Below are 144,179 nucleotides of genomic sequence, written 5' to 3'. Positions count from 1 at the left end.
CCAAGAACAAGGAAAACTACTTGTTATTTACAGAGTTTGAATCAAATTTCCAAAATATATTATGTTTATTACGGAGAATATTAGTAATGGTAATAATTTATTGGGTCGTAGGAAGGCAATTGAGGAGCTTGAGAAGGGTCGTGAATTTGCAAACAAGCTTAGGGTTGTGATCAATGGTGGTGATGGTGGTGTTGATGGTGAACAACTTGTGGAGAAGGTTCTTATGTCATTCACAAACTCACTCTTGATCTTGAACAAGAACCCTAGTTCTAATAATTGTGATGAGGTCTGTGATGTTCCTTCTTCATGTGGGATCAATCCAACCAAGTCTGAGGATTCACTTGAGAGTAATTGCAAGAGCTCCGTTCATAAAGAACGTAGAGGATGTTACAAGAGAAGGTAATTAATTCTTGTCTTGTTTTCTTTTAAATATATAATTTTAATTTTAAAAAAATAAGAAAAAAATCAAACTAATTTTTCAACTTGAACTCCATCCTGAACAGAATATAAACGGTTTAGAATGGAGTATCGGTTAAAAGTATGTATTTCAATTTTGAATCTGATGAATCAAGAGATTAAAGTATTATCATTTAGATAGTCTTAAATTCGAGAAAAAACTGAAAAATTTTGACAGATATGAATTTGAACATAGTCATTTGATTTGAATAATCTACAATATAGTTTTTCAATCATGAGCCCTAAAGTACACAAGGATTTTTTATTGATATGATAAATTTAATTTGTTGATATTGTTTGTTTACCCTTTTTTTTTTGTTTTTAATTTGGCTTGGTTTTGAAAGTTAAAGAGGAGCTTTCTTTTAGCTTATCCGTTTTTAGATTTTTAAAATATTTATAACCTTTAAAAGGACACTTTTCTTAATTCTTATACAGTTGTAACTTGCCAATTATATGACCTTTGAACCTTTTTTAACATTATATATGTAAGGTTAATTACCATGTACTCATGTTAAATAGTTTGTGCCTTTTATAACCTCATGCTTTTTATTCTATTTTGTCCTTTACATATGCACTCAAACTGGACCCCCATATTAATTATTGTTCATTTCATTTTTCCGTGCTCACATGGGAGGGACAATACCTTGTAATAATTGGGCATATGTGCCTATAAAGAAAAAAAAAATTGGCCATATCCCATAATAATAATAATAATAATAATAATAATAATAATAATAATAATAATAATAATAATAATAATATGTCTACTTGTTTCTTGTTTTGCTATTGTTATTTTTTTGGCAACTAGGCAGCATAGAAATAAATGATTATTGCATACCCTATATGCTTGTGTTTGGTTTACCTAAAGTTATGGCAATGAATACATTATAATATAAACCTTATCTAAATAATATCTCCAATTTTCTTGTTGATTTGCAGAAGGACTTCACAAGTATTGGAGAAGGAGTCTGAAGCTCCAATTGATGATGGTCATCAGTGGAGAAAATATGGCCAAAAGGTTATCCTTAATACCAAACATCCAAGGTATGTATAAATTTATTACTATGGTCAATTTTATAAGGCAGTTAATATCAATCAATTTTTTTAATCTTAAATTTTAAATTATATGTATTTTAAAAAATTAACTAATATTAAGTATTTAAAAATTAATTTTCTGTACTTTTTTATTCAAAAATTATATAAATATGTACAAGTATTTAATTCAAAAACAAAAATACTATTTGTACATTAAAATTAGCCACTAAAATCAGCTATCAATGTATTTGTGTATAAATATATATGTGGTTTAATTTATTTTCAATGTGTATTTATATTCTAACATGTATTTTATACTAATGGTTGATTTTGGTGACTGATTTTGATATACACATAGCATAGTCCATTTGAAAAATTATCGTGTGATGAGACATTTATAGATAGCAATTAACAAAAGATGATGGTGACTAATTAAGGGTGTTTGAATTAGCTATTTTGAAATTAAGAAAGAACATAATTAACAAAAATCTAAGTCTTACTTTTATTCTAATTCTATATTTGTGTTGTTATCCAAATTTTCAGGAACTATTACAGATGCACTCACAAATATGACCAAGGTTGTCTAGCAACAAAACAAGTGCAACAAGTTGAAGATGAACCAACACTTTACAAGACCACATACTATGGAAACCACACTTGTAGGAACACCCTGAACCCTACAATCATATTGGATGATTCCAATGATTCTCCTTCACAATCTTCAATGTTCCTCAGCTTTGATAATTCCCTCCCAACAAAACAAGAATGTCCTATTTTCCTCTCATCATCATCTTTAGTAATCAAGAAGGAAGAGGAGTTCAAGGAGGAGGACCTTAATAATAATAATAATAATGTTCCTTCATGTTCTTCAAATGATTACATGATATCTTCGGAGCTTACTTTTGATAACTACTCAACGCATCATCATGTTAATGCTTTATCATCAACACTTGACTCAGATGATGTTATTTCTTATGATCCTTCTCACTTTGATGATGCCATTGAGTTTCTTTGTTATTAATATATATTGATGAATTTTGGGTTTTAGATATATATGTTTTCCTTTGTAAGTTTTGCCCCCTTCTAATTATGTAGTTTGAAGTGTTTGATTTAGATAGATAGGTAGCTTGGGTCCGATCCATGTATCTCTCATCTGTAAAATATGTACTTCTCTCCATTTTCAATGAAAAAAATTGTTAATTATTTTATGCAATTGTTTCATGGCATTATTCAATTTCCTCTTCATTCTAAACTATATATGCTCTCATCAGCATCATCATCTATCGACGACATATTAAAAATTGAAACAGCAAGTTGTAAATAAAATAATTAAAACAATTTTTATATAGCAAGTTATATATATATGGGTAGGTCTTTGCTGGCTAAGGTTATAGTGACTAAGAGTGACTAAACTTTGACTGACCAATGAACATATGATATGTGGAGAGTTGGGTGAAAGTTGTTAGTTAGAATGATAGGCCTTATTATTAGTGAGTAGCAGGGTAAAAGAGTAAATAGACTGACCAAAATAATGTGTATATCATGTGGACTTTTATTTTGAAGAAAAAAAATTTGTTAGTATTTTTTAAGTAGATAATTCCAAAACTTTAATGATTGGGTTTTAGTGTGAAAATCTATTATAATGTTAGATCAATAAAAGGTCACAAACAACTCATTGGCCAGCAGCAGACCCTTAAATGGAACTCAGATCCGTGACGGATTAGTTCTTAACCTGTTAGGTTGGGGGATACCATTTGGGTAAACAAAAAAAAAAAAAATAAAAGGTCATAATAATGAGAGTAATCCAAAAAAAACAAGAACTAAATCATGTAATATTTATGTGAGCTCTTAAGATTAATGTATTTGTGGCATGAATTATATGAGAATATAAATTTATAAAATATTAAAATTTTATAAAAAAATATTTTTATTTTAAATAAAAATAACTATTAAATATTATTATTATTATTATTATTATTATTATTAATAAAAGAAAAAAATTTTAAAATTAGTAATTTTTAGTAGTTTTGTTTATCTTTTGGTGAATATAAATACTAAATTATTTTTAACTGATAAATTTTATTAATTTATTTGTTTAAACTCTAAAAATTTTGAGTGCAAATGGTAATGATTTATGTGTATGTGCAAAACTTTAATAAACTAACATATGTGTAAATTATATATTTATTGCGTACAAAATCTCTATAAATATGAGTACAAATTATTACCAATTAAGTGCTAACAAAAAATGATAATACTTGTTAGTCATATAGCACTGCTCTTATTAAAAATCTTCATAATAATTTTATTAATAAGATTTGCTTTTTTATTTTGTGAATCCACTAAAGTTGGCATTCGTAAATCTTGAATTCATAATGTCATACCTTCTATAATTTACTTAAATAAAGTAGTTAAAAATTAATTATATCAGATTGTCTTAAAACTGAATTCACTATTAATTTTGTTTTTTCTCTTAATATTTATATAAAACGTGGTCCTTGTATAAAATTTAAAAAAAAACAAATATAAAATCTGCAAAAACACCACGATTTGTGAAGTAAATTTGTTAGCTTTTATCAACGTTTATGCTTTTTTAAGATATTAATTTGTTAATTTTTATTTAACTAATTTTTTTTTAATTTGTATATCCATAATTATACATATTATTTGTTAATTCCATGATATAAGTTTTAAAACTAAAGAAGAAATGGGCATTGACAAATAAGAAACCTATAAATATAAAATAAAAAGAGTCACTCGTATTTTCTTAGAATATTCATGTAAAATTACGGTAAAAGATATTTTAATCATAATAGTGTATAAAATATTTTTGTATTTAGATTACCAAAGACGGATCTAGGATTTTTAATATAAAAGGGTCGAATTATAGACAAATTTTTTAACTTCTTTTTAAAATTTTTTCATTTCATAAAAGTAATTTAGAAATAATATATAGTTATTGACTTAGTTTTATCCAAATATAAAGAAAAAATCTTATAAATTATTTTTTATAATATCATTTTTGATATGACAATTACATAAAAGATATAATATCAATAATATATTATAAAATTAAAATGGACCAAAAATTTATAGTGTATTCAGTTACAAAAATTATTAATTATTTAAAAGGTATAATACTGTTATCAAATATAAGATACAAATATCAAAATAAAATGAGAGCTGGAATTAAACAAGTTAAGATAAAAAAAAGTTAGGTGAATTTTTTTTTAAGAATGTAAAATTAAACAAAAAATTGAGTATTTTTTTACAAAAAATAACATCTAAGATACAATTATACAAAATATAATTACCAGAACATAATTCTGTAAATCATTACTAATATTTTATATAATAATATAAATGTTAAATATGTTATTATTAAAAGAACAAACAATTTTTCTTAAAAATAGATATAGAGATAAATATATAAAAATTAATTTGATAAGTACAAAAATTTGAGTGTATGATATTAAATTGATTAAGTAAAAAAAATTAGAGAGCTCAATAATTAAGATATAAATTCATTATATAATAAAAAATTAATACATATAAAGCTACTAAATTATATAATATTTTTTACTTCCTTAGACATATATCCCATATGTAAACATAGTTCTTCAAAATTTTTGGATGACCGAGGCCACAACTGGCTCCTACATGTTACAATAAAAGATAAAAATAGAATAAAAATTAATAAAAACTGAAATTCACATTTTGTGTTTGACTGAAACTCAAATAAAATTGCATATCTACAAACATATAAATTTAAACATAAATTTTATTTTCGACAAAAGTAATCTATATATAACCGTCTAATATGGTATTTCAGTATAAATTTTTTACATTTTAAATTTTAAAATAACAAATAATTATAATAAAAAAAATTTATAAAAGTCAAATAACAAATAATTATAATAAAAAAAATTTATAAAAGTCTAACTAGATTTATACGTGTGATTCTAAAAATATTAGCGCATAGCATTAGTAAAATTATTATTTCTCTTTTAATAATAATAATAATAATATAAATAATAACAAGAATAATAATAATAATAATAACTATGATAAAATTAACAATATTATTTAATAGTTATTTTTATTTAAAATAAAAATATTTTCTTATAAAATTTTAATACTTTATAAATTTATATTCTTATCTAATTTATGCCACAAATATATTAATAATAAGAGCTTACATAAATATTACATGATTTAGTTCTTATGTTTTTTAGATCTCTTATCATTAATAATTCATGACCTTTTATTGATCCAACATTATAATAGATTTTTACAATAAGGCCTAACCACTAAAGTTTTGGAATTATCTACTCAAAAAACACTAATAATTTTTTTTTTCAAAAAAAAAAAAACCACATGATATACACATCATTTTGCTCAGTTTAATTATTTACTCTTTTGTCCTATAATAATCACTAACAATAGGCCCATGACTCTAATTAACAACTTCCACTCAACTTTCCACATGTCATGTGTTCATTAATTAGTTATAACTTAGCCACTGTTAGCCACTATAACTTTGACATACCCTCTATATATATATATATATATATATATATATAAATAAAGATCACACATTCTTCAAATTAATTTTCAAAAGATTTTTTTAGTCATATTAGTCCTTAAAAGAAAAAACATAAATCAAATTCGTCCCTCTATTAGTTAGATGATGATGTGGTAGGTTAATGCCACGTGTCACAAGATGATTGGTTGACGTGTCACTTGACATGTAAAAAAGTTATTTATAATAAAAATAATCCTTAAAAGGTCAGATGTAAGTCATTTTCATTCCTAAAATTTTAAAAATTAATCAAATTAGTCCTTATATAAATTTTTTTATTTTTCTTCATAATATTAAATTTAAAATATTTTTCGATAGAACTAATTTAAATAATATTTTTTAGATCTTAATAAACAATTTTTTTACATAAAATAATAAAAATAATTAAATTATTATAAAGTTATTTTGCCATTTGTATTTTAAAGTTTTATATTTTTAAATTGTAATTTTTTAATAATAATTTTTTAAACGAGTTTATTAAATTATTGTTGATTATATATTTAAAAATTTAATATTTTAAATCTCACCAAATAATATAATATTTATTTTAAAATTTAAATCTTTTAAATTTTTTAAAATTATAATTTTTATTATTGTTTAATTTATATATATGGTAGAACTCAATGATTGAAAAATTAATTTGTGGGATCACTTGTTGAATCTTAATATTTTAATACAATTTTTTAAATAATTAATATATTTATTTAATGAGATCTAAAAGATTAAAATATTTCAAATAACTACTATATTTATTTAGTGAAATCTAAAATATTAAAACTTTTAGTATATAACTAGTTTTAATATTTTGGATTTCACAAAATAAAAATAAATATAGTAGTTATTTTAAATATTTTAATTTTTTAGATCTCACTAAATAAATACAGTAGTTATTTTAAATATTTTAATCTTTTAGATCTCACTAAATAAATATATTAGTTATTTTAAAAAAATTATTTTAAAATATTAAGATTCAATAAGTGATCTCACAAATTAATTTTTTAATTATTTAGTTCTACCATATAAATTAAAAAATAATAAAAATTATAATTTAAAAAATTTAAAAGATTTAAATTTTAAAATAACTACTATATTATTTAATGAGATTTAAAATATTAAATTTTTAAATATATAATCAACAATAATTTAATAAACTCGTTTAAATAAAAAAATTTCACTATAAAAAATTATAATTTAAAAATATAAAATTTTAAAATACAAATAATTTTATAATAATTTAATTATTTTTATTATTTTATGTAAAGAGAATTTTATTTATTAAGGTTTAAAAAATAATATTAAAATTAGTACTATAAAAAATATTTTAAATTTAATATTATAAAGAAAAAATAAAAGAAATTTATATAAGGACTAATTTGATTAATTTTTAAATTTTGAGGATGAAAATGACTTACGTCTGGACTTTTAGGGACTATTTTAATTATAAATAATTTTTTTATATGTCAAATGGCACGTGGCATGTTAGGTGTCACTAACCTGATACGTCAACCAATCATCTTGTGACACGTGGCATTAACCTGCCAGGTCATCATGCCACGTGGCATTTAGCATGATACGTCATCATCTAACTAATGGAATGACCAATTTGACTTACGTTTTATCTTTCAAGAACTAATATAACTAAAAAAATCTTTTAAAAACTAATTTAAAAAATAAATAATCTTTCAGAGACGAATTTGATTATCAACCCCATATATATTATTTTCACATTTGTATTTTATCCTTATATCGCCTTTAGAATATAGCACCATATGAAATTAGTAGTGTTACATGAGCACCATAAAATTAGCTATTATTAACCACTTTATATAGTGGTTTCATAATTCAAACAATATGAACTAAATTTATATTATAATTAAATTTCATGAAGAATATAACTAAATTAAAATTACCACTATCAAACAAATTCTTAGTATGATAAAACTTTTATAATTGTTACAAAACCACTTCTCCGAAAAATTGAAATGACAAAATATTTCTGACCAACAATTTTAATAAGTTCTAGCCAACATTTGGCCAACATTAGGCCTTGAACACTATTGTATTGAATTTATATTCAATTTAGTCTCTGTTTGCATGGGAGCCTTAATTTAGTCTATCAAGCCTTAATTTAGTCAATCAAGTTTCAGTTGTTTCTATTTAACTCCGAAACTTTACAAATGTGTGACTCACATTAGTTTTTAGGACAATTTTTGACACAAATATTAAGAGTAAATACTCAATCCAATCCCTAACCATTTGGACGATGGACAAAGCGCCCCTTGAAGATGTAAAATTGACCTATCGGACCCCAACCACACACGGAGCTGCTTATAGCGGACCCTGCTGCAATCGGATGGGAGAAAGTGGAGTGATGACATGTCAGTTTTTCCGTCACGTGAATATTGTCTTTCTTTAAATTGAGACCAATCGACCCTCCCAGTTTCAGAAATGGTGTCGTCAAGGCTGGATTGAATTTCCATAAAACTGGCCCCCATTCTCCTTTGTCATTTACGCTTTACCCTAACTTAGACAAACCCCTCATCTTCATTCCCTCCAAAAACTATACCTGACATTGACGACCTAAGTTAAGGTATGAACTCGTAAGCTTCCAGGGAGAACGAGTTTGCGACAATGGTAATGCATTGCAAGAGTAGTCGGACATGGTGAGTGGCATTTCTGTTGTTTTTCCTTTTTCTTCATGTTTTACTTAGCATGAGTGAAGAACATCAGATAGGCCATATTCCGTAATAGGAAGCTATGATAAAAAATTTGTAGTGGTTGAGAAATCGGTTTCATTAGGTTAAATATTCTATAATTATTTCATTGCAAATTAGGGCAAAGTAGGGCATGGGCAAAGTTTAAACTTGTTTTAGCCCTAGTTTGGATAAACAACTTAAATAAGTTCTTTTAGAAAAAGAGCTTAACGTATAAGGACTTTTATTAATAGCAGCTTATAAATAAGTTATTTTGTGTTTGGAATTTTAGTTATAAAAGTACTTATTTTAAAGTTGTAGTGTTTGGATAAATAACTCAAGAACTTGTTATAACTAACTATCAAAATAATAGCAAGCTATATAAAAATAAAATCACATGTGAAAAAATAAAATTAAAACTGAGATTTTATATCACACACAATGTTAAATATAAATTTAATAATAAAAATAGAGTGATTAAATGATAAAAAAAATAACTGAAAAAAATATATGAAGTAGGTGATTCAGATGGAATATTGTTTTAAAATGGTGTTGGAAGGTCAATACTTTCAGCAGATGAATCATTACGTGAAAATGGTGGTGGAGGGCCAATACTTCCAGCAGATGGAACATTGTGTGAAAATGATGGTGGAAGGCTAGTGCTTCTAACAGATGGAACCTTACGTGAAAATGGTGGTGGAGGGCCAGTATTTCCAGCAGAAATAGGAAACATTTTCACAGAGCCAAAAATAAAAGTAAATTTTTTTTTGTTTTAAAGTCAATTTTTTTAGAAAAATGATAGAATGACTTATCGAGAAGAAGAAGTCATATATTTTTACTTCTTCAAAAAGTTGTGAATTAACTTTTCGAAAAGTTAAAAGCTTTTTTTTAAATGGTGCCAAACACACGTATTGTGACTTTTCATAATTCAAAAGTAAAAAAAGTTGCTTATGCTGTTTCCCAAACGGGCTCTTAATCAAGTATATTTGATCAGGAAAATCATAATTTTTTATCCTTATTGCGTTTAAATTTTGTGGGTTGAAGTTTTGAAATTTATGTTGGTCGATATTTTGAAGTATATATAATGTTATTTTTTAATGTGATACAGATGTCTGTTTTTGTTGTGCCTATATTTCATCATGGTGGCAGATTTATTAGAGATGGAAGTGGAATTTTACATTACAGAGATAGGAAGGTGACAAAATTTTCTCTCATGGATGTAGATTTTGTGAATAAGAAAGGCATGGAAAAATTGTTTAAGAGCTTAGGGTATCTGGTGTACAAGACAATGTATTGGTTAGACTGTAATTACTTTAACATAGAGCTTAGATTGCACATTCTGAAGGGTGACAAGGAGATTAATGACATGTGTGACTGCACCCTTAATAATGATCACCCAAAGAAGTTTTATATATTTTTTGAGCATTCTATTAGTGAAGAACCTGTGATTATAGAATATGTGATTGTAGAGACAGAGTCTTCTTCTTTTTCACATGATAGTTATAAAAGTACAGAGGATGAAGCATACAAGCCACCTTTACCTAGCTATGAGAGTGAGAACAGTGATTTAGAATCATCTAGAGAGGCTAGAAAGGAAAAGAAAAAAAGTTATTACACCAAAGAAGCCATCTCAGAAATTCTCAAAGAAGTATGTTAGAAAGAGGAGAAAGGGACATATTTTAAGGAAGGCTATGGAGAGTGGAGCAGGGACAAGTGGGTCAACTACAAAGAATTCAGGGAATAATGTTCAGGACTTAGTGGGTCAGGTGCAAGTGGAGTCGGACCTGGTGCAGGAGTTGAGCCTCATGCTCTAGTAGTGGCCTGGCTGGTGAGAATATGGGCTTAAATAATGGCCAGTAAAAGCAGGTGTCAGAGACCCAAATGTTAAAAGTGAGTCTGAAGAGAAAATTATTTATGAGTATGCCTCTGTCTCATTAGAGGATGAAAAGGTTGTTGTAGGCTCTGGTTTCAATAAGGATAATGAATATGGCAATGTTAGTTTCAGCTGGGAATGCAATTTACAACAATGGAGAGGTTTAAGATAGCTTTGAAGGATGTTTTTGTGTGGGAAGGCAGGGACTGCATGTACATCAAAAATGAAAAAGAGAGGATCAGAGCTAGGTGTGCGAAAGAGACATGTCCTTGGTTGATATACATAGCTAAGAATTTTGCTATATTGTCGTTTGAGGTTAAGACATTCCATGACGAGCATACTTGTGGGAGGGATTATGGAAGTAATTTGGCTGATAGGGTGTGGGTGATGAGCGGATAATTTATACGCTTTTTGGCATTGTTTTTACTTAGTTTTTAGTAGGGGTGTAAGTTACCGAACCAAACCGAAATTTACCGCAAAACCGAACCAAAATTTACAACAACCAAATAAAAACCGAAAAAAATCGGTTTTTTTGGTTTTTTTTCCAAAGTAAACCGATCGGTTCAGTTCGGTTTTTGGTTGGTTCAGTAGAAACCGAACCGAACCGAACCGAACCGCAGAAGTGGTTTAGTAATACATTGAAATGGAAATTTTAGACTTAACAAATGTGTTTGTTTTATGTTTAGTTGTTGGAATGAGTTGAAATTGGGTTGAATTTGAATGTAATGTAATATTATTTCAGTTTATTGATTGTTTTGAATATCATTTTACTAAGATTAATTTTCTATTAGTTAGAATCTAAAAACCGAAAAAACCGACCGAACCAAACTGCTTTTGGTTCGGTTCGGTTCGGTTGTTGCACAAACAACAAACCGATTGGTTGGTATTATGTAAAAACCGAATAAATCGGTTCAGTTGATTTTTGGTCTAAAACTGAACCAAACCGAACCGATAACACCCCTAGTTTTTAGTATGATTTAGTTGGTATTTAGTATATTTTTATTAGTTTTTAATTAAAAATTACATTTCTGGACTTTACTATGAGTTTGTGTATTTTTCTGTGATTTCAGGTATTTTCTGGCTGAAATTAAGGGAGCTGAGCAAAAATCTGATTCAGGCTGAAAAAGGACTGCTGATGCTGTTGGATTCTGACTTCTCTGCACTCAAAGTGGATTTTCTGGAGTTATAGAACTCCAAATGGCGCGCTCTTAATTGCGTTGAAAAGTAGATATCCAGGGCTTTCCATCAATATATAATAGTCCATACTTTTCTCAAGGATAGACGACGTAAACTGTCATTCAACGCCAGTTCCATGTTGCAGTCTGGCGTCCAGCGCCAGAAACAAGTTACAAGTTGGAGTTCAACGCCAGAAACAGGTTACAACTTGGCGTTGAATGCCCAAAAGAGCCCAGGCACGTGAGAAGCTTAACTCTCAGCCCCAGCACACACCAAGTGGGCTCCAGAAGTGGATTTCTGCACTATCTATCATAGTTTACTTATTTTCTGTAAACCTAGTTTACTAGTTTAGTATTTAAACAACTTTTAGAGATTTATTTTGCACCTCATGATATTTTAGATCTAAAATTTGTACTCTTTGACGGCATGAGTCTCTGAACTCCATTGTTGGGGGTGAGGAGCTCTGCTGTGTTTCGATGAATTAATGCAACTATTTCTGTTTTCTATTCAAACACGCTTGTTCCTATCTAAGATGTTTATTTGCACTTCAATATGATGGATGTGATGATCCGTGACACTCATCATCATCCTCAACCTATGAACGCGTGCCTAACAACCACCTCCGTTCTACCTTTGATTGAATGAACATCTCTTGGATTCCTTAATCAGAATCTTCGTGGTATAAGGTAGAATCCATTGGCAGCATTCATGAGAATTCGGAAAGTCTAAACCTTGTCTGTGGTATTCCGAGTAGGATTCAGGGATTGAATGACTGTGACGAGCTTCAAACTCACAAGGGCTGGGCGTAGTGACAGACGCAAAAGGATCAATGGATCCTATTCCAGCATGAATGGGAACCGACAGATGATTAGCCGTGCGGTGACAGCGCACCTGGACCTTTTTCACTGAGAGGACGGATGGTAGCCATTGACAATGGTGATCCACTAACATACAGCTTGCCATAGGAGGAACATTGCGTGCGTGAAGAAGAAGACAGGGAGAAAGCAGAGATTCAGAAGACAAAGCATCTTCAAAACTCCAACATATTCTCCATTACAGCATACCAAGTATTTATTTTATGTGCCCTTTCACTTGTTACAACTTAAACTAAGAATTATTATTGATATTATATCCTGACTAAGAATTGCAAGATAACCATAGATTGCTTCAAACCAACAATCTCCGTGGGATTCGACCCTTACTCACGTAAGGTATTACTTGGACGACCCAGTGCACTTGCTGGTTAGTGGTACGAGTTGTGAAAAGTGTGATTTACAATTCGTGCACCAAGTTTTTGGCACCGTTGCCGGGGATTGTTTGAGTTTGAACAACTAAAGGTTTATTTTGTTGCTTAGATTAGGAATAATTTATTTTTGTTGCTATAGAGTCATTAAATTCTGAGTCCTTTATTTCCTTTTCAAAAATTTTTCAAAAATATTATTTTTCTTTATCAATTTTTAATTTTTTTTTGTAAGTTTAGTGTCTTGTTCTAAGTTTGGTGTCTATTGCATATTCTATATTTTTCTTTTAAATTTTCGAAGTTGTGTTCTTTGATCTTCAAGTTGTTCTTGTTTATTTGTCTTGTTTGATTTTTAGTTTTTCTTGTTCTGTGTCTTTTCTTGTTTTTCTTGTGTTTTTCCAAAGCATTAGTCTTCAAAAAGGAATTTATTTTTAGTTAGTGAAAATATACCTCTTCAAAATAAGTGTTACATTTACAGCTCAAGTGGCTAGAGCATTGGTTTATGTTCTTGATGATTGGGCACCGGTCCTATTAAAAATCTTTTTCAAAAATAATTTTTCTTGATTTAATCTTGTGCCAAACTTTAAGTTTGGTGTTTTCTTGTTAATCTTTATATAATTTTCGAAAAGTTATTTTGGTCTTCTAAAAATTTGAAGTTTGATGTTCTTTCTTTTGTTCTTGGTGTTCTTGTGAATCTTCAAAGTGTTCTTGAGTTTTCTTTGTGTCTTGATCTTAAAATTCTTAAGTTTGGTGTTCCTTGGTGTTTTTCCTCCAAAATTTTCGAAAACAAGGAGCATTAGATCTAAAAATTTTAAGTCTTGTGTCTTTTATGTGTTTTTCTCTTTCATCATAAAATTCAAAATTCAAAAAAATATCTTTTCTAACTATTTTTAAGCCATATTTTCGAAATTTTTTTTTATAAAAATTCAGATTTCAATTTCAAAATTTTTCAAATCTTATCCTTTTTAGATTAAAAAAAATTTATATCTTTTCCTTCTTAAAAATCTTTTCAACTCATAAATATCTTTTTCAAATCTTCACAATATCTTTTTCAAAACAAATTTATCTTTTGCAAATATCTTTTATATCTTTTCAATTTTCAATTACATCTTTTTCCTATCATATTTATCTTTTACAAATCATATCTTCTATCTTATCTTTTCTCATAATTTTGAATTACTTGGGTTGACTTGGTCAAAATTTTTCAAATCATATCTTTTTCAAAACTTCCTAACCACTTTTTCTCTCCTCAATTTTCGAAAATTATATCCAAAATTTTTCAAATCTTTTCAAATAATTAATTATTTTCGTTTTCAATTTTTTTTATTTATTTTGGTTTTCTAATTTTCGAATTTTATTTAATTTTTCATTTATTTTATTTTATCTTCCTTTTTAATTTTCGATATTAAAAAAAAATTTAATTTACAATTCGCATCATCTCCCTTTTTCCATCATGGACATAAGTGGAAATGAACAGTCCAGAAGGACTCTGGGGTCATATGCTAACCCCACTACTGCTTCATATGGGAGTAGTATCTGTATACCCTCCATCGGAGTCAGTAGCTTTGAGTTGAATCCTCAGCTCATTATCATGGTGCAGCAAAATTGTCAGTATTCCGGTCTTCCTCAGGAAGAACCTACAGAGTTTCTGGCACAGTTTTTACAGATTGCTGACACAGTACATGATAAGGAAATAGATCAGGATGTCTACAGACTATTAATGTTTCCATTTGCTGTAAAAGATCAAGCTAAGAGGTGGTTAAATAACCAACCTAAAGCTAGCATAAAGACATGGAAGTAGCTGTCTGAAAAATTCCTGAATCAATACTTCCCTTCCAAACAGATGACACAGCTAAGGCTAGACATCCAAGGCTTTAAACAAGGAGATAATGAATCTCTTTATGATGCCTGGGAGAGATACAGAGAGATGCTAAGAAAATGCCCCTCTGAAATATTTTCAGAGTGGGTTCAGCTAGACATCTTCTATTATGGGCTTACAAAAAGAGCTCAGATGTCTCTAGACTACTCAGCTGGTGGATCTATCCACATGAGGAAGACAATTGAAGAAGCTCAAGAGCTCATTGATACAGTTGTCAGAAATCAGCATCTGTACTTAAGCAGCGAACCTTCCATGAAAGAAGAGGCTAAAACAGTGACTACCGAACTCAGTCCTGCTGAACAAGCTACTGAATTCAATCAGCAATTGGATTTTCTAACAAAACAGTTAGCCTAATTCAAGGAGAGACTATAAGAGACAAGGATGGCTAATATAAATTTGAAAGAACAATTAAAGCAAACAAAGCAGCAGCTGTCAAAACAAATAACAGAAGAATGCCAAGCAGTTCAATTAAGAAGTCAGAAAATATTAAATACCCCACCTCAAGGCAGCAGGAAGCCAAGAAATGAGCAAACTACCCAAATTCCATCTGAGGACAGTAAGAGTCCGGGGAAAAATAATTCTGGCGCTAAAACGCCAGAAATTGGGTGGAAGGCTGGCGCTGAACGCCCAAACCATGCTCAGGACTGGCGTTCAACGCCAGAAATAAGCAAGGAACTGGCGTTGAACGCCCAAAGGAAGCACAGTTCTGGCGTTCAGATGCCAGGAACAGATGAGGAGTTGGCGTCTAACGTCACTCCAGCTTCCAACCCTGGCTTTCAAATGCCAGTGAGGGATCAGACACACACAAGTGCTGATAACAACCCCTCTAAAAAGGCTTTCCCAACCACTTCTGTAGGAAATAAACCTGCAGCAACCAAGGTTGAGGAGTACAAAGCCAAGATACCTTATCCTCAAAAACTCCGCCAAGAGGAGCAGGATAAGCAATTTGCTCGCTTTGCAGACTATCTCAGGACTCTTGAAATAAAGATTCCGTTTGCAGAGGCACTTGAGCAAATACCCCTTATGCCAAGTTCATGAAAGATATCTTGAGTCATAAGAAGGATTGGAGAGAAACTGAAAGAGTTCTCCTCACTAAAGAATGCAGTGCAGTCATTCTAAAAAGCTTCCCAGAAAAGCTTAAAGATCCCGAGAGCTTTGTGATACCATGCATATTAGAGGGTAATTGCACCAAGACAGCTTTATGTGATCTTGGGGCAAGCATCATCCTAATCCCTGCATCCACTATCAGAAAGCTTGGTTTGACTGAAGAGGTCAAACCAACCCGGATCTGTCTTCAACTTGCTAATGGCTCCATTAAATACCCATCAGGCATAATTGAGGACATGATTGTCAAGGTGAGGCCATTTGCCTTCCCTACTGACTTTGTAGTGCTGGAAATAGAGGAGCACAAGAGTGCAACTCTCATTCTAGGAAGACCATTCCTAGCAACTGGACGAACCATCATTGACGTCCAAAAAGGGGAGATAACCCTGAGAGTCAATGAGGATGAGTTTAAGTTGAATGTTGTCAAAGCTATGCAACATCCAGACACATCAGACGACTGCCTGGGCGTTGATATTATTGACTCCTTGGTGGAAGAGGTCCATATGACTGAGAGTCTCGAATCAGAGCTAGAGGACATTTTTAAAGATGTTCAGCCTGATCTGGAGGAACCAGAGGAAATAAAAGAACCTCTGAAAACTCCTCAGGAAGAGGAGAAACCTCCTAAACCCGAGCTCAAACCACTACCACCATCCCTGAAATATGCATTTCTGGAAGAAGGTGACACTTTTCCTGTAATCATAAGCTCTGCTTTAGGGCCACAGGAAGAGAAAGCACTAATTCAGGTGCTAAGGACACACAAGACAGCTCTTGGGTGGTCCATACGTGATCTTAAGGGCATTAGCTCAGCCAGATGCATGCACAAGATCCTATTGGAGGATGATGCTAAGCCAGTGGTTCAACGACAGAGGCGGCTAAATCCCACCATGAAGGAGGTGGTGCAGAAAGAGGTCACTAAGTTACTAGAGGCTGGGATTATCTATCCTATTTCTGATAGCCCCTGGGTGAGCCATGTCCATGTTATCCCTAAGAAGGGAGGAATGACAGTGGTTCATAATGAAAAGAATGAACTAGTTCCTACAAGAACAGTTACAGGGTGGCGTATGTGTATTGACTACAGAAGGCTCAATACAGCCACCAGGAAGGATCATTTTTCTTTACCATTCATAGACCAGATGCTAGAGAGACCAGCAGGTCATGAATATTACTGCTTTTTGGATGGCTATTCAGGTTACAACTAAATTACAGTAGATACTCAGGACCAAGAGAAAACAGCATTCACATGTCCTTCTGGAGTGTTTGCCTATAGAAGGATGCCTTTTGGTCTGTGTAATGCACCTGCAACCTTTCAGAGGTGCATGCTCTCTATCTTCTCTGATATGGTAGAGAAGCTTCTGGAAGTCTTCATGGATGACTTTTCAGTATTTGGAGACTCATTCAGCTCCTGCCTTAACCATTTAGCACTTGTTCTGAAAAGATGCCAAGAGACCAACCTAGTTTTAAACTGGGAAAAATGTCACTTTATGGTGACTGAAGGGATTGTCCTTGGGCATAAAATTTCAAACAAGGGAATAGAGGTGGATCAAGCTAAAGTTGAAGTAATTGAAAAATTACCACCACCTGCCAATGTTAAGGTAATCAGAAGCTTTCTGGGGCATGCAGGATTCTATAGGAGGTTTATAAAGGATTTTTCAAAAATTGCAAAACCTCTGAGCAATCTGCTAGCTGCTGACACGCCATTTATGTTTGACACAAAGTGTTTGCAGGCGTTTGAGACCCTGAAAGCTAAGCTGGTCACAGCACCAGTTATTTCTGCACCAGACTGGACATTACCATTCAAACTAATGTGTGATGCTAGTGACCATACCATTGGTGCAGTATTGGGACAGAGGCATAACAAGCTTTTGCATGTCATTTATTATTCTAGCAGTGTTTTAAATGATGCCCAGAAAAATTACACAACCACAGAAAAAGAATTACTTGCAGTGGTTTATGCCATTGACAAGTTTAGATCCTACTTAGTAGGATCAAAAGTGATTGTGTACACTGACCATGCTGCTCTTAAATATCTACTCACAAAGCAGGATTCAAAGCCCAGGCTCATAAGATGGGTGTTGCTTCTGCAAGAGTTTGATATAGAAATAAGAGATAGAAAAGGGACAGAGAATCAAGTAGCTGATCACCTGTCCCGGATAGAACCAGTAGCAGGAGCATCCCTCCCTCCTACTGAGATCTCTGAAACCTTTCCGGATGAGCAATTGTTTGCTATTCAGGAAGCTCTGTGCTTTGCAGACATTGCAAACTATAAGACACAAGGTTCTTCTTCTGTAACCATGGAGAGAAAGCATGAAAAGCTTCTCTCACTGCAGAGTCAACCAAAGCTCCCACAGTCAAACTCTAAGTTTGGTGTTGGGAGGCCACAACCAAACTCTAAGTTTAGTGTTGGAAAGTCTCAACAATGCTCTGAACATCTGTGAGGCTCCATGAGAGCCCACTGTCAAGCTATTGACATTAAAGAAGCGCTTGTTGGGAGGCAACCCAATTTTTATTTATCTAATTTTAATTTATTTTTATTGTTATTTCATGTTTTATTAGGTTCATGATCATGTGGAGTCACAAAATAAATATAAAAATTGAAAACGAAATCAAAAACAGTAGAAGAAAAATCACACCCTGGAGGAGGATCTTACTGGCGTTTAAACGCCAGTAAGCAGCATCTGTCTGGCGTTCAACGCCAGAACAGAGCATGTTTCTGGCGTTGAATGCCAGAAACAAGCAGCATCCTGGCGTTCAGACGCCAGAAATGCACAGTGAGGAAAGCTGGCGCTGAACGCCAGAAACAAGCATGGAACTGGCATTCAACGCCAGAAATATGCTGCATCTGGGCGCTGAACGCCCAGAACAAGCATCAATTCAGCGTTTAAACGCCAGAATTGCCTGCAAAGGCATTTTACATGCCTAATGGGTGCAGGGATGCAAATCCTTGACACCTCAGGATCTGTGGACCCCACAGGATCAACTCAGCATCTGTGGACCCCACAGGATCCCCACCTACCTCACCATTTAAATTCAAACCATTTCCCTCCCAAACCCACCCATTCACACACTTCCATCTCCTCCATCTTCTCTACTTCTTTCTTCTTTTGCTCGAGGACGAGCAAACCTTTTAAGTTTGGTGTGGTAAAAGCATTGCTTTTGTTTTTCCATAATTCAGTGGTAGAGCAATTGACTGCAGATCAAAGAGCTATGAGGAAAGAGCAACAAAGGCAAGGAAGAGACATAGAGGAGCTCAAGAGCACCATTGGTTCTTCAAGAAGAGGAAGACGCCACCCTCATTAAGGTGGACCCATTCCTTAATCTCCTTGTTCTTATTTTCCTGTTTTTCGTTTACTATGCTTCATGTTTAATTATGTTTGTGTCTTTACTATATGATCACTAGTATCTAAGTGTCTATGTCTTAAAGATATGAATGTCCTATGAATCCATCACCTTTCTTAAATGAAAATTGTTTTCTGAAAAAGAAAAAGAAGTACATGAATTTCGAATTTTAAAATAGTTTAATTATTTTGATGTGGTGGCAATCCTTTTTGTTTTCTAAATGAATGCTTGAACAGTGCATATGTCTTTTGAATTTGTTGTTTATGAATGTTAAAATTGTTGGCTCTTGAAAGAATGATGAAAAAGGAGAAATGTTATTTGATAATCTGAAAAATCATAAAAATGATTCTTGAAGCAAGAAAAATACAAAAGCTTGCAAAAAAAAAAGCGAAAAAATAGAAAAAAAAAGAAAAAGCAAGCAGAAAAAGCCAAAAGCTCTTAAAACCAAAAGGCAAGAGCAAAAAGCCAGTAGCCCTTAAAACCAAAAGGCAAGGGTAAATAAAAAGGATCCCAAGGCTTTGAGCATCAGTGGATAGGAGGGCCTAAAGGAATAAAATCCTGGCCTAAGTGGCTAAACCAAGCTGTCCCTAACCATGTGCTTGTGGCGTGAAGGTGTCAAGTGAAAAATTGAGACTGAGCGGTTAAAGTCAAGGTCCAAAGTAAAAGAAGAGTGTGCTTAAGAACCCTGGACACCTCTAATTGGGGACTCTAGCAAAGCTGAGTCACAATCTGAAAAGGTTCACCCAGTTATGTGTCTGTGGTATGTATGTATCCGGTGGTAATACTGGAAAACAGAGTGCTTAGGGCCACGGCCAAGACTCATAAAGTAGCTGTGTTCAAGAATCAACATACTGAACTAGGAGAATCAATAACACTATCTAAATTCTGAGTTCCTATAGATGCCAATCATTCCGAACTTCAAAGGATAAAGTGACATGCCAAAATTGTTCAGAAGCAAAAAGCTAATAGCCCCGCTCATCTAATTAACACTGATCTTCATATATGTTTTTGGAATTCATTGTATATTCTCTTCTTTTTATCCTACTTTGTTTTTAGTTGCTTGGGGACAAGCAACAATTTAAGTTTGGTGTTGTGATGAGCGGATAATTTATACGCTTTTTGGCATTGTTTTTACTTAGTTTTTAGTATGATTTAGTTGGTATTTAGTATATTTTTATTAGTTTTTAATTAAAAATCACATTTCTGGACTTTACTATGAGTTTGTGTGTTTTTCTGTGATTTTACGTATTTTCTGGCTGAAATTGAGGGAGCTGAGCAAAAATCTGATTCAGGCTGAAAAAGGACTGCTGATGCTGTTGGATTCTGACCTCTCTGCACTCAAAGTGGATTTTCTGGAGCTATAGAACTTCAAATGGCGCGCTCTCAATTGCGTTGGAAAGTAGACATCCAGGGCTTTCCAGAAATATATAATAGTCCATACTTTACTCAAGGATAGACGACATAAACTGGCATTCAACGCCAGTTCCATGTTGTAGTCTGGCGTCCAGCGCCAGAAACAAGTTACAAGTTGGAGTTCAACGCCAGAAACAGGTTACAACCTGGCGTTGAATGCCCAAAAGAGCCCAGGCACGTGAGAAGCTTAAGTCTCAGCCCCAGCACACACCAAGTGGGCTCTAGAAGTGGATTTCTGCACTATCTATCATAGTTTACTCATTTTCTGTAAACCTAGTTTACTAGTTTAGTATTTAAACAACTTTTAGAGATTTATTTTGCACCTCATGATATTTTAGATCTAAAATTTGTACTCTTTGACGGCATGAGTCTCTGAACTCCATTGTTGGGGGTGAGGAGCTCTGCTGTGTTTCGATGAATTAATGCAACTATTTCTGTTTTCTATTCAAACACGCTTGTTCCTATCTAAGATGTTTATTTGCACTTCAATATGATGGATGTGATGATCCGTGACACTCATCATCATCCTCAACCTATGAACGCGTGCCTGACAACCACCTCTATTCTACCTTTGATTGAATGAACATCTCTTGGATTCCTTAATCAGAATCTTCGTGGTATAAGCTAGAATCCATTGGCAGCATTCATGAGAATCCGGAAAGTCTAAACCTTATCTGTGGTATTTCGAGTAGGATTCAGGGATTGAATGACTGTGACGAGCTTCAAACTCACAAGGGCTGAGCGTAGTGACAGACGCAAAAGGATCAATGGATCCTATTCCAGCATGAGTGGGAACCGACAGATGATTAGCCGTGCGGTGACAGCGCACCTAGACCTTTTTCACTGAGAGGACGGATGGTAGCCATTGACAACGGTGATCCACTAACATACAGCTTGCCATAGGAGGAACCTTGCGTGCGTGAAGAAGAAGACAGGGAGAAAGCAGAGATTCAGAAGACAAAGCATCTCCAAAACTCCAACATATTCTCCATTACTGCATACCAAGTATTTATTTTATGTGCCCTTTCACTTGTTACAACTTAAACTAAGAATTATTATTGATATTATATCCTGACTAAGAATTGCAAGATAACCATAGATTGCTTCAAACCAACAATCTCCGTGGGATACGACCCTTACTCACGTAAGGTATTACTTGGACAACCCAGTGCACTTGCTGGTTAGTGGTACGAGTTGTGAAAAGTGTGATTTACAATTCGTGCACCAGTGGGTCACTGACAAGTTGGTTAAACGCCTAGCAACTCAACCTAGTTTGAGTCCAAGAGAGGCCATGGAACATCTGAAGCAGAATTTGAATGTTCAATGATAACTAGAGCTCTTAAGGCTATCAAGGAGACTATACCTGGTAACGAGAAGGCCAAGTATGAAAAGTTGAGAGATTATATATTAGAGCTGCATCGGAGTAATCCTGGGAACACTACAAATATGGAGGTTGTTTTCCTTCTACATTCTCCACCTTTATTTTAGAGGATTTATATATGTCTAGAGGCATGTAAGACTGGGTTCAAAGCTGGTTGTAGGCCGCTAATAGATCTAGATGGCTGTTTTTTGAAGGGTTATTATGGTGGTCAGCTCCTCTGTGCAGTTGCACAAGACGCCAATAATCACTCTTTTGTGATTGCAAATGCAGTGGCCAGAGCTGAAAATACAGAAAATTGGACATGGTTTATCAATCTTCTTAAAAAGATTTAGGTGATCACAAGACACATGGATGGAACTTTATGTCCGATCAACAGAAGCTTAGAAAACCTTGTTTTAGAAAACTAATGTTTATTTTTTCTTTAGAATATTCACTAGTCATGTAGCTTAATCTACCTTTCGGTTAAAATGCATTTTCTTAAGTTGCATTCTGTTATTGAGATTATTTTTCATTAATAGTAGATGTAGGTTCAATTGTTGTAAGTAATTATAACAGGAGTACATGTAGAGTACATATAGTGTAATCACTTAATAAAAAAATATTGTGAACCAACATGTTGAATGTGATTTGATCTATAAATACGGTTGATATGTTTGTTTATCTACATAAGCTCTTATAAATTTAAGAGATTTTATCTAAATGTAAATAGAAAATATTGTGAACTAACATGTTGAATGTGAATAACTGTAAGTCTATGTATTACTTGCAGGGTTTTATTCATGCCATGAAAGAAGTGATGCCACATGTACACCATTGATATTGTGTACTGTATATTTGGAAGAATTTCAGACAAAGATTCAAGGATAAGTAGATTGAGGGACTTGTGTGGCAGGCCTCAAGGTGCACAATACATAGCCAGGTCAAGGATGCTATGGAGAAACTTAAGAGTGTAAATACTGGTGCATGGGAATATATGAATGGCATTGTTCGGTGCGTGGTGCAGAGCTTTTTTAAGTCACTTCCCAAAAAATGATAGCAACACGAATGAATAATATGTGTGAAGTATGGAATGCGATGATAGTTGCTGGAGAAGTCAATATTGACAATGTTAGAGGAGATTAGATGCACAATCATGAAAAAGATGACCAACCATAAACGGATCTTAAGTTCATATACTTAAAAATTGGCACTAGCTCAACAAAAGAGGCTAGACAAGTTTATCAAACCTGAAAGTCACAAATGGACTGCTCAGTGGTATGGAGATAATGACAGAGTGTTATTTGAAGTCACAAGAGAAAAACACAATTTGGGGGTGAATCTACAACAACACACTTGCACCTGCAACATGTGACAGCTTTCAGGTAAGGGTTGTGTATGTTTTAATACTACAAAATTTATTAGTCGACACTTAAGAATAATGGATTGTATTTGGAATAAGAGAACTCAGTGTATTATTATTGTTCTGTCCAAGTATGCCATATGTGCATGTTGTTGCAGCCATATCTAAACTTAAGGTTAGGGATGCTGAGGACTTTGTTAGTCCACTACTAACAATGGATGCTGTTAGGACCACCTATAATGTGTATGTGAAACCAATGAACAGTAAAGAGTTCTAGGAAAAAGCAAGTCAACCAAAACTTGATCCACCTAGAATAACAAGACTAGCTGGACGTCCTAAAAAACAAAGGTCAGAGGCAGCTTTCCTACCACCACAGCCTTATGGTGACAAAGTTAGGAGGACTTTTTAAGTCACGTGCAGTAAGTGTGGGAGAAAGGGGCATTATTACAAGACTTGCAAGGGAGCACCTTCAAGACCTGATTGGCAACCAAAGAGGAAAAAATCAAAGGCTTCTAACCTATAATTGGATGTACATAATGGAGATAAGACAGACCAGCAAGCTGTAGGGGTGTTGAATGCAAATTAAAAAATAGAACATGAACATATTTGTGATTTCAGGGACCAAATTATACTATACTTATAATGGTTAGATATTTATTTGGACTAAACTTAAATTGGTTAGGGTGCTTTCTGTCGTGAAAGATAAGGGATAGGCATTTATGGTGTTTTAATGGTGCTCAGGTTGGAGGCTCAGGTCAGACTAACATAGTTACTACAGATGTCAGTGATGAACCCTTGATCAGGATTAAATCTCAATTTTGCATTTATATAGGAAAAGACCAGGAAGAACAAAAAAAATTGGCAAAGAGGCCCATAGGTGAGACAGAAGAAATTAATGTCTCACAATTGTAAGAACCAGATTTTTCACGGATAAAATCATTTAAATGCCCAAATTAAATTCTGGGAAGTTAGGATGAGAATTTGGGGATTTAAATATGATTTTTGAACTCAGTGGGTCCTTCCGAGTCAGAAAACGTATTTTCTACGAAAAACTGTGAAAAACCACAAACTGACTATCGAACCGGTTGAACCGGTTGAAGTCTGTCCAGCGCTGCACGAGAAAAAGTGAAAACATTCCAAGACCTTAGAAAAATATTAGAAATGGAAAACCGGGTGTTAGTGTTAAAGGTTCGGCCCAAAGTTGGGACGAACGGGCTAAAAATACTAACGGGTTAGATCGGGCTCAAGTTGGGCCCAAGCTCAATATATATAAGGGTTCATTAATGAACCCAATCAGCCATAACACACATAAACACAACACCCACACCAGCTTAGAAGAAGAAGAGAAACCCCATGGTCACTATTCATCACCATCTTCACAAGCCCATATCTTGAGCTACAGAGCTCCGATCGCCGCACCGTTTGCGGCCACGCGTTCCTTGTGAAGAGCTCTACAAAGCTTATGCAAGAAACTGAAGAGGTAACCACGAAATCTTTTCTGTTATTCTCCTCAAAATTTCGAGTTTTTAGGGTTTTGGCTAAGTGAGGTTTTGTGATTTTTGGGTGTTTAGGTACACTCTAGTCTTTGATTGATGTTGGTTTTAGCTTCCAAAGATATTGGACAAGGTAAGAGGCATTAAAATTCTTGTGAAATTTTAATTATAATGAGCCCTAGGTTGATTTATGATGGTTTATGTACATATAGCTTGTTTATGGTGAGTTTGGAGCTTGTTGATGCTTGTTGAAGATTCTTGGTGGCTTAGATTGTTCTTGAACGCTTGTCTTGGGATCAATTTGGGGTTTTGGTGCATATTGAAAATTGGTCAAAGTATGGTTTCGGTTTTCTCTATGTAGTATATAATATTCATGGACATTTAGGCTAGTGACCCATAGGATAGGTTTGAAATTTTATATGTTGTTGATGATTGGTTGGTTGATGGTGTACAATAAATTGGTATTGTTGATATGGTTAAATGATGATGTTGAGATATGATAGATTTGGATGATTGAATATTGTTGATTAATAATATGAAGCATGGTTGAGTTAATGATGGATGATTTGTGAAATTGAGAAGTGATTTGTGTTGATATATAAATATATGATATGGATGTTGATGTTGTGGATGAAGAAAATTGAAGGAAAAATGTGGTAAGCTTGGTGTAATATGGTATAGTGGGTTAATTTTGATGAAAAGTGGAGTTTGGATTGGGTTGGTTTAGTTTTGGTTGGGTTTTACAATGAAATTGTAAAAATTGTGATTTTGGGTAAAAGTTAGTTTTTGGTGAACTTTGTCTGATCATAACTTTTGCCTCGGTTCTCAAAATTGGTTGAAATTTGTTTAGAATTAAAGTTCATTGAAAACTCCTTAAACCAATATAAAGTTTGCAAGATTTGGAATTTTGTAGAGGAAGTTATGATCATTCAAAGTTGGTGTTAAAAATCTGAAATTCTGCAGAGTTGCAGAATTTCAGAATTTCTGATATGTGCGCACGCACAGCCTTGTGCGAATGCACAATCCTGCAAATTTCTTATTCTGTGCGGATGCACAGACCTGTGCGTACGCACAGGCAGGAAAAGGTTTTCTTCTTGTAGCGTTAGCACAACTTGTGTGCGCACATCAATGAAGAATTGCGACCTGTGCGGATGCATAGCCCTGTGCACACGCACAAGTCGGGAAGGGTCGTCTGCTGGGGGCGCTCGCACAGCTTGTGCGAATGAACATGCTTGTAAAATTTAGTACCTGCGTGTATGCACACCCCTATGCGTACGCACACTTCTAAAATCTTCCTGGGCGTGCTAACGCACGCCCCTATGCGGACGCACACGCCGTGTTTCACAAATTTAACTTTGTTTTCAACTATTTCACCTTTTCGACAAGGTTGTAAGCTTCTATAACACCATTTTAAGGATTTTGAACTTAATTTTGAGTTTGGGAATATGGGAAATAGGCTAAGGGTTTTAGTCGATGATTATTATGAAATATTAGAGAACGGAGGCTTAGGTTTCTGGTGTACTGAGGATGTGTTAGTAGACTGAGAATGAGGAATGAAAATGTTGAATTAACAGTGGTTGAGACGAGTCGAGGACTCTGAATGAGATGAAGGATCCATGATATATTGAAGATGTTTTGAAAACCACTACACTACTTTTTATTGAAACTAAGAGACGCTATGTGCCTAGGCAAAGATTGAGGTTGGATCCCGCCTGTTCGAGGTAGCGGCGGCAGCGTAAGGGCGGTGGTTCGTCCCGCTTGCGCTTAGATGTGAGGTCGGTGGCAATAGATCTCGCTCGCATCCCTTCGGATCTATAGAACGTGCAGGCGCCAGTACCTGGACAATGATCCGAGCACTATATCTCGGGGGTTCCCATATGAGAATTCCGAAGGACGACGTCTCCATGGAGATGTGTCAGATTGGCAGTTGAAACGACAATGTGATATCACAGCCAGTAGGGTAGGCATTCATCATATGCATTTTCTATCTGTTTGTATGCTTTGACTACTTGTACTGGCTTGTCTAATTGTATAACATGCCTAATTGCTATTTGAATTACTTGCCATATATGCTTCTATTTGTGATTTACTTGCCTTGTATTTAATTGTGATTTCTGCTGGGATTGAGGAGGTTCGGAAGGCGGTGGCGATGGGATCGCATGGAGGATCGGTTGGTGAAGGCTGTGGGACAATGGTGTTTGATTAGATTAGAAATCCCATAAGATAGATTATCCTTTTATGGTGCTATGGTTTAAGTTTTGTTAAGGTCTTATATAATCATGCTTATCTATTGTAATATGCCTTAAGTTTGAATCTTGTGATGGATATGAAGTATAGAATTGCCTTTGGCGTCCCGGGGTCTTATATCCTACATCACTGGGCACTGTTACCATACTGAGAACCTCCGGTTCTCATACCATATTTTCTGTTGTATTTTTCAGATGCAGGTCGCAACCCACCTTGGTGAGTTGTTGGGGTGGTGACAGAAGCAGAGGATCCGGATAATTCCTTTTGAGTCTCCTTTGTTTATTTGTATATGTCTCTCATTTTTGTATTTTTATTTTGGCCTTGAGGCTTGTATTTGAGAGAGAACAAAACTTGTATAAGCCATTTTAAACTTCTGTTTCCTTCATCAGGCTTCTAGAATATATTATTTCCTTCTATATATAAATATGTGTAAGCCTTAGAGCTGTCGTAATCTCTGATTAACCTTTGCCTTACGGCTAGAGGTAAGGCTTAGGGTAATTAGGGTGTTACATTTAGTGGTATCAGAGTAGTTCGTCCTCGTGAGCCTGAGGGATGAACCGATTGTGCTTCATTGCATACTCAGTGTGTCTTTTCTTTGATGCTATTAGGTTATTTACTTGATATTTCATAACGTGCTTGGTTGTGAGTGCCTGTTTGGGATAATTAAAACGCTAGGCTTTTGATATTGGGACTGATCACCTTGATATCGATTGTTTGGTGTAGACAGGAAACCCAATGGTCACTCGCGGACGAGGTCGAGCATGTTCACGAGAGAGTAGGAATGAGCAACCGGCTAATAACCATGCCGAGTTCATGGCGGCGATGGCGAACCTAGCGAACACCATGGAAGCAAATGCTGCTGTGACTCTGCAAGTTGTGCAGAGGTTAACCCAACCGGCCATAAGCGAAAACGACAAGGGAGGAGGTGCTGAGGGCAGCTTGAGAGGTGTTTCAAGAACTCTAGCTGCTTTTTGGAAAGCTGGCCCGCCGGTTTTCAATGGTTCGACAAACCATATTGAAGCAGACAACTGGTTCCAAGTTGTGGAGCGTGCATTGTTAACTCAACATGTACCGTATGACAAGTTCGTGGAATATGCGACTTATCAGCTGGTGGGAGAAGCTCAACAATAGTGGCAAGGAGAGTGCCGACTGTGACACCAACAGAACGTGAACATTACCTGGGCGTTATTCGAGGAAGCTTTTTACAGGAGGTACTTTCATGGGTCATTAAAGGAGGCCAGAGAATTGGAACTGTTACAGTTGAAACAAGGGTCCATGACTATAGCAGAATACACCAGCAAGTTCGAAGAACTCTGTCGGTCCTCGAGGATAAGTTAGGGTACTCTTGAGTCTTATGAGGGATGGAAATGCATCAAATACGAAGTGGGGTTGAGAGAGGATATCAGGCGTGCTGTGGCTCCACTAGAGATAAGGAGATTTTCTGAATTGATAGACACTACGAGGGTTGTTGAAGATTATGCAAGGACGGTAGCCTCGTCAAGGAACACTCATGGAAGGAATACTAGTAGGGAACTCGATGATCATCTCGGACCAAGGGAACAGAACTTTAAGAAAGAGGGACATACTCCTCAGCATCTGCAAGGTCAAGGGAATGTCAGAAGGGGCAACAAAGCCCAGTTTCATCAGGCGAAAGGAAATGGTCGATACTATAATTGTGGGAAACCTGGGCATATATCTAAGTATTGTCACCATGGGAATAAACGAGATGGGGGCCAGAATCAACAGTCAGGCCGTGTGTTTGCTTTGGAGGCACGTGAGGCGACGGGGTCGGATCCTCCGACGAGAGGTAAGCGTATGCTTTGAGTATTATAGTACCTGGACCTGAGGATAGCTTGGTTCTATCTTTTGCAATGTCTCTGTTAGGGTTACGAGTGCTTAGGGTTTTGTTGGGAGTAAACCGTGGGAAAGAACGATTCTAGTGGCGGTAGCCGAGGATTTCGGACTTATGATGACGAACGATCAGAGTGGACGTGCCGGAATGGTTTACAGGTATGACTAGAAGTCTTGGCGGTTTCCTGCTTAAGTGATGGGTGCGGTTCAGCACTAGTGGCAACGGAAGTACCGACTGATGCCTTTGCGGTTTTTTAACTATGATTTTGCGGTTTTAAGGTTTAGGATGATTTCTAATCTGGGTTGGAACTTTGGCTTAAATGATTCGGTTTTGAAAGTTAATTGGAACTCTTGATTTAAGAGATATGGTTTAGACGAACAGTGAGTTTTCTGATTTTGTTCAATTGTGAAAATGGTTTCCAATTTCTCTTATCGAAAGGGATTCAATTTGAAAAGTTTTAATTTAAGAAAATCATGATTTGAAGTAGGCAACTTCCGAGTAAACTATTTTGACTCCTTTAAAAAAACTCAACAGTGATCTGGTCTAAAATGTACTGTTTCGAATGATTTGGTTTTGAAATTAAGATTGGAACTTTGATCCAATGATACAACTTAAAAAGGAAAAGTGAGTCCTAAGATTCTGTTCATTGTGATTTTGGTTTGTAAATCTTAATTTAACAAAAAGGGATTCAATTGGAAATGTTTTGATTTAAAGGTTTCGATGAATTTAGGCAAATCATGCTTTAAAATGTTTGATTTACAAATAAACGGTTTTTGACTCTTTTGATAAGGTTTCAACAATCGACTCATTTAGATTGAAGTTGTTTTAAAGGTTTTGACAAATATTACAAAATCGGTATTTAGTTTAAGGAAAATTTTCGGATTCTTAATGACGATAATCAGAGTGACACAACAGAAGTTGTACGCTAAGCTGTCGAAGTGTAAGTTCTGGAAGGAGGAAGTGAAGTTCTTAGGTCACGTGGTGAACAAAGGAGGAATAGCCGCAGATCCTTCTAAGGTGGAAACGGTGATGGAATGGAAAAGACCGACAATGGTGACGAAAGTCAGGAGCTTCTTAGGTTTAGCCGGATATTACCGGAGATTCATTGAAGGATTTTCCCGGATTGCACTATCGATGACCGAGTTGACAAGAAAAGAAGCACCTTTTGTTTAGACGTCGGAGTGTAAAGAGAGTTTTCAGACTTTGAAGCAGAAGTTAACTTCAGCACCTATTTTAATCTTGTTGGAACTGCATGAACCGTTCGAAGTATTCTGTGATGCTTCTTTGAAGGGTTTAGGTTGCGTGTTGATGCAACACCGGAAATGTGGTGGCTTACGCATCGCGTCAGCTAAGACCGCATGAGGCGAACTACCCAACTCATGACTGGGAATTAGCGGCGATTGTGTTTACACTAACGAGGCACCCCTTGTACGGAGTGAGGTTTAATGTCTTTTTCTGATCACAAGAGCCTCAAGTACGTCTTTGATCAGAAATAGCTTAATATGTGTTAGAGAAGATGGATGGAGTTGCTTAAGGACTACGATTTTGAACTGAGTTATCACCCTGGAAGGTTGGATGTGGTAGCAGACGCTTTGGGTCGGAGATCTTTAATAATTGCTTGGATGAGAATCAAGGAAGAGGAGCTAGTGGAAAATTTTGTGGATCTTGCCGAAAGAACTTATTTAAACCAGTTGCATATTTCAAGTGCGTTTAAGACGGAGATTCAGAGGGCTCAGCAAGATGAGCGAAAGTTTCAGAGATTGTTCCAACCAGTTGGTGAGAAGAGGCGTGCGGATTTCACTAAGGATGGTGAAGGATTGTGGAGATATAAGGAGAGAATTTGCATACAGGATGTCGGGAGGTGGAGGCAAGACTTGTTGTCGGCGGCTCACTCCAATGGATTTCCTATTCATCCCGGAAGTGCGAAGATGTAGTATGACTTAAAGAAGATGTTCTGGTGGCCTGAGATTAGGGGTGGCAAAACGGGTCGAGCCCGTCGGGCCGATCCGCCAAACCCGCTAAAAAAGGCGGGTCGGGCTAGGATTTGGAGCCCGCCAAATTAAAAAAAACCGCCAAACCCGCACCGCCAAATTGTCGGGTTTTGGCGGGGCGGGACGGGCCGGTCCGCCGGGCCGAAGATTTTTATTTTTTATTTTTTTATATTAAATAAAAGAGTGATTACTATTATAAAATTAATAATTATAAAATTTTTTAAACACTTTTTTTTCATTTTTTGTTTTTATTCTTCTTTTAGTTATTAACTTTATTTATTTTATTTTACAATTTCATATATATGCTCAAATTATGTGACTTATTTTTTAAAATAAAGATGATTCTATTGACAAATATTATTTTGAACAATTTTATTGAAGTTAAAAATTAAAAAAAGTATAGTAAAAAAATTATATTATAATTTGACTATTTTTTATTTGTATTTTATTTTTTAATTATTATTTTTTGATTAATCTTAATGAATTTTATTTTTCAAAAAAAAAAAAGAGTCAAGCGGGCTAGCCCGCCAACCCGCCAATCCGCCATAAAGCGGGGCGGGCTAGCATTTTGAACCCATTTTAGTTGGCGGGGCGGGCCGGTCCGCCCCGTTTATGAGGCGGGCCTAGGCGGGGCGGGACGGGCCGGCCCGCTTTGCCACCCCTACCTGAGATGAAAGGTGACGTAGCTTCAGTGGTATCCAAGTGTTTGACGTGTTAGAAGGGGAAGATGGAGCATAGAAGTCATCAGGAATACTACAGCCTCTTAAGATTCCTCAGTGGAAGTGGGAAGGAATCGCGAGGGATTTTGTGACTGGTTTGCCGAGAACTAGGTCAAGATTTGATGCGATTTGGGTGATCGTGGATCGCTTAACCAAATCTGCTCATTTTCTACCTATCCGAGTGAACTATTATATGGAGGAGTTGGCGAGAAAGAACATCGACATAGTAGGATGATGGTGAACGAGATATTTTGGCAACTTGTCGGGTTGGCAACGTCGAAAGTAGGATGCTTCGTGGAGTTACATCGCGTGATTCAGATTTTTGAGGGCGAAAATCTTTTTAAGGAGGGGAGGATGTAAGAACCGGATTTTTCACGGATAAAATCATTTAAATGCCCAAATTAAATTTCGGGAAGTTAGGATGAGAATTTGGGGATTTAAATATGATTTTTAGACTCAGTGGGTCCTTCCGAGTTAGAAAACGGGTTTTCTGCGAAAAACCGTGAAAAACTACGAACCGGCTATCGAACTGGTTGAACCGGTTCAAGTATGTCTGGCCCTGTGCAAGAAAAAGTGAAAACAGTCCAAGACCTTAGAAAAATATTAGAAATGGAAAATTGGGTGTTAGTGTTAAAAGTTCGGCCCAAAGTTGGGTCTAACGGGCTAAAAATGCTAATGGGTTGGACCGGGCTCAAGTTGGGCCCAAGCCCAATATATATAAGGGTTCATTAATGAATCCAATCAGCCATAACACACATAAACACAACACCCACACCAGCTGAGAAGAAGAAGAAGAGAAACCCCATGGTCACTATTCATCACCATCTTCACAAGCTTATATCATGAGCTACAGAGCTCCGATCGCCGCACCGTTTGTAATCATGTGTTCCTTGTGAAGAGCTCTACAAAACCCATGCAAGAAACTGAAGAGGTAACCACGAAATCTTTTTCTGTTCTTCTACTCAAAATTTTGAGTTTTTAGGATTTTGGCTAAGTGAGGTTTTGTGATTTTTTGGTGTTTAGGTACACTCTAGTCTTTGATTGATGTTGGTTTTGGCTTCCAAAACACTTGGGCAAGGTAAGAAGTATTGAAACTCTTGTGAAATTTCAATTATAATGAGCCCTAGATTGATTTATGATGGTTTATGTACATATAACTTGTTTATATTGAGTTTGGAGCTTGTTGATGCTTGTTGAAGATTCTTGGTGGCTTAGATTGTGCTTGAACGCTTGTCTTGGGCTCAATTTGGGTTTTTGGTGCATATTGGAAATCGGCCAAGGTATGGTTTCAATTTTCTCTATGTAGTATATAATATTCATGGACACTTAGGCTAGTGACCCATAGGATAGGTTTGAAATTTTATATGTTGTTGATGATTGGTTAGTTGATGGTGTACAATAAATTGGTATTGTTGATATGGTTAAATGATGATGTTGAGATATGATGGATTTGGATGATTAAAAATTGTTGATTAATAATATGAAGCATGGTTGAGTTAATGATGGATAATTTGTGAAGTTGAGAAGTGATTTGTGTTGATATATAAATATATGATATGGATGTTGATGTTGTGGATGAGAAAAATTGAAGGAAAAATGTGGTAAGTTTGGTGTAATATGGTATAGAGGGTTAATTTTGATGAAAAGTGGAGTTTGGATTGGGTTGGTTTGGTTTTGGTTGGGTTTTACAATGAAATTGTGAAAATTGTGATTTTGGGTAAAAGTTGGTTTTTGGTGAACTTTGTCTGATCATAACTTTTGCCTCGATTCTCAAAATTGGTTGAAATTTGTTTAGAATTAAAGTACATTGAAAAATCTTTAAAACAATATAAAGTTTTCAAGATTTGGAATTTTGTAGAGGAAGTTATGATCATTTAAAGTTGGTGTTAAAACTCTGAAATTCTGCAGAGTTGCAGAATTTTAGGATTTCTGATATGTACGCACGCACAACCTTGTGCGAACGCGCAATCCTACAAAATTCTTATTCTGTGCGGACGCACAGACCTGTGCGTATGCCCAAGCAGGATAAGGCTCTCTGCTTGCAGCGTTAGCACAGCTTGTGCACGCACATCAATGAAGAATTGCGACCTGTGCGGACGCACAGCCCTGTGCGCATGCACAAGTCGGGAAGGGTCGTCTATTGGGGGTGCTCACACAGCTTGTGCGAATGAACAGGCTTGTAAATTTTAGTACCTGTGCGTACGCACACCCCTATGCGTACGCACACTTCTAAAATCTTCCTGGGCGTGCGCATGCACACCTCTGTGCGGACGCACACGCCCTGTTTCACAAATTTAACTTTGTTTTCAACTATTTCACCTTTCCAATAAGGTTGTAAGCTTCTATAACACCATTTTAAGGCTTTTGAACTTAATTTTGAGTATGGGAATATGGTAAATAGGCTAAGGGTTTTAGTCGATGATTATTATGAAATATTAGAGAACGGAGGCATAGGTTTCTGGTGTACTGAGGATGGGTTGGTAGAGTGAGAATGAGGAATGGAAATGTTGAATTAACAGTGGTTGAGATGAGTTGAGGACTCTGAATGAGATGAATCATCCATGATATATTGAAAATGTTTTGAAAACCACCACACTACTTTTTATTGAAACTAAGAGACGCTATGTGTCCGGGCAGGGGCTGAGGTTGGATCCCGCCTGTTCGAGGTAGCGGCGGCGGCGTAAGAGCGGTGGTTTGTCCCACTTGCGCTTAGATGTGAGGTCGGTGGCAATAAATCCCGCTCGCATCCCTTCGGATCTATAGAGCGTGTAGGCGCTGGTACCTGGACAATGATCCGAGCACTATATCTCGGGGGTTTCCATATGAAAATTTCGAAGGGCTGCATCTCCATGGAGATTTGTCGGGTTGGCAGTTGAACCGACAACGTGATATCACAGCCAGTAGGGTAGGCATTCATCATATGCATTTTCTATCTGTTTGTATGCTTTGACTACTTGCACTAGCTTGTCTAATTGTATAACATACCTAATTGCTATTTGAATTACTTTCCATATATGCTTCTATTTGTGATTTACTTGCCTTGTATATAATTGTGATTTCTACTGGGATTGAGGAGGTTTGGAAGGCGGTGGCGATGTGATCGCATGGAGGATAGGTTGGTGAAGGCTGTGGGACAACGGTGTTTGATTAGATTAGAAATCCCCTAAGATAGATTACCCTTTTATGGTGCTATGGTTTAAGTTTTGTTAAGGTCTTATATAATCATGCTTATCTATTTTAGTATGCCTTAAGTTTGATTCTTGTAATGGATATGAAGTCTAGGATTGCCTTTGGCGTCCCGGGGTCTTATATCCTATATCACTGGGCACTGTTACCATACTGAGAACCTCCGGTTCTCATACCATATTTTCTGTTATATTTTTCATATGCAGGTCGCAATCCACCTCAGTGAGTTATTGGGGTGGTGACAGAAGCAGAGGATCCCGTCTCTTTTGTTTATTTGTATATGTCTCTCACTTTTGTATTTTTATTTTGGCCTAGAGGCTTGTATTTGAGAGAGAACAAAACTTGTATAAACCATTTTAAACTTCAGTTTCCTTTTGTCGGTATATTTGGCTAGCCGGCTTAAACTCCATGAGCCGTAGCTAGTTTCTTATGATACTTCGCTATTATACTGTTGTCCTTGATTATATTACACCTGTTTCTTGTGCTTTAAGTTAGACGCTTTGTTAGTTCATTTTGTGCTTTTAAAATCCTATTTTTGAGCTATATCCTTCATCAGGCTTCTAGAATATATTATTTTCTTCTATATATAAATATGTGTAAGCCTTAGAGCTGTCGTAATCTCTGATTAACCTTTGCCTTACGGCTAAAGGTAAGGTTTAGGGTAATTAGGGTGTTACAACAATCTACCTTACAGTCAGAGGTAACAACAACCATTTTTATTATTTTGTATTTAAAGCCTATTGTGTGCTTGTCTGTATTGAGTTGTTGGTTGTCTTTATGTTAACAGCCCATTATGGTTCAATCTGAAGTTCCTAAGGTTGCAATGACAAACACTGGCATAAGGTTTAGGCCAAAGCACAGGATATTTAGTCCCCCACCCCCACTAGCAACACAGCAACATGCAAATACCACCATTCCACAACCTCAACCTAATGCAAACCCTACTCAAGGTCCAAGACCTTCTCGTGTACAACCTAACATCAATGGTGAAGCCATTTCAGTGGAGACAATAGCAGCAGCTGGCAACCAAACCTTATCAAGGTTGCTTAAGTTCATTCCAACCCCAGGCATAAATCTATCAAAGAAGGATTAATGAACCTTTTCACCATGAAATTCTCTTTTTGAAAGGTCTTCTTGTAGTACATGGGATCCCATGTTTTGTTTTGGCTTAATGCTATTTGACTTAATGCTCAGCTGTATTTTGGTTTAGATTACTAATGTTGTGCAGCAGTACTGAATTAACTTAGACATCGTTTCTGCTATGATTATTCTGGTTATGTATTTTGGTTGACTCATTTTATGTATTTTGAGCACTTTAAATGCACTTATTTACTACTAATTTGGTTACAAGTACTCTGATAATGTTACCATATTTTTTTTGTTATTTTTGTCAACTTGGATCACCTATCATAATGAAGTTGCTAGTATCCATGCATTGAATATAGCAACAAATAATAACTCATTTTTATTCTCAAAGTTGCAAAACATACATATTACACATAAGTCACACATTTCTCAACAGAAAATATCCATGACACAACCTTGTTTTGATATCCTAACCTAGTTCTTATAAACTAAGAACAAATTTTTCGACCATACAGTCCACTGAATAAGACCTAAAATGACAGTGCCACTGCAATTCAAACCAACAATGTCGAAATAGTCTTTCATTTAGTGCTATTAGATATCTTCCATGCTCTATCCTTTGCCATCAACAACTCCATGGATTCCAACTTCTCTTCCAATCTCTTAACTTGGTCCACCAATTCATTAGAACTTGTAACATCTTTAGCATGAAAATATGTCACATATTCACCCAGACAAGAAAGAAAGAAAGAAAGTGAAACTGGAGAATGTCCTACTTCAATATGTGTTTACCTTAAAATACACCAGAAGAAGGGTTTGTTTAGATTGTCCATGGTGCTTGACTCAAACAGTATGGCTTATGTTTCGCAGTTACATGTAGGTGCTGTAAATGTTTTCTTCCTGCTATTCACACCTTTCCGGAAGCTACCGGTTGAGCCCAGCATCGCACTTGAACCCTCGCTTTGTGCATCGGCACCCGTCTCGGTTTTGCTTCGTGAGTAGAAACCACCATCTTTTTCAGTCATGACTTGCTTATAATAATCCCCAAATGTGGCTACAACAAAGACTCGAACCCTAATTAGAAGAAGATTCAATCCAGCCTTGACGATGCCATTTCTGAAACTGGGAGGGTCGATTGGTCTCAATTTGGAGGAAGACAATATCCACATGACGGAGAAACTGACATGTCATCACTCACCTTCTCCCATCCGGTCGTAGGGTCCGCTATAAGTAGCTCCGTATGTAGTTGGGGTCCGATGGGTCAATTTCACATCTTCAAGGGGTGCTTTGTCCGTCGTCCAAATGGTTAAGGACCGAATTGAGCATTTACTTGGCTAACATGGATAGTCAGATGCCACGTTCGAACCTGTACAATGTTGTTTTTGTTTTGGTGCTCAAATAGCCTAAAACCAAAATGATTTTATTTTACAAATTCTAGCGTGGCATCCGGCTGCCCATATCAGGCGTTACATTAATGTCTGTGCGTCGAAAATTGTTTCACATACTAAGGTGAGTAACGTTCGCAAAGTTTAAGACTAAATAGAGGCAATTAGAATTTTTGAGACTAAATTGAGACTCACGTACAAATTTAGGAATCAAATTAATTATTATTTCTATTGTATTTAGGCTTTTTTTGGATTTGTATATACAAAAATATTAATGCTGGCTAACTAATGGTAAAAAATGATAATATCTGTTGGTCTTCTGATATTGTTGAACTGCAATTGAAGTGGATAAGAGGAGACGCATAAATAGTTATATCTCACACAATTATAAATATCTCTTTCAGATTTGCATGAATTTTTTGAGTCTCTTTTAAATTTGTATAAATTTTTTTGCATAATTTTTTTAATTGGCCTTGTGTTAATTTTTTTTTAGTCAATAAGTATCGAATTATAAATGTTTAGGTCATAAAAATTCTAATATCATATCATAATTTTTTAAAAAATTTAAGCTAATAAAAAAAATGACACCGATGATTGTTGTATCTCTAACAATAATTACATACAATATAACTAAATTTATTCACAATTATAATCGAATATATATTGTATATGTATATAATATTTTCATAATAATCATTGGTAACTAACTAATATTTTGTATTTTTTAAAATTATTTATATTCATATTTTGGTTTACTACATGACATTGCTGGTAAAACTATTAACTACTTATAAAGTATGGAAATTTTGTTGAGTTATTGTGTTTGCGTGTTGAACATATTTTGAGTACGACATTCACTGATATTCGTCTGATACGCATGTCTGCGGTGTCTAACCGTATCTTAATAAAAAATAAAAAAAAAATTCGGATATGTTTGGATACACCTAAATACCATCACAAGTCATTGTGTCCAATTTTATTCTTATTCTTAAAATAAATTTAAAAATAGTATATATTATTATTTATCAAAACAAAAAAATATTTTAAATATTTTATATAATTAAAATAAAATATTAAAAATAATTTAAAAAATTAATTTATGTAACAATTTATCTAAAAAAATACTTTATATTTTTTATGTATACGTGTTCTTGTATCTTATAAAATTTTAAAATTTACATATGGACGTATTCCAGGTCATGTCATGTACTGTATCATATTTGTTGTTTTATGGAAGTAATAACAAGAATTCAATAATAGCCATGTATGATAGCTAATCAAAAGGAAATAATTTACAGTAATGTTAGATAAATAAAAAGAAAGTGAGAATTTATCTTATTTAATATTTTTAATCGTTATAATTTTTAATAAATATTAATTAAAATAAATTTTAATTATTTTTTGTTATTAAATATTTTCGATTATTAGAAATTGAATAAAGTGACCATCTTTAGAAAAATGATAAGAGCCTTTACAATAAGTAGAGAAAATCAGGGGAAGTGCTAGGCCATAATTATTGTAGGGGAATAATTTTTTTTAGAGAAAAAATGATATTAGTCAGTAGAGGATAAATAGAAATTGTTAGAAAGTGTGTTTGAGAAAATAATAAATTGTTTGCATTTTTTAAAAATAGCATAGTTGAGAAATTAAATGGTTTAAATTTTAAAAGGTGAGAAATTAACTTATTCTTTTACGTTACTATGGCTAATTTGTCTAATATTTTTAAAATATCATGAAACAATCATTTAATCTTAGACAAAAATTGTTAACAATAAACTAAAATATGATTCTAAAATAAGATTTTACATTATAAATATAAAATATTAATAGTAGATAAATACTAAAAATAAAAATATTAAAAAAATCTTTTATATGCAGAATAACACTTTAATTTGTATATAACATTGTTTTTTGAGAAATAAAAAAAATATGTAACAGTAAATTTTGTGGTTAAATTTAAGGTTTAATTATTCTGTTGATCTTTAATTTTATTGAATTTTTAAGTAGGTCCTTATATATTTTTTTTAATTGAGTCCTTGTCTTATATCAAATTTTGTAATTAAGTCTCTACTATGATAAAAACGTTGAAATTAACAAAATATTTCGTTAAACAAAACGACTTGTCTGAATATTCTATTTTATTTAATGGAATATACTGTTAATTCCAATATTTTTATCAGATAAGGACTTAATTATAAAATCTGATATGTTATAAGAGGATCTAATTGAAAAAAAATAATTTAATTAAAAATTCGGTAAAATTATAGGGACAGACGGAATAATTAAACCTAAATTTATTGGGCAAAGTACTATTTTGGTCCCAATGTGTGGGTCAAATTCTAATTTGGCTCTTAACGTTTCAAATGTCCCACTTCAGTCCTAAAAAATAATGGGTTTAATGTTGTTTTACAGTTAAATTTGACACGAATAATTAATATATTTAAGAGCAATATAATGTTCAATTTCATAAATAAAATTAATCCACCAATTATCACTAATGTAAAAAAATTTTTATTAATTATTCGACTCAAATTTAACGATAGGACAACGCTGAATTCGTTTAAAATTTTTTAGGATTAAAATAAGACATTTTAAATATTAAAGACCAAATTAATATTTGACCCAAACATTAAAGATTAATACAATACTTTACTCAATAATTTATGCATACTAGTTTAATTTTTCATTAAAAAATACACAAGAAATTAGTTCAAACCAAATGCTAGCCCATTTAAATCTTGGTGGCTACTCCAATGAAGATTTTATGATTGTCATCATGTGAAGATATTTCATTTTGACTATTAGATGATAGATTGTAGGGTTTGATTTTTATTTGAAGTAAAAAGTGTTACCTTTATTCAAAGTGTTGCTAAACAAATAAGTTACACTTTTTAAACAAAAATTATTATAAGAAGATGTTTTTGGCATCTTCATAGGAGTAGTTGCCATGTTCACTAGAATATGATAAAAATAAAAATAAAAAAATTCAAAATATTTACTGATGAGTTACAGAATATATGAAGTCTCTGTCTGGTTATCCAACGGTGCTTTTGTTTGTTAATGCCGAGAGGAACATGCAGAAATTGTACTCCTCTAGATTTTTTTTTTTTAAAGAAAAAATATTAGAATACTTTTTTCCCTGTTGTAAAATGTTTTGTACAAAAAGTTATCTTCAGGGATAACTAATGTAATATCAATCATACATAGGACTTTTTTATTTAAATTAATTAAATATTTTACACTAAGATAACTTTGAAGATAAATAATCACTGAGGTCGGATACTGTGCACTAAGATGTGGTAGTTTTTAATTAGTTATTTGTTTTAGAAGGGCCTATTGTCAACTTTGTTCAGCAGTTTTCCTATTTTGTTTTTTTTCCCTTTTAATTGAACTATTTATTTGTCTATCTATATCTATCTATAATCCTGTTAAATTATTTGAAATGAATATATAGTATACAACGTGCGGATGTGATAGAAGTTGTGCAATTAATTGTGCCGCTAATTTAATTTATAGGATGAATATTAAATTAAATTCTAAAGGATTTGGCTTGAGGAACTAAAGTCTTGTATTTTATTAAGGTGATATCTTTACATTGTTTGAATAATACGAAATGACACTAAATCCATAAATTAAATTTTATGTTAAGCTTAATTTGTTGATGAGAATGAAAACTTATAAATATTTTTTTGTTTTATTTTCTAAAAAATAAAAAATAAAAAAATTGTAGAGAACTTCGCACTTCGTTGTATTCATCGATCAGGATTGCAAAACATCGAGTATGCCGTACGATAAAATTGTACAAATAATTATTTCTTTCCAATCCAAATTGTTTATACAAGATTAAACAAACATTACCTAATTTCTGTTGGCAATATTTAAGAATTTTACAGAATTTTAATTCAGGTATATAAAGTATTTTATATTAAACATAAACTTTTGATTTTGTATTTTAGGACACGGAAACTGCTGATTTCATGATTTGAGAACAAGGTCGCACGCATCACGTTTATATTTTACTTTTGATATGAAAACCCCAGCAGCTACCATTAAAGTTTTCAACTTTCAACCAATAAAGAGACGTGATTAAAGTTGAATAATTAAAGTTGTTGTCAGGAATTTTTTTTTTTAAAAGGTTTTTCGGAAAAAATTAAAAAAAAGTGTAATATTATCTATCTTTTGCATGGATTATTATATCACTTCATCATGTACATATAACGTTCTTGATTAAATGTCATCATCTTGTTCTTATAAAATATGTATTTTTTTTCTATTTCTTATAACTAGAAAGAGACCTGCGCGATGCGCGGGACGGTAAATTAATGATAATATATAATAAATATTAGAAATTATTATGTTTTTAGAATTAAATTAAATATGTGTAAACTAAAGTTAAATTTAAAAAGTATTTTATTTAAAATAATTTGTAGTATAAAAGATTTGGATGTTAGAATTGTATAAAATGACATTTTTATTTGGTGGTTTAATTTTTGCATTTGCTTTTAGTCTTCTTATGTAGTGCTCGTTCTCCTTTTTCTTTATTGGTTGTTATTAGAGTTGTTTGCTTTCTTCTTTCTATCGTAGATTCTTTTGAAGGTATGTTCTTTATGAATTGTTGAGTTGCATGCACTTTCTATTGTGTTGTTTGTTCCATCTTTGCATGTATGTTTTTCTTTCGAATATGTGTCTTGAATTTGTATAATTTTCTTTCTTCTTAATCTCTTGATGGGTATCTGATCTTCGTTTAATGATATTAGTGTTGGTGAAGTTGGTTTCTATAATCAATAAATAATTTAAATTAGAAATAAAAATGATGTCTTGAATAAGTGAATTTTTTCTGGAGTATTACCTGTTTTATTTGTTGTAATAGGTGTTGATGTTTAGTGTTTTTGGTTGGAACAAATGTCTTGTTAACAGTATATTGTTGACAATCTTTTTTGAGATTAAAATCATTTACTTTGACTTCAAATATAAGTGTAAGGTTACACAAATTTTTCAATTGGAGTGGTGTTTCAATGTCATTACTTTTCTGAAGTGTCATTAGATTTGAAGCAGTTGTCCCCAACACTTTTTTTTTTTCGCCATCAAATAGTACAAAAATTGTTGTAGCACTTTGATTTGAAATAAGTATTAGGTTAGTAACTAATAATTTGATAGATTGGATTATAAAAAGTATATAGGGTTACTTTATTGTTGGATATTGTGGTGTTTGATTACATGTGCCACAAATGTAGTTGTCTCATTTTCATCTCATATAATCATTTCTAAGCAAAGAGGCTCCTCTTTGTTTGTGGTTGTTAATGTTTTTTATACACGAACCACGTAAACTTTGATAAACTAATTGTCTGTTTGTTTGGTAATATTGTCCAAAGAATGATGCTTCATTGAGTAAGTTTGAGATAAGTTTGAGATGTTGTGTAGTTCAAAAATAAATGTTGTGCTAAATCTGACGTTATTTGAAAGAATAGTGATAAGAGACTTATATAAGTAGGTCAAATAGTATGAAATTTGAATATTTGTAACGTAAAATTTATTATGATTAATAATATTATTATGACATTTGTAATATGGATGTTTATTACATTTAATTAGTTATTTATAGAAATTAATTATTAGAGGTTATAAACTTATTGTATTATTTATAACGGTAAGATATAATAAATATAGGGATATGCATTCAATGTCTTTGTAACTTAATTTCTAATTATCGGTGTTTTTTATTTTTTATTTTTTGTATAGTTTATTTTTTTGTTGATTTGGAAATAATAGGTGATTTGGCAAAAATTTAGTGGTTGATTCTAAAATTTTGCCAAGTAACTGACATTGCTGACATGGCATTAGTAAGAGGAGAAACATGTCTTAAAAATAATGTGGGTAAACTTATGTATCTACTTTTATATATTAAGAATAGATATATGATCCCTATATACATATATATTAACATATTAATAAGCTTTATCGAGTGCTCTGTTAGGATTTATCTAACGGAGTTTTTTCCATGGCCGTTAATACTAACAATTCAGTATCTCTCGGCTGACTTTCTTTTGTTTTTCTTTCTTTCTTTGACCTTCCTCTCCTCTCCTCTCTTTTACACCACGTCATTCCTTTGTTAATTTTACCTTCATTCTCTTCCATTAATCTTCTTTTCTTCCTCTTCCTTATAGATCTTAATTGAGTTATGGCTGATCCTCATGCGAATTGTGCTAGTGATACCATTGAGCATGAGAAGGATAAAGAGAATACCATCCATATTTGTGAGGAAGATATTCTCCAAGATATCCAAACTTGCACTAACAGTCTTTGTGGTAGGATATTTGCAAATAAATCTTTTTCGTTAAGAATCATTGACAATGCTCTCAAAGCAATATGGAGGCATCTGAAAGGATTTCGAATGGTGAAAAAAGGGAGCAATAGATTTCAATTCTTCTTTGATCATGAGATAGATGTCAAACGTATTGAGAGAGGATCTCCTTGGTTGTTTAAGGACTATATCCTACATGTACAACGCTGGTCAAAGGACGCTAATATAGAAGAGGCATCAATCTCAAATTTTTTAATATCAGCGCATTTTTGGGGACTGCCAGAGAGCTACAAAATGCTTGCAATTGGTCAAAGGATAGATGAGAATATTGGGAGAGTTGTGGATGTAGGGTTTTCTTATGTTAGGGGTAAGGAATCTCGCATTGTTAAAGCTAAGTGGAGATCAAGGGAGACAGGAGTATCAGCGATAGCTTCAAAATCATGGATCCAAACAAGAATCATTGGAAGTGGCAGCTAGATATGAAAGAGCAGATGCTGTTTGTACATATTGTGCAGTAATTGGTCATGAATCCAAAAAATGCAATAAACTTTTGGATGACTCTATAAAAGACAATGTACAAGAGAACATGATTGGTGATTAGATAAAGGCAGATCAGGTTGGTGTGAAGGTGATGGGTAAAGAAAGAAATGCTAATGCCTCCTCAAACAACTCAACTGAAGAACAAAAAATCCTCAAAAAGAAGCCTCTTCCAGCATGTTTCTTAGACAATTTTGCTAATTTCAATGTCAAAGAGAATCAAGGTGAGATGAGCAAGCAAGCTGGGGATGGAAAGAATAAAGAGAGTTTTGCCCCAAAGGTTGTCCAGGAGCAAACAGTGAAGATTCCTATCAAAACAATAGGCATGGGAGATTTAAATATAGAAAATCCTTAGGCAGCAGAGAGTAGTGATGGAGGGACACTGATAAAAACTCCCCACAGCTTAGTCACTCTCTCGAATATAAGAAAAATGGCTAGAAAAAATGACAATGCTTTCAAACCTATCAATGGTGCCAAAAGAAGTTTTACCGATCGTGATGATGTTTCTAGTGCCAAAAAGGTTTGCTTGAATGATGATAACCAAATGAATGCTGTGGCCTGCGGTGGTGGATGCTAGCCTTCAAGTGGCACCCCAAGGCCCATGAGAGTTCTAGCTTGGAATTGTCAGAGTTTGAAGAGACTCATGACAATCTAAAATTTTAAAGGAATTTGCCAATCCCACTCCTCCGAGATTGTGTTTATATGTGAAATAAAAAATCAATCTTGTTTGGTAGAAAGTAAGTTGAGATCTTGTCATTTTATGGATTGGAGGATTGTTAGTCCGACGGGTACAGCTGGTGGATTGGCTTTAGCATGGAGGAAGGCACAACGGTTGAGGTTCTTGCTGAAAAAGAGTTTTTCATAGCTGCCAAGGTAACTGATCCTGCTTTGAATTGTTCTTAGGAGTTGATTGGGGTACATTTAAATAGCTTGGATGAGATTTGGTTTATCCAATGCACAGAACTTTCCTCTTTTATACAATATTTTCTTGAAAAGATTGTAATTATTAGTGATTTTAATGCTATAGTGAGTCTCGATGAGAAGGAAGGATGGGAGTTAAAACCAGCCTCAACTATTTCTGAATTTATGAATTTTATTGATGGTGGTGGACCGAAGGACTTAGGTATGATTAGGAGGAGGTTCACCTGGACTAATAAGCGGCAAGGGCAGGACCAGATTAGAGAGTGGCTTGACCGTGCACTTGCAAACGGTGAGTGGATGGATCATTTTTCGTCAGCCTCGTTGTCTCGACTAGCAGAAAACAGTTCAGATCATGCACCTATCCTCCTTGATACAAATCCGGTCATGGAAAAATCTAAACGGAGGTTTAAGTTTCAAGAGAGATGGTGTGGTTTAGAAAAAATTAGGATAATTATCACCGAAACTTGAAAGGAACGGGTGGATGGTTCAATAATGTTTGTTTTGGCTCAAAAATTGAAGCATTATAGGCACCGTATTGTTCAATGGTAGCAACAGAATAAATTTAACTCGAAGAAGGACATTAGTGAACTCACATCTCAACTTGAAATCCTTAAAGAGAATGGTATTACAGAGGGGAGAATAGATTGAAGTCTTGGAAAATAAACTTGAGGGTGCTTACTTTAGGGACGAAAGCTACTAGAGGGAGAAATCTCATGTAAAGTGGCTAAAAGAAGGGGACAGAAATACAATATTCTTTCACCAATCATTCCAATCCAGAATGATGGTACGTATGCTATCACCCGTGAAGATATTGCACAAGTAGCTGGGACATACTTCATAGATATCTTCACATCGATTGGCCAAGCTAATCCGGCACATGAATTTAAAGATTTTAAAACCAAAGTTTCAGCAACCCTGAACAAAAAATTAACTAGACCGGTCAATTTTAGTGAGGTAAAACGTGCAGTTTTTAGTGTTCACCCCATAGTGCTCCTGGTGATGATAGATTTATGACTAAATTCTTTCAATTCTATTGGAGTTTAGTAGGGGAGGATATTTTTAAGGTTGTCCGCAGTTTCTTTGTCAGTGGTAGACTACTCAAGAGCTTCAACCATACACAAATCTGTCTCAATACCCATCCTTCCAATATGCTACCATACACCTTTATTTTTGGACTGTATGTAGATGGAAGACCCAAATATTTATCCTGTGCACCAATATGAACAATTTTCAATTTTTGAGTCAGTAGTAATCGAGCAGGAAGAGGAGTATTATTACTAAAGAATAGAGCTGATTTATGCAAATTAATTTTTTGGCCACTGAATCCCTCGTATGACTGAAGAAGATTGAGAATATTTTTACAACTGTTTTCTGACGCATTGTAAAAAAGAATTGAGTCATCTGCAAACAATAGATAATTAACAATAGGACATCTTCAGTTGATCTGAATACCTTCAATGAGACTGTTTTGCTCTGCCTTATTTAACAAAAAGGATAGTCTTTCTGCACAAAAGAAAAAAAAGAAAAAGGTAGGGGGATAGAGGGTCTCCTTGATGGATATTTCTCTTTGGTTTAAAAAAAAAAAAACTAAAAAGTTGACCTTCAACAACGATAGAATAAGAAACTGTAATCATTACCTCCTGTATCCAACCAATCAACTTAGATTCAAATTCCAATTTCTCCAAAATGAACCAAAAGAATTCCCACTCAATACAATCACAGGCTTTGCTCATATCCAATTTAACAGCCATTTCAGTCGATAGGTCACTCTTTGTTTTTAGATAGTGCATACATTTATGAGTGACTAGGACATTGTCTGAAATCAATCTACCCTTAATGAAGGCACTCTGATTAGAGTTGATTAGTGAAGTCATAAACTTCTGTAGCCGATGGACTAGTACTTTAGAAATAATCTTATACACAACTGAGGAAAGGCTGATGGGTCTAACCTATGTCATATAATGAATGCGGAGCAATACCTTCTTGGGGGTGGGTAGCATATTGGAAGGATGTAAGGTTGTTAAAAAAAGGTGGTTTGGTGAGTTAGTGATGGGTCCAGTATCCGAATCTACAGTGATCCTTGGCTTGCTCCTCCACCTTCTTGTGTTGTCCCTCCATCTGAAGCTTCCAATATGAAAAATCAACCACTATTGATAGTCAATGACTTAATACTTTCTAATGGTCTATGGAATCAAACTCTAATTAGAAGCATTTTTTCTGAGGGCACTAGTCAGCATATGCTAGCAACAACAATTGGGGATGGAGAAGATAACATTTATTAGACCCTTAATAAAAGTGGTTTGTATGAAGTGAAAACTGGGTACCGTGTGGCTTATGGGTTCTCGCATTCTCTCGTTGAATTTTGCCCAGAGATTATGAGATAATAAAACTTGTGGCAAGAACTGTGACAGCTGAAAATCCTAGTAAAGATTAAGGTTTTTCTCTAGAGGAGTTTCCATGAAAAGCTTCTAGTGCTGTAAAAGTTTCATCATCGCATCTCATCCATTCAACCCACCTGTTGAAGATGCCTACAATTCCTAGAAATAATCAATCATTGCATCTTTCATTGTGAGAAATCAATAGGGATTTGGTCAAAAATGGGCTTTCCGGCTAGAAGGGGCACCGAAAATTCTAATTTTTATATTGAGTAGAACTTGAGAATGGGGTCTTGCGTACCCAACCCAATAGCTCCTTTTAAAGGATGATGATGGTGATTTTGAGTTGGTTTTTATGGAAGGCTAGGAATAGATTAATCTTTGATAATGTATCAACTAGTGTGGAGGAGATAATGGTGTTGGTTTTAAAGTTGCAGGAGGAGTTTCAACAAATTTTTAATTCCTAATTGATGAGAACTTTACTATCTTTTATTTCTCTTATTAGTTTATTATATGATGTTACTTCTATAATAGAGTATTGAAAGTTCCCAATTTCTTTTATTTTGTTTTATATATAAACACCTATATGTATGTTTCTTTTATTACATGAATGAAATTATTTGACTTTAAAAAAAACACTTTAAAATAATTATTAATTTATCTTTTAATTTATTAGATATATGCAATAATAACAAGAAAATATAGAAAAATCAATTATTCCGGTTTATTCTAACATTTAGGAACTAATTTTTTTAATAATTAGCTTCAACCAATTTTTTTTTTAAACTTTTTATTTCTCAATCACCTTCAAATTCACTGACATCTAGATTTTATTCCACTTTAAACAATACAAAACTTTTATTGTGTAGTTAAACTATTTTTTAATAATTTAGAAGACGCTCCTGACACCATAAAATACAAAACTTTTCCTGTGAAGTCAAAGAAATTCATATTGATTTTATTCAATTCTCTCCCACCAAGTGTATATTTACATTTTAAGACTGTAAGACTGTATTTATTTATAAGTATGGGATATTAAAATAAAATATAAAAATATAAAATAATATTTAATAAATAAAATATAAATAAAAATATTAAAATAATATATTTTATATTTTTTTAATAAAAATAATGCAAAATACAAATAAAAATATAATTTATTTTTTATTATTTTATTAAATTTTTATAATTATATTAATTTATTATTATATTTTTAAAATTTTTATATAAAAAAATAAAAATAAATTAAATTTTTATAATTTATTATCAAATAAAATATAAAAATATTAATTTTTATATTTTTATTTTTAGTATCTTATTTTTAATATTTTATTTTATTTTATTCTCAGAACTAAAAGTAACCCAAGTGTTTCTTAAATAACTTTACCATCAAGAAAACCCTGGTTCAACTTGTACTCCATTATCCAGAAGTTGAAGGACTTAAAAAGGAGGATACTCCCATCTTTCCTTTCTTGATGAAGAGCCTCACTAAAGGCTCCCTCCTCCATTAGTGAGATACAAGAGAGCCCATGATTATAAATGGCAATATCATGGAAGCTGATTCAAGTACTCTTTTAAACTTTTTGGTCCTTGATGCCATTTATTCAGTTTCTAAAATCGATTAAATCAATTTTTTTAGTTTGATTTACTTGTTTCTTGATGAGTTAATTGTGATGTGATATATTGAATTCGTAATAGAATATAAAAAAAATTAGTTGATAATAGTATAAGTAGACGAATTTCTTAATATTTTTATTAAGAAAAAAATTAAAATTTTCTTTATTTCTATAAATATATATTGTACTTCTTTTTTTTTTTGGTTGTTCACGGTGCTAATGAGTTGTTGCATGCAATAGGCGAAATTCGAACTCCCAATATTTATTTAAGCGGATGAATGAGTTGACCATTCGACCAACCCAAATTGGTTAAATATTGTACTTCTTCTCAATTTATAATTCAGCATAAACCGATATCTATTTTCTTTCTTAAGATTTAGAGACTAGAGTTAATGTATTTCTATGATCTGTCCATTTGGCTATTTTCATTAGTAGTGTTCTCTTCTATTTATTTTTAAAAAAAAATCAAAACTCCAAAAAATCATAATGAAATTAGTCCCCTCAATCATTCATTCATATTTGATCTCTCTATATGAACACATGGTATGAGTTTAGACACCATAAAAAAAAGCGAGAAAGCTGTTCATGATAGAATTCACTTATCTACCACACTCCATATGAGTTTCATATCATAAAGATAGAAGAAACTAAAAACAAATTAAAGAGAGCATGGTAATGTGAAAAGAAAGCTGAGTCATGTATACTATAGGCTTTTGAAATAAGAAAGCAACAATGCTCACTCCCACTATCATGTAACATGTATCAATCAATTCAAATATCTAAAGCAAGCGTATACTAATAAGTAATAACTTTAGGGCTGCTTGAAAATGGGGTCACTTTTTAAAACGTGTGGAAGGGTTTACATTACAATTTTGTATTACATCAAAGTCAAATTTCCAAATTTCATGTCTTTTATCTTTTAATTGTCTCTTGATCTTGACTCTATACTCAATAGTAATTAAGATTGTATTAGATAAGAGATAAAGAAAAGAAATTAAGATGAACTTTTTATTTTTAATTTTAAAAAATACAAAAAATGAACTTTTGTTTTTCAGACAAAAAAATGTGTCTTTAAATTGGAGGGCTATTTTTTTAGGGTTAAAAAAAAATCAAAACCTATTAAATTTCATTTTTAGGGGCTTAATTTTTGGATAAAATATCCACTCGCTCATTTAAAGCAATTCGACATATATGACTTATTTTAACAGTCCTAAATATTAAAAAAAAAAAGCCCTAAAGAATACCAATGTAACAATAGAAAATATTAGAGATAATATAAAATGCTATAATTTTCTAATAGATCAAAGAGTTAAAAGAGAAATTAAAATAATTTATAAGAAATTTAACATTGTCTAACATTTTCAATAAAAAAAGGTTTATTCAAATCTTGGTAGTTGGGACATGTGTTATGTCTCGTTCACTGCTCAAAACCAAGTGTTCGCTCATGTCCACATATCTGTATGCAAACGTTAATGATGGTACATTCTTTTTCCAACATATATAAGTATTCTCTTCTTCAATATTGAATTCTAGGCTTCACACTGACCAGAAACAAAACTAAATAAATAAAGAAGAACCGAGAAAACCTTCGTTGAATTCCTTGAATTACCCACACGGTTTTGGAGCTTCATCTTAAATTACTTCAACCACCTTCATATTTTATTTTTTGTTTAAACCAAACAGCTAAAAGATTGTTTATGTAATCCAATTTATTTACAAAACCACATTTTTCAATACATGCCAAATATCTTCTTAAGTTAAGATGATTTATTAATTATTAGCAAACAAGTCTGGGTTAGGTTGATGACCATTTATTTCAATTTTAGCAAATCAACTTGGTTTGGACTGATTCATCTCTCATAAAAAAAACTTTACATTTTGCTAAATAAAATTGAAGAATAGTGTTCGATATAAAAATTATGCTTGGTTTCATTTTCGTATATATACCTCTTTTGTTTGCTATCGGCAGTTGGCTAAATTTTTTTAATATTGGATTCTCACGTGAGATTTATCAAAATATTGGGATTTGTTGGTGAATTTTGTTAATATAAAATAATTGCTAAAAAAAATTAACAACGACTTTAATTTTCTAAAATTTTAGAATTAAAAAAAATGTTAATAACGATTTTAATTGATTGAAAAGTAAAAACTTTCTAAAAAAGAAAAAAACCAACAAATTATAGATCAAATGACATAATCTTTTCGTACTCATTCTAGAAGTTGCGAGTTCGAATCTCACTCTTAATTTTGTCAAAAAAAAAAACTTTCTAAAAAAAATTATAAATAATAATTTCGATTTCAACTTCTCTTTAAAAATTGTTAATGATGATTTCTTCTTACTTGTAGATTGAAAAAAGAAAATAGATGTTAACTACGATTACTGATATTCATCTTAACGTATTACACCAACGTTATCTCTCATATTAAAATTAATATCAAGAGATATGATTTATTTCAAGACCAATTCTATGTACTTATTATTTAGTATCGAATTTTTGTCAAATTTATCTTTTATACTTAAATTTTGAATATTTAAAATTTATTAATTTATATATTTTTAAATTAAACATTAATTATTTAATATTTTTGATAATTAAATACTAAATCTTTAGATATCATAACAAATACCTCATTTTAAATGGTAGTTAGAATAGTCAACAAAAAATGGTATAGCATTATTTATGAATTCTTGCAAATAATAGGTAAACTTTATTATATATTTTCGTCCGTGTCGGCTTTTGAATTTCTTTTTGCGTAGAAAAGCTTAAAATAAAACTAAGTTACAAAGACGTCTTTATCTTTGGCTTACCCGGATTTTGGACGGACATGGCATGCATTTTCTACATAGAAAGAATAGTTGTGGACTACAAAAATAATAATAAATAATAAAGAACAGTTAACGAAAATATTTAGTAATAAAAAAATTAAAAATAATCAAAATTTATTTTATTTAATATTAATTATTATAATAATTAATAAATACTAAATAAAATAAATTTTGATTTTTTTATTAAATAAGACAAATATACATGTTATCTTAATTGGGTGATGTTCATTTAATGCCAACTCATATTTTCTATTCTTGAATTAAGTTAAAGGTTTGTTTTTGGGTGTACAAATAATACATTTTTATTATTTTTAAAATCTCCTTTAATAATGATTTTAAAATAAAAATTTAAAAATTGAGAGATAAATATATCTAAAATATGAGAGAAATACATAAATAAACAAATTATTGTTTTAGAAAAAAACAATTTGACTAAATATTTTATCTATCAAGAAATTAAAAGTAAATGAATGATGGGATAAGAACACTCTTTTCTTTTGTCTTATTTTGAAACCTGATTTTTACATTATTTTATTAAGATATTTACTAAACATAGTCCGTTTGATGATTCTTAGAGCTTTTGAATATATTAAAAGTGGGCTTTTTTTAATCCAAAATAAAGCTTAAAATATTTAATTAAGTTTTTATTCTTTATTTCTTATTTATTCATTTGCTTGTATTACTTGAGTGTGATGTTTTCAGTTTTCAGTTTTTCTAAAAGAAATTTCAAATTTTATATTTATATACTTTGAGGTTTTCAATATTTATAGCCTATATAAAAAAATTTAAGTTGTATGCTCTTTTCTTTTCTAAGAATATAATATAGAATATACAGATTAATCCAATATATATGGATTTGACAAACTTTTGTAAAATGACACGAGATGTTTCACATTATTTCATTTTGACCAACTTAATTAAGAGTAGTATATGAGATCATTTTATTAACACAAAGAATATTGTTTAAAATAATGATCATTTATCACTTATATTATACATATAAAATTTATGTAAAAATTCGATTAATGTCACTTTTAAATTCATAGCTGTTTCGAGGGTTATTTAAAATAAATGGATTGAACTTGAACGTGAAGTTCAAATGTCTTCTAGTGAAAGGTCTGACATCTTCTCCTACATGGATGAAGCCATCTGAGTTTTTTGTAAGAAGGTGGGGGTGATACCTGCAAAGAATTTCGATGCTTAAGTTAGCAAGGATTTTAGATAGATTTTTAGTAGATTGGGTTCAAATTATACTTGAAGATGTCAGGGTATTTATAAGTGTAGATGTAGAGTCGATAACCATCTTTCAAAGTCGTTCCACCTTTGATGGTGGGTAATCATTTTCTTTTGTTAGGGAGGTTGTTAAGATCTCTTTTCTAGATGAGCAGAAGAAATTGTAGGGATTGGTTACTTATTCGGGTAAGTAATGTCGAATATTTGACGTCGATATAACCGACCTTCATAAGGTCGGGTTGGTGGTGACCTGATTAATATCTGTAGATTGATCTTTATTCACTTTGGACCTACTGTGTATTGGGCAAGGGTATGAATGATGCCCATACTTGAAACTAAGTTTCATGAGTTCGGGTTCAAACACCTCCAAGTTGGTCTTGATTGATGATGGTCTTCATTATATTACGTCGGGTACAACATCTTTCTTGGTGCCAGGTCGGGTACTCATTGTGTTTTTAAATTTAAATCATTATATCTTTTCGTAACTATTCGCACGTCTTTTCAATTACCTTGGTAACCGTATGTATCATTAAATGAGGGATAATTTTACTATTTTGCCTCCAGTGACTATATATAAGCACAACCACTTTCTCTTTCCTCTTTTTTGCTTCATTTTCTATACTTTACTTCATCTTCTCTCAATTTTTCATCCTTTTTTTTACTGTGATTCCATATCCGTTCAACCTTTATCCGAGATTTTTCAATCTTGGAGTTCGATAAACATTTGGGGATTGTGACTTGTTGCAACTACTGCTGAGACTTGTGGGCTCTTACTAATTGCTTTCAAAGAAAAAGTTGTTTCCTTTCTTATCTTTGCTTATTTCCTTGGTTATTATGAATCTTCATTATTGTTGAAAGCTTGTAGAATCTGATGGAAAGTTTTTGTAAATCTTTGGTAGAATCTGAATTTGTGAATTTGTTTGTGACTGTTTGTTGAATTTTTGGGGCTTTGTCTTGCCCCAAATGGTTTCATTTTCGATTTGAATAATGGTGCCATTTCATATTCTTAGCAAAATGTGATGAAGGTCCCATTCTTAAGGATGGTTTGATCTCTTTTGTGTGCCGTGTTGTTGTTCTTGATTTGTAATTTGTGAGTTTTTTTAGTGACTACTTTCTTTTATTTTTTAGTATGTCTTTTTCTGTAATTCTCAGCATGTCTACCAAAGTTTCATCTAACTTAGATTGGATAGATGTTAATATTCTCTCTGTTGTCTCCCTAGTTGATAATGAGTATATAGAGACTTTTCGTAGGTAGCATAGGCTTTGTAGGGAAAAGGAGAATGATGAAAAAAACGAGATAATAGCCTCTGACCCTGAGGATAGAATTTATTTTTTCCGACTTGACAAGTCGGAGTGCGCATTTCATTTTCATGTATGAATGCCTTTTCACTAGGTTGCGAGTGAGTCTTCCCTTTTTTTTTATTTTGAGCTAGAAATCCTTTGTATCTATAGAATTGTCCTTTCTTAGCTTCACCCTAAATCCTAGGATTTTATGAAAGTTTATTAGCTTGTTAGTCGGGAGCTCGATCTTCCGTTGTCCTCTAAGATTTTCTTTTACCTTTTTCAACTTATGAAACCATTTAGTTCTAAAAAGCAGCACTGAATTTCTTTCTGGGCTATCTAGGAGAGGAAAGTGTTCTCTATTTTTGACGATTTATTTCATGACTTTAAGAATTATTCTTCAAGGTTCGATCGGTAGAGGGTACCCTACCATTTTTCTTGAACGAGAGGGATGAACTCGAATTTAGCTTGTATTGGGAAGAGGTCCCCAATATTGTTAAATATAATCTTGAGGACTTAGATGAAGTGGAAGAATGTGTAGTGACTTTTTTCGATGAGTGTTGGGACCGAGCTCCTAATCTTGACACCAAAAAATTTTTGATAGGAAAGCCAAGTTATATTCGTACTGAACTAGGTAATTAGCTTTTCTTTGTTGAATATTTTTGCTACTTTTTTCTGAGTTATATAACTTGAGTTTCTTTGCTTGTTTTTATCCTTTGTAGCAAAGATGACCAGTAGCTCGAACGCACTGCAGAGGGTTCGGCAGGCTAAGAAGAATGCCGTTGTCCGAATGATGCCTCGAATCGGTGGTTCCATCATAAAGATCCATATCTGGGCTCTTAAAGTTTCTAGGAACTAGTCCACATGATTTCTTCTGTGAATGGATCTTCGCTTATCAGAGGTGTTTCTTCTCGGTCAGTTCGGGTTCTCCTACCCTTAAAGTCGGACTCTAGTTTCAAGAGCTTTTCTTCTAACTCCCTTCGTCGACAAACTTCCCTTCTCAGGGCTCTTTCAGATTCTCGCTATTGCTCTAGCTCCTGCTCGAGTTGTTCTAGCCAACCTTGATGTCTGTGGATAAGCCTCGTGATCTCTATGGGATCTCTTAGCTCCGATATTTCAGATCAATGTATTTTCGATCCGATCCTGTGTCCTTCAAAGAAGTGTGGGCATCTTTGGCCGCACCTCCCCCCTATCGGCTTAGGGAGGTATGACTAATACTCATTCGTCGTTGTGTTGTTCTTCCTCTCGGGCTTCTGAATCAAAAGTTGTGTTTCCATCTTTTGGGATGTTGCCTACCATCGCATGGTCTTGATTTCTATATCCCCGGCAACGACGCTAATGTTTTGAAGGTTATCTAAAATGGATGGATTAGGCCTGTAAGGTCCAGACGCCTTCTGGTAAAAGTACTAACGTCTTCTCCTGCAGGGATGAAGCCGTCCAAGTTCTTCGTGAGGAGGTGGGGAATGGTATCTGTAAGGAACTCCGATACTTAAGTTAGTAAGAGTTTTAGGTAGACTTTTAGTAGATTGGGTTTGAATTATACTTTAGGATATCAGGGTATTTATAAGTGTAGATGTAGAGCTAATAACCGTCTTTTAAAGTCGTTCCACCTTTGATGGTAGGTAGTCGTAGGGGTGGAAATAGGCCAGGTCAGCCAGGCTTTGCTCTTAATAGACCTGGCCTGTCATGTAATTAATTGGCCTGAGCCTGGCCTACAACCTGTTATAGGCTTTTCTTTAAGTACTAAGCTTGGCCTGTTATTCAGTCTAGCCTGGCCTGAAGCCTGTTAAAAGACCTGATAAATTTTTTTTTTGCAAAAATAAAAATGTTATTTAAAAAAAACTATTTTTTAATAAAAATATTTATATGTAATATATCATATTTAATATTTATAAAAAATTTTAGACTTTTAAAGTATTTAAAATATAAAAAAGTATTTATAATTAAATATAATAAATTTAAAATATCTCATAATTTTATTAATAATAAAAAAATTATTTATATATGTAATTATGTGTTAGCAGGCCTAACAAGCCAATAAGACTAATTAGTGAGCTTGAGCCTGGCCTATTAACATATTAAGGCTTTTATATGAGCCTGAGCCTGTACCTATTTTATAACAGGCCAGACCAAGCCAGGCTAAACACAGGTCAGGCTGTAGGCCCCTGACAGGCCGCCTGGCCTTTTTCCACTCCTAGGTAGTCGTTCCCTTTTGTTAAGGAGGTTGTTAAGATCTCTGTTCCGAGGGTTACCTGAAACTGTAGGTCGATCTCGGATGAGATCTTCTGTACTGGTCGGAAATGACGTGTCCGGCTGGTTGGTGGCGGCCGGAGCTGTTGTGTCCGACTTGTTGGACTGGCTGCACTGCTAATCCTTCGTCACCGAAGGGTGGGGGATACCTGCAAGAGACTCCGATACTTAAGTTAGCATGGGTATTAAACAGGTTTTTCGTAGAATCAGAGTATGAGTTATACCTGGGTGCTCCAGTGTATTTATAATGGTGTGGAGTGACCTTTTTAGATAAGATAAGTTAGTTATCTTATCTTATCTTATCTTATCTTATCTTATCTTTGGGTGAGGTCAGCTTATCTTCAAGGGAACCGCCCTTATTTCTGTAGGCTCGGACTGCCTGTGGATTTGGGTCGTGTTCCTCTATTTGGGCCCTTTATTGGGCTTTCCTGTTGATTGGCCGAGCTCTTTAGAAGAAGAGGTCGGATAGTCTGACCTGAAGAGGTCGGTCGCTTTGTCGCCAATCATCCCGGGTCGGATAGCTCGACCCAGGGTATGAACAGTGCCCCTGCTTGAGCTCGGTCTTCTTTTTTGAGGTCGAGTCCTTTGACTTCGGTTCTTCTCTAATGAAGCCGAACTCAAGCATTTCGTCGATTCCTTTGTAGCAGCTTTTGAATGTAGAACGTTTTCCTCTAAAATCGCGCGCTTGAATATCAGCGCTTTGGGAATGTGTGAGGGTTTAATACTTTCATTAATTAGTATTAATTGCCCCGTTTTCCGTTGGCTCTTTATTTTGATTTTCGAAAGCCCAGAAACGGTTTCTCTTCTTCGCTCTTTTTGTAACTTCTTTGCAATTTCTTCCTTTGTTCTCTTGCTCTCTGTCTTTCGGCCACATTTCTGCTTTTCTTGCGTTGCGGCGTCGCTTGGCGATTTTCTGGGCAGCTTTCATTTTTATTTCTCCTTTTTTCCTTTGAAGCTTCTTCCTTCTCCAGGTGAGTTCCATCCGTATTTTCTTTTTCTTTCGTTGCTTTGGCTTTGTGATGAAGTTTTGATTTTGCTTTAGAGAAAATTTGGATCTTTCTGTTTTTGTCGCGCCTAATTGTTGTTGAAATGTGTTTTCTAGGAGTTTCTTTATCTTCTGCATGATCATTTTTGCCTTTCCTGTTGCTTGATGCTTTTTAGGGCTTTTGCATGTTCTGTTGTTTCTGTCTGATACCAATACCCAGAAAATCTGCATCTTTTTCTCGCTTTGTTTAAAGATTGCTTTTTGTCTGATTCTGAAAACAGTTGCGCCTTTGATGGTTTCTACTTGGCGTTCCTTGATGTTTGGGGATGCATACTTTTTTGCTGGTAGACCGTGAGGCAAAAGTATTTTGATGACTTTTTGTGTTTTGCTTTGATGAAAAATGCCATCTGTTTGCAGTCTTCTTTTCTTGCTTGAGAGGTGTTGGGGTGCGAGCTATAGATTTTTCCTGAAAACCTTGCTTTGTTACTGCCTCCAAAGGATGCCCCGAGACTTTGGTTTGAGTCTTGGGGTTTTCCTTTTCTGTTTGTTCGCCTGTATCGTTTTGATCGAGTTGTTTTATCCCTCATCCGAGATATTTTTAGTAATCCCATCTCTTTTTCTTATTGTAGGATTAGTTGGCCTCATGTCTTCTCGCAATAACATTGTAGAGATGTCTTCCAGAGTTTCCGAGGGGATGTCCGATTGGCTGGACTCCCTTGTCTTGATGTGTGTTTCTGTTGTGGATGCTGAATTTTGCATAGAGCTGAGGAAGCGTCATAGGATTTGTGGTAACAGTGCTTGGGAGAGGGATTATGAGCTTGTTGCTCCTGATTCTGATGAGAGGGTTTGTTTTCCGACATCCATCGAGGGGGAGCGTCCCTTCTTCTATGCCTACGAATATTTCTTCAGTCAACTGGACATTATTTTTCCTTTTACTGCTTTTGAGACCGACCTGTTGTGGTCGTGTAATATTGCCCCATCCCAGCTTCACCCGAATTTCTGGGGTTTTATCAAAATTTTTCAGCTACTTTGCCAAGAGTTAGGTGTAACACCTTCTCAGGCTCTCTTTCTTTATCTGTTTGTTTTCGCCAAGCCTGGTGGCTCTTCGAAAAAGAAAGCTTCCTGGGTTTCTTTCAGGTCTGCCCAGGGCCATAAAGTGTTTGCTATGTATGATGAGTCCTTTAAGGATTTCAAGAATTACTTCTTTAAAGTTCGTGCTGTTGAGGGGGCCCGCCCCTTTTTTCTTGATGAAAATGATGAGCCTTCTTTCCCTCTAGAGTGGCAGAAGGATGTGAGAGTGTCTCGCTATTCCTGGGAGATGCTTGACGATGTTGAGCGTGCCTTTGTTGTTGTTCTTGAGGATTTATGGGGAGCACCACCCCATCTTGATACAAAAAGGTTTTTGAATGACCCATCCCTGGTCCGAGCTGTTTTGGGTATTTGCCTGACTTGTTTCTATACTTGTTTCTTAGTTTGGCTTCCTCATCTTGTGATTGTAACCCTTTACTGTGGCTGATTTTGTATTTGCAGAGATGTCAAAAAATAATGATTCCATGAAGGCCTTCAAAAGGGCAAAGAAGGCGAATGCTGCTCAGAACATCTCGGCCAAGGCGGTCGGGGAGGGATCTTCCCAAGTGCAAGTAAAGCCACCTGTGCCGAGTTCTCCTGGACCGAGGAAGGTGATCCCTACTCCTCGGGTTCGTCTGCCTGACCCACCACCGACTTCTGCCTCTAGTTCTGGTGCTCCTCCCAACAAGAAACAAAAAATAGCTGAGCCTTTCAACCTTGATGCTCCTGACTTTAATGCAATTGAATTTGTGGATCAACAAATCGGTCCCTACGGTGCCCTTCCTATGGACGATGTGTCGCTCCTTCACCATCTGGACTTTATAACTTGAAGTAGTGTTAGAATGGCGTATATGGGGGCTGCCCTATATCGGACTTCTCAAAATCTTCCTCTCCATGCCACCAAAGCCTTTATGGAGGAAGCTAAACAGGAGTTTGATCGGATGAAGGGTCTGAAGGAGGAGCTTGAAGTAAAGGTAGCCAAGTTGGAGAAGGATTTGGAGAACGAGAAGGCAAGTTCACTTTCTCTGGCAGCTTCTGTGAGACTGGCCGAGGACACGGCACTGAGGCATAAAGACAGCTATGTTACATCCTATCAGGAGGGAATGCGTCTGAAGGCGGAGTTGGAGAATGCCCGAGCTGATTACTCCGAGCTCCAGGGTCATCTTGTTGGCAGCGTAACTGCTGCTTATGAGAACCTGAAAGAGCAAGTTCGGATTATTGCTCCCGAGGCCGACCTTACTCTCTTCAGCCTGGATAATGTTGTTAGGGATGGTAAGATTGTCCCTGATGATGAGGATGATGATGATGTCGATCCCCTCCCTATGTCTTCTGCCAAGGTGTCAGCTCCTGCTGTTCCTCCTGCCGAGGTCGGCCCTCCCGCTTCTGATCCTGACTGCCAGATCTTAAACCGGGATGATGGTACTGTGGATGCTGTTCCTCTCCAGGCTCGCCCTCCTTCTCCTCAGACTGATGCTACTAAAAAGTCTTCTAATCTTTAGCTGATTTATTTTGGATATTTGTGTAGTTGGCCCGGCTTGTGGGCTTTAAAACTCTTTATTTCGTGGTTGGTTTATTTTGCTGACACTCTTTCTGGTTGCTTGTTTAGCAACCCATTATTTTGAAAAACACAACAAGTAGCTTCTAAGCTTTTGGGTCTGATCCTGAAGCTTTGTTATTTTATGTCATGCTTGCTTGCGCCTGTCTTAGCTTCTTTATATGTTTCGCGAATGTTGAAGCCTTGTTGCTCAGCCTCTTTGAACTGCTTTGTACTTGGAGGTCGTATGACCGACTTCTTTGTCCTTTTCCAAGTAGTTTCGTAGTTGACCGACGTCGTCATGTCGATCTTTTCTCAGTCATTTTGTAATCCTCTTTCTTGGATCTTTGTCAGATCTCTTTCAGGAATTACTTTTTATAACTTGTTTGTTGTAGGAGACCGACTTCGCTATTTCGATCTCTTCTAAGTTATTTTTGTAATCCTCTTTCTTGGATCTTTGTCAGATCTCTTTCAGGGATTACTTTTATAACTTGTTTGTTGTAGGAGACCGACTTCATTATGTCGATCTCTTCTAAGTTATTTTTGTAATCCTCTTTCTTGGATCTTTGTCAGATCTCTTTCAGGGATTACTTTTATAACTTGTTTGTAGGAGGTCGACTTCTTTACGTCGTCCTCTTTCTAAGTTATTTTTGTAGTCCTCTTTTTTGGACCTTTGTCAGGTCTCTTTCAGGGACTACTTTTATAACTTTTTCATTTTGGGCTGACTTTGTCATGTCGGGCCCTTCTAAGTTAAAGTAATCCTCTTTAATAGGGTTGGCCAGACCTCTTTTCAGGGTTTACTTATAACTTGCGTTGACTTAGTCCGACTTCTTAACGTCGGCCAGTCTTTAAGTTATTATTTAGCAATCCATAAGACCTCGTCAGGTTCTTTTTCCGGATCACTTTCGATAACTTCTTACATTATTCTGTGTTCATCTTTGCCGATTTGTAGAAGGTGGTTGCTATCTTTAGATCGTCTTTTAGGTTAATCGTGTTTTCACCTTTATCGGACGATTGTCTTTATCGTGATCGTGCAGTGAAATTGTTTTTCACTTTCTGCCGATCTGTTGCTTTATAATCGGACGATGAATGCTTCAGATTAATGCGTCTTGAAAATTTGTAGAATATCTAAAATATATTTTATTCAAAGGAAATTGCAAATATATACATGTGGGAATTTTTCATCCCTTTAAGTCGGATAGTGTCTGAGTCTCAACTTGGTGCCTCATTAAAAAATCTTTTCAGGAAAAAGAGTGCATCCAATAGTGAGATCTTTTACTTTTTCTAGCTGTAGTACCTTCTTAGGTTACAGGCGTGCCATGATCTGGGAAGCTCTCGTCCATCGAGTTCAAACAGTATGTAGTAGCCCTTCCCAAGTACTTCTACAACTCGGTAGGGTCCTTTCCAGTTTGCTGCCAACTTTTCTTCTCCTGGTCGAGTTGTTCCAATATCATTTCGGATTAGGATGAGATCATTCTCTGCGAAACTTCTCGGCACTATCCTTTGATTATATCTGGAAGCCATTCGACGTTTTAGTGCTTCTTCCCTGATCCGAGCTCTTTCTTGGATTTCAGGTAGTAGGTCGAGCTCTTCCCTCTGAAGTTGGGAGTTTGCTCCCTCATTGTAATGAACCACTCTAGGCGATCCTTCCTCAATCTCTACTGGGATCATTGCCTCTATTCCGTATGCTAACCGGAAGGGGGATTCCTTTGTGGTGGAGTGTGGCGTCGTTCGATACGCCCATAGAACTTGTGGAAGCTCTTCTGCCCAAGCTCCCTTTGCGTCTTGTAATCTCCGTTTTAACCGGGTCAATATGACTTTGTTGGCAGCTTCAGCCTGTCCATTGGCTTGCGGATGTTCCACGGAGGTGTACTGGTGCTTTATGTTCAAGTCAGCTACTAATTTTCTGAAGCCTGCATCTGTGAATTGAGTGCCATTGTCTGTGGTGATGGAGTGTGGAACCCCGAACCTTGTGACAATGTTTCTATATAGGATTTTTCGGCTTCTTTGAGCAGTGGCGTTGGCTAGGGGCTCTGCCTCGATCCACTTTGTGAAATAGTCTAACCCTACTATGAGGAATTTAACTTGTCCTGATTCCTGGGGGAAGGGTCCGAGAAGATCAAGTCCCCATTTTGCAAACGGCCAAGGCGAAGTTACGCTGATGAGCTCTTCTGGCGGGGCGATGTGAAAGTTGGCATGTTTCTGACATGGTGGACATGTCTTTACAAATTCTGTAGCTTCTTTCTGTAGAGTTGGCCAATAAAATCCCGCCCGGAGTACTTTTTTGGCGAGAGCTCGTGCTCCGAGATGATTGCCGCAAATGCCGCCATGTACTTCTTCTAGCACTTCCTTTGTGTTGGAGGTCAGCACACATTTTAGTAATGGTATTGAGATCCCTCTTTTGTATAGGATGTTGTTTATGATAGTGTAGTACTGTGCCTCCCTTTTTAACCTCTTTGCCTCCTTTTCTTCTGTGGGGAGTGTTTCTGCTTTAAGGTAGTTAATTATGGGGGTCATCCATCCTTGGTCCTAATTTGTTATGGCTAGGACTTTTTCCTCTTCCGAGATTGACGGGTTCTGTAGCATTTCCTGGATGAGGCTTCTATTGTTGCCCCCTGGTTTGGTGCTGGCTAGTTTCGAGAGTGCGTCAGCTCGGACATTTTGTTCGCGGGGCATGTGGCAGATCTTATATTCCCCGAGTTGTCCAAGCTGTTCCTTGGTTTTATCCAAATACTTTTTCATGGTGGGATCTTTGGCTTGGTAGCTCCCTGTTATCTGTGAGGTGACTACTTGTGAATCGCTGTAAATGTTGAATTTTTGAGCTCTAACCTCTTTAGCCAGCTTCAAACCAGCTAATAACGCTTCATATTCCGTCTGATTGTTTGAGGCCGGGAACCCGAACTTGAGGGAGAGCTCAACTTGGGTTCCTTGGTTGCTTTCTATTATCACACCTGCGCCGTTTCCAGTTTTATTTGAAGAACCCTCCACATAGAGATTCCATTCTGTGGGGATTTCCAGGGCATCTGTGAATTCTGCGATGAAGTCGGCCAGATACTGTGATTTGATGGCCGTCCGAGCTTCATATTGGAGGTCGAACTCGGATAACTTGACTGCCCATTGTAAAATTCTGCCTGCTAAATCTGTTTTCTGCAATATTCCTTTTATGGGCTGGTTAGTTCGAACCTTAATTGTGTGAGCCTGGAAGTACGGGCGAAGTTGTCGAGATGTTAGAATGAGAGTATAGGCAAACTTTTCTATTTTCTGGTAGTTCAACTCGGATCCCTGTAGCGCTTTACTAATGAAGTAGACGGGTTGTTGCCCATTTTCGTCTTCTCTGACTAGTGCTGAGGCTATTGCCCGACTTCCTACTGCGAGATATAATATGAGCGGTTCTTCTTTTCGTGGCCGAGATAGGATAGGTGGCCGTCCTAAGAATTCCTTGAAGTCTTGGAAGGCTTGTTATAATCCGGTTTCCATTCGAACTGCTTTCCCTTCCTTAAAGTAGCATAGAAGGGGAGAGATCTTATCGCTGATCCTGCTAAGAACCTGGATAGGGCGGCCAATCTCCCGTTGAGTTGCTGTACTTCTTTGACACAGGTTGGGCTTTTCATGTTGAGTATGGCTTGACATTTATCCGGATTTTCTTCAATTCTTCTTTGTGTGAGCATGAAACCTAAAAATTTGCCCGCTTCTACTGCAAAGGTGCATTTTGCGGGATTGAGTCGCATGTCATGCTTCCTTATAGTGTCAAACACTTGAGCCAAGTCGGACAATAATGTCTCTTCACTTTGTGTCTTTATCAACATGTCGTCCACATAGACTTCCAAGATTTTTCCGATGTGATTTGAGAAGACTTTATTCATTAGCCTTTGATAAGTAGCTCCCGCATTCTTGAGACTAAAAGGCATCACAATGTAGCAGTAGTTTGCTTTCGGCGTTAAAAACGAGGTCTTTTCTTGATCTGGTGGGTACATGGGAATTTGGTTGTATCCCGAGTATGCATCCATAAACGAGAGGTATCTATATCCGGAGGAAGCATCTACCAGAGCGTCGATACTTGGGAGTGGGTAAGGATCTTTTGGGCAGGCTTTGTTGAGATCGGTGTAATCGGTGCACATTCGCCACTTCCCATTTGATTTTCTCACCAAGACGACGTTGGCTAGCCATAGTGGGTACTTGACTTCTCTTATGAATCCTGCCTCCAGTAATGCTTGTACATGTTCTTCCACAGCTTGGGATCGCTCTGGCCTAAGTTTTCTTCGTCTTTGCTGTACCGGCCGAGATCCTGGATAGATCGCCAACTTGTGGCACATTAGCTTGGGGTCTATGCCTGGCATGTCTGCGGCTTTCCATGCGAAGAGATCGACATTATCTCGTAAGAATTGTACCAGTAATTCTTTTGAGTCTTCTCTCAGGATCGTGCCGATATTAGTCGTTTTGTCCGAGGTGTCTCTGATCTGAACCTTCTCTATCTCACCTTCTGGCTGCGGACAGAGTTCTTCTCGTCTCTGAACTCCGCCAAGCTCAATTGTATGAAACTCTTCTCCTCTGCTTCTGAGGTTTAGACTTTCGTTATAACACCGGCGTGCCATCTTTTGATATGCTTTTATTGTGGCTATCCCCTCTGTAGTTGGGAATTTCATGCATAGATGTGGAGTCGAGACTATTGCACCGAGTTGATTTAGTGTTGTCCGACCTATTAGAGCATTGTAGGCTGAACTCACGTCGACCACAATATAGTTTATTTTGAGTGTCCTGGATTGGTTCCCTTTTCCGAAGGTTGTATGTAGTGATACGTATCCCAGTGGTTGTACCGGGGTATCTCCCAGTCCGAACAGACTGTTCGGGTATGCCCTAAGCTCATTGTCTTCTAGGCCGAGCTTGTCGAAGGCAGTTTTGAATAAGATGTCGGTGGAGCTCCCTTGGTCTATTAATGTGCGATGGAGATTGGCGTTTGCCAGTATGATGGTGATGACCATGGGGTCGTCGTGTCCTGAGATGATACCGGATGCGTCCTCTTTAGTGAATGTGATTGCAGGGATGTCGGGTGCTTCCTCCTTTCCCTCGACATGATATACTTCTTTGAGATATCTTTTGCGAGATGATTTGGAGATTCTTCCCCCTGCGAATCCGCCGTATATCATGTGGACGTGTCTTTCCGGTGTACGAGGTGATCGCGCGGTTCGTCTGATATCTTCGTCCCTTCTTCTCTTTCTTTGGTCATCATCTCGGGTGGCTAGAAACCGATCTAGTTTTCCTTCCCTCACTAATTTTTCTATGATGTTCTTTAGATCAAAGCACTCGTTGGTGGAGTGCCCTCGCACTCGATGATATTCGCAATATTCATTCCAGTTTCCTCCTTCTCTTTTGCCTTTGAGTGGCCGAGCTGGGGGTATTTTCTCCGTATGGCAGACTTCTTTGTATACGTCGACTAGGGATGCCCTGAGAGGGGTGTAATTGTGGTATTTTTTTATTTTCTCCCCTTGTCGATCTTCTTTTCTTTTGGATTCCTTGTCTTTATCTCGGCAGGGGACCCCGGATTTTGAGGTTTCTCCCAACCGAGCGTTTTCTTCCATGTTGATGTATTTTTCTGCTCGCTCCTGCACTTCGTCTAAGGAGGTAGGGTACTTCTTTAATATGGATTGGCTAAAAGGTCCTTCTCGTAGGCCATTGATGAGTCCCATGATGGCGGCCTCTGTTGGCAAGCTTTGTATGTCCATGCATGTTTTGTTGAATCTTTCCATGTAGTTGCGGAGGCTCTCCCGATCTCCTTGCTTGATCTCCAGTAAACTGGGGGCGTACTTGGCTTTATCTTTCTGGATGGAGAATCTGGCTAGGAATTTTTTGGCCAGGTCGTCAAAGTTTGAGATGGACTTTGGAGGTAGGTTGTCGAACCATCTGATTGCTGTCTTCGTGAGAGTTGTTGGAAAAGCTTTGCAGCGAACGACATTTGAGGCGTCGGTGAGGTACATTCTGCTTCTGAAATTGCTGAGATGATGGTTGGGATCTGTGGTGCCATCATACAAAATCATATCCGGGAGTTTGAAGTCTTTTGGAATTTTGGTTTTCATGATTTCCCTGGTGAATGGATCTTGTTCTTTGCGTGAATTTTCCTCATGAGTGGTCCGAGGAGCTTTTGATTTGAGGTCGACTTCTAATTGCAGTAGTTTATCTTCCAATTCTCGACGCCGTCGTACCTCTCTTTGTAGATCCTTCCCAACCTCTCGTTGTTGTTGGGTTTCTTTTTCAAGTTGCTTTAAGCGGTTTTGAAGTGCTTCTATTACCCCCGGATTTGATGAGTTTTTGTCCTTGTTAGATTCCGGAGTATCCTTTTAGCGTAGTGTCCGCGTTCTTGTGCGGTGTTCTGTTTTCCAGATCTAAATCGTGGTCGTTGTCATGACCGTCCGCCATGGTGTTGGGATGACTTCCAGGTTCCCCGGCAACGGCGCCAATGTTCCGAGGGTTACCTGAAACTGTAGGTCGATCTCGGATGAGATCTTCTGTACTGGTCGGAGATGACGTGTCCGGCTGGTTGGTGGCGGCCGGAGCTGTTATGTCCGACTTGTTGGACTGGCTGCACTGCTGATCCTTCGTCACCAAAGGGTGGGGGGTACCTGTAAGAGACTCCGATGCTTAAGTTAGCATGGGTATTAAACAGGTTTTTCGTAGAATCAGAGTATGAGTTATACCTGGGTGCTCCAGTGTATTTATAATGGTGTGGAGTGACCTTTTTAGATAAGATAAGTTAGTTATCTTTAACTTATCTTATCTTATCTTATCTTATCTTTGGGTGAGGTCAGCTTATCTTCAAGGAAACCGCCCTTATTTCTGTAGGCTCGGACTGCCTGTGGATTTGGGTCGTGTTCCTCTATTTGGGCCCTTTATTGGGCTTTCCTGTCGATTGGCCGAGCTCTTTAGAAGAAGAGGTCGAATAGTCTGACCTGAAGAGGTCGGTCGCTTTGTTGCCAATCATCCCGGGTCGGATAGCTCGACCCAGCAAGAGAGATTGTAGGGATTGGTTACTTATTCGAGTAAGTAATGTCGAGTCTGACATCAATATAACCGACCTTCATGAGGTTGGGTTGGTGTCGACCTGATTAATATCTGTAAATCGGACTTTATTCACTTTAAGCCTGACTGTGTATTGGGTCAGGGTAGGGGTGCACATGGGCCGGGTGAAACCGGGTTTGATGTGACCCAGACCCGACCCGAAATATACACCGGGTCTATTTATTAGACCCGAACCCGGCCCTAGACCCGATGAAATCAATACACTTTCGGGCCACAATTATACCGGGTGAAAATCGGGCCGTTAACATTACATTACGTTGATGCCTTCTTGTAAGTTAGCATGTAAAAATATCCAAATTTCCAAGACTCCAACCATTAGTTAACATGGTAAAATTCACTTAGAAAAATATAACAAGAACCAACCCTTCTTCAAAATTAAAGCATAACCACAATCAATACTAAAGTATAAACACAATCAATACTAATATTGTCTAATAATACCAAATATTTAAATCAATACAAATAATACAATCTTATGTATTAGTCTAAAGTCTTATGCATTCTAAACATAAGACATTAATTTATAGTCTTATAATGACTAATAACACAAAATATTAAGGTTTACAATACTTAAATTCCACATAAGAATAGTCATGATCCATCACTAATAACACAAAATATTAATTGTGTATGATGACCGGGCCACCGGGCCGACTTCGGGTGACCCGAGCTATGGCCCGGACCCGACCCGAAATAATAACCGGGTCTATTTTTGAGACCCGTACCCGATCCTAAACCCGATGAAATCACACCAAATTAGTTCTTAAAGTGTTCGGAACCGGGCCAGGCCTTCGAGCCGGACCGGGTCTGTGCACCCCTAGGTCAGGGTATAAACAATAACCATATTCGAATCAAATCAGTAGTTTTAGTAATAAGTTATTAAAAATAAACATTAAATATTATATTGCACCAATCATATATATATTTTATGTAATTATTAGCACATTAATTTTAATTTTTTTTCTATGATTATTTTTAGTTCAACAAGCTAAAAATTAATCTGCAAGACATAATTTAAATTTTGATACTTGTATAAGTGGATAAATGAACTGACTATTTAACAACTCAAGTTGGTTATATTAATTTTGATTTAATAAATTGTAAATTTCAATTTTATCATGTGGGTGACCCAAGTGTGTCTTTTTTTTTTTTTGTCATGAAACACGGATTATTTAACTTGTTGCATTATATTTTTGAGCCCCTGAAATTGGCCCAATAGACTTTGTTTTATTATATTATTATTAATTTGTTTTTCTCAGGGCACAACTGACAATCGTTGGGCCAAACAATCCATATAGCTCATATTAGTTAGTTAATTAGTATACAATCCCTCTCTTACAAAGAAAAGAAAAAAAAAAAAAAAAGGAAAGAAATAAAGCTAAAGCCCTTCCTCATAGTATGAAGCTCTCAAATGTAAAATGTGGGGGTTTAGTTTTAACTTTTAAGTACCTATTCCAAGGGAGATGTTAGAAACATTTTTTTATAAAAATTTTATTTAAAAATGTGATTTATTTATTTAACTAATTTTAAATAAATACAACACTTTTATAAAATATCAAAATTAAAATTTATAATTCATCATCTAATAATTAAAATAAAACATTTTCACATGAAAATAATTATATAGTCTTTCTTAGAGTATTCACCTTAGTTTTAACTTAGACAAATGTAAAATGTTTAAATGTAGCAACAAATATAAATTTACTTCGTTATATGCTATGAGCTTTTATTTTTCCTAATCAATGAAATCGATCGAGAAAAAGAGAATCAAACATGAGTTCTTAAATTAAGTCCTAGTTGATTTAAAAAACATTGAAATTGAAAAGAAAAATATTTTTCCAAGAGTTGATATACTAGCTAGTTTAAGGTCAATCCTCGCATGCTACTCATTTTTCGATTTTGAACACGTCAATTATTATGTTGTGCAAGTATAAAATGTCTAAAAAATAAGATGTCTACATATATACCTGATGAATATTCCAATCGTAGAAAAAAAAATGTTTCTAATGAAAATAATTTCTAAAAAAAAATTAGAGCGCTAAATATAATTATTTTTAATCTTAATTGTCATCGAATAATCTTGAAATATAACTCTAATTATATGCACAATTTCACACCATTAATTACTTCATACTTTGTATCTTATGTTACGTACATTATTATATTGATACATTGTTTATGGCTAAGTTGGAGACTTTACTAACAAAATCAAACTCATGCAACAAACAAACCAATCCCAATGAAGCTATGAACACTGTGACAGGACCAAGCATCCACAGCATCAAAGGAACACTAACACAAAAAAATCTACTCCCAATTAGAGCGAATGTGAACCCTCTTTCTAGAATTGTTTGTGTGTAATTCCAAGACAAAAATTCTCCATGAGTGTTCATAAGAAAATTTGCATCAATTAAGAACCCTATGGCCATTGAGCTGAATAAGAAGCTAAGAACAAGGCATAGTGAGGTTGAGCCATATTTTAATGTTATGATTTTGTCTGATTTTGAACCAAAGAATATGCTGGTGAAGACTGAGTGCCTTGCACTATAGGCATTGTTGGTTAGAGCTGCCAAAGCCATGTTTATTAGAATGGTTATGGAAGCTATGAATATGGCTTCCATCAGAGTGTTTCTCATGCTTTGCACTGTTAGCATGTTCTTCTTATCATCACCCTGTACCAATTAATAACATCACAATTATTATCCCATTCTAATAATCAAAATTTTATTATTATTATTATTATTATTATTAGGGATTCAACTCAAGTAACTATTTTGTTTCTTCTAACAAGAAATTTATTTATCGCTAATATTCAAATTTAAAAGTATTAAATGTAAACATATAAGGAAATCTCTCCAAAAATAATTAACTTAAGTTGATCAAGTGGTTAATTCACTCATCCACTTAAATAAATGCTAAAAGTTCGAATTTCACTTTATGTATGTGCAGTTATTCATTGGCCAACAACAAATTCTAAATTGAACAAAGATTTGTGACGAATTAGTTTTTAATTTGTCGGATTAGAAGTTATCGTAAATAAAAAAATTCATTCAAAAAACTTCATTAAAAAAAACCCCCAAAAATTTATTCGAATATTTAGTCCTTAAAAAATGTCAACGACTAATTTTGAAATAGACATGAATTAAGTCATTCAATTCAATGTTTATTTGACCAATTAATTTAGTTTTAAACATCGATGGTTATTTTATATTAGGAAAAACCAAATTAATGCGAGAAAAATTTGTGATCGACTAAAATGATGTTCATTTTATATCTAATAATTAAAATCCAAATTAAATTAAGTATGGATTCATCTATATATATATCCTCTAACCAAATATACTCTACACATACATACAATGATAATTATTGACACACAAATTAATAATAATACCTGGTTTAAGTTGAGAGCCCAAGAAGTCCTCCTAAGCTTATTGAGTCCAAAAGTTGTACGTGAAGGTTTGTTCTTGATGCTATGGCAGAGATAGGCATGGTACCCTATTGTTATGAAGAGGCTCAAAGGAACCAATATGGTGTCCAAATAAACACCTATTCTCATCATCTTTCACTCTGATGAACCATGAAATTGAAAATGCATTCTTATATTAATGGGGATTTAGTGGGAATATCCCAACAATGCACCACACTTCCGTAAATAATGCCATAAATGAAAAAAGCATGATCAATATATATAAATGGGAGTAATAAATATCGTAATGTGTGATCATTGTTCTATTTAACTATTGTTAGTGCTATTTAAGTATTAATTGTTCATAACACTAGTGGAAATAGTAGTAATGGACACCAAACTTGACATGGAGGGTGAGTCACACTTTCTTTTATATGTAGTCAAGATATAAAATATTAGTATTCCAGTCTTATCCACTAATTAAGTCGGTTTCGATCAATGGAAACTTTATGTCGGTAATAATTTTCTAATTTTTTAAATAAGTATAAAAAATAATTTTTAATTAATTGATATTAACTTTTTTTATTATAAAAATATTTTTTTATTAACACTTATTCTTGTTAAATATTTAAGATTTAAAATTTAAAATAAAATAATTTTGAAAAATTAATTGCTATCAACTAAAAAATTAATTATCTAAATTTTTTATATTTTAAAGAGCTCTAATTAGCTATGATGCACGGACACTGATACAGACACGGGACACGACACGACACGACACGACACGGGACACGCTGACACGCAAATTTTAAAATCTTACATGATACGGGGACACGCATATATATAAAATATAAAATATTTTTTAGATAAATTGTAATGATATTTTGATATTTTATTGATATTAAAATATAAAATAAAATTTTTAATTATTTTTAATGTCTTATTTTAATTATATCAAGTATTTAAAATATTTTTTGTTTTAATAAATAATAATATATATTATATCTAAATTTATTTTAAAAATATATGTTAAGAATAAGACTGAACACGCGGACACGTGATGGTATTTAAATGTGTCCAAGTGTATCTAATTTTTTTTTTATTTTTTATTAAAACACGGTTGGACACAGCAAACATACCGTATCGAACGAATGTCAATGAATATCGTATCCAAAATATGTCTAATACGCGGATAAAGTGTCCATACTTCATAACTAATTAGATTAAAGTATCTATACCACGATCAATTTATCATGAGTCACAAGTATATATGTCACACTCGATTGATAACTGAATGGATGTATGATATATATTATATAGGAAATATTTTAAGTGCACCGAAAAATACTGATGCACCAATTATTTTAACTGTTAATTTCACTTAATATATATTATATATATTTTTAATAATTCAGATCAACAGTTAAAACAATTGGTATATCAGTGTATTTAAAATGTTTCTTATTATATAATACAACACAAAGTCTAATCTTCTTTTTTTTATGGTTTGTGCTTATTTGAATAATAATTTAATTAAATTATTTTAAAAAAATTTTAAATATAAAGACGTCTTTTTTTTTGTAGTAGACGTATATTAAAAATTATAAATTAATTTTAAAAATTATACTAAATATTAATATTATAATTTTTTATAAGTTAAAAATAAAAAAATTATTTATAGACCATTAAAATAAAACTCATGGAGTTAGCCATCTAATTAATAAATATGGTCTACTCCAGCGGTGGCTTCATTAATATAGAAGCAATTAATTAGAAGAAATGATAAGTGGAATTACGTGGAGGATCAGATGCGCCAACTGAAGAAGGGGGATAGATTATATAAGCAGGACAAAAAATGTTAACAAAATAAAATAAAAATCAATTTAAAATAGTTTAAAATGATTTTATTTTATATGCTTTAATTACTGTTAGAATAATTGAATAATATTACATTTAATAAATATATAATTTTACATGCATAAAATTATAAAAAATAAATTAAATAAAATAATTTTAAATTATAGTCTCTCTATATTATCCAATCAGAATAAAGATTTTAGTTTTTTGGTAATTTTTCATAACACTATATATGTATCCACTATCCAGCATCCACACGCACAGTCTATTATTAGTTTGGTCAAGACTATTATTCCTTGTTTTCCTATATGTATATATATATATCATTCGGTTTGTTTTGCGAACAGTAATTAAATAAATAAAAATTAAGAAAAAAATAAAAATGAAGAAATACAGTAATAACTAATAAATAAATAAAAATTTAGCTAATTTAAATTTTAAAGATATATGTTAAAATTATAAATAAAAATTATTAAAAATAAAAAATAAATCTAAGTTTTAATATATTTATTTTATATTTATTAAAAAATATTTAAAATTTTTTATTAACAGTAGTCTTATCATATGCGGCGTTAAGTAGATGTATTAGCTAAATCCAATAAATAACAAAGGGATTGTCTTTGTAAAGGGACGGCGAAAAATAAGTGTAAAATCTTCAAACGATGGATGCTTAATTAGAAGAATATAGGAAAAAAATTTTATGGTCTCAGAATGTTTAGATTATTAAATAGTTTCATAACAAAATTTGTTTTTTAAGTTTTTCAATAATTATTAAATAGTTTATTTTTAATTTTAATTATAAATTAATTTCGTATATTTTATTTAATCATAAAAATTATTTTTTATTTTATAAATTATTATTTTATTATTTATCTATTATGTTTATTAATAATAAAAAATAAAAATAATAACGAATTAGATCTTCCATTAATCGTAATAATTTTTTGGCAATCCCAATCGATTAAAGTTTATCTTTAATCCATTACATCCGTCGAGGATTTTGAAATCGTGTTTCTTAGACAATCAATCAATTGGATTAACAAAACAATAGATTGAATTTCAGGTTTCTCATAACTCAATCGATTGCACTTCAGGTTACCATAAAACAATCGATTGAAAGTTGCAAGGCAGTATGGTTTTCGCAAAAATCAATCGATTGGTCATATTACCCAATCGATTGAACGATGACTAGAATGTGGGGTTTTTATAATTCAATTGATTGTTTATATTACCCAATCGATTGAAGGCCGCTATTAAAATGATATATGAAGGTTTAATCGATTGGTATGATAATACAATCGATTGAATTTTATACGTGACTAATGGTATATTCCAATTCAATCGATCGATATGATCATTCAATCGATTGAAATGTGACGTAAATAAATTTTTTTCTGCATTCAATCGATTGGTAGGATAATCCAATCAATTGAATTTTGAATCGCGTCATTCTCAATTTTCATATCGTTTTTATAAATTTTGAATCGCACCATGACTAATGGTTTATAAAGTTTCATATTACCCAATCGATTGTGTTATGGGAAACCTGAAATTTAATCGATTGTTTTGTTAATCCAATCGATTGATTTTCTAAGAAACACGATGACGCCGGGACGTCGCTTGGGCCACCAATTTTGGCGATGTTAACAACCCCACTATGGTGAAAGTAGCCAAGAACCCACCTTGGTTGGCTAAGCCAAGGATGCACCTCTTACTCTCAAAGAGTCTAGAGGAAAATAAGCACACAACTGATTTCAATATATAACTCAATCAATTCAACTCATAAACAAAAGAGGTACATATGCATATTTATACTAGTAGGTGAGGGGGAACTTTCATGACTAGGGCGATGTGGGACTAACTCATAACATAATATAATAATATATGCTAAACTAGACTACTTTAATTAACGACACAAACATAAAGATATATGCTCTTGCATCATTCTCCTTGGGTTGAAAAGGGCTCCTGCATTATCTTCCCTGGGTTGAAAAAGGCTCATCTTGTATTGGCAAAAGATTCCATTGGTGAGTGCATTTGAAAGATGTGGAAATGCATAGCTCAACTTGATTTTTTTGACCATCTACATGTTGTAACGGAGTTAATACGATCTTCTTACCATCTTTGATAAAGGAGTATGTATTTTTGAAACCATTATGAATAGCTCTACGATCATATTGCCAAGGTCATCCTAACAGTAAATGACACGCGTCCATCGGGATGACGTCACACCATACTTTATCTTTGTATTTGCTTCCCATAGAAAATTGGACACAACATCGCCTTGTTACTTTAACTTTATTCTCCTTTTTTAACCAATGCAACTTGTAAGGATGAGGATGTAACTCGGTTGGAAACTTCAGTTTGTTTGCCATATAATTTGAAACAACATTTTCACAACTTCCGCTGTCTATGATGACCTTGCAAACCTTCTCTTCAACTGTGCATCTTGTGTGAAAGATGTTGTGGCGTCGCCAACTCTTGTCTTTTATTACCCTTGCAGTATTCAAGTTTCGACAAACTACTAAAGCTTCTCTATAATCGGGTGGAACTTCTTCAATAGCATAGTCAACCTCACCTTTCTCCTCTTACTCCTGAATTGGTTCTTCATTAACCTCTTCCTCGACAAGAGTGATAACCCTTTGGTTTAGACAATCAGCAGCAATATGCCCAAAACCTTGACATTTGAAGCATTTCCTACCTGATGATCCACGCTCATTATTGCCTTTAAAAAATCCTGTCTTCACTTCTTGTTGAACATCAAGGATGACTTCTTTGTTCTTCGACGACTGAGCGTTATTCCTTTATGTTCTTTGCTTTTCAATCTTTAATGACAGCCTAATGACATCATCCAAGGTCCAATATGGTTGCAGCTGAACGACATCAGAAATTTCTGTCTTCAGTCCTACAAGATAACGAGCAATTGTTTGTTCTTCAGGCTCTTGAATGTCACACTTCATAAGCAGCTCTTCGAAGTCCATTGTATATTCTTCCACAGATAACGACTTTTGCCTCAAATTATGAAATTTGATGAAGGTGTCTTGCCTGTAATGTTCAGGAAGGAACTTGCGCTTGAACTCACAACGCATTTTATCCCATGTCTTGATCTTTCTTCTTCCTTCTCTTTTTCGCTGACGCTTGAGATTCTCCCACCAACTGACGCATGCTTCTTCAACTTGATTGCTACAAGCTTCACGCGCTTGTCGTCTGGAATGTCTTTTAACTCAAACACTCTTTTCACTGTGCAAAGCCAGTCGATGATATCATCTGGTTGGAGTCTCCCTTCAAACTCAGGAACATCAATTTTGATTCCTAAGTCTTTAACTTTGTGAGTCGTGTTGTGTCGTCCTCTTCGTGTGGACAAATCTTCAGACGAAGAAGAATAATGAAATGGATTTGCATTATCTTCTTCACTAGAAGAACTGTCATCACTCTTCCTGTCATGATTATTTTGAGCAGCTTCATGTTTTACAAGTTGCTCTTGTAACTCCTTAACTTGACGACGTAACTCTTCCATTTCAATCTCTTGAGTAGTTCTACGCTTTAGAGCCATCTTTTACTACTATGCAATGAGGTTGATGCTTGGTGTCGATGTTATGATGATGCACAATGATGATGGGAATGCACCAATGATTATGGGAATGAATGATAATCACCAACAGAAAATGCACCAAAAGAAGAGAAAAGAACAATATTACCCGAAACTTCGCAGCAGACAATTCGTACTGACGGTGACTCGTACCAACAAAAAGAGAACCGCACTAAAGACCGTACCCACGAACCAAATAAAATTTTACTGGAGCAAGTCGAGGACCGACCTTGCTCTGATACCAAACTGACGCCAGGACGTCGCTTGGGCCACCAATCTTGGCGATGTTAACAACCCCACTATGGTGAAAGTAGCCAAGAACCCACCTTGGTTGGCTAAGCCAAGGATGCACCTCTTACTCTCAAAGAGCCTAGAGGAAAATAAGCACACAGCTTATTTCAATATATAACTCAATCAATTCAACTCATAAACAAAAGGGGTACATACGCATATTTATACTAGTAGGTGAGGGAAAACTTTCATGACTCGGACAATGTGGGACTAACTCATAACATAATATAATAATATATGCTAAACTAGACTACTTTAATTAATGACACAAACATAAAAATATATGTTCCTGCATCACACGATTTCAAAATTCTCGACGGATGTAATGGATCAAAGATAAACTTTTAATTAATTGGAATTGCCAAAAAGTTATTACGATCAATGGAAGATCTAATTCGTTATTATTATTTTTTTATTACTAATAAACATAATAGATAAATGATAAAATAATAATTTATAAAATAAAAAATAATTTTATAATTAAATAAAATATATGGGGTTAATTTGTAATTAAAATTAGAAACAAACTATTTAGCAGTTATTGAAAAACTTAAAAAATATATTTTGTTATGGGACCATTTAATGGTTCAAACATTCTGGGACCATCGAATCCGGTGCCAAGTATATATATATATATATATATATATATATATATATATATATATATATATATATATATGGTAATTGCTTAATTTGAAGTATATGTAAGGGTAGAGAAGTATGAATAATTCTCTACATACAAGCGTTTTTTTTATACAAGTCTTTATAAGTCATTTATATTTACGCGCTTCGTTAGTGCACCTTCTTCTTCTTCTTCTTTTCATTAGAATTTTTTTGTTAGTAGTTTATGATTCTGTAGGTGAATAATATTTCATCGTTTATGATTTGAATTGAATATAATGTAAAAGTTTTACATTGAAAAAAATATTTTTCTGTATTTGCAGTAAATTTGGGTGTAATAGGAAGATATTTGGGTGTAACACGAAGATATTTGGATGCATTTTAAGAATTTTTGGGTGTATTTTTATTCTGATAAGTTCTGCATAATTCAAAACTCTTCCTCTTCCTCATCCTCATCTTCTACTGCATCTTCTTTTTTTTTTTTTCATCATCATCATTATCTTCTTCTTCTTTTTTTCTTATTCATCTTTTTCTTTTTGTTTTACCTTCTCAAGTTTCTTCTTGTTTTACTATCTTAACAAGAATAAAAACAAAAAAATCAAACAAAGAAGAAGAAAAAATACACAATGCTGTAAAATTACTTTGAAGAGGATGAACTTACATTCATTTAACTAAAAGAAAGAAAGAAATAAGAAAAAAAAGAAGAAGAAAAATGCAGCATTAGAGAAAATATTTTTCTGTATTTGCAGCAAATTTGGGTGTAACACGAAGATATTTGGGTGTAACACGAATATATTTTGGTGTAATTTTAAGAATTTTTGGTATATTTTTATTCTGATAAGTTCTGCATAATTCAAAACTCTTCCTCTTCCTCTTCCTCATCTTTTACTGCTTCTTCTTCTTTGTTTTCTTATTTCGTTTTCTTATAATTCTTTTTAGGAGAAAAAATCAAACAAAGAAAAAAAATACATAATGTTACAAAATCAATAAAAAGAGAAAGAGAGAAAAAAATGCAACAATAACAACAGTAGTAAAAAAATAACGATGAGGATGAAACATGCGAAGAAAAAGGAGGAGAAATACAAAGAAGAAGAAGAAGCACAGGAGGAGGAACGTGAAACACGCTATGAAAACCGTTGAGCAGCACGTGTGATTTGGCGCAATTTATATGATTTATAAACCCAAATAACTTGTATGTGTAGTACTACTCGAAAAGTATAATGTGCACAAATAATAAAACAGTGTTTTCGGGAATGAGTGCATGGATGCTGTTGTACTTTACTCACTAGGAGATTTCTGAATCATAAAAATAGAATTGATATTTTGATAATACTACTCTTTTTTCTTATATATATAATGTGACATTATAAAAAATAAAAGTGAAATTATTATTTCTCAAAAATAACAATTCTAATACTCTTTCAGGTATTACATATGCAAATGGATGTTTTAGGCAGAGTTTTTAGCATGAGCACGAAAGATGAGTTGCTTAATTTGATTCAGTTTTAACAAAATAACTATTCTTATATTTAAAATCTAACCAAATTACTCCATTAAGATACTTCCCCATTCAAAGAGATATCAACTCTTTGATGAATCTTTGAATCTTTGATGAGTAAACTATATAAAGAAAATTTTAAAAGTATCTAAGTTAATTTTATATAATAAAAATAATATGTTTTAAAGTTTATTTTTATATAATTTACTAACAAGTATATGTAAATGTAATACTTATTATAATCTTTATTTTTAGTGAAAAATATTATTGTATTAAAATGAGTTTCAATAAGAGTGACATACTTTAAAAATATTATCTATATAACTTTTATCAGAAAATTTTTTTTAATAATAAATATTATTTTTATTTTTAAATTTTAATTTTATCTTTAATATTTGGTTTCAATTGTATGATCATATTTTATTATATTTTAATTATATTCTCAATGAGATAACGTATGATGATGCAATTTTATTATGTTAGTCGAAAATTATTACATGTCAGTGACACATTGAGATACAATTATCACATCAAGGGTTGATTTCCGTTAACGTGTTAACAGAAAAGAATATAATTTAAGGTGAATTCTATCGTACATTTTTTAAAATAAAAGGTAAATTATTTCTTGTAATATTATATATTAAAGTGATTCATCAGATGAGTTTTATAAAGTGAAAGATATCTTTACAAATGTAATTGATGTACTTAAGGTAGAGAGAGCTTATAGTCCGTGATGATAGAAGTCATAAAGACATTTGAAAAGATTCTTCAAATCCTCAAGTCATAAACACAGTTAAAGATATTGTTGTTGATGATGTCAAATACAGATTTCAAGAGATGGTAGATTCGGATCCTCATGAGATTAAAGACATTGTTGTCGATGAGGTGGAGATCAAGTCGAATTCAATTGCAGACGATAGGATTTGCAAGATGAGGTGACAATTATGCACAAGAATTTAATCACTTTCATGGGACAAAAGTTTTGCAGATAGTGAACTCTGAGAATGTTATCACCATAAAGAAGAGGGTGGAGGAGGCACAGTGGGTGTACGCTGAGGTTGGGAAGGAGTGGCGCCTATGTAGCAGAAATTCTCCGTACCTCGGTAGCACAAATGTTGCCACGTATAACGAGCTGAATACGTACTTGCACCTTGTTGATGGGTTTGTGAATTCATCGCAAAGAGATTTCTTCGGCGGTGACAACCACCACCACCACCACCACCACCATAGACTGGCGGTACTAAACTAAATTTAAATAATCACAAAAAAGAGAAAGAAAAGTAGAGAACATATACCTAATTGTTATGGTTAACATTCAACTTAATTATAATTATAAGCACTATATATATCATAGGGGATAATTTATCCTTTATTTTAAAGAGGACATAGTAGTATATTCACCATAATTTAAACATATATTTAAAATGTTCAAGAATAAAAAAATATAGTGTATTACTGTATTTTTTTAAAAAATAATTAATCAAACCTCAAATAAGAAGAAGTTTGACATAACTTAAATAATAAGATTTTAAAATAAAAAGTATCGTATGTATTTTTTTATGCACTATTTTTATGTATTAATATTTTATTTTAATATTAAAAGTGATTGATAAAGATAAATTAAAAGAAGGTTACATATAAAAAGTTGTACAATGTCATTTTTTATGAAATCCAAATTTTAACAAGAACACCTTGAACTTTATATAATACAATAATGAAATACAGCAAAAGTACCAATCTATATTACAGTCCCATGGGTATGTATGTATATTAAATTGGTAATAAATAGCTACAAACGAAAAAAGCACTAGAAGATGATTCTTCCTTCAGGATCATATGTCCTTTTGAATAAAAGGAAATAGAAGCCAAATGGTCTAGCAGCAAATTTTAGGAATGGAAAAACCATTGCATTCACTAAATTCTTTATGAATGTAAAGATAGAGTTGCCTTCAAAACTCATGTACAGCACTTGCCTGAAGACGAGGAAGAACGATAACCCAACCGTGATAATTGAAATCCCAATTGAGGAAGATCCCAATATAACATATGTTCCTGTTCCAAATGCTACGATCATTGCTGCTATTGCAATCAAAATAAAAGAGAAGGCTGCTTCGCAAAAGTAATAGTCCAAGTACTTAGCTTTGTTCAACGGTGAGAAAAGGTGTATGAAAGCTGCGGAAGCGGCCATAACCATTGCTATGGTGTTTGAAACAATGAAAGCTTTGAAAGAAGCTTTGTCCCTGAAGATAGGTGTACCCTTAAGCTCACCGTCTTGCACGGTACCTCCCGGTAGGGTAAATGTAGCTGCAAATGTTACCGTTGCAATCAGAGTTGCCACTATTAAATGTGACTCTTTTGCTTCTTTTGTAAACGTTAACTTCGAGCCAGGACCCATATTCTTTGATTTTAAAGTGATGAGTCGTTGGCTTACTCTAGCTCCAACTTTTTGTAATCCCCAAATTATGCCCTGCATTTGCATATAAAATAGTACTTGTTATATTTTGTGAAACAAAATTGTTATTTGTACATCAAAACTAGTTTTGTATATAAATATATATATATATATAAATATATATATATATATATATATATATATATATATATTGTTTAATTCATTTTCAATATATATTTCGTATTTTAACATATAATTTATACTAGAGACTAATTTTAATAAGAAAAAGTATAGGTAGACAATGAAAATATTAAATAATGTGAACAATAGATCGGATGTTCATTTCACTAGGTGTACGGATGGTTATTTTAATATTAAGATTTAGATGGTTAATTTGGAGGTATAATGTGTTTTTATTTGATTGGTGATTGTTCATGTTGTTCAAGATAGTCATTGTTTACCTAGCACTCCCCTTTAATAATAGATCTTGATGTGCATCTAGTATAGTTGTGTTCGGTAGGTCGGGTACCGGACGGTTCGGGGATACCAGCTGGGTGAGTGAGTGGGTTTTCGCTTGGCTCTGGGACGTGGAGGTGTGGCTGGAGCGGCCGACTTCCCGAGTACTTCGTGTGGAGGGGGGAGTCACCTGCAAAGACATTCCGACGCCTAAGTCAGTGAGGTGTCCAGGTGAAGAGAAAGTAGGGTGGTGCTGGTGATGTACCTTGGAGGAGGGGTAGGATCCTCCCCATATATACTCTGTCAGGTGTGGGTCCCGCGAGGGCAGACCCACCTTCCTCGAAGCTTCCTTTCTCACAGCTGTCATACAGCTGGTAGCGCAGGGGTGTCCGGGTTGCAGACCGGACGGGTCGTGTACACGAACCCGACCGAGTAGGTCGTGTCGTCTGCGGGCCGGGTCGGCCCAGGTGTTAGCTGGGCTGGGCCGTAACAATGCCCCCAACACGCCAGCTATGGCCGTGAGCGCCGTGGTTGGCGTGTTTAACTCTATTGTGGGTGCGATGTCGCTTTGCCGGCTACTCGTGCTCGGGACGTGCTCTCCACGCGCGTGGGCTTCTTCGATGCCGGGGTGTGCCGTTTGACGCCTCGCTTTTTGCGCTGACCATTAATGCTCATAATGGGTTATTTCAAAACCCATGAGCAAAGACTATTTTATCCTTTGCCTTTCGCGCTTCCTTAATTAGTTTCTAGATTCAGTTACGTCTCTCATTTCCACATTCTCATCCCATCCTGCGCTACTCTCTGCTTCTTCATTCGCTCTTCTTCTAGCGCCATCCCTTGTTCTGCCTACATTTACTCTTTCAATTCTTCCAAATTAACGCAAACATCTCTGGTAAGCTTTCCATTTCTTTACTTTTAGATTTTCGTAGATTCATGTTGTTGTTCATGCCATTTGTTTTTCTCTGGTTCATTTTTGTATGTGTGTTGCTTCTTTGATTGCCTTGCATGTTTGATGACATTAGTGTTAAGTAGGGGGGTTACCATTCTAGCATACTGGGTTCAGAATTGTCAAGGTTTGCTTCGTCCATGCTTGACTGTAGTCGCTGAGTAGGTGAAATGTAGTTTTTGGGCTAGTTCCGACCACCCGGTCTCTTAGTATAACTGAGTGGTGCCCCACTGTAGGTATGGCTCCCCGTTACATTGCGCGGGCTTCCGCCTCAAACGCGGCTTACGATCGGTATGCCTAGATGACTTCCAACGTGAAGGACTCCCTTAACCAAATGGGCATGGAGGAGCTAACCGAGTTTCGTCAGGCCGAGTACTTGTGCGGCGGGACTGACGAGGAAGCTAACTATGACGTATTCGTCCCCGCCCCTCACAAGCGGATATACGAACTCAACCCACACTCTCCCCGAGTTTCTGACTGAATTTGGTTCTACAAGGCAATGTTTACTCAATTGGGGGTTCGCCTTCCTTTTTCTTCTTTTCAAATGGCGCTACTTAACCGATGTTCCGTGGCGCCGTCGCAGTTGCATCCGAACAGCTGGGCTTCCATCCGCTGTTTCGAGATGGTGTGTGAATATCTCGAGCTGCCGGTGTCTGTTGATGTATTTCTTTATTTTTTTACCCTTACGAATCCTTCCAAAGAGAGGAAGGCAAGAAAAGGGTTTATGTCCTTCCGGTCTGCCCAGGGTCAAAGGATTTTTGGATTATTCGAGGACTCTTACCATGGGTTCAAGGACAAGTACTTCAAGGTACGTCCAGCCAGAGGTCGTCATCCCTTCTGGTTGTCGTTAGAAGGGCAGCGCCTCATCCTGACATATTGGAGTTTCGGGGCGGGGTCGAATGCTTTTACTAAGGTGACATACAAGGGATGTCATCCGTGGATAAGAGAATTGCCGACGTGTTGTTGGCTGTTTTTGGAAAAAAACCATGTGAACCCCCATCTGCTTATGGGTGACCGGAAAGTCACTAGAAATTACATTTTTGAGTAGCTTTAACTTTAGTTTCTTGCGTTACTGTTGCTTTGATTTGTTGTGCCGATTTCACGACTAACCGGTTTCAATTTTGTTGCAGTGGGAATGTCTGCCGAAGTGACCGGTCTTGAAATCTATTCAATACTTTTCTTACTGATGACAGTGATGAGGAGCAGGCCAACGAGAACCAGGAAGCTCCTCCGGAGAATAACGAGAATCAGGCGGTGCCTCAGGCAGTGCCTCTCCCCAATGCTGCCGAGGTGTCGGCCCAGAATGTTGACGGGGCGCGTGTTTCTCCCATCCAGGATGAGGCTGTTGGTACTGGCGAGGACTCGACCTCCAATCTACAATTTGAGGATGATGATGTGAAGGTTATCAGCAACCCGAAGAGGAAGAGGTCGTCCTCCAGCCCTGAAGGAGCCCTCACTGTGATGGAGAGGAACTTCGATGCCGGAAACTTTATAGACTCTCAGCTGCTTCCCAACACGGAGGAATATTTCCATGGCTCTGATCTCCCTGGGCAAGCGAGGTGGATGTACCGTTCTCTCCTTCGCGGTGCCGCTATAGCACGAAAGGCCGAGTTTGAGCTATCGGGAATGCAGTCAGTGCAGAGGAGGCTCAAATCTTCTGTTAAGGCCAACAACGAATTTAAGGTGGAAGTTGAAACACTTCGGGAGCAGCTGTCCAAAGCAGATGAGAAGGTCAAAGCTGCCGAGGAGAAGGCCGCGGTGGCTGAGGAAAAATTGAAGACTTCTGATGCCACCGTTTTCCGGTTAACCGAGCGAGAGATGACTTTGAAGGGTCAGCTCAACACTGCGCAAGGTCGGGTGGCTACGCTGGAGAAGGAGCGCGACAAGGCTGTCTCATCGACTAAGGCTGCTCAGACTGAGGCTGACGAATTTAAAAGGAAGTACAAAGAGGTCGTGAAGCAGGGGAAGAGCGCTATACTTATGACCAAGGAGGCTCTTAAAGCCCAAGTGAAGATCGTGGCTCCTGACTTCGACACATCGACAATCGGGGTCTTTAAGACCATTCGAGACGGCAAAATTGTCGATATGCCGAAGAAGTGATCTCTGTAATCTTGTGAATTTTGTAATTTTCGTAGACCTTATCATATAGTTTGGTGAACTTTGTTGTGCATGTTGGATATAACCTTAAACTACTTTAGTATTCGCCTGGTCGGCTTATGATTAATGCTCTTCCATTCTTACTTGGTAATGCTTTTTGTTCTATTTTGTTGCCGTTTTGTTGGTATTGGCTTGTCGTTTGTGTGTTTACCGTTGCGTTGGTAATTTGACAGAGCCGAGTGGTGGCCTTATTATTGCTATGGCCGTTTGTTATGGCGTTAATTTGATTGGTTCCCGGGGTGATCAGTCCCGGGCTACCGTATTGTCGTCTCATTTACCACGTATTGTGAGAAATTTGTTGACGTAGAATGTGTAAAAAAGGGGAAAAAGTAAATTTAATCACAAGTGAACATTAATCGGCAGTTAATTAGACCTATGGCAATAATAAGCATTCAACAAGAGTAATTTATTTAACCGTAAAGCGACTTTGGGTCTTACTGAGCCTCGCAGGTCGCCTACTCGGCGTATCTGATCTAGGAGTAAAACCTTCTCAGGTTACTCGCGTTCCATGTTCTCGGGACTTCCTTGCCGTCAAGTCTTTCCAACTTGTAGGCGCCCCTGCCGATTACTTCCTTTACCCTGTACGGGCCTTCCCAGTTTGCTGCTAGCTTGCCTTCCCCGTGAGTCGGCAGTCCGATGTCGTTCCGCCGCAGGACCAGGTCATTTGGTTCGAACTCTTTCTTGAGCACTTTGGCATTGTAGCGTAGGGCCATCCTTTGCTTCAATGCTGCTTCCGACAAATGAGTCATTTCTCTAGCCTCGTCTACTAGGTCTTTTTCCACAGCTTCTTCAACTCCTCCCAGGAGTAATCGTGGGCTCGGCTCGCCGATCTCCACGGGTATCATCGCATCCACCCCGTACGTCAGACGAAATGGGGTCTCCCCAGTAGACGACTGCTGGATTGTGTGGTAGGACCAGAGGACTGAGGCAAGCTCGTTAGCCCATGTTCCCTTCTTCTTATCAAGCCGCTTTTTGAGGGCTAGCAAGATGACCTTATTCGCGGCCTCGGCTTGGCCGTTGGTCTGGGATGTTCCACCGACGAGAACTTTTGCTTTATGCCCAAACCGGCGAGGAACTCTCCGAACTTCCTATCAGTGAACTGCGTCCCGTTATCGGAGATAACGACCTCCGGGATGCCAAATCGAGTTACTACTTGTCTCCACATGAACTTTCAACAATTTGATGAGGATATGCTGGCTAGTGGTTTGGCCTCTATCCACTTGGTGTAATAGTCAATAGCAACTATTAGGTACTTGACTTGCCCCAGACTGACTGGGAAGGGTCCTAAGAGGTCGACTCCCCGGTGTGAGAAAGGTCAGGAAGACGTCAACAGATTTAGCTCGGCCACCGGCGCCCTGTGAAAATTGGCGTTCTCCTGGCACTTGACGCATTTCTTCACGGATTCTTTGGAGTCCTTCATCATCGAAGGCCAGTAATAACCAGCTCTGATGAGCTTCCTTGCTAGGGATTTGCCCTTGATGTGGTGACCACAGCACCCTTTGTGGACCTCTCTGAGCACATAATCCGTTTGGTTTGGATGCAGGCATTTCAGCAAGGGTTGACTGAGTCCCTTCTTGAACAACTGACCTTACACGATTGCGTACTTGGCCGCCTCCCTTCTCAAAGCTTTGGCCGACTTCTCATCATCAGGGAGCTTGCCACTTTCCAAGAAGTCGGTGATCGGGTCCATCCAAGAAGGTTCTACCCTTGTTAGGTGGAGGGTGACCGTCGGTTCTTTTGTCAGGCCTTGAATGAGAGATCGGTTGCTTGTCCCTGGTTTGGTGCTCGCTAGCTTGGACAGGAGGTCTGCCCGTGTGTTCCTTTCTCTCGGGACGTGCTGTACTAAGACTTCTTCGAATTGCCTGGTTAGCTCCCTGACCTTCTCCAGATATCTCTGCAGCAGCGAGTCTCTGGCTTGGTATGTCCCGTTGATCTGCAAGGTCACGACCTATGAATCACTACATACTTGTAATCTCGTGGCTCCAACCTCCCTGGATAGGGCCAAACCCCCCAAAAGGGCCTCGTACTCTGCTTGATTGTTTGATATTGGAAATTCGAACTTAATCAACTGCTCATATACGACTCCCATCGAACTTTCCAAGATTATCCCGGCACCCCCAAATGTCTGGTTGGAAGCTCCGTCCACGTGGAGCTTCCACTGTGTACTCGGTGTCTCGGTTGTGTCTCCTGCGACTTCTACTAAAAAGTCGACCATGGCCTGAGCTTTAATTGCCTGCCTGGGTTCGTATCGTGGGTCGTATTGGGACAGCTCAACAGCCCAAGTCATCATTCTTTTCGCTAGGTTGGGCTTCTGGAGTACCTGGCGAATTCCCTGGTCTGTCCTCACGATCACTTGATGGCCTTGAAAGTACTGCCACAGTCTACGGGAAGAGGTCAGGAGGGCGAGTGCTAGCTTCTCTAGTTTGCTGTATCTTAACTCTGCTCCCTGCAGCGCTCTGCTCACAAAATAAATTGGTTGTTGGATTTTTTCTTCCTCTCGCACCAAGACCGCCGCCATTGCTTCATCCGTTATGGCCAAGTACAGGTATAGCGGCTCACCGTTCTTGGGCTTCCCGAGGACAGGTGGAGTCACGAGTATCTTTTTGAAATTCTCAAATGCTTCTTCACATGCTGGGGTCCATTCAAACGCTATTCCCTTCTTCATCAAGTTGAAGAATGGTAGTGCCTTAGCAGCCGACGCTCCGAGGAATCGGGACAGCGCGGTGAGCCTTCCTGCCAACCTCTGAAGGTCTTTGATGCACCCTGGGCTCTTAATATGGAGTATTGCTTTGCAGTTCTCTGGGTTGGCCTCCACCCCTCTTTGGGTTATCATAAACCCCAAGAATTTTCCTGCTTCCATGGCAAAGGCACACTTAAGTGGGTTGAGCGCCGTGTTGTCGGAGGGAAGCGAATACATTTTTCAGATCGCTTATGAGGTCTTCAGACTGTGTGGTCTTTACCAGTATATCATCTACGTATACTTCCACCGTTTTGCCTATGAGGTTGTTGAATATATTGTTCATCAACCTTTGGTAGGTGGCCCCTGCGTTCTTCAGCCCGAATGGCATTATCTTGTAGCAATATATTCCCCCTGGCGTTATGAATGCCGTCTTTTCTTCGTCTGGTCGGTGCATCGGTATCTGATTGTAGTCGGAATAAGCATCCATGAAGCTCAGATACCGATATCCCGCCACCGCGTCGACGAGCGCATCTATGTTGGGAAGGGGGTAAGAGTCTTTGGGACATGCTTTGTTAAGATCGGAGTAATCCACGCACATTCTTTATTTTTCATTGTGTTTTCTGACCAGAACTACATTCGACAGCCAAGTCGAGTAGTCGAGTTCCCGTATAAATCCTGCCTCAAGGAGGCTGGCCGTCTACCTGGTCACCTCCTCTGCCCTTTTCTATGACATTTTCCTTCTCATATGAGCGACTGGCTTGGCTTCCGCCTTTAAGGCCAGGTGATGAGACATGAGCTGGGGGTCTATCCCCGGCATGTCAGCTGGCGTCCAGGCAAAGAGGTCGCCGTTAGCCCTAATCATCTCCATTAGGGGTTCTTTTAAATTGTGTGGGAGGTTTCTGTTCACGAAGGTGAACTTCTCCTCGGAGTCGCGAACCCTGAACTTTTCTAAGTTCCCCTCCGGCTTGGGCCTGGGATTGTCGTCAATCCGAGCGTCCAGGTCGGCGAGGAAAACTCCCGACGCCTCTTTGGATTTCTTTCTCAAGGAGAGACTGGCATTGTCGCAGGCGACTGCCGTTTCCAAGTCCCCCTTTATGGATCCCACAGATCCGTCATTAGCGATGAACTTCATTATCAACATCTTTGTACTGATCACCGCCCTGAGATCGTTGATGGTCTTTCTCCCTAGGATGACGTTGTAGGCCGTGGAGTCTCGGAGAACCACGAACTCTGCCATTACCGACCTTCTGCCCTGTCCTAGCCCTATGGATATCGGTAGGGAGATTATCCCATCGGGCTTGATGAAGTGGTCACCCAACCCCACTACATCGTGCTGGTGAGTCTTTAAATCGGCATTTCGGAGACCCAGAGCATCGAACACGTTGCGGAACATAATATTTGAATTAGCGCCGATGTCTACCAGAATTCGGTGATTAGGCCGGTTCCTACCCTGGCCGTGATGACCATCGGAGGATTTTCCGTGATCTCCTGAAACCATTGGTCCTCTGGACCGAATGATATGGACGGAGTCCTCTTGGAGTTTGGCACAGGTTTGGAGGATGGGACCGCTAGGACTTTGGTGTCCTTCTTGTGCGCCGACTTCGACCTTGGAGCTACGTCTCTTCCGATTACCACGTTTACTATGGTAAGGCCGCGTTCGTGGTCCTCTGGCTCTTGACGTCGCTTAACGTGCGGCTCTTGTCCTCTCCATCCCAGTCTCGTTCTCGCCTTCTCAGCTCCCTGATGAGGTGGGAGAATTCGGCCAGCTTTCCATCCCGGATCGCTTGTTCCAGCGCATCCTTTAGGTCAAAACAATCCTGCGTCTTGTGCCCATAGCCCTTGTGATAATCGCAATAGAGGTTCTTGTTCCCTCCAGTTTTGTCCTTAAGAGGTCGGGGCTTCGAGAGAATCTCCTTCTCGGCTATTTGCTGGTAAACTTCTACAATGGGACGGTGAGGGGGGTATAATTGGTAAACCTTCCCACCCGGGGAAACGGCTTAGGTGTCCTGGCCGGTGCGCCGTCTTTGGCGTGCTCCTTCGGCCTTTTCCCGCTACCGTGCTGCCGGGGTTGGTTAAAAGTGGGCTGAAATTGTTGGCCGCCACCACTTGACTGACTTCTTCGTCGTTGATATATTCTCTAGCCACGTTCTGGATCTTCTGCATCGTCCACACCGGTTTGGTGGTTAGGTGCTTCCTAAAGTCCTCATTCAGAAGTCCATTCGTCAGACATAAGCTGGCCACCGAGTTGGTTAGGCTGTCAATTTCCAAGCACTCATCGTTGAACCTATCAAAGTATTTCCTGGTCGGTTCGCCGGGTCTTTGCGTCACCCCGAGTAAGTTGATCGGGTGCTTCGCCTTTGCAATGCGGGTAGTGAACTGAGCCAAGAAGGCGCGGCTGATGTCTGAAAACTTGACTACGGAGCCTTGCGATAGGTTGTTGAACCACCGAATTGCAGGTCCTGCTAGGGTGACCGGGAAGGCGCGGCATCTCACCTCGTCGCCTACTCCTTCCAAGTTCATCCTGGCCTCGAAGGCCGTCAGATGTTCTTGTGGGTCTTGGGTCCCATCATACTTCATGTCCGTCGGCTTATCAAAGTGCTTTGGTAGCCGGACCTCGAGGATTGAATGGTGGAAGGGGGTTGCACCCATGATCACGGGGCATCGTGTTCTCCTTGATCCTTCTCCATCGTCCTCCTTACTTCTCTCGGCGGCTGGTCTCCTAACAGGTCGGGTGTAGATTATGGGGTCGTGCCGTCTTCTTGGCACTTCCCGGTTCTCCTCCTGGAGACTATCCGATCCGGATTACGGGCTCGATGTTCGTCTAGAACGACTTCTTTGGGGAGTTCTCACTCGTCTGTCGGAAGACCGCGAATAGCTTGGTTCAGGAGTTTGTTGACGACGTCCCTGATCGGCCAGCTGGTGTTCCAGGTTCTGCACCCTACGTCGCAGCTCCTGCATCACCCTGGCACTATTGCTGCCCGTTCCCCCGAAGGGGCGTCTCTCTTGGGGTCGTGAGGGTGGCTCGGGTTGTCGTAGAGGGGACCTCGTACGCTCGCGGGCCGGGAGGAAGCCACCAACGCGGCCCCTCTGGGTTCGTTTGCATCGTCGAGCTCCACAGGGCCCAGTAAGAAGTCCATTCGGGCGTTTTTCACAGACGGCACCAATGTTCGGTAGGTCGGGTACCGGACAGTTCGGGGAGATCCCCTGGGTGAATGAGTGGGTTTTCGCCTGGCTCTGGGTCGTGGAGATGTGGCTGGAGTGGCCAACTTCCCGAGTACTTCGTGTGGAGGGGGGTGTCACCTGCAAAGACACTCCGACGCCTAAGTCAGTGAGGTGTGCAGGTGAAGAGAAAGTAGGGTGGTATTGGTGACGTACCTTGGGGAGGGGTAGGACCCTCCCCATATATACCCTGTCAGGTGTGGGTTCCGCGAAGGCAGACCCACCTTCCTCGAAGCTTCCTTTCTCACAGCTGTCATACAGCTGGTAGCGCAGGTGTGCCCGGGTTGTAGACTGGACGGGTCATGTACGCGAACCCGACCGAGTAGGTCGTGTCGCCTGTGGGCCGGGTCGTCCCAGGTGTTAGCTGGGCTGGGCCGTAACAATTCCTAAAACTAATTTTGTCTCTACTATCTTTCTTTACTTTTTTTCAGTTTTTTATTTTTTTATTTTATTTTATAATTTATTTTGATTCAATAAAAAATTATTTTTATTTTTTTGTAATTTTTATTTTATTAAATTATATTGCATTTGTTTTGTAATTATACTATTATGTAATATTTTTATTTTTTGATTAATGATTATTGTACAATAAAATTTTATTAATATTTTTTTAACTATTGGTTTGCTGAGTCTTTTATATTCATATTATACTTTTAATTTTTTTTTGAAATTATAGATTATATTTTTATAATATTTATATTTATTAATAAATTAATTTAAGTTTATAAATTTATTTTTTAGTAACAAAAAAATACTTCAAAAACAACATTACCATTAGAGTTTGGATCTCAAAATAATTTATCAATCTCTTCTAGTAAAAAGACATTTTTAAAATTCAAAGTAAAAAAGTTTTATAGTTGATTTTAGACAATGACAAAAGATTTCAAATGATGTTTTATAATAATAAAATATAATTATAAAAATTTGAGTATGTAATTAGATTGTAATTTATTAGTATTGGTGTATGTAATTATTTTGATTATAGTTAAAAGTCCACCATATTTGTATGATTGAATGTAGGTTTTTTTACACATGAAAATTGTACAGGATATATACTTGTGTGATTTTTTCTTTCTCTGCTCTGTTCTGGATTTAGAGACAAAACGCAAATAATCTCCTCCACTTCAATTTTTTTAAAAACAACTTAAAGAACTTAATTTTTAAAAATTAACTTAATTCAAGCCCCTTCTCAAATTTTAGTATTATCATCAATGTGTAATGAATAACTTAAAATACAATAAATTAAGTAGCTTAACAAAGTAGAAATTATAAATAGGAAATTGTTAATTATTGTAATTAATTAAAAAAAACTCATTTTTTTGTGATATTAAATTTCATAGAGCAGATTATCTCCTCTTCTTTGTTCTCTCTCTTTTTCCTACCTCTCTTAATCACATTTCTCTTCTTCACCTCTCATCTCTTCTCTTCACACCGACAGAAATAATGAAAGTGTCTTACCTTAAACCGTAGCTCTTCATCACTACATGAAGTAGTGAAAACGATATAAAAATGAAATGCAAATGCCACTGACATATTTAGTTACGACTAAAATATTTGACCTTATCCCACTGAATAAATTATTCAATTAAGTGCCGACAATAATATATCAATACTCCTCAAAGATTGGGTTAGAGTAATTAATTAGGATGGAAGACATGTTTACCTTTTTTCGCAGCGTTGAATATTCAACAGTAGTATAGGCAATATCAAGAGGTGTTTGATCTTTTTTATTCAAAGCTAATTTGTCTATTCTGCGATGAAAAATCAGTTCCCAACTATCGAGACGAGAATATGCAAGGTGATGTAAGGGTGTGTTTCCATCAATGTCCCTCTCATTGTAAAGGCCACTTAGTGAGAGGTTCTGCATCATTTTACTAACTACAAAGCGGCGTTCTGCATTCACACCATAATGCAGAGCATTGCGGCCTTTATTATCCACTACCTCTGCACAATCTGGACAGAATTTTATTATGGCCTTCATATTTTGAAAATGACCATAGTATGCTGCAATGTGAAGTGCTGTCTTTCCCTCTTTATCTTGCATGTATGCTGTGCTTTCATCTTGTTTCAGTAACAACTCTGTCAACGATTTGGAGCGAACTTTAACTGCATAATGAAGAGGAGTCCAACCATTTTCATCTGTATGTTTAGTGGCGGCTCTCACATATTCATTCTTTAGAAGATTTATTGCCATTTCTGATGATGAGAAACAACATTAGAAATTAACAACTTTTTTTAGAAGAAAAAAAACCCCAAAATTACAGTTTAAATCATTTTTAAAGAATATATTCATTTTGCCCTTACAAAACTTAAAAATTATCTATTTTGGTTTGATTTATTCGGTAAAACTTGTGGCGACAAATAAAATGCTAAAATGGCATGCTAAGATGAATTACGATATATTTAATTAATAAATTAGTACTTAATAGAACAAACTAATAACAATAACTAAAATACATAACTTTTAGATTTTACTAGGCCAAAACCAAAATAATAAGTATTATGTTGTAACTAAGAGATTTATTAATAAAAGTATTTTAGTATGAGAAATTTATATATCAAATTCTTTCAAATATCTTATATAATAGATAAATAGAAAACCTATCGTCTATATATATTTAAAAAAAATTAGAAATTTATACCTTTTATTAATATTAGTTAATATTTTAAATTAATACCTTATTTGTATACTATTATGATTAAGGTTTAGAATATAAAATTGAGTACTTAAAATTTAGAGTATTGGCCAAGCATTCACAAAAAAATGATCAATTTTATAAATTATGTAGCATTGCTCATATCACTAATTTAACATTTAAAATATACCACAAAATATTTTTTATTATAATTGAAATAAAATATTTTTCTTTAAAATTAAAGAGTTTATTATTTCTAACAACCTTCCTTCTTTCTCTCTTTTTTTTCTCATTCTATCATGTATATTACATGATAAATTATATAGTATCTATAATATAAATCCAATATTAATTATACATTATTCCTAGATGAGCAAAATGTGTTATATAACATTTTTTCTTTTGCAATTAAAGATTTCCTCTCTCTCTTTATTTTATATTATCAAATGACATATATGTAGACGGGTATGATGCATTACCTAGATCACCGTTAATCACCGCAGCATGCAGTGCCGTTCGTCCATTGGGTCCTTCATATGCAGGTGATTCCACTCGCTCCAATATCTTAGACACGATTTGCATATATCCCCTCTCTGAAGACAAGAAAAGTGGAGTCTCTTTGGCTTTATTAGCAATATTTGAAAGTTCAGGTTCCTCATTTAGCAAGATTTCTACTATTTCATAGTGACAATGCCGTATTGCCTCGTGTAACGCAGTATCATTCTCTTGGGTTTCAGCTCTTAAAAGCCTTTTTTCTGCACCAATTCCACTCTCAATTTCAAGCAACAAAACTTTGGCACGCTCTATTAGTAAATTTACTATAGCCGAGTGTCCGTACCTATAGTGAGATCCAAAATATTTTGTTACTGGAAAGAAAAATAATTTCTACGTGTGGAAAAATAAATTATATCATTTTTAGTTTAATTTGGAATTTATCAAAGTTGGTAAAATAAAAAAAATCAATCACTCTTAGATTAAGATAATAAATTCATACATAATAAAATTTATAAATTTAATTATAAGTAATCTCTTATTTTAGCACTTTACAATTTTTTTTTCCTTTTTCATATTACAAAACTTCTTATAGCTCTCTCAACACAAATAAACTTATCCTCCCATTAATCAATTTTGGTCATCATTTTTTACTATTAACTTAGTTTTTTAGTCGAATAATCCAATAATATACTTTAATCCACACTTTTAAATATTGATAGCTAATTGCTAACAAAAAATAATAAATTTTAATGACTCTCTAACGTTTTTAAATAATTACTAATTAATTATGGGATTTGGATACATATTAAAATACGAAATAATTGCATATTTATATTTATAATCAAACTTAGTAAGAAATATAATCAAATGTTATAAATGATATTGTCCTCTTGCGTACCTAGCAGCCAAGTGAAGGGGCGTTTCTCCTTTGATGTTGGGAAGCAGAAGTAGACCTTCACACTTGTCTAAAATCTGTTGTACGAAACGTTCTGAAACGGGTTCTTGTTTGATACTTTTGTATCTGATTAGATTTAGAAATTTAATTCGAATCTTTAGGAGGAATGGTAGTGGAAGTAGACTTGGAGTTGTTTCTGTGGATGTTAAGTGCACGTGAAGGACCGTGTTTTTGTTTGGTGTGAGGATAGACTCAATGCTTTGGACATTGATGAATTCCTTGAAATTTCCTTTAACTGCAGCCTTGTAAAGCTTACGATCGATACATGTGATATTGTTGCTGGGCGGTGATACTGGCAATGATGATGAGGAGGATGACGACGATGATGAAGAAGAAGGAGCAGACGAACCAGAATCCAGACTTGGGATTTCTATTGTCTCCATATGATTCTGCCTTCTTTTTTCAACGTTTCTGGTTTGTATTAAGTAAAGATATGTTGAGATAGATAGTCTATAAGTGTTATATATAATAATATAATAATATATAATATAAACTGATGCTCAGGCTCAAAGGAAAAAAGTGGATTCGTTAAGTCAAGGTCAAGTAATAATTACTTATTAATTAAAAAACCACACAATTATATATCATTGTCGTCCTTGGTTAAAAAAAGGGTAGATTAGTTAAGTCAAGGTCAATTACTTATTAATCGGAAAAGAAAAGCGCAGAGTTATATCCTTGATTAAGAAAATAAAAATATTATTTGTATTAAAATTAGTTATTAAATTAATCGTCATGTATTAGATCATTTTTTATATATTTTATATGAAAGTATTATTTTGTTTATTTATTATGTGAAAATATTTTTTTAAATATAAATTATAATATTTTAAAAAATATATTTTTTTAGTATTTTTATTATTAAAAATTTATTAAACATACTAAAAAATAAAAAATTATTAAAAAAAATATTTTTTATTAATTTAATAACACTTAAACAAATATTAAAAGAAAAAAAAATAATTTGGTAAAAGTAATAGATTGTTTTTTACCTTGATTTAGTAAAAGATATATATATATATATATATATATATATATATATATATGTGGATCCAATCATGATCTTTTAATAAGAACAAGAAATCTTTTTCGATCAATCTATCCAAACAGTAGCAAAAAGTCAATCTCAATAAGGTTGGTCTTTTGAGTCCGCTTCAAACGCCGATCCTCAAAAAAAGAAATAAGCAAAGTTCCGTCGTTAAGTCAAAAATGGAAAATTCATGGAAAGTTAGAATTTTCCATTTTTGACTTAAGATTGAACTTCAATTACTTTTTTGGTCTCTAAGAGAATGAATGGATATTCCTTGAATATTCTTGTATTGCCATTCGAAATCAAGATATTGGGATTGGACTAATCAATCGTTTAATAAATTTTCAAACACAATCAATATCTATTCGAACCCTTTTTACTTGTAATCGAAATATCCGCGAGATCGGGGTCACAATTTGTATCGATTAAACAAAGAAAAAAATAAAAAAAAATAAGTAAAATGCAGTAGAAGAGTCCCGATTCCAAACGAAGCAATTGTATGGTTAGAAAGAGAAATATCCGCAGATTCAATCCGTTGTTGTATACCTGCGGATATTTCTCTTTCTAACCATACAATTGCTAGTACACTTATGGTAGAATCAGTCGGGGCCTGAGAGGCGGTGATTTACCCTGTGGCGGATGTCTTTTTTAGATTAGAATAAAATGTGGAATAAAATAAATACAATTTTGTAGTGAATATATATATATATATATATATATAACATTTTTAGAGCATGGACTCTTGCTGTACGGATGATAATAATAAAACATCTAAATTTTTTTTGGTGACTGAAATAAATTAAACAAAGAAAAACAAAAGAAACAAAACAAGGAACTGCTTAAATAGAGGGACAGTCCCGTTTAAGACTACTCTTAAACTCCTCCCAAGGTGAAAGAAGCTCCACATGCGAAAGTTGTAACTTCATCGCCATCTTTGCCATAGTATCTGCCACCGTGTTTGCATCTCTCATAATCAAACGAAAGTCAACACGCCAATTCCAATGCATGATATCTCTTATTTTGAGCACCAGTGGATCAATAAACCCAAAACCATCTTGAGTAACAAGATTAAATGCTTCCACACAATCCGTCTCACAAATAACATCTCGTTGACCCACATCCCAAGCTAAGAGATATCCTCTCCAAATAGCAAACAATTCTCCTTGAAGAATACTATTACTTTCAATCATTCCCAAACACCCCCTTTGCCAGCTCCCATTACAATCTCTAATAACACAAGCAAAACCAACACTATCACCCGAACCAAAATAACTAGCATCACAATTAATCTTAAAAGTACCAATGGATGGGGGATTCCAAAAACCATTTAGAGTAGAGGGAAGGGACATACGTTGTAATTCAAAAATATTTCTAAGCTCCTTTTCTGAAGTTAATGCCAGACAAATGACTTTTTCCGGAGGCCAAGTTTCATGGGGATTAAAGATGTCGTTATTCCTTGCTCGCCATATCCACCAAAGTCCCGAAAAGAACTTGAACGGGTGCTCTCTGCTATGATACAAGAACCAGTTCTTTAAATCCAAAGGATGACAAGGAATATCCAACCTTTGCCAGACAAGCTGAGCTTTTGGACAATCCCAAATACAATGTATAACCGATTCCTGGCTAGAAAGACATCTTGGACACCTATCCGATGACGACATCCCTCTTCTAAAGCGAAAACTTGCAGTAGGAAGAGCCTCCTTAAGACACAACCAAGCCAAAAACTTATGCTTTTCCGGAACAAGCTGACGCCAAAGCCAAAGCCAATTCTCCCTCTCCTCCCAACCAAACAGCTGCTTACACAACCACAAGTAACCATTGCGTGAGTCATAGACTTTGGCAGCAGACCCACTCCAATACCAACCCACTTCCGGACCTGCTTGTTCATCTGGATTGTAAGAGAGAATATTATCTTTCAGATTTTGAGATAAAGGAGAATAAAGAGTATCCAAATGCCACCTACCAACCGACCAAATATCCTGTATCCGGAGATTCGAATCAGAAATGTGGACATAATCCATCTCATTAGATAACCGTCCTTCTCTCCTCCAGCTAGAAAACCAAAAATTCTGGTTCAAATCTCCAATACACCAAGCAAACCCATCCTTCAACACTTTCCAAGCCTTGCAAAGACACCTCCAAATGGGAGAGTCCTTGTTCTTAGGATAACTAAAACAGTCATATAGAGATGATCGGTATTTGGCATCCAATAATTGGACCCATAGCTTGTTTGGCTGCTGGAAAAAAGTCCAAACTAGCTTCCCAAGAAGAGCAATATTTACACAATAAGGATCTCTAATCCCCAAACCTCCATATTTTTTTGGAGTAACCAGTACCTTCCAACTAACAAGATTCAATCCTCTTCCATCAACTTGTCCTTTCCAAAGAAAATTCCTCATCATAGACTCCAATTTACTAATGATTCCTTTGGGAAAAATAGAGACCTGCATCTGGTACGTGGGAATAGCAGCGGCAACAGAATTAACCAAGCAGAGTCTACCAGCCCGATTGAGTAAACTCCCTTTCCAGCTTGCTAGCCTACTCCGAATCTTATCCAGGACACCATTGAAAGCTGAACGAGTCACTCTAGAATGGCTAAGGGTAACTCCAAGATACTTGCCCAAATCCTGGACAAATCTGATAGAGGATACCCCAGTGAAAACCTCTTTCCTTGTTGCAGAGACATTCTTGGAGCAAAGCGCTTTAGACTTCTCCACATTAATCTTCATCCCAGATGCTTTGCAAAAAGTCTCTAAAACCAACATCACATTTTGCACTTGTCTTTTTGTAGCTTTACAGAATAGAAGCAAGTCATCCGCAAACATTAAATGGGATATTCTTGGTCCCCCTCTAGAAATAGCAACCGGCTCCCACAAGCCCAAATCAACCTGATGACTAATAAAGCATGCCAGTCGCTCCATACACAACACAAAAAGATAGGGTGACATAGGGTCTCCTTGTCTAAGACCTCGGCTAGGAGTAAAGCCATTTAGACGACTCCCATTCCAAAGAATAGATAAGGAAGAAGCAGTGACACAATTCATAATCAAATTAAGTGTAGGAATAGGAAAACCAAAGCTCTTAAGGGTATGAGCTAAAAACCTCCAGTCAACTCTGTCATAAGCTTTCTCTAGATCAATCTTAAAGGCCAGTGTGCCTTTCTTTGATTTAGTCTTCTTCATAAAGTGGAGGACTTCTTGAGCAATAATGATGTTGTCAGGAGTTCCTCGTCCCGGAATAAATCCTCCTTGAAGCGGGCCAACAATCTCCGCAAGATGAGGACGAAGCCTATTAACAAGGACCTTCGTGATGATCTTGTAAACTACATTGCAGAGACTAATCGGCCTGAAATCTTTCATAGATACCGGTGATTCAACCTTTGGAATGAGAACCAGTAAAGTCTCCAACATTCTCGGATCAAGAGTAACACCGGAGAATGCCTGCTTAACCATCTTCCAAACATCAAGACCAATGATCTCCCAATATTCTTTGAAGAAGAAAGCTTGAAACCCATCCGGACCTGGAGCTTTAAAAGAGTTCATGTGAAAAACAGCTGTTTTGACTTCCTCCATAGTAACTGGTGCCGTAAGATTATTGCAAGCTTCCTCATTCAGAGAAGGAAGAGGCACATCACCAAGGCAACCCAAATCAACATCATCCAAATGACAGAATAAGCTTTTATAGAAAGACTCTGCTTCTTGACTCAGAACCTCTGGATCAGTTTCCCACACTCCATCCTTGAGAAAAAGGCCATGAATCTTATTATGCTTCCTTCGCGCAAGAGTTTGAATATGAAAGAATCTTGTATTCCTATCCCCGAACCTTACCCACTGCTCTCTGGACTTTTGGAACCATAGGAGCTCTTCTTGCACTAGAGTATTATTATAATCATCAAGCAACTGTTGCTCTTTCTGACGCAAATAAATACTATCCACCACTTCCAAACGCTTTTGTAAATAATTAATCTGCTGCTCTAATTCACATTTCTTAACAAAAATGTTACCAAATACCTTCGAGTTAAACTCTAGTGAATTCTTCTGTACTTCTGAAAGCTTGCCATGAATTCCTCTATTACCAGACCACCATGACTGGTTCACAATATCTTTATACCCAGGATGAGTAGCCCAAGCAGCAACAAATCGGAAAGGTCGATTCCCTTTAGGCTGAGGACGACCTTTACAACGCACCAGAATAGGGCAATGATCAGACTGAAGCCTATTTAAAACTTCTGCATAAGCCTCTGGAAAGATAGATAACCAACTACTATTTATACAGACTCGATCAAGCTTTTTTGCCACATCAACATAATTTTTCACCCTCCTGTACCAAGAAAACTGCCTCCCGATAGTCTTCAGATCAAACAAACCACTATCCCCTAATGAAGTAGCAAACATGTCTGCTCTTTGATGAGAAAATTGACAGCCCTTAGATTCATGAGAAAATTTGACTTCATTAAAATCACCAAGAACAATCCAAGGTCCTTGAAAAACCATGGATTGTGCAACAAGATAATCCCAAAGGAGAACCCTTTTATTAAATTGAGGACTGCCATAAATACCACTACACCTCCAAATTAAATTATCAAAGTGAACCTCAACAGTAACACCCTGATCAAAAGCATCAATGAACTTACAACAAACACCCTTCATAGAGGATAGAAACCAAATACCTCCCTTATGCCCCTGTGCCTCTACTATACCAACAGAGTGATACCCCAACCTTTCCCAAAATAATTTTAAATGCTGAAAAGGGGAGTGAGTTTCAACCACAATAAAGAAAACAGGTCTAAATTTCCTAACAAGTTCCTTACAATGCACCCGGGCTAACTTATTAGAAGCACCCCTAATATTCCAAACAATCATATTTAAACTATCCATAAATAATAGGGACAGAATAAATAAGAACATAAACTCTAAACAGAATCACCAACCTCAATAGGTGGTTTGTCCTGCGGTACTGGCACACTCTGATCCTCAATAATTGCCACCTTTGGACCCCCTGACACTGCACTTGCCATGCTTCCATCTACTAAGGTTTCCTCCGTTGTGCCACCATTTTTATCAACTGGCGAGTTCTGCAAGGAGGAAGGCCGAGGACGCTTCCGTAGAGAAATTCCACGACGTGCAGGAGTTCTGCGCGATGGAGATGGCGCAATTTCATGTTTTTCTTGCTTCCCCATCCTAATGCCAGTTGATTTGCCTCCATCACCATGCAAATTGGGCCTATTGATGCATGGTGTTGGAGGTTTTTGATTGGTAAGTGAACAAATTAATTAATTAATTAATTAACTGCAAATTAAATAAAAAATAAAAGGTCGTATAGGCTATGGCCCATTTTTTCAATATCTTTCCAAGAATAATACCTTTCTTTTGGAGTGGGTTTTCATTTTGTATTTTTGGTCTTCAGTTTATGGCTTTTTAAGAGGGTATATGCCTCGTCCAAAAAAGATGACAACAAAGCAGAAAGAGAGTTGTTTTTTAAATAATGAAATATTTGATAACAAAAAAAAAATTATCAAAATTAGCTAGAATTTACCTTATTTAATATTTATTAATTTTTTTAAGATAATTATTTTTATTTCTTAAATAAAATTGGTCCAAAATGGAACATTACACATAATAGTGACTCACATGAAAAAGTTCTACCAATAAATTAAAAAATTATGTAACTGAAGTGATGAAAGGAATAGGTAAGGTCATCTTCAAGAAAGGGAAATAGAAAGACAATGTTTTCGAGCAGCATGAACAACTTCTACTGATAGTTTTTGCTTATTTTAAAAAATTTGTTCATTTCTAGATTTTCAAATCTGTCATGCCAGCTTAGCTACAACTTCTTTTATCTTCTTTAATTATCTTCATTTTGCAATTCTTCTCACCACTGCCAAAGCTCATCGGTAACTATTGGAAGATGAATACCCAATAGCCTCCAAACTTCTGCTGAATCTGGACAGACCACAAATAATGTGAAGTCGATTCCTCTACTGAGTTACACCGTGGACAGATAGGATTAACTTGGGGGATTCGAGTGTGGAGCTTTTCTTTGACTGGTAATCCATTATGCATTAGCTTCCATAAGAAATTTTTTACCTTGGTTGGATTTTAATTAAGATTCCATATTCCTGACCATATGGATTTTTTTTGGCACTGAACAGAAAGAAATTTCACTGGAGGATGATAAATCTGAAATACAATTTTATAACCAGATGAGACTGAATAGCTTCCCTTCTTCTCCTTCAGCCAGGTAATGTAATCTTTTTCGTTTATAATTTCTGTGATAATAATTGCTTATGCTATTGCTGGATTGAAATATTTTTTAATTTTTGTTTGATTCCATTGTCTGTTTGGTAGCATTAATTCTGCAATTCACTATGGAGTGTATTCTGTATTTGCATTAGTTATATGTGTTATGGCAGTAAACTCTTTGACCCATGAATTCTGTTTAATACTTATCATGCTGCCTGGTCTTTTTCTCCAGATAATGCCTATTTTCAGAATTTTTCGACCCTCCAACACGCTCTTCCAACCCGATAGAAAGCTAAAAAATTTGTAGTATTTACTTTATAAACCTTAGAAATCAGGGAATTAGGTTTAGTCAATAGTCTCCACCCTTGCTTAGCTAACATAGCAAGATTGAAGGCTTTTAGATCCTTGAAGTTCAATCTCCCTTGTTCTTTCGGCCTACAAGTAATTCTCCAACTTATCCACTGCATCCTCATTTCGTTTCCCTTTTGTCCCCACAAGAATTGCAGAATTTTTCTCTGAATTTCTTCGAGTAGCGTTTCTGGCAGTTTGAAATAGTTTATGGTGTAAAATGGTACAGTAGTTGTAATAACTTTTATTAATACCTCCCTGCCACTTGATGAAAGTAAAGCCCTTTTTCAGTGTTGAAGTTTTTGTGTAACCTTATGCTTTATGTAATTAAATGTTGCCCTTTTGGATCTTTGGATGACTGACGGGAGTTCTAAATATTTGTCTTGATTGCCAATATGAGGAACTTAGAGTATGTTAGCTAGGGAATCTCGCATATGCACTGGTGTATTTCTGCTAAAGAACACTGATGATTTATCTAAGTTAACCTTCTGATCACTAATCTCCTCATAACTTTGTAAAATCTGAATTATTCCCCGACAATTCTCTTCCGTAGCCTTACTAAATAGTATTGAGTCATCTGCAAAAAATAAGTGATTGATTTTGCGTCATTGGTAGTTAAGTCTCAATCCAAAAAATTTCTGTCTCTGTGGAGTAGATGGGAGAGTCCCTCTGCACAAAATAGAAAAAGGTAAGGAGACAGGGGGTCGCCTTGCCACACCCCTCTACATGGTTTAAAGAGACCATGAGGTTGACCATCCACAGTAACAAAATAAGAAACTGTCGTCACACACTCCTTAATCTAGTCCACCCATTTATTACGAAAGCCCAACTTTCTCATCATAGACCATATGAAAGACCATTCTACCCCATCATATGCTTTACTCATATCGATCTTCTAGGCAAAATCATGACTTCCATATTTCTTGTTCTTTAAAAAATGCATGAATTCATGTGCAATTAATACATTGTGATCAATCAGTCTTCCTTTAACAAAAACACTTTGTGTATCACTGATCAATCTATTCATAACAAACTGCAACCTATGTACAAAGACCTTGGATATAATTTTATAAAATACACTACTAAGGTTTATAGGTCTAATCTGCTTCATATTCCTAGCATTTGAAATTTTAGAAATTAAGCAAATATTTGTATGATTAAAAGCCTTAAGTAGTTTACCTCCAAAGAAAAAACTTTTAATTGCTCTGATGATGTCCTCCTTAATCACATCCCAATAAGCTTGATAGAACTTAGCAGTGAATCCATCATCCCCAGGTGCAGAGAAGGGATTGATAGAAAAAACTACCTCTTTGATCCCTTTTTCTGTCACTAGTCTGACTAACCTCCGGTTAGTTACTGTATTTATCTTCTTTGGAATATCTTGAATCTCTTCGGCTGGGTCCTTTGGGTTGCTTGAAGTAAAGAGAGTCTCAAAATATTTTTGGGTTGTTTTTGCTATTTCTTCTACCTTTGTGCTGTATTCCCTTCTTCGTCCTCCAAATACTGTATTCTATTTCTTCTATTCCTCATTTGGAACTTGGAGTGAAAGAACTTAGAGTTTTGGTCGCTCTAATAATTCAGCTAATTAACTCTAGATTTTTCTTGCCAATATCTCTCCTCTTGGTCCAAAACTTCCTCCAATTCAGCCTCTAGATTTCAGATTATGGTACCATTGGCGTGCTCTCCTTTTCCAACCTCTTTAGCCAAATTCTCTTTGACATTAAGAATTCTGACCTTAGAGTTAGAGCAGGAAGTCTTTTGCCAATTCAAAATTTATGTCTGTATTTTTTCAACTTAGTTACAAGCTGAAACATGGTGAACCCTCCATTCCTTCTCTCCAAGTCTCCTTCACAATGGCGATAACATCTCCCATCTTACACCATCTTTCTTGAAATCTGAATCTTCTCTTAAACCTCCTCCCTTCCTTCTCTGTACTTAATAAAATCGGTCTATGATCAGATCTTGTGTCCTCCAAGTGCATGACCATAGCATTTGGCCAATCATCTCTCCAAGCACCGGTTGTTAAGGCTCTATCCAACCTCTCCTTAACAAGGTTTCCTCCGAATTTTCGATTACTCCACGTGAACTTATTCCTTTCATAACCTAAATCAATTAAACCTCTATCATTTATAAAATCATTGAAATTTTGTATGGAAGTACTTGATTTTGCTCTGCCACCCTCCTTCTCGGGATTTGTCTTGATTGCATTGAAATCTCCTATGATAACTACCTTATCTCCACCAATCTTCATAAGCTGTAACACTCGATTATATTGCTCAATCCTTCTCACCTCTTCCATACTCAAGTGCATTCCTATAACCTCCCATTTTTGCCCTACTTGTTAATCATCAGCTGTGAAATGAATAAAAAAGTTATCATGTCTGAGAATCTGAACTTGAATATTGTCTTTCCACACTACCACCAGACCACCTGCCAACCCAATCGGGTCCACTAAGAACATAGAATTATATCTGACTCTCCGCAGCACACCCTCCACAGTCGAAGAATTGTTCTTTGTCTCGCATAAGAACAAAACCTTGGGAGAATGAGATTTAAAAATTCCTTTGATGCTATGAACTGTCAGGGGTCTTCCCAAACCCCAGCAGTTCCACATTCCCATCTTCATATCTCTTGGGGTGCTGATGAGCGGATAATTTATACGCTTTTTGACATTGTTTTTAGTATGTTTTTAATAGGATCTAGTTACTTTTAGGGATGTTTTCATTAGTTTTTATGTTAAATTCACATTTCTGGACTTTACTATGAGTTTGTGTGTTTTTCTGTGATTTCAGGTATTTTCTGGCTGAAATTGAGGGACTTGAGCAAAAATCAGATTCAGAGGTTGAAGAAGGACTGCTGATTCTGTTGGATTCTGACCTCCCTGCACTCAAAGTGGATTTTCTGGAGTTACAGAACTCGAAATGGCGCGCTTCCAATTGCGTTAAAAAGTAGACATCCAGAGCTTTCCAGAAATATATAATAGTCCATACTTTGGCCAAGAATAGACGACGTAAACTGGCATTCAACGCCAGCTCTCTGCCCAAATCTGGCGTCCAGCGCCAGAAAAGGATCCAAAACCAGAGTTGAACGTCCAAACTGGCACAGAAGCTGGCGTTCAACTCCACAAATGGCCTCTGCACGTGCAACACTTAAAGCCCAGCCCAAGCACACACCAAGTGGGTCCCGGAAGTGGATTTATGCATCAATTACTTACTTATGTAAACCCTAGTAGCTAGTTTATTATAAATAGGACCTTTTACTATTGTATTAGGCATCCTGGATTGTATTTTGATCCTGTGATCTCGTTTAGGGGGCTGGCCATCTCGGCCATGCCTGGACCTTCCACTTATGTATTTTCAACGGTAGAGTTTCTACACTCCATAGATTAAGGTGTGGAGCTCTGCTGTTCCTCAAAGATTAATGCAAAGTACTACTGTTTTCTATTCAATTCTTCTTATTTCGCTTCTAAGATATCCATTCGCACCCAAGAACGTGATGAAGGTGATGATTATGTGTGACGCTCATCATCCGTCTCCCTTATGAACGCGTGCCTGACAAACACTTCTGTTCTACATGAAATAAGCTAGAATGAATATCTCTTAGATCTCCTAACCAGAATCTTCGTGGCGTAAGCTAGAATGATGGCGGCATTCAAGAGAATCCGGAAAGTCTAAACCTTGTCTGTGGTATTCCAAGTAGGATTCAATGATTGAATGACTGTGACGAGCTCCGAATTCGCGATTGCAGGGCGTTAGTGACAGACGCAAAAGGATAGTAAATCCTATTCCGGCATGATCGAGAACCGACAGATGAATAGCCGTGCCGTGACAGGGTGCGTGAGCATATTATTCACTGAGAGGATAAGATGAAGCCATTGACAAGGGTGATGCCTCCAGACGATTAGCCGTGCCGTGACAGGGCATTGGATCATTTTCCCGTGAGATGACCGAAAGTAGCCATTGACAGTGGTGATGTATCACATAAAGCCAGCCATGGAAAGGAGTGAGACTGATTGGATGAAGATAGCAGGAAAGCAGAGGTTCAGAGGAACGAAAAGCATCTCCGTTCGCTTATCTGAAATTCCTACCAATGAATTACATAAGTATTTCTATCCCTTCTTTTATTTACTATTCAAAAACACCATTATCAATTTATATCTGCCTAACTGAGATTTGCAAGGTGACCATAGCTTGCTTCATACCAACAATCTCCGTGGGATTCGACCCTTACTCACGTAAGGTATTACTTGGACGACCCAGTGCACTTGCTGGTTAGTTGTAACGAAGTTGTGAACCATGGTATTGGCACCATGTCCTTGGCGCCATTGCCAGGGAAAGAAAGAGCCATGAATTTTACATCATTAAAGTGTAATCACGATTACGCGTACCAAGTTGCTCACGTTGCCAGGGATTGTTCGAGCCTGGACATCACAATTTCGTGCACCAAGTTTTTGGCGCCGTTGCCGGGGATTGTTTGAGTTTGGACAACTGACGGTTCATCTTGTTGCTCAGATTAGGTAATTTTCTTTTCGTTTTGTTTTCAAAAATCTTTCAAAAATATTTTCAAAAATCTCTCATCTGTTTTTGACAAAAAAAAATAAAAATAAAAATAAAAATAAAAATGTTTTCAAAAATTTTATTCAAGATTTTTAAGAATAAATTCTAGTGTTTCATGAAGCATGTGAAGCCTGGCTGGCTGTAAAGCCATGTCTAAATTCTTTTGGACTGAGGCTTCCAAACCATCAGAGGTAAGTTACATACTTGATAAATGATGAGCAGTAATTTGTTATCAAGAGCAATATACTCTGGTGTTAAATGCTGAAGCTTGGCTGGCCATTGGCCATGTCTAGTGTTTTGGACTGGAGCTTTCTTTGAAAGCTTGGCTGGTTAGTGAGCCATGTCTAATTCCTGGACTGAAGCTTTAGACTAAGAATGCAAGATTCCTGGAATTCATATTAAAAATTTTGGAATCCTTATTTTTTCTTTTTCATATAATTTTCGAAAAAACAAAAAAATCCAAAAAAAAAATTTCATAAAATCATAAAAATCAAAAATATTTTTCTGTTTCTTGTTTGAGTCTTGAGTCATGTTATAAGTTTGGTGTCACTTGCATATGCATCTTGCATTTTTCGAAAATTCATGCATTCATAGAGTTCTTCATGATCTTCAAGTTGTTCTTGGTAAGTCTTCTTGTTTGATCTTGATGATTTTTTGTTTTGTGTCTTTTCATGTTTATCATATGCATTCTTGAATTCTTAGTGTCTAAGCATTAAAGAATTCTAAGTTTGGTGTCTTGCATGTTTTCTTGGCATTAAAAATTTTTCAAAAATATGTTCTTGATGTTCATCTTGACATTCAAAGTGTTCTTGGTGTTCATCTTGACATTCATATCATTCATACATGCATTCATTGTTTTGATTCAAAAATTTCATGCATTGCATCTTTTTAGTGTTTTTCTCTTGCATCATAAAAATTCAAAAATCAAAAAAATATCTTCTCTCTTTTCTCTCATCAAATTCGAAAATTTGGATCGACTTTTTCAAAAATTTTTGAAAATCAAATTGTTTCTCATGAGTCAAATCAAATTTTCAATTTGAAAATCTTATCTTTCTCAAAATCTTTTTCAAAAAATCAAATCTTTTTCAAAATTATTAGTTATTTCCGAAAATTCCAAAAATATTTTTCAAAAATCTTTTTCTTATTTTTATATCAAATTTTCGAAAATAACATAATCAATTAATGTTTTGATTCAAAAATTTGAAGTTTGTTACTTGCTTGTTAAGAAAGATTCAAACTTTAAGTTCTAGAATCATATCTTGTGATTTCTTATGAATCAAGTCATTAATTGTGATTTAAAAATCAAATCTTTTTCAAAACTAATTTTATCATGTCTTTTCAAAAATATCTTCTTATCTTATCTTTTTCAAAAATATCTTTTCAAATATCTTTTCTAACTTCCTAACTTCTTACCTTTTCAAAATTTGTTTCAACTAACTAACTAACTTTTTGTTTGTTTCTTAACTTTTTCAAAACCACCTAACTAACTCTCTCTCTCTCATTTTCGAAAATATCTTCCCTCTTTTTCAAAAATTTCTTTTTAATTAACTAATTATTTTTATTTTTGATTTAAAAAATTTTCGAAAATTACTAACATTTTTCAAAAACCATTTTCAAAAATCACTAACTCCTTTTCAAAAATTTTCGAAAATTCCCTCCTTCTCTCTCATCTTATTCTATTTATTTATTTATCTACTAACATCTCTCCCTCACATCATCACCAAATTCGAACCCCCTCTTCTATCTGTGTTCGAATTTCTTCCTCTTTTCTTCTACTCACATAAGGGAACCTCTATACTGTGGTAAAGAGAATCTCTATTATTATTATTATTATTTTTATGTGCCCTCTTCTTTGTCATATGAGCAGGAGCAAGGATAAAAACATTCTTGTGGAAGCAGATCCAGAACCTGAAAGGACTCTGAAGAGAAAATTAAAAGAAGCTAAATTACAACAATCCAGAAATAACCTTTCAGAAATTTTCGAACAGGAAGAGGATATGGCAGCCGAAAATAATAATAATAATATAAGGAAGATGCTTGGTGACTTTACTGCACCTAATTCCAATTTACATGGAAGAAGCATCTCCATTCCTGCCATTGGAGCAAACAACTTTGAGCTGAAACCTCAGTTAGCTTTTCTGATGCAGCAGAACTGCAAGTTTCATGGACTTCCATCTGAAGATCCTTTTCAGTTCTAACTGAATTCTTGCAGATATGTGATCCTGTTAAGACTAATGGAGTAGATCCTGAAGTCTACAGGCTCATGCTTTTCCCTTTTGCTGTAAGAGACAGAGCTAGATTATGGTTGGATTCTCAACCTAAAGACAGCCTGAACTCTTGGGATAAGCTGGTCACGGCTTTCTTAGCCAAGCACTTTCCTCCTCAAAAGTTGAGCAAGCTTAGAGCTGATGTTCAAACCTTCAGACAGAAAGAAGGTGAATCCCTCTATGAAGCTTGGGAAAGATACAAACAGTTGACCAAAAAGTGTCCTTCTGACATGCTTTCAGAATGGACCATCCTGGATATATTCTATGATGGTTTATCTGAGCTATCAAAGATGTCACTGGACACTTCTGCAGGTGGATCCATTCACCTAAAGAAAACGTCTGCAGAAGCTCAAGAACTCATTGACATGGTTGCTAATAACCAGTTCATGTACACTTCTGAAAGGAATCCTGTGAGTAATGGGACGCCTATGAAGAAGGGAGTTCTTGAGGTTGATACTCTGAATGCCATATTGGCTCAGAATAAAATATTGACTCAGCAAGTCAATATGATCTCTCAGAGTCTGCATGGAATGCAAGCTGCATCCAACAGTACTCAAGAGGCATCTTCTGAAGAGGAAGCTTATGATCCTGAGAACCCTGCAATAGCAGAGGTAAATTACTTAGGTGAACCTTATGGAAACACCTATAACTCAACATGGAGAAATCATCCAAATTTCTCATGGAAGGATCAAAAGCCCCAACAAGGCTTTAATAATGGTGGAAGAAACAGGTTTAGCAATAGCAAGCCTTTTCCATCATCAACTCAGCAACAGACAGAGAAATCTGAACAAAATGCTTCTAATTTAGCAAATCTAGTCTCTGATCTATCCAAGGCCACTGTAAGTTTCATGAATGAAACAAGATCTTCCATTAGAAATTTGGAAGCACAAGTGGGCCAGCTGAGTAAAAGGATCACTGAAATCCCTCCTAGTACTCTCCCAAGCAATACAAAAGAGAACCCAAAAGGAGAGTGCAAGGCCATTGACATAAGCACCATGGCCGAACCTGTAAGGGAAGGAGAGGACGTGAATCCCCAGGAGGAAGACCTCCTGGGACGTCCAGTGACCAATAAGGAGCTTCCCTCTGAGGAACTGAAGGACTCTGAGGCTCATCTAAAGACCATAGAGATTCCATTGAACCTCCTTATGCCCTTCATGAGCTCTGATGAGTATTCCTCTTCTGAAGAGAATGAGGATGTTACTGAAGAGCAAACTGCCAAGTTTCTTGGTGCAATCATGAAGCTGAATGCCAAATTATTTGGCATTGATACTTGGGAAGTTAAACCTCCCTTGTTCATCAATGAACTGAGTGATCTGGATCAACTGACATTGCCTCAGAAGAGACAGGATCCTGAAAAGTTCATAATACCCTGTACCATAGGCACCATGATCTTTAAGGCCCTGTGTGACCTTGGTTCAGGGATAAACCTCATGCCCCTCTCTGTAATAGAGAAACTGGGAATCTATGGGGTGCAAGCTGCTAGAATCTCATTAGAGATGGCAGACAACTCAAGAAAACAGGCTTATGGACAAGTAGAGGATGTGCTAGTAAAGGTTGAGGGCCTTTACATCCCTACTGATTTCATAGTCCTGGATACTGGAAAGGAAGAGGATGAATCCATCATCCTAGGAAGACCTTTCCTGGCCACAGCAAGAGCTGTGATTGATGTTGACAGAGGTGAAATAGTCCTTCAATGGAATGAGGACTCCCTTGTGTTTAAAACTCAAGGATCTCCCTCTGCAACCATGGAGAGGAAGCAGAAAAAGCTTCTCTCAAAGCAGAGTCAATCAGAGCCCCCACAGTCAAACTCTAAGTTTGGTGTTGGGAGGCCACAACCAAACTCTAAGTTTGGTGTTGAACTCCCATATCCAAACTCTAAGTTTGGTGTTGGAGAGTCTCAACAAAGCTCTGCACATCTGTGAGGCTCCATGAGAGCCCACTGTCAAGCTATTGACATTAAAGAAGCGCTTGTTGGGAGGCAACCCAATTTTTATTTATCTAACTATTTTTTTTTCTCAGTTATATGTCTTTGTAGGTTCATGATCATGTGGAGTCACAAAATAAATATAAAAATTGAAAACAGAATCAAAAACAGCAGAAGAAAAATTACACCCTGGAGGAGCATCTGTCTGGCGTTCAGCGCCAGAACAGAGCATGGTTCTGGCGCTGAACGCCCAAAATGGGCAGCTTTTGAGCGCTGAACGCCAGAACAGGCATGGTTCTGGCGTTCAACGCCAGAAATGGCACACAAATGGGCGTTGAACGCCCAAAATGGCCACCAACCTGGCGCTGAACGCCCAGAGTTGGGTACAAAGGCATTTTTACATGCCTAATGGGTGCAGGGATGTAAATCCTTGAACACTCAGGATCTGTGGACCCCACAGGATCCCCACCTACCTCCACTCACTTCTTCTCACCACTCTCTTTCACACAACCCCATAAACACTCTTCCCCAAAAACCCTTCACCAATCACCTCAAACTCTCTTCTCCATCACCTCTTCACCACTCACATCTATCCACTCTTCCCCATAAACCTACCTCATAAACTCCACCTACCTTCAAAATTCAAAACCAATTTCCCACCCAAACCCACCCATATGGCCGAAACCCTTCCCCCCTCCCTTCCCTATATAAAGACCTCCATTCTTCTTCAAATTCACACAACACATCCCTCTACACTCCTCTTGGCCGAACCCACATCTCCCTCTCCCTCTCCATCTTTCTTCTTCTTCTTCTTCTATTCTTTTGTTTATTGCTCGAGGGCGAGCAATATTCTAAGTTTGGTGTGGTAAAAGCATAGCTTTTTTGTTTTTCCATTACCATTGATGGCACCCAAGACCAGAGAATCCTCTAGAAGAGGAAAAGGGAAGACAAAAGCTTCCACATCCGAGTCATGGGAGATGGAAAGATTCATCTCCAAAGCCCATCAAGACCACTTCTATGATGTTGTGGCCAAGAAGAAGGTGATCCCTGAGGTCCCTTTTAAACTCAAAAGAAATGAGTATCCGGAGATGCGACATGAAATTCAAAGAAGAGGTTGGGAAGTTCTAACAAATCCCATCCAACAAGTCGGCATCCTAATAGTTCAAGAGTTCTATGCCAATGCATGGATCACCAAGAACCATGATCAAAGTAAGAACCCGGATCCAAAGAACTATGTTACAATGGTTCGGGGGAAATACTTAGATTTTAGTCCGGAAAATGTGAGGTTGGCGTTCAACTTGCCAAACATGGAAGAGAACGCACGCCCCTACACAAGGAGAGTCAACTTTGATCAAAGGTTGGACCAAGTCCTTATGGACATATGTGTAGAAGGAGCTCAATGGAAGGTTGACTCCAAAGGCAAGCCGAGTCAACTAAGAAGATTGGACCTCAAGCCTATAGCTAGAGGATGGTTGGAGTTCATTCAATGCTCAATCATTCCCACTAGCAACCGGTCTGAAGTTACTATAGACCGGGCCATCATGATCCATAGCATCATGATTGGAGAAGAGGTGGAAGTTCATGAGATTATACCTCAAGAACTCTACAAGGTGGCTGACAAGTCCTCCACTATGGCAAGGTTAGCCTTTCCTCACCTCATTTGCCACCTATGCAATTCGGCTGGGATTGACATAGAGGGAGATATCCTCATTAAAGAGGACAAGCCCATCACTAAGAAAAAGATGGAACAAGCAAGAGAGCCCATCCATGGAGCTCAAGAGGCGCAAGAAGCTCATTTCCATGAGATCCCGGAGATGCCTCAAATGCACTTTTCTCCACAAAACTATTGGGAGCAAATCAACACCTCCCTAGGAGAATTGAGTTCCAATATGGGACAACTAAGGGTGGAACATCAAGAGCACTCCATCATGCTTCATGAAATAAGAGAAGATCAAAAAGCAATGAGGGAGGAGCAACAAAGACAAGGAAGAGACATAGAAGAGCTCAAGGACATCATTGGTTCCTCAAGAAGAAAACGCCACCATCACTAAGGTGGATTCATTCCTTGTTCTTGCTTTCTCTGTTTTTTCGTTTTCTATGTTATGTGCTTATCTATGTTTGTGCCTTCATTACATGATCATTAGTAGTTAGTAACTTTGTCTTAAAGGTATGAATGTCCTATGAATCCATCACCTCTCTTAAAAAAAAATGTTTTAATTCAAAAGAACAAGAAGTACATGAGTTTCGAATTTATCCTTGAACTTAGCTTAATTATATTGATGTGGTGACAATGCTTCTTGTTTTCTGAATGTATGCTTGAACAGTGCATATGTCTTTTGAAGTTGTTGTTTAAGAATGTTAAATATGTTGGCTCTTGAAAGAATGATGACTAGGAGACATGTTATTTGATAATCTGAAAAATCATAAAAACGATTCTTGAAGCAAGAAAAAGTAGCAAAGAACAGAGCTTGCAAAAAAATATATATATAAAAAATAGGCGAAAAAAAAATATAGAAAGAAAAAGAAAAAGCAAGCAGAAAAAGCCAATAACCCTTAAAACCAAAAGGCAAGGGCAAATAAAAAGGATCCCAAGGCTTTGAGCATCAGTGGATAGGAGGGCCTAAAGGAATAAAATCCTGGTCTAAGCGGCTAAACCAAGCTGTCCCTAACCATGTGCTTGTGGCGTGTAGGTGTCAAGTGAAAACTTGAGACTGAGCGGTTAAAGTCAAGGTCCAAAGCAAAAAAAAAAAAGAAAAAAAAGAGAAGAGTGTGCTTAAGAACCCTGGACACCTCTAATTGGGGACTTTAGCAAAGCTGAGTCACAATCTGAAAGGGTTCATCCAATTATGTGTCTGTGGCATTTATGTATCCGGTGGTAATACTGGAAAACAAAGTGCTTAGGGCCACGGCCAAGACTCATAAAGAAGCTGTGTTCAAGAATCATCATATTGAACTAGGAGAGTCAATAACACTATTCGAAATCTGAAGTTCCTATAGATGCCAATCATTCTGAACCTCAATGGATAAAGTGAGATGCCAAAACTATTCAAGAGGCAAAAAGCTATAAGTCCCGCTCATTTGATTGGAGCTATGTTTCATTGATAGTTTGGAATTTATAGAATATTCTCTTCTTTTTATCCTATTTGATTTTCAGTTGCTTGGGGACAAGCAACAATTTAAGTTTGGTGTTGTGATGAGCGGATAATTTATACGCTTTTTGACATTGTTTTTAGTATGTTTTTAGTAGGATCTAGTTACTTTTAGGGATGTTTTCATTAGTTTTTATGTTAAATTCACATTTCTGGACTTTACTATGAGTTTGTGTGTTTTTCTGTGATTTCAGGTATTTTCTGGCTGAAATTGAGGGACTTGAGCAAAAATCATATTCAGAGGTTGAAGAAGGACTGCTGATGCTGTTGGATTCTGACCTCCCTGCACTAAAAGTGGATTTTCTGGAGCTACAGAACTCGAAATGGCGCGCTTCCAATTGAGTTAGAAAGTAGACATCCAGAGATTTCCAGCAATATATAATAGTCCATACTTTGGCCAAGAATAGACGACGTAAACTGGCGTTCAACGCCAGCTCTCTGCCCAAATCTGGCGTCCAGCGCCAGAAAAGGATCCAAAACCAGAGTTGAACGCCCAAACTGGCACAGAAGCTGGCGTTCAACTTCACAAATGGCCTCTGCACGTGCAACACTTAAAGCCCAGCCCAAGCACACACCAAGTGGGTCCCGGAAGTGGATTTATGCATCAATTACTTACTTATGTAAACCCTAGTAGCTAGTTTATTATAAATAGGACCTTTTACTATTGTATTAGGCATCCTGGATTGTATTTTGATCCTGTGATCTCGTTTAGGGGGCTGGCCATCTCGGCCATGCCTGGACCTTCCACTTATGTATTTTCAACGGTAGAGTTTCTACACTCCATAGATTAAGGTGTGGAGCTCTGCTGTTCCTCAAAGATTAATGCAAAGTACTACTGTTTTCTATTCAATTCTTCTTATTTCGCTTCTAAGATATCCATTCGCACCCAAGAACGTGATGAAGGTGATGATTATGTGTGACGCTCATCATCCGTCTCCCTTATGAACGCGTGCCTGACAAACACTTCTGTTCTACATGAAATAAGCTAGAATGAATATCTCTTAGATCTCCTAACCAGAATCTTCGTGGCGTAAGCTAGAATGATGGCAGCATTCAAGAGAATCCGGAAAGTCTAAACCTTGTCTGTGGTATTCCAAGTAGGATTCAATGATTGAATGACTGTGACGAGCTCCGAACTCGCGATTGCAGGGCGTTAGTGACAGACGCAAAAGGATAGTAAATCCTATTCCGGCATGATCGAGAACCGACAGATGAATAGCCGTGCCGTGACAGGGTGCGTGAGCATATTATTCACTGAGAGGATAAGATGAAGCCATTGACAAGGGTGATGCCTCCAGACGATTAGCCGTGCCGTGACAGGGCATTGGATCATTTTCCCGTGAGATGACCGAAAGTAGCCATTGACAGTGGTGATGTATCACATAAAGCCAGCCATGGAAAGGAGTGAGACTGATTGGATGAAGATAGCAGGAAAGCAGAGGTTCAGAGGAACGAAAAGCATCTCCGTTCGCTTATCTGAAATTCCTACCAATGAATTACATAAGTATTTCTATCCCTTCTTTTATTTACTATTCGAAAACACCATTATCAATTTATATCTGCCTAACTGAGATTTGCAAGGTGACCATAGCTTGCTTCATACCAACAATCTCCGTGGGATTCGACCCTTACTCACGTAAGGTATTACTTGGACGACCCAGTGCACTTGCTGGTTAGTTGTATCGAAGTTGTGAACCATGGTATTGGCACCATGTCCTTGGTGCCATTGCCAGGGAAAGAAAGAGCCATGAATTTTACATCATTAAAGTGTAATCACGATTACGCGTACCAAGTTGCTCACGTTGCCAGGGATTGTTCGAGCCTGGACATCACAATTTCGTGCACCAGGTGCCAAATTATTTAGGGTGCCAAATTATGGGCAGCACCCTCCCCCTTTTCAACCAAATGTTGTTCTTTCGAACATGGTTTTTTATTTTGTGATCCTTCCCCAGCGTCTTCAGATTGTCGCTTAACCCCCGAAATTGATTTGAAAGAACATTTACTCCTTGCCAGATATTTCATATTCTTCTTTCTACCCCCCTTATTACCTCCAAATTACTCACCTACTCCAATAGAAAATACATAATCCGAACAGTTTTTTTGTATTTGTTCAGCTCCATTTTCATCCACATTCTCCTTGTCTTCTAGAATATGTTGATCCTCCAATGCACCTCCATTTTCTCCCACTTTACTATTACCCTTTTTTTGCTTTATACTTCATCTTCTTTCTCTTGCACCTGTGAATTATTATCCTGGACAAATAGGTTGGCGAAACCTTTGATTAAACACACTGGTATTGGTTTGTTCGATCTCTCTCTCTCCCTTCTCTAGCCTTGTTCCTCTAACTCGGGTGCGGATGTTCCTTTTGGTTCCCAGTTCTCCTCCCAAGTTGTTCAGCCCGTAGCCAAGGTCCCCACTGTTTCTCCTATTGACTTACCTTCACCGAGTCCTCCATATATTGGCTACAAGCTCTGATTTCATGCCTTCTACAGCCACAGTAATGACAAAAGTTTCCGATTGTCTCAGACTTGATCTGAATCTCTATGACTTCGTTATTTCTGCATGCAATTTTTAAAATCCTTCTCAAAGGCTTAGTTATGTCCAGTAGCATTTGAATTTTGAGATTTGTTTCTTCTTTTCCCCTCATAGTGAACACATCAGCATCTAAGACCTTTTCCATCTCCTTTCCCACTTTTCTCCCTAAACATGTTGTCTTTTATTGCTCAGGTAGCCCTCACATTTGCACCCATATGAGAACCAAAGTAAATTCCTTTTCATTAATCTCAATATCTACTGAACACTTCCGTAGATTTAAAATGTAATTTTTAAACAGCCACAGTGCCCCTTTCTCTATTCGAACCAAGTCAATTTCCTTTTCAAAAAAAAAAAATTGGAATAGATTTCCTCCATGGTCCATCACCTTAAAGCCCTCTAGTTGTCTCCATATAGCATATAACGCTGCTTCAAGGGTTCCAACACTGAATTGTCTATCTGCCATGAGTCTGTCCACCAGACTCTTTGTGCATTTTTTCATTCCTTCCTTAATATCTTCATCCTCAAAGTGAAAAATCTTATCCTCCTCATTATTATGCACAAACTTGTCGTGATACTGATTAGCAGGCAAAGCTACCATGGTTACCTTTAGATACTTTACGAGCAAAACTTGCAAAATTAGGATTTCTTTGCAAACTCTAGCAGAGCAAGAAAATAACCCTAGCAACAGGGCAAAAATTTGTAGTATTTATTAATTACTATAACAATTAATAAATACTAAATAAAATAAGTTCTGATTGTTTTCTTTTGACTCCCTAGCATTACTTTCTAAATAAATATTTTAAATGAACTTGCTTGGAATCTACATGGCCTCTTGGAGGATGGTGAAATGCAAGCCTATCTAGGAGGAGACAAAAGAAGCAGGATCAAGTTGGATAAATATTTGGCTTCACGCGATTTGATGAATCAAAAGTAATAGATTTTAATAAGAAAAATATAGAGAGACAATGAGAATACTAAATATTGTTAAAAATTGAGTAAAAAAAGAAATTAAAATTAAAATTATAAATCATATTATTAATTAATTATTTTTAATTTCAGATTTTGAATTTTAAAAAATAAGGATTTGCCATTAAACCAAATCACAATTGGCACAAACACAATTACTCCCAATACCACGCTAACCTCCTATTCTCCATTTGCGATCTCCGGTTCGTAGAGTCACCCAGGCGTCGCTGCACTTTTGCACTGTCCGGTCCGACGCCGCCCACTCGCCCAGCCTCTCCTCATTCCATTTGCGCTCCGTTGCTATGTGAGATCGCACTGCAGCAGTCCCATGCATCCTCTTTCCCGCTGCCCATCTGCCGCTGGTCGTGCAGGCTCTATCGCAGCCTCACCGTGCGCGGTAGTGTTATCGACGTCCAACGCCATACGTTGCTACATTTTCACATGTGCATAACCGTCACATGCACGTAAATAGAGTCCAACTTGAATGAACCGCTTTGTGATGCCCCATCGTCATTCACCAACGATAATTTTTCTCATTCACACGTAGTGACCAATGGATAATAAGGTAGATGTTCAGTTCATTAGGTATGCAGATAGTTAGTCTAATACTTATGAGGCTATTTGATTAAGTAGTTACTAGTAACATATGCCGGATGTTTAATTCAATAGATATACAGATGGTTATGTTGATTCTTAATTGGATGGTTATTCCTTTTGATTCGGTTTACTCATGCATAGTTAATCAATGGTTGGATATTCAATTCACTAGGTGTGCAGATGGTTATTCTAATACTAGGGTTTAGGAGGTAATTTGGGATGGAGTACTTTTTTTTTATTGGACCAATTCTAGAACCTATTATTCACATTGTTCACAAATATCATTGTCTACCTAACAAAACCGATTTTAATAATCTTAAAGCTTCTAGTTGTTTATATTATTTCTGATTCCTTCTTCATAATGTAATGGTTACGGAGTCATTATGAGCTTCCATATGCATTTCGTTACCAAGGGAGAGCCGTAGAAAATTTTGTCATATACATGTAGCTATTGATTTGTGAAAACCACTTGTATCTATTGTAATTTCCATATCCCAAGTGTGATTGGTTATTATCTTTAGCAATGTTTGATTATAATCTAGTGATGAACTTTGATTTGTATTGAGTTTGATTATTAGCATAGTTGATACGTTTGTTATAAAAGTGGTTATTATGAGCGTTATTGCACTTGAACACCATACGCTTGTAAAAATGTTTGAACTAAGATATGCCTTTCTTTCTTGTGATTTTAATTTTTGACTCATTAATAAACTTGGCCAAATCTTGTTTCATATCAAACATACATTAGATTACTTTGATTTAGGTTTTAGTATTTGGTTATAGTTAGATTTTGAATTATGATTTGAAATAAATTTGATTATAATTTGATTTGTGAACATTGATTTGGATTCTTGAGTTTAATTATTATCCTAAGCATGTTTGATTATAAGCGAATTTTAAAGTATGATTTGAAATGTGTTTGATTATAATATAATTTTTGAATTTTGATTTATATTTGAGTTTAATTACAATTTTGAGCATGTTTGATTATAATCGAATTTTAAAGTATGATTTCGAATGTGTTTTATTATAACTTATAAATACAAAATGGAATTTTTTTAAATAATTTCTTTTACCCTTTTAAAAGCAATATTTTTCTAAATTTTGATACCTTAATTTCTTTAATTACAATGTTCATATTTTATTTTTATGTCTATTGTTATTTTTCCAGAATTTGGATTGTCATCCCGTGTTAGTATTGGAGGATCATTCTTTCATTTTTTTTGTATCGAGCTAATGCTTTTAGCCATATGATCATATATAGATTGTATTACACTATTTTTAGCCGTGGTTGGTGCTGAAGTTCTCGGTCTTCCTTATGCCATGGCACATATGAGATAGTAGTTATGTGCTTAATGATTCTAGTTAGTGTGTGTATATGTATGAAATTGATATTTGAAATGATGAAATTATTGAACATGCAAGGAGCTTGGTCTTACGCTGATTAATCATGTCATGAATTTTCACACTGGATATAATACTCAAGTAAAAATAGAAGCAGTGATGGATCACTGACCAGCAAGGAGCTTCACGAGCCAGAATCTCCTGCCACAAAAAAGGAGCGAGGACGAAAGAGGAAGGATCAAGGCAACTCATTGAACCATATCTAAAACCAGGTGAGGAGATCAAAACTAGTAGTCAAAGGGAAGTAGAACAGAGGCGAAAAAGGAGGCGATCCAGCAGGGAGAAATTTGAGGTGGCAAGTGGCGAAGGAGCAAAAAGACCAGGAGGAGCTGGCGAAAAACAAGAACGACCAGCGTCAGCGGTGAACCGTTCGACCTCCAGCATGGCGATGACACAAGGATGATGGCGGTCGATGAAAAGAGGGACCGAGGAAGCGACTGTCCAAGGAAGGCGGCGAGATCTGAAAGAGAAGGGGAGACGCGTGACATATAAAATGAGTGACTAATTTGTATTGAACTTTTATACGTATAAATATAAATTAAAGATGAAGACTCAATTGATAATTGAGAATTGTTAGATGATGATTTAATCAAATTTGTTAAATTATTTAACGATTTTTATATATCAACTTTACATGAAGACAACTGAGTTTCCACCAAATACATAATGGCTTATTTTAGTGTATAAATAACATTTTTGACGAATTAATTATGAGTATATCATAAGACACAAATTTTAAACAAATAAAATGTTTGCATCCGTGATATGTGGGATAATGTACTCCACATATCTTGTTTACATTGTAAATGAGATATACTCATAATTAATTCGTTTACACCGTAAACGAGATATGAGTATTTGTAAGTATAAAAATATAATTTTTATAATAATTAAAAATATTAATAATTTGGTTTGGACTAATTTAAAAAATAAAAATTAATATATTTTATTACTATTTAGATCGAATGAGATATTAACAAATACTTTAGCTGGATATTGGATTAAAGAAAATTCAAATTCATACCATTGTTTAAAATTAGATTGTATTGAAACATTAGCTATTTCAAAGTTCAAATAATATTAATATCATGTTCGATCTAAATAGTAATAAAATATATTGATTTTATTTTTTAAATTGATCCAAATCAAATTATTAATATTTTTTATTATTTTAAAAAATTATATTTTTCTTTTTATAAATACCTATATCTCTTTTACAGGGTAAATTAATTAATTATAAATATAAACGAGATATGTGAAGTATATCAACCTTCACGTATCACGAGTGCACCTGTTTTGTTTGTTTAAAATTGTTACCGTTAATAAAATATACTCATAATTAATTCGCTTACACGGTGCTAATAAATAAAATATTTATTTAAAAAAATGACAAAAAAGAAGTCTAGACGGTGATAAGGAGCATTCACAATGTAAATTGGGCTTTTTTTGTACTCAAATTCTTTTACCCAACAATGAAATGCATGTTGTGATATGGATGTCCATGACGTATTTTATAATATGGGTGACCCAATTTTTTAATGAATGTTAGGAGACTCAAGTTATCAAGAGGTTAAATTTATTGAGGTTTGAAAATAATGAACCTTGTAAGGGTATAAATAAAACAGCGTAGTATAAGACAAAATAACACACAAGATTAATATAAAACACATCTTTCTCCCCATATAGATGTATGCTGCAACATATTAGTGAATTTATATATTAATCATTTTAGTTATATTGAGATAATAATATTAGTGAATATTAATATTAAAGTTCTTTATTTACACTTTTTTATTTTATATTTATATCTTCTTCCTTATTTATTTATTTTACAACATATTATCAGTATGAGACTTTGATCAAAATTTAGGAAGACACAGATAATAAAATTTTCAGAAAAACTCTGCATACAAGCCCTAATGACTTGTATGCTTTACAAGTTCATTAAGGAATAAACCCAAAAGACGCGCTGCTACACATACGTCCAATACACGCGCTATATAAGATCTCGCGTATATATAACTACCAAAATTTAAAAGATTTGTTTCCTTCTTCGTTCTCCTTATTTTCAGATTTGCTCGTTCTTCTTCTCGCACCTCTTCCCTGCTTCTTCTCGATCGTTCTTTTCCCCTCCTTTCTCACTGGTATGTTCTTCGTTATTTACGTTAGTTCCTCTCTCTGCAACTCCAGCTTCGTTTTCTATTTGATTTGTTGTTTTCTGAAATCAAAGTTTGAACTCGTTTTGAAGATTATGGATGATTCAACCTCAGATTGTCAGCTGAATCAGGGCAAAGTGGATTATGAATTTGAATCTAACGAAGTTCCTGAGGTTTGATTTACATACGATTACTTTGAATTTTGTTGCAGTCATTTGAATAGCATTGTGTAGCTGAATAATTCGTGAACATTGACTGTGAAACTAACACGTTAACATGAATATGTCGATTGAATGTAATGTATTAGTTTTGATTAATTATCTGGAATTTATAGCAGACGCTCGGGTGTAGATCAGAACTTTTTTGGGTGTATTTTTTCGAGAAGTGTGGGTGTATTTACAGTTTATGGCTTTTTGTGTTATGTTAGCTGAGTTGTTGTCATTCGGGTGTATTATATCAGACATAATTTGGTGTGTTTTTAGTTTTTGACATGGTGTATTCTGCAGCCTATGTATTTACAGTTTATGGTTTTTTTTTGTTATTTTAGTTGAGTTGTTTCGGTTCGGGTGTATTATATCAGCAATGATTGGGTGTATTTTTAGTTTTTGACATGGTGTATTCTGCAGCCTCTCTCTGTTGTTGATGACCAGTTTGTTCCGAAGGTTGGAATGACCTTTACCACCCTTGAAGATGTTGGAAAATTTTATAGGAACTACGCCAAGGCTGCAGGTTTTTCTACAAGAGTTCGGAGCACAAATAGGAAGGGAAACGAGATTAAGAATCAATTGATTACATATAGCAGAGAGGGAAAATGGAAATCTAAAATATCTCCGACCGAGAAGACCAATCCGACAGCCGGTTTAAACTGTCCTGCAAGAATTTATATACACACATTGAAGGATGTCGGTGCTTGGATCATTTCAAAAGTTGTGCTGGATCATTCACACCCCTGCTGTCCAAGTAAAGCAGAGATGCTCAAACAGCACAGGGAACTAAGCATGTCCATTCGTCGTACAATAGAGAATAACGAGGAGGCTGGTATCAGACCAAACAAAACCTACCAATCATTTGTTGCGGCTGCGGGGGTCACCGCGAGTTAAATTTTATCGAAAAAGATGTGAGGAATTACATTACGAGAGAAGTGCGGAATGTTTCCGAACAAGAAGATGCAAAGGAATTCGGGAAATATTTGTTAAGAATGAAAGAGAAGAATCAGAATTTCTTTTTTCAGCTTGAACTCAAGGAGGATCAATCGATTAAGCTGGCTTTTTGGGCCGATGCAAGAAGCAGAGCTGCCTTTGAGTATTTCGGAGACGTTATTTCATTTGACACCACCTACAATACAAATAGGTAACAAACTGTCCCTGTTTATGATGCTAAATTAATGTATTTTTATGAATCTGCTGCAGAGGTGTATATTGGCTGTTTTTTTGGGTGTATACGAAGCATTTGTTGGGTGTACCTAATGATTTTGCATTCTGCACTATGGTAATTTGTTTCAGGTATAATCTGGTTTGTGGTTCTTTTGTCGGGGTGAATCACCACGGCCAGTCAACACTTCTCGGATGCTCTTTGATGAAAAATGAAGAAATTGAATCATTCAAATGGTTATTTGAATGTTGGCTTCGTTGCTGACAAACCCCAATTTGACGGTTTGTTTTGCCTTGAATTTAGAACATTTTGATAACCTTTTGTCACATTTAGCCTAAGAATTAGCATGGTTTTGTTATCTCTTCCATGATTGTGCTTAAGTGTAAAAAACATGCTTTTTAAGCCTTGTCTTGGTAAATTCTAGTTTCTGTTTGATTCCATACGATGCCTTGATGTGTTTGCCAGTAACCTCAGGATTGAAACTAGGCATGGATCAAAGGAAGCAAGGAAGGAAGCAAGGAAGGAAGCATACAAGTGGAGAGAAGCATAAAAAAGTCAAAGAAGCAAAGTCAGCCATGCACGCACACGCGCACAAGGCGCTCGCGCGCACATTGCAGAATCGACCAGGGACGCGCACGCGTACCATGCGCGCACGCGCCAATGATGGCACATGACCTCATTAATGCAACACGTGCCTGGCGATTTTGAGAGGTTTTCTGAACCCATTTTGGCGCCAAATTGCTAAGGGAAAGGAGTAAAAGGATGAAGGATTAAGGGAGGATCATCATTCATCACTGAGGATCATTGATCACTTGAGAAGTGAGTGGCCATTAGTTTAGTTTTAGCTTTGTAGTTAGTCTCTAGAGAGAGAAGCTCTCCCTTCTCTCTAGGATTAGGATTAGGTTTAGGTTAATCTTTCTTCTTAGATCTAGGTTTAACTCATGCTTTGATTCACTTTTCATTTACCAATTCTTAATCCTCTCCTCTTCCTCTTTCTAGATGTGTGCTTTAATAATTGTAATTCTTCATTTTCATTTGGATATATTGTTGTTGCTTTGTTTTCTTTCAATAACGCAATTTGAGGCAATTCATGATAATTGTGATTTCCTTGATTGTTGTTGTCAATTCTTTACATTCAATTGTAGTTAGAATTCATTCTTGTTGTGATTGACTATACTTTTCTTTTGTGCCCCCCAAGTGTTTGATGAAATGCTTGGTTGGATTTTAGAGTAGAATTTTATGTTCTTGGCTTGGAAAGGTAACTAAGGAACTCTTGAGTTACTAATGTCCAAGTAATTGATGATTGGGATCCATTAACTCTAGTTCTCACTAATTGAATTAGTGGAGAGTTAGGACTTATGGACTAGGATTGATATAGCTCATTTGACTTTCTCTTACTACTAGTTAGAGGATGATTTAATGAGATTAATCCTTGCCAATTCTCATATTGTGGTTAGTGATTAGGATAGAGATCCTTGACAACCAACCCTTGCCAAGACCATTTTGTGAATAAAGTTTTCCTACCATTTACTATTCACATTCCTCATCCAAAACCCCAAAATAAACAAGTCCATAACCAATAACAAGAACACTACCCTGCAAGTCCTTTGAGAGACGACCCGAGGTTTAAATACTTCGGTTTATAGATTTTTGGGGTTTGTACTTGTGACAAACAAATTTTTGCATGAAAGGATTATTGTTGGTTTAGAGACTATACTTTCAACGAGATTTCATTTGTGAAATTCTAAACCGTCAAAAATCCAAATCGTCAAAATGGCGCCGTTGCCGGGGATGAGCAATGGTGTTATGTTATTGGTTATTGTACATATGTGAAAAGTGTAAATAGTTTGTCTTTTGCTTGTTTACTAGATTTTGTTAGTTTTATTTTGTTTTTCCATAATGAATTCTCACCACTTTGGCTATGAGTTTGGCTCTAATTGTGTTGTGGGGAATGTGAACTTCAATGCTAACATGTACCAAGGATGGAACACTCCAAGATGGGAAGAGCCTCAAGGAATTGATCACTCCTATTGGCAACAACCTCCGGATACTTATAGGTATAATTTCCATCCTAATGCATGTCAATCCAATGGCTATGGTGACTCACCTTGTGATTTTCAACAACCACCATCATATGCCTATGAATCTCACCCTCAACATGAACCTCAACCATTCTCACAAGCCTTTCATCACCAAACACCACCCTATGATCCATATCCATCATATAACCAATCATCCACACCATATTCTTATGGCCATTGTGAGCAAGAACCTTTAGAACCACCACAACCATATCAAGATTACTCCCAAGAACCACCTCAATGCACACCGTTTCCACAATTTTACCAAGAGAAACCACCTTCTTACCATAAAAACTCTCTCCAAAATAATGAACCTTCCTTTTCACCTCAAGCCCCAATAGACGATCCTCTCACTTTGTTACTCCAAGGACAAGAAGCCATGAAGCGGGATACTCTTGAGTTTGTCACCAATTTGACCAAGGTGGTGCACACTTTAGCCCACCAATGCTTGAATACTCAAGGTACTTCCGTGACCGCATGTGAAAATTCAAAAGAAGAGCAAAGCGTGAAGGAGAAATTGGAAAATTCGGTGGAGAAGGAGAAGTCAAATTTTGTGTTGGAACAATTGGAGGAGCCTATGATCATTGAAGAAAAGGAAGAGGTGGTCGAAGATTTAGGAGATGCTGAAAGTCCAAGGGAATGTAGCATCATGGAGCACTCTTCCAAGAAGCTTGATATTGATGTTGAAGAGGGTGCGCAACCTCCAAGGCATATCATCGTTGGAGACTTGGAAGAGGCTTATCAAGAGATGGATTCAATCATGGATGAATTTCTCTCTACAATGGAATCCTCTCCCATTGGACATGGAGTTGAAAGTATAAAAGAGTGTGCACAACCTCCCATACCCTTGGTGAGCAATGAGAAAGAGAGCTACCAAGAGGAAAACGTTGGCATGGTGTATATTGAAATTGAAGAATATGAAGAGGTTGACCAAGAGATGACCTCGTTCATCAATGAATTTCTATCCAAAATTGAATCGCCTCTCATTAAACAAGATGAAGTTCTTGAAGATAACACCAAGCCACGTAACAAAGAGGATGAGGTTGAAAGTGAAGAAATTCGTCAAGAGGTGGAAATACACAAGGAAGAGCACAAGGAAGTAGACCTTGCATTGTCTAAGTGTGGGGAAGCCTCTCTCCCCAAATTACCATCCAACACAACCTTCAAGTGGGTAAAATTCTTATCCATACGCTTCACTTTCTCGCTTGAATATGGCTTGATTGAAACGGATGGACAACTTAGAGCTCTTTGTGGAATTAAAAGCAAGAATGAGTTGTGTAGTGGTTGCAAGTTAGGAATTAGGCTCATTGAGGTCAAAGCTTCAAGGTATAGGGATGATGTTGGGACAAGAATCACTTTATATGGACCTAGGAGAAAGCATTGGTGGAGTAAAGAGAATTCTATGTGCCAATCACCTTTATGTCAACCGCTCATCCGACAAAACCATGAACCTCAACTAACGGATGGGTGTGAAGACAAGATATGGGATCCCGGTTCGCTATACAAAGATCAACTATGGGGACTCATATCTTGGGTAGAACTTTGCCCAAGCTTGACGAAACTGGTTGGAAATTCTGTCAACCAATTGAGAAGCAAGGATCCTTGGAGATTCAAGGATGAGTACAAACATAAGCCACCATGACAATAAGCATCTCAAGAATGTCCAACTTAAGGACTTAAACTAAAAGTGCTAGGTGGGAGACACCCCACCATGGTAAACTCTTTCCATTCCTTTTTAAATTTGCCTAATAAGTGATTTGAGTTACCATTGTAGGTAGATGTTTCATACAAATTTGTTTGTACAATTTAATTGTTAGCTTAGTCACATGCATGTCGTGTTTAGTAGTAGATGAATAATATCAAAAATTGCATTTTTGTGAATTCTATGATGGTTAAGTGAATAAGAGTTGTGAACACTAAGGGGAACACCCAAAAAAAAAAAAAAAAAGAGGAGGCGCAGACGCGCACTACATGCGGGCGCGCCAAATATTAGTTCCTGGAAGTTCGCGCGGACGCGCATCTGCCGCGTCCGCGCCGATCTGCTGCTGCAACTGCTTGGGCCAAATTCCAGAGAGTTAAGCCATTTCTGGGCTGGCTCTAGGCCCCAGGCCCAACCCCATCTGCGCGAGCGCGCGCATCGCGCCAGCGCGCCATTTCACGAATTCGTCAATGCACGCGGACGCGCACTTGTCGCGCGCGCGTCCTTGCGCGGTGCCACCAAACTAGGCCATGGACCAGAGAGTTGGGCGTACCTCAAGCCCATTCTAAGCCTAAGGCCCAATCTCATGTACGCGTGCGCGCACTGTACGCTCACGCGTAGATCTCCATTCCCCTCAATGCACGCGGACGCGTATTTGCCGCGTGCGCGCAGGTCGAGTAGCGCGACCTTCAGGCCATTCTCCAGAGAGTTCGGCCTGGGTTGGGCCAACTCTAAGCCCCTAGCCCAACTCCATGCACGCGTGCGCGCACGGTACGCGCACGCGCCCTTCCCTATTTCGCTCACCCTCGCCTAAGCGCGTTGTACGCGCCCGCGTAAGACCCCATTTTTTTCAATGGACGCGGACGCGCGATGTGCGCGCGCGCGCCAATTCAAAATTCGGGATAACCCTAGCTCGCGAGGCACACTGCGCAGTCGCGCACCCCAGCCTCCACCCCCATCTTCTTCTTCTCCTCGCCCCATCTATCATCGCAGCAGCAACACCTGCCGCCGCCGCGCCTCCCTCACCGCCGGCGACTTGCCCTCCCTCATCATCGCCTTCTCATCCCCCTCTCACCGCCACCCATTCTCTCTCTCACTCTTCTCTCCCTCCGCCCTTCAGTTTCCCGAACCCCCACCGCGCCACCGCGCCGCCATCACTGCCTTCCTCTCTCTCTCTCTTCCCTTTTCTCATCCCCCTCTGCCCGACTCACCACCGCCGACCCTCCGCCCTTCCGTTTCCCGAACCCCCACCGCGCCACCGTTCACGGCGGTGCCACTCTGTTTCTGCTGCCTTATCCCCCCATTTCCATTTTCAGTTTTCCCGGCTCCCAGGTTCCTGCTCCATTTCTGCTATCTCTGTTTCTATTTTCCCTTTTTCATTTTTTTGTTAATTCCTAGAATTGCATGATCAGTTAGCATTGGACTGTTGTATGTTAGGATTAGTTAGAAATACTTGCGGTTAGGTAGCTAGGACTGGATAGAGGATTCTAGGCCTGATAAGTGCTCCGTACGTGCTTACTTGCTGTTTGTCTGTTTGAATGTTGTATGCTGCTTTTGGCCTACCTTTTATGCACTTCTTGTTGCCTGAAGGCTATACCACTGCTGCTGTGCTTAATTGATGCTGCTTTCTTACTGTTTGTGCTATTCTGTTATCCGGGAACGTCCAATTTTAAGCCGGAATGCTGCCCGATTTTCAAGGAAATTAGTTTTCTTTTAATCTTTATTTCAGTTTTGGGCAACTTTCCGTTTCCTTTTTGACTTCCCGGATTTGCACAATCATTGTGAACATGCACCACAATTTCTCGTTCAATTGAGCCTATATATCATCATATCGCTAATCCACTTTTCTAACTCACTAATTTCTTTCACCATTTTACTTCCACTCACTTTTAACCCTCTTTAACAATTCTTTCATGAATATGATGATATTGGTGCCTTTTGCATATGAGATGTTACCTTTAATGGGATTACGGTTTTGGTTCATTCACTTATGCTTACTTGTTCACTTTTACATATTCAGTGCGACATCATGCTTGGTCTTTGATAATTGTATCCTGAACATGCTTTCTCGTTACATGCTAAATGTTTTATATATTCTATCACATTTTTTTTTCAGGATGTCGGATAAGGGCAAAGCCGTAGCCACCACCTCCAAAAAGAGAAAACACTCTACCCCCTCCACTCCTTCCATCTACAAGAACTATGCCAGAAATCCATTGCAGGACGAGGATAAAGAGAACCAGCTGTTGCCTTCTACCGATCCGGGCAAATTCCCCAATCTCTACTGTGAGCTTCGGTTTTCCAGATATCGAACCACGAAGCTTAATATTGAGAAGAAGTTGCTCCTACCTAATGATGTGAGACGGCGCATTAACGGTCGGATCCTTGAGTTAGGTATTGATTTTGTGGACCGGGATTTGGGTGACATCAACATATCTTGGGTGAAGGAATTCTACTGCAATTTTTTCCGTCCGACCTTGGATTCGGTTCAGGTGCGGGGTAGAGAGATTCTGCTCACCGAGGCCGCCATTGGGGAGGCATTACATTGCCGTCACATTCCGCTTGACCAGTGTACCCACCATCAGGCTGAGATAGCCATCCATACCATGACATTTGATTATGAGGCGCTTCGGCGCGTGATTGGGATACCGGAGGCTTCATGGGTTATTGATGCGGGCAACACCAAGCCGAAGGGGATGTTATTCACTCATTTGACCAGGGAGGCCAAGACTTAGCAGATGATCTTCGCCCACTACGTCCTGCCTACCACCCACTTTTTCTGAGGTCCCCATGGAGATGCTTTTGCTGATAGGGTGTGTTATGGAGGGGAAGGATGTCTCCTTCCCTAGACTTATCCGGCAGTGCATGTGGCGGGCGCATATTCGTGGCCTGCTTCCATTTCCTACATTGGTCACGAGTATGGCGGCCTTAGCTGATGTCCCATGGTCAGATGATGATGTGCGACCACCACCCGCTGATGCAGATGACAAGGAGGTTACTATCCCCTGGGGTGTTTGGGTGCACGAGAAGCCACCTGCTAGCCGCCGCTCTCGGGCTAGGGCTGCCATAAGGACACCTTCACCACCAGCCCCTGCAGCTGGCCCTTCCTCCTCTACAGCCGCAGCTCCTCCACCATCTACAAACCCTCCAGCAGCACCTGAGCCTACCTATCTCCTGGTCCAGCGTCTCTTCCGGTTCTTAGAGCGTGAGCGACACCATGTCAGACGCCGCTTGGATCGGATGGACCAGGCACTTATCTCCCTCGGCGCTGAGCTACCTCCGCTTCCCGATTCTCCGGCCTCCGACGAGCAGGATCATCAGGAGGAGGACGCGGAGGCACTAGCTCAGCAGGATGCCCCTACCGCTACAGAGCCAGCACACATGGAGGCTCCACCTCAGACACAGGAGACTCCACCGGTCCCACAGCCACAGTCAGAGCCAGAGCCTATCGTTGTACCTCCCACTGATCCTCCGGTTTAGCATCGAGGACGATGCTTGATTTTAAGTGTGGGGAGGGCACCGGTAGCATTATTTGGGAACCGGTGAACTTTTCAGCCTAGTTATCTTATTTTGCACATCTTTGTATATATTTTGATGCATTTCTAGTTTGCTTTGGATACTTTTACTGCTTATTTTGGGATTTTAGATATTTTGATCTTAGATATTTTGATACTTTTGGACAGTTTTAGATGTTTTGGATGATAGATTTCGTACCTTTAGATTCCGTACTTTTAGTTGGATTCTTCTTTATACATTTTGTTTATCTTATTTTTAGTTGTGGTTGTGATTAGAAATCATGTTTTAAGTAAAACTTAGGCACCCCTTTTTGCATATTATATTGATTCTAAGTGAAAAAGGAAAGGGTGAACTAAGAAAGTTTTTTGAATTTTTCAATCACAACAATGCTTAGTCAAACATTGAGGTTTTTCAAGAAAGTTTAAATATAGGGCATTAACCCAATTGATTGAAAGAAAATTTTTGAAACTTGCTTGAAATTCATACCTTGTGAAGCATGTATTGAACTGAGAACACAAGCTTGTGAGACTTGAGCCTATTGATGTGGTTACATTTTATAACCATTCATTTTCCATTCTTGTGTGAAATTGTTCTCTTTCCATGATTGTGATCCTTAATTTGCTTGATTCTATATGTCCACTTATTTCTTGTGTTTGTGCATTTATATGATTGAGGCCATTATCTCATTTGCCACTTACCCAAATAGCCAACCTTTTACTCTCCATTGTTAGCCAATTTTGAGCCTATGCTTAACCAACTCATTCTTATTTTAGCTCATTACAAGCCCAAGGCGGAAAACCAATGAGAAGTCCTTGTTTGGATCTTTGAATAGCCTAGGCTAGTGAGAGTGTGTATTATTCAAAGTTGGTGAGGCTTGGGAACGTGGGATAGGGTAAAGGGGACAATACACTTTTCTGTTTAGGAATTGGGCACATATTCATGTATTAATCAAATGTAGAGACCTTATGCATTGATGTTCTTGTATTTAGTTTGAAAGAAAAAAAAAATGAAATGATGAAAAGAAAAATAAAATGAAAGAAAAAAAAAGAGGAAAAAAATAAAAAGGGACAAAATGTCCCAAAGTGAAGTCAATAAAAAGGAATCAATGCATAGGTGTTGTGAATCAAATACGAATGCATGAGTATGTAAGAAAAAGTGAAGAATGGGTAGTTAGAATAGCTTGCATTTGTATAGGTCATTAAATAGGTTAGGTGGGAAAGTCTATGCTAATCAAAGATTCAAATCCTAGTCCACTTGACCATAAATGACCCTACCTTGGCCCTAACCCCATTACAACCTAAATGAAAGACCTCATGATGAATGTATGCACGCATTGAATAAATGTTGATTGTTAGAAGAAAATCAAATCTTGGAAAACATGATTAGAAGAGAATTGAGTGGATTAACCCTTAAACACTTGAGTGAATAGAGCGGATACACATCCGGTGAGGGTTCAAAAGTTCAATTACATGCATTTCACCTATATTATCTATATTCTTGCAAGTTTGAACTCCTTTTAACAATTCAATACAATTGTGGTTTGGACTTGGTCCTTATTACTTAGCTCTTGTACTTACACATGCTCTCTTGGGAATTGATTTGTTTGAACTAAGCATTTCCAATTGCCTTAGATAGTTGCATTTAGATAGGACTCATATAGTTTAGTTGCATTCAATAAATGCCATACCCCTTAGTTCCTTCTTATTTTAGCATGAGGACATGCTAAGGCTTAAGTGTGGGGAGGTTGACAAACCCCAATTTGACGGTTTGTTTTGCCTTGAATTTAGAACATTTTGATAACCTTTTGTCACATTTAGCCTAAGAATTAGCATGGTTTTGTTATCTCTTCCATGATTGTGCTTAAGTGTAAAAAACATGCTTTTTAAGCCTTGTCTTGGTAAATTCTAGTTTCTGTTTGATTCCATACGATGCCTTGATGTGTTTGCCAGTAACCTCAGGATTGAAACTAGGCATGGATCAAAGGAAGCAAGGAAGGAAGCAAGGAAGGAAGCATACAAGTGGAGAGAAGCATAAAAAAGTCAAAGAAGCAAAGTCAGCCATGCACGCACACGCGCACAAGGCGCTCGCGCGCACATTGCAGAATCGACCAGGGACGCGCACGCGTACCATGCGCGCACGCGCCAATGATGGCACATGACCTCATTAATGCAACACGTGCCTGGCGATTTTGAGAGGTTTTCTGAACCCATTTTGGCGCCAAATTGCTAAGGGAAAGGAGTAAAAGGATGAAGGATTAAGGGAGGATCATCATTCATCACTGAGGATCATTGATCACTTGAGAAGTGAGTGGCCATTAGTTTAGTTTTAGCTTTGTAGTTAGTCTCTAGAGAGAGAAGCTCTCCCTTCTCTCTAGGATTAGGATTAGGTTTAGGTTAATCTTTCTTCTTAGATCTAGGTTTAACTCATGCTTTGATTCACTTTTCATTTACCAATTCTTAATCCTCTCCTCTTCCTCTTTCTAGATGTGTGCTTTAATAATTGTAATTCTTCATTTTCATTTGGATATATTGTTGTTGCTTTGTTTTCTTTCAATAACGCAATTTGAGGCAATTCATGATAATTGTGATTTCCTTGATTGTTGTTGTCAATTCTTTACATTCAATTGTAGTTAGAATTCATTCTTGTTGTGATTGACTATACTTTTCTTTTGTGCCCCCCAAGTGTTTGATGAAATGCTTGGTTGGATTTTAGAGTAGAATTTTATGTTCTTGGCTTGGAAAGGTAACTAAGGAACTCTTGAGTTACTAATGTCCAAGTAATTGATGATTGGGATCCATTAACTCTAGTTCTCACTAATTGAATTAGTGGAGAGTTAGGACTTATGGACTAGGATTGATATAGCTCATTTGACTTTCTCTTACTACTAGTTAGAGGATGATTTAATGAGATTAATCCTTGCCAATTCTCATATTGTGGTTAGTGATTAGGATAGAGATCCTTGACAACCAACCCTTGCCAAGACCATTTTGTGAATAAAGTTTTCCTACCATTTACTATTCACATTCCTCATCCAAAACCCCAAAATAAACAAGTCCATAACCAATAACAAGAACACTACCCTGCAAGTCCTTTGAGAGACGACCCGAGGTTTAAATACTTCGGTTTATAGATTTTTGGGGTTTGTACTTGTGACAAACAAATTTTTGCATGAAAGGATTATTGTTGGTTTAGAGACTATACTTTCAACGAGATTTCATTTGTGAAATTCTAAACCGTCAAAAATCCAAATCGTCAGTTGCATGGGAGGAAACGCTCCGAAAGGGTTTCTCACCGATCAATGGGCATCAATGAAAAGGGCTTTAGAGGCCTGTATGCCAACAACAATTCACCGTTGGTGTATTTGGCACATCATGAAGAAGATACCAAGCAAATTAAACGGGTACAAGGGACATGTAGATATTGAACAAGAAATGAGCCAAGTTGTTTGGAACTCTCATAGCAAAGACTCATTCGATAGGAATTGGAATGATTTTCTGCTGAATTTTGGTCTTGTGGACAACAAGTGGCTTTCAGGTAATGTTTGTTAAAAATCTGCAGCAGAGGTGTAAATTGCATATTTTTTCGGGTGTATTTATAGTCTGTATTTGGGTGTATTCTGCAGATCTGTATGAAGACCGTCATATATGGGTTCTTATCTATCTGGATCACCACTTCTGGGTAGGGATGAGAAGCACACAAAGGAGCGAGAGCATGCATTCATTTTTTAACAAGTTTATCACCCGGAACAGCTCGCTTATTCAGTTCGTCAAACAATACGATAATTGCCTCGAAAGCCGAGAGCAAGCAAAGAGAGAATCAGATGCTGCAGATTTTCATACGGTCATACCATGTGCAACCAAATCCTCCATTGAAGCTCAGTTTCAAGATATGTACACTCATCAAAAGTTTAGGGAAGTCAAAGCGCAATTCAGAGGAAAGGCGAATTACATCACCAGATTAACGAATTCCGCTCTAGGCTATTCAGTATACGAAGTTGGAGAACAAGTTTCCAGCTTAATATTCAACAAGTTTGTGGTTACTTACGACTCAGTTGCAGCCGAGGTAAAATGCCAATGCTTATTATTCGAGTCGAGAGGGATACTGTGTCGTCACGCACTAAGCGTGTTAAGCTTTGAACAAGTAAGCCAAGTGTCACCGAGATATATACTGGAACGATGGAGCAAGAAGGTAAAGAGGCGACACACACACATCAAGAGCAGCCACGACGAGCCACTGTTGGAGCCAAGAAGCAAGAGGTTTGACCAATTGGTTTTTCGTTCGCAAAATATTTGTGAATTTGCATCCAAATCGGAGGAGCTGACTGCAATTTTGCACCGTGCGTACGATAACATCATGGCTGAGATGGAATCATTAAAAGCCAAAAGGAAGGGGACATCTTCTTTATCCCACGAAGACGCCAACTTGGAATCCGTTAACGAGCTTCAAAGCCCGCCAAGGATTCGAACAAGAGGACGTCCAAAAAATAGGCTAGGTTCAAAGTTGGACAAACAGATTGCAAATGCCACAAAGAAGAAGAAAACGAAAGTTTTAAGCGAGGTAAAAGTAATGTTCTTTAAATTTGTGGTGATTGAGTTTATTTTTCTCGTTAATAGTTTAGCTAATATGTGAGTTTCTTATATTCAGATAAACTTGTTTGATGCTGCATCAGTAGTGCATTCAAATTCCAGCTAATATCAAGGACATGTTATGAATTATCAGTTCAGGGTACCAGGAGCAGGGGATAACTCTTTGGGTGTATAGTTACAGAATATGGGTGTAAAAATACTGTTCTTTTGGGTGTATTTTTGTGAATTTTCTTGTGATTCACATTCTACATATAGATACATATATATAATATTAGGGTTCAGGGTTTTAGGGTTTACAGGTTAGGGGTAAGGGTTTATGTTTTAAGTGTTTAGGGTTCAGGGATTTAGGCTCAAAGCATCAGGGGGGATAGATTTCAGGGTGTATATTCAACTTTGTTTGGGTGTAAAAAATCGCAGGTTATGGGTGTATATTTGATTTGATGTTTTTCTTCATATTATAGTACCTGTAATTCATACATTTTGAATACAGCACAGACAGTTTAACAACACAGACAGTTTGGGTGTATATTTAAGCAATCTTGGGTGTATATTAAACTTCCGTTCGGTGTAAAAGTTTATAATTTGTGTTTAGATCTGCCTTGATGTTTTCCTTCATATTTTACCACCTGTAATACAGATCTTTTGAATACAGCACAGACAGTTTAACAGCACAGACAGATTAACTATGGAAAAAAATTTCATTGAACAGAAGTTGTTTATAAATGGCAAATTTTTACAGCATTTGTTCAATTTACAAACTAGCTAGCAGTTAGATTACTCAGTTTCTATATCAGTAGAATTTATCTGACAAAATGGACTCAATAATACTGAGGATGGCTTGGACAGTCTTATTGCATTACTCGCTCTAATTGCTTGATCTCTCTCTTTATTCATTTCACTGAATAGTATCCGCGAAGCATATTCTACTCTATAGTGGTCCACCTCGTCCTACAATTAAAAAGTATATTCTGTTTAAACAACAATATTAATTCCAGTAAAATAATACAGAGTTATATAGTTTTAAAGACAGTTACCTGTGGCCAATTATCCCATTCATACTTCACCCTTTTAATGTTTTCGGGCTCAATTAACTCAAGCCACTTCATAACGTAAATAGCACAGTCATAGCTGAAAATGAAGAAAATAAATTACAAATCTCATTTAGGAAAGTTTAATGTTCAGAGTCACAAATTTATACCTTGATTTTTGGCCTGAGATTTTAACGTATGTTGCTTTAATTTCCAACTCATTCTCCTTTTTCTTCAGAGGTGCCCCGCCGGCATATGCTCTAATTCTTGAAATTACATATCCCTTAAAAAACAAAACAAATCAGTAATACACCCGAATGAAATATACCCAAAAGAGAACATACTTACACCCAAAGCAAAACATACATACACCTTATATTGAATTGAAATACACCTATCTATTAAAATAAAGAACACAGAGCCAACTTACAGTGAATTTATTAAGCTGCTTTCTCCCATCGCTTGGAGCTTTCTTGTGTAGCGGGTCAAGTATATAAAATCTCCCATTTGTTGTATCAATCACCCATAACCACCAATGGCCTGAGTAGCAAACAGGTGCAAAAATCTGAAGGATTGCCACATTTCAACAGTGTGTTATTTTATTTGGCATATAAGTAAAGAACGGTACTAACAAATTTTACAAATGAAAACTCACATATTGATGCGAAGCTAATTTTTTTCCATCTATGAAGGGAATAAACATTGGGTAGTCTTCCACCTTGAATTCTTTATTGGTTTTAGGTGATATGAATTCCCCGTTTGGGTGCTTCGAAACGGCCATGCTCTGCAACAATTGTGAAACAACAAATGAAATATTGAAAATACACCCAAGTGAATACTTTAAATAAACCCAAATGACTACACAACTTACACCCAATTGAACGTAAAAAATACACCCAAATGAATACAAAAACAGACCCGTTGATCAGAGAATATACACCCTAAGGAATACAGAAAATACAGCCAAAATTCGTAGAAGTAACACTTACCACAATATCAGGGGGGAGATAGTATATTTGTTCTTGAAACCTTTTATCATTTTTCTGGTTGAGGATGAGGCACATGGCAGATACAATATAGAAATATATGCCGAAATCAATTTACATTAATAAACATTGCAGTTAACTTTGGTGTTAAAACATTAATGTTATTCTAATATTACCTCAGATTCTATATAACTTCCTGCCTGGAGCGATGCAAGGTGCATTCTATTCAAAATGTATTTATCTTGGGCAATCAGAGTGCACACGTTGTCAAACTCGTTAGTACTGCCATCTGCGTATGTCTTCACTCGCGTTCCCCAGATGTAGCACTTCTCTTTCATATCACCCGTATTCTGATTTATTCCCGCAGGAGTTTCAAACTTCCCAGAACTTTTTCCGCCAGTCTCCTTTTGAATTTGTGGACTTTTACTTTCTTCTTTCGCCGCACTGCTTGCTATTTTTTGTACCAAATCCTCTAATTGTTCTAGCAAATTTGCAGTTTCTGGAGTTTTTGCCCTGTCTGCCTCCTGTGTTGACGCTCCCTCCTGCGTTGCTGCTTCTTCTTGGCTTGAATCAATGAAGCCCAGGCTGAATGATGGCATTGGATCTGTTTTAGGAACATACGATGTTGTCCATGCCATCATCATCAGCGCAGCAGCATCTTCTTCGGCTGGATAACTGCGTGATCATGTATAACGTATTATAAGAGTAAGAATATACGGATGATAAGCAAAGATTGATTTTAGTCTGATGAACTTACCTTTTAGATGGAGCTGGGGGAAGCGTGGGTGTGCTTTCTTCAAGTTTTGGGGGGGGGGGTTCAGGAGTGCTGCACGGCATAGAAAATTAATCATGACATAAAAAAAACTATTCAGGAACAATATACACCCAAAATGTAACCCAATATACACCCAAACTGTAACCCAATATACACCCATACATTGATTTTACTCTGATGAACTTACATTTTAGATGGAGCTGGGGGAAGTGTGGCTGTGCTTTCTTCAAGTTGTTGGGGGGTTCAGGATTGCTGCACAGTTACACAAAATTAATCATGGCGTAAAAAAAACTATTTAGGAACAATATACACCCAAACTGTAAGCAAATATACACCCGAACTGTAACCCAATATACACCCAAACTCTAAACAAATATACACCCAATACTATTTCTTACGTTTTTGTAGTTCCTTCAATTTGTAGCAGAGGAGTTGGTTCAAAATATGTCTCAGGTGTTTCTTCAAATTCCGGCACAGTGGTTGTTTGGGACACTGGCACAAAAACTTGAATTGGAACTCTAAACAAGAAGAAAAATGAAAGGTTAACAACGCCTTTGAAAATAATAAGGTTATAAGGTTGAAATATTCTTGAAAAACTCACATTGCAAGCGCTTCCGACGGTGTCTCTTCCCTCACAACCATTATATTTGAATCAGTCGGCTCACTGGCTGACTCTTGAATCAGACTCAACCTAAAATACACCCAAAGAAAGTCAAAAAATACACCCGAACAATTCAAAAGGAAGACAGGCTTTGTTTTTTGAGAACTTAAATACTTGCAGTTTTTGCTTTTTTTTCCTGTCTTTTTTTTATCGAATAAAATAATAAAGGGCTTTTTTTATAAAAAAAAAATATATACAGAATTAGAAGTAGAAGGTAATAAAAGAACAAAAGTAACGGTTAGTTGAAAAAGAAATTACATGCTCTCTGCCGGCCTGTTTACACTACTTTGTTCTGTGTGTCCTTGAGAGGAAGGATCATCACTTTCCAAGTTCACGTCCGGTATTCTAAACAGATTTCATGGTATTCAGACAAAATATGATACAGGTAAATCATGATAACAAGATTTTATTAAATAATGCTTCTTACGTTTCAGAGGAGACATAGCGACCTTCTTGCGATCGCATGTCAGCTTCCTTCTCCCTGCGAAACAAGAAACAATTATTAGCAAAGAAAACACACTAAAATCTGAAATATACACCCCAACAAGACATACCCCTCTGCAGCAGATTTTTCATTATTTTCCCTTAACAATTCATCTAGATCTTCACTTCCTATTTCATATCTCTCACTACATTCATAAAAGAAGATGTTAACAAAAATAATTATGATGATAGACGGTAATATAGCTTAAGAAGTACTGTACCCATCATAGGATTGATCTTCTTCAGGAGATGAATGTTCAACAACAACCTTTTTCTTTTTGGATTGTGTTCTGGGTGGAAAAAACAAGTATGAATCAGAAATAAAAAATTAATTTTATCACAGAATATTATCCAAATAAGTGCTTACTTTTTTGGTGTTCTTTGTGTCTTTTTCTTTTTTTTTTTTTTGCTTCTTCACTGGTGATGATTCTTCGCTTCTATAAGTTAATAAGAGACACTTCAGTTAATACACAAAATCTTGATAATTAAGCCAAAAGAAAGGAGTAATAATTTCAGAACATTACTCATCAGTTGATTCAGATTCTGAATCAGAATCCTCTTCCTCTTGACTCTTCTTTCTTTTTTTGGAGTCTATTCTGGAAGGCAAACAATCATTATTTAGAACATACTAAAGATATAAAATACACCCAAATGAATGCACATGATACAACCAACTAAATGGACAATATACACCCAACACAACAAACGAAATACACCCAACTTAATAAACAACATACACCCAACTTCATAAACAAAATACACCCAAATGGTTCCACAAAATACACCCAACTCGATAAAGAAAATACACCCAAGTATGATACTTACTTTTTTCCCTTTTTGCTGGGTTGTTTTATTGGTGAATCCTCTGAGTCTTCTTAAGTCTCAGACTCAGAGGTAGAACTGTCACTATCAGTTGTTTCTTGCTCTGAAGACGATGTTGAACTTGCCTTCCTTTTTTTTGTTTTTTTTATTTCTTGTTTTTTTTCTTTTTTCTCTATTTTTTTCATTTTCTCTCTTGTTTGCGCCATCTTTACAATCCCCTGAAACATTAGAAATTTTAGTTAGCAGCGTTCAGGTAAATAAAATACACCCAACATATTATGTTCAGTTACCATATTTGCCTCTCCTTCCGCCGTCATTCTTTCGTCCAACTGCTCCTTACTCCAGTTGGCAATCCAGGGTTTTGGCGGTCTTTCAGCCCTCTTCTTGCCTTTATTTTTAGAAAGATGAAAATAAATTATCATCAGGGCAAAGAGGCAGCCATCAATTACCTTTTTCTTTTTCTCCTTGTAGTCGGTTTTGCCTTTGACGATGAAACTCAAAACATGCCCTCCCCAGTTTCTCTCTGTTATGGTGTCCATCTCAAAAATTGGGGCCAGGTGCACAGGCGAGATTTTGTTTATTTTCGTTGGTAAAAGGAACGCCATCTGTATATAGAGGATGAAAATCCTCTTGAACATTAGGCGATCCTCTTCGTTACCAACGCCAATATCCATCATCTCATCTGTAAGACTTTTGAGGGTCTTACCCTGAAATCTTCTAAAAATTTCTTTGTCATCCTCAGAAAGTTTCTTATAATCGACTTTCTGAGGAAATAGATCTCCTACGAAAAGGAAAACAACAAAGTATGAATATCAGTTCAAATACACCCAAGCGTTAGTTAATATACACCTATAATTTTTAGCGAGTTACCTGTTGCGTTGATGCCAAGCGCATCACCTATTTTTTTTGGTGTTATTTTAAAAGAACTGTATCCGGTTTCCAGTCTGTTCTCCCCTAATTTGAAGTTGTTAGCCAGCTCCCTTAACACTTGGTGATGCACCCTTAGTGGTGGGATGGGCATCAAGCCACCGAATCCCAAATCCCTCATAATCATTTTCTTCTCCTCACTCATGTTTCTGAATTTATCATTTAACAAATGTGTTGCACACTTAAGGTCTTTTGTATGCTGTAAACAAAAATAAAATTATAGTCAGATATGTTTCTATTATATAAAACTGATTTCATCTAAGACATATATTTGTTCTTACATTTCTTCCAGGTTGGTTTCTCACTGCCATTTTTTCTGAAATAAAAAATACACCCAAAGTTATCAGTAAGATTCACCCATATATATGAGTCAGATACACCCATAGATATCAGTAAGATACACCCATAGATATGAGTCAGATACACCCATAGATATGAGTAAGATACACCCATAGATATGATTCAGATACACCCATATATATCAGTCAGATATCACTCAAACATGCATCAATATACAAGGTCAAGCAATATACACCCACGGACAAGCAAATATAAGAACAGTTGCAACTGCTGACTATTACAGTATATCAGTTCAGAAATATACACCCAACAATTTGTGCCATATACACCCAACAAATTACCTCATATACACCCACCAAACTACGGAATATACCCCAAAAATCAGTTACCAGAAGAACTAGAACAACAAGAACAGTAACACCTAGAAGAACTAAGAATAATAGTGTAACATAGAACCAAGAATAACAGTAAAACCTAGAACAAGTAGAACATCATAAACTGTAAAATGAGACGTAGAGCAAGAAGAACAGTAAAACGTAAAACAACGTAGAAGAACAGTAAAACCTAGTTCTTCAATTTTGAAATGTGGAAAATATACAGGAATGGTAATGTAACATACCTTGAGTATGATAGCTTTGTTTTCTCTGAAGATTCTTGATCGAGAGTTCTATATTGTGTTGATGGAATTTTCGAATATTAGCGACGAGTTGTATATTTTCAGTATCGAATGATGCTCGAAAATGGAACGTTTGCTTTTTCTCTGAATGGCTTTGAGAAGTGGAAGAGTCTGCCATTAAGGGGGCGGTTTACACGAAGCGTAACCGTTTGAGTGGAGCGCGTGAATGTTACGCCCCATTCAATGCTCTTCTCTGCGCGTGTGGATTGTTTGTGGGCTGGGGGCTTGGATAACTTGTAAGGCCTTTTTGCTTGTATGTGTAGCAGGCCCGTAAAATTTTTATCATGTTAAAACTTTCTCATCTTGAATTTAATGCTCTTGATATATCTGAAAATAACTACTTATCATAGATACTAGATGTCAAAATTCATCTTGATTCAATGGATATTGGAGACACCATTAAGCTGAAAATAAAGCATCACAGAAGGATAAAGCCAAAGCCATGATCTTCCTTCGTTGTCATATTGACGAAGGATTGAAAAATGAATATCTCACACTAAAAGATCCTGCAAATATGTAGAAGAATCTTGAAAAAAAGTATAATCATCAAGGTTGCATTTGTTTACAGGGATGGAACACTAAGACAGGTATATAGAGACACAAAATCATATTTGGCAGATGAAACATGGACAGAGATATTGTGTCCAGAGACACTGAATTAGTGTATTTTGTATCCATCCTGACAGGAAGGACACAGAGACACTATCAAGAGACAACTTATTTTTTATTTTTTCTTTCATTATTCTTGTTAATTTTTCATAATTATACTTTTATTATTATATTTTTCTTCTCAAATTTTTTGAATAAAATATAATGAGAATAAATTAGATTTTCATAATTTGTTCTACTTTATTACTAAATAGAATACAAGAATACTAAATTTTGTGTCTCTATCCTTTATCTCTTGTTCTTAGTGTCTTGTCTTGCCTTGTTCTCAAAAACAAATGCAGCCCAAAAGACATGATACTTCTTCAAGCCCGATATGAGTAGACACACTTGCGTCTACAGGATTTTAAATCAATAAATAAATACAATTCAGTAATATTCCGAATTACCTCATGAATGAAATTATGTGGGGGAAAGAACTGATAATGACATGTTAGATAAAACTTTCTCGACCTTCCATGCCTCGAATGTGCTCCTGCAACAGCAGGAGCACATAAAAAGAATTTAAAAAAATATTCTAAGCTAATTTCTTACATTCTTGTTGTTGAACATAGCAATGAATTACTTTTAAGAAATCATGAAGCACGCCCTATTGGCGCCGCCCCATTTTCTAAAGCAAATGCGGCAAATTATAACCCCAGAAGAAGTAAATAGCAAGGCTTTGGTAACAAAAAAAATTATAGAAGAAAGAAAAATTAATTTTACAAGAAAGGATCTCACCAGAAGTGGGATGAATAAAGAAATAATGGGCAAAATAAATCAACAGAGGATAAATATTTCCGTTGTGGTGGAAAGGGCCATTGGTCACGTGCCTGTCGTATCTCAAGGCATTTAGTTTATCTTTATCAAGCATCTTTAAAAAAAATGTTAAAAAAAAGGAGACAATTTTTTTTTTTCAAAGGATGTTAAAAATTATACCACTCATTATGAAGTATTTGATTTCTTTGAGGATCTTGAAGAAAATATTGGACTATTGGCCATTTAATCAATAATAAAAAAGTTTAATATTTGGATTCATTAAGTATTGATGTTAATAAATAATGTAAAAAACTTCTTATTAAGTTTTATCTCCTATGCATTTGAATTTCAAGTATGATATATGTTTAATAAAATATTATTGTGTTTAATAAATATTATTTTTTATAATTAAGAATTTCAAAATAACTGAATATGTCACTAGTTCTATAATAATAATAATAATAATAATAATAATAATAATAATAATAATAATAATAATAATAATAGTAAAATTTCTAGTATATGATGCTATTTTTATATACAGAGACAAATAGTCTCAATTAAAAATACAATTATACTGCATAGGTACCTTATTTTATGATATGATCTTATTACTATTATTTGTCTTTGAAGAAAATGTCAATGACATATAATGAAGATATTTGTCTTGCGGATAGTGCAAGTTCACATATCATTCTCAAAAGTAATATATATTTTAATCATCTTGTAAGAAAAGAGAATGTATTAATATAATCATTGGCTCAGACAATGTGATAAAAGACTCTGGAAGTGCTATAATTTTATTTCTTGGAGGAACAAAATTCATAATAAATAATGCACTATTGTCTACTAAGTCTCTAAAGAACTTGTTGAGTTTTAAAGATATTTGCCGAAATGGATATCATATTGAAACCATGAATGAGGAAAATCATGAGTACTTATATATCACAACTCATAATTCAAATAAAAAAGTTATATTAGAAAAGTTACTCTCACTTTCTTTTGGGTTATATTATACTAAAATCAG

The 144,179-nt window shown here is 36.3% G+C and overlaps 4 protein-coding genes and 1 non-coding gene across 5 annotated transcripts in view; 2 read left to right on the top strand and 3 right to left on the bottom strand.

Annotated features, from left to right (window-relative positions):
• The window catches only part of LOC112743858 (WRKY DNA-binding transcription factor 70), a 2,888-nt gene extending 184 nt beyond the window's left edge, over positions 1-2,704 (top strand). The window contains exons 1-3 of the mRNA XM_025793236.3: positions 1-399; positions 1,396-1,500; positions 2,035-2,704. The exon at positions 1-399 is cut by the window's left edge and continues 184 nt beyond it. Of these exons, the coding sequence (XP_025649021.1) occupies positions 62-399; positions 1,396-1,500; positions 2,035-2,512 (921 nt within the window). The 5' untranslated portion in view covers positions 1-61 and the 3' untranslated portion in view covers positions 2,513-2,704. The remainder of the gene's footprint in view (positions 400-1,395; positions 1,501-2,034) is intronic.
• A 27,915-nt stretch (positions 2,705-30,619) lies between these two features.
• LOC140178693 (uncharacterized) lies at positions 30,620-31,033 on the top strand. Its single transcript, XM_072215918.1, has one exon. The coding sequence runs from the start codon at positions 30,620-30,622 to the stop codon at positions 31,031-31,033; it is 414 nt and encodes a 137-aa protein (XP_072072019.1).
• Positions 31,034-69,574: 38,541 nt separating this feature from the next.
• On the bottom strand, positions 69,575-71,140 carry LOC112743857 (uncharacterized). Its single transcript, XM_025793235.2, has 2 exons — positions 70,860-71,140; positions 69,575-70,137 (listed from the first exon to the last, which is right to left on the bottom strand). Exons 1-2 carry the CDS (start codon positions 71,025-71,027, stop codon positions 69,625-69,627), a joined length of 681 nt encoding a protein of 226 aa, XP_025649020.1. The 5' UTR covers positions 71,028-71,140; the 3' UTR covers positions 69,575-69,624.
• A 9,266-nt stretch (positions 71,141-80,406) lies between these two features.
• LOC112743856 (protein ACCELERATED CELL DEATH 6-like) lies at positions 80,407-95,091 on the bottom strand. The gene is made up of 4 exons (XM_025793234.3): positions 94,610-95,091; positions 93,696-94,054; positions 92,244-92,776; positions 80,407-81,197 (listed from the first exon to the last, which is right to left on the bottom strand). The coding sequence occupies exons 1-4, from the start codon at positions 95,047-95,049 to the stop codon at positions 80,538-80,540; spliced, it is 1,992 nt and encodes a 663-aa protein (XP_025649019.1). The 5' UTR covers positions 95,050-95,091; the 3' UTR covers positions 80,407-80,537.
• Positions 95,092-109,234: 14,143 nt separating this feature from the next.
• LOC112745487 (small nucleolar RNA R71) lies at positions 109,235-109,342 on the bottom strand. Its single transcript, XR_003173413.1, has one exon. It is a non-coding gene; the product is annotated as a small nucleolar RNA R71 (small nucleolar RNA).
• Between the last annotated feature and the right edge of the window lie 34,837 nt (positions 109,343-144,179).

The sequence above is a fragment of the Arachis hypogaea genome, chromosome 14, assembly GCF_003086295.3.
Source record: "Arachis hypogaea cultivar Tifrunner chromosome 14, arahy.Tifrunner.gnm2.J5K5, whole genome shotgun sequence".
In the NCBI taxonomy this organism is placed as follows: domain Eukaryota; kingdom Viridiplantae; phylum Streptophyta; class Magnoliopsida; order Fabales; family Fabaceae; genus Arachis; species Arachis hypogaea.
This window is presented reverse-complemented; position numbering and strand designations above follow the sequence as displayed.

Excerpts from the sequence above, each read along its gene's own strand:
- LOC140178693 (XM_072215918.1), top strand. The coding sequence starts at position 30,620 with ATGGAGTTGCTTAAGGACTACGATTTTGAACTGAGTTATCACCCTGGA.
- LOC112743856 (XM_025793234.3), bottom strand. The coding sequence starts at position 95,049 with ATGGAGACAATAGAAATCCCAAGTCTGGATTCTGGTTCGTCTGCTCCT. Across the intron at positions 92,777-93,695 it reads GGTGATTAACGGTGATCTAG|AAATGGCAATAAATCTTCTA; the intron begins GTAATGCATCAT and ends TCTCATCATCAG. Across the intron at positions 81,198-92,243 it reads ATTCAACGCTGCGAAAAAAG|GGCATAATTTGGGGATTACA; the intron begins GTAAACATGTCT and ends ATGCAAATGCAG.
- LOC112743857 (XM_025793235.2), bottom strand. The coding sequence starts at position 71,027 with ATGATGAGAATAGGTGTTTATTTGGACACCATATTGGTTCCTTTGAGC. Across the intron at positions 70,138-70,859 it reads GGGCTCTCAACTTAAACCAG|GGTGATGATAAGAAGAACAT; the intron begins GTATTATTATTA and ends TAATTGGTACAG.